Genomic DNA, 144,179 nt, shown 5'->3' with positions numbered 1-144,179 from the left:
CCTGGGAAAACCATAGCTTTAACTAGATGGACCTTTGTTGGCAAAGTAATGTCTCTGCTTTTGAATATGCTATCTAGCTCGCTCATAACTTTTCTTCCAAGGAGCAAGCACCTTTTAATTTCATGGCTGCAATCACCATCTGCAGTGATTTTGGTGCCCCCCAAAATAAAGTCCGTCACTGTTTCCATTGTTTCCACATCTTTTTCCCATGAAGTGATGGGACCAGATGCCATGATCTTAGTTTTCTGAATGCTGAGCTTTACGCCAACTTTTTCACTCTCCTCTTGCACTTTCATCAAGAGTCTATTTAGTTTTTTGCTTTCTGCCATAAGGGTCGTGTCATCTGCACATCTGAGGTTATTGATATTTCTCCTAGCAATCTTGATTTCAGCTTGTGCTTCATCCAGTCCAGCATTTCACTTTTCCTGATCCTAATAACAGCAGCTACTATTTCTGGGGAATCTACCAGTTGTCAGGTACTGAACAATATATATACCTGATATCTCAGAACAACCCCACAAGTAAAATTTTCTTCTTTTCATAGATAAAATCTGAGTCAGTAGTTACAGAAATTACATGAGGCCAGGTCACCAAACAACTGGCAATTCAGGATCTGAGTCCATGTCTTTCTCACTTCAAAATCCATGCTCTTCGAAAACACCCCCAGATTACTCCCCTGAAACTCAGTCTATAATTTCTCACTTTTACACAAGTAGAATCTGCTTCCCAAGATAGTATTTCACAACTGGAGTTGTACATGTCTTTTCAAGATAGAACAAAAGCATTCCAATGAACAAACATCTAAGATTTTTTTCCTTTATTATTATACATTTTGCTCTGAGAAAAATGCTCCCACAGATTCTTAGAGTTAGTGAAATGTTCATGAAGAGCCAAAATCTGAAATTAGGTGTTCTCTACCTGTGGAAAATTCTGAAAGAGATGGGAATAACAGACCACCTGACCTGCCTCTTGAGAAACCTATATGCAGGTCAGGAAGCAGTAGTTAGAACTGGACATGGAACAACAGACTGGTTCCAAATAGGAAAAGGAGTACGTCAAGGCTGTATACTGTCACCCTGCTTATTTAACTTAGATGCAGAGTACATCATGAGAAACACTGGACTGGAAGAAACACAAGCTGGAATCAAAATTGCCGGAAGAAATATCAATAACCTCAGATATGCAGATGATACCACCCTTATGGCAGAAAGTGAACAGGAACTAAAAAGCCTCTTGATGAAAGTGAAAGAGGAGAGTGAAAAAGTTGGCTTAAAGCTCAACATTCAGAAAACGAAGATCATGGCATCCAGTCCCATCACTTCATGGCAAATAGATGTGGAAACAGTGGAAACAGTGTCAGACTTTATTTTGAGGGGCTCCAGAATCACTACAGATGGTGATTGCAGCCATGAAATTAAGAGACGCTTACTCCTTGGAAGGAAAGTGATGACCAACCTAGATAGCATACTAAAAAGCAGAGACATTACTTTGCCAACAAAGGTCCGTCTAGTCAAGGCTATGGTTTTTCCAATAGTCATGTATGGATGTGAGAGTTGGACTGTGAAGAAAGCTGAGAGCCAAAGAATTGATGCTTTTGAACTGTGGTGTTGGAGAAGACTCTTGAGAGTCCCTTGGACTGCAAGGAGCTCCAACCAGTCCATTCTAGAGGAGTTCAGTCCTGGGTGTTCATTGGAAGGACTGATGCTAAAGCTGAAACTCCAATATTTTGGCCACCTCATGCAAAGAGTTGACTCATTGGAAAAGACTCTGATGCTGGGAGGGACTGAGGGCAGGAGGAGAAGGGGTGACAGAGGATGAGATGTCTGAATGGCATCACCGACTTGATGGACATAAGTTTGAGTGAACTCCGGGAGTTGGTGATGGACAGGGAGGCCTGGCATGCTGAGATTCATGGGGTCGCAAAGAGTTAGACATGACTGAATGACTGAACTGAACTGAACCTTGAAGAGGAACTATCTCACAAGAATGCAAATTTGGTGAGCATTTTTATTAAAATATAAAGAACTAGAGAAATCATCCTCAATTTAAAAGATAAGAAGAGAATTCTTAATATCTGATGCTTTTTATATTATCACTATAAAGTAATACAATATTCATGGTCCAAAGGTACCTTCATGATTATCTATCTCAGTCCTTATCTTATTAATTCAAACTTGCTTACTCAGAAAAGGATTTGAAGGAATATTTAATTAAAAGATAGATGAGCTGGAATATTTAAAGTAAAAAGATAAATAACCATATAAAGGAAGGAGAGATTATTCCATCTGGAAACTAAAGGGAGATCACAATTGTACTTGGGTATCAGTTCTATTTGTAACTTGTTGGCAAAAAGGCAGAAATGGAAAATGTTATTTGTCTGTAACAATTTATATTATGTAATAATATTAATAGCTATATATATATATATACATGTATAATAAAGGATAAGGTAGTACCTAGCACAAAGTAAGCTGTTCATTAATTGTTCCTGCCTCCCCTTTATCTAAAAGAGCCATTTTCTTTATTTTATACAAATTCCAGTTAGAGGGTAGCATCCCTTCCTGAAATAACATGGTTTTGAACATGGGAAACTGTTCTTTTCTCATTAAATAAGTAAATAACTCCTATATTGTGAGATGAAATTCAAAAAATAAGTGATAAATTCTTCATAACCTTAAATTGCTCAAAGAACTAACTTTTAAAAGAGAAAGAGGAAAAGAAGGGAAAGAAAGGGAAGGAGAGAGGAGAAGACAGGAGGGAGGGAAAGAGAGGGGAGAGGATAAAACCAACATCTAATATGTATGCACATTTATAAAAGTTTAAGTAAATTTCCTCAAGATTTCAAGATTCAGCTGACAATATTTTCCATTAATCACTCAAGGCAACTCACCCATAAGCACCCAGTGATTTAAGGAAAGCCACAGTATTCACTTATACATACTGATGAGGACTAGTGATCAGTAGGTGATGACTATTCTTAAGAGCTATATGCATTTGAGGGTTTGATTATTTAACCCAATAATTTTGTATATTTTAAGTATTGGTTCACTTATTCAAAAGTTTTAAAGTTTTAGTAGGTGCAAAAATGGCAGAGCCATATAAGAACATTGAGACCCCATAAACAAAATCCTAATGAAATAGAGACAACATGGAATAATCCAAAGCTTCCCAATTGGCAGGCTACTGCCAAGGGTCCAGGTGTGCTAACAGGAAACAGGTGACCTGAGAGAGTGCTCTCTCAGCCTTGGGGCTCCTGGAGTAAGTAGCCGTGCCTGTTCACTGTAACAACAGTATCACTTTCTATGCATAATAAGAAGGGGAAAGCACCCAAAAGAAACTGTAAAACAACAGCAATGAATATGGAAAGAGAAGGTTGATGAGAAGAATGATTTGAAAGAGAAGGAAAAGAAATCATTGAAAAAACAGGTCACAAATGGTTACAGAGATTGGAGTCAATCCAAAAAACGTAATAATTAGAAATATGAGTTCCAGTTGTAAGCATAGGCAAGATAATATGGTTAAGAGTTAAACAGGCAAAGAAATACATTACATGCTCTAATGACAGTAAAGTGCCTGAAACAATCTCTTTTTATATCCATTTCTAGGATGCCAAGGGATAATAAATTTTGTTTTTTGTTATTTTTCTTGAAGCTATGTAACTCAAAATTGCATTCCCATCAGTATACTTGAAAATGAAATACCCAACTGGACACAGTGATTTTAATGATATAGCTGATTTTAAAAAGGATAACTTTTTATTGGTAACTATAAAAATCTGAGTACAAATATTATGCTATTCCATGAACTAATAATTAGCAGTAGTGTTTCTGATTTCAGTGAGTTTAAAATTCAAAATTTAGTACTTGGTACATTATTGAAAACAAAGATTGGCTAAGTTACAAAGTTTTATTTAAACTTAACTTAGAGAATCATATGAAGATTGTTCCTTAGGAATATTCAATTCAGGGACTTGCCTGGTGGTCTAATGGCTAACTCTTCATACTCTCAGTTGAGGAGGCCCAGGTTCAATCCCTGGTCAGGGAACTAGATCCCACATGCTGCAATTAAAAATCCCACATTCTAAAATGAAGATCAAAGAGTGCATATGCTGTGCAACTAAGATCCAGCACAGCCAAATAAATATTATTTTAATTTAATTCAAACTCAAGTGATATAACCCCTTTGAGAATGTTCACAATAGTTTAAAATTAAAGTACCTTATTCACTTTCAAAACTTTTTATTCAATCCCAAATATAGGGAAAATCTTACAACTAAACTTCCTAGAAACCATTTTTACTTTTAAGGCACAGCCAGTCTACATATATTGTTGTTGTTATTACTTGAGGAATTTGATGGTCTAGGAATGTTTATCAAAGTTACTTTTCTGTTATCTCCACAGAAAATAAAACTAATTCAATAATAATCCCACAAAATCAGACAATTACTCCTAACATTCTAATATATTCTTAAACACATTTTTCTTACATATTTTTTACATAATAAATCTTATAGTTTTGTATCACACTTCCTAATATTATAGTGTAAAACTTCCTATATATCATTTCTACCTAATATTTCAATCACATTATTTGTAATAGTTATATATTACTCTATCATACAACTACACTATAATTAATTTATTCCAGCAGTTTAAACTATTGTTAAACATTTAAGTCATTTGCAATATTTTATTACTAGATACAGTACAGAATTCCCTGGTCAAATATTAAAATGTGCAACAATGTACAACCAAAAAAATAAAAATAAATGATTTTAATACATAACCAAGTAAGAATAAATGATAAGTGTTAAGGATAAGTAGGAGATAAAACCACTCACCAGGGCTATTAGAATCAGATAGGCCAGGGGCTGAGGACTATAATTTAATGAAGTTAGGTAATAGAAGAGGAGATGTCACACCCATGAGAGTCAGAACTAATCATTGCGTAAAACTGGGGGGCCACGAAGGGCTGTGCATTCTATTCTACAAGCTCTGCTTGCCAGCCCTGAAATGCTATAAAGAAGTTGATCATGTACAATGGATAAGCTTGAAAAAGAATCACCTGTATTTAGGAAGGAAGAGCCCCAAGTCTGTGCCATGGATAAGAGGCTCATATTCTCCAGGAATGGGAATCCCCACATGAGAAACTAACAGTACACTTTGTTCAAAACAGTAAAATTCATAAATCCTAGAAAGAGGCAAATACAAAATCATTCCACAGGAACGACTCCACAGAGACAATTCCACAACCCAGGACACCGTGCTTCAGTAGTAAACAATCCCTACTGAAGAACTGTTCATGGTGTAAAAAAAAAAAAACCTGCAAGCCCTATATAAAAGTGAGTTACACTGTAGCAGAGTGAATAAACGCAACTAAGGGAAGAATTTGAACCCTCAAAACTGAAAATAGAGCAGTCCAAAAGAAGCTTGCAAGTAAACATGAAAATAAGTCTCAAATGATCAAAGAAACGGAGAAAAGAACAGAATCTCATTGTCAAGAACAGGGGATTAGGTACAAATGTGATTTAAAACAAAAATGGTCTTCCCTCGTGGCTCGGTCAGTGAAGATTCTGCCTGCCATGTGGGAGACCCAGGTTCAATCCCTGGGTTGGGAAGATCCCCTAGAGAAGGAAATGGCAACCCACTCCAATATTCTTGCCCGGAGAATTCCATGGACAGAGGAGCCTGGTGGGCCTACAGTGCATGGGGTCACAAAGAGTCAGACAAGACTAAGTGACTAACACTTTCACTTTCATAAATAAAAATGCATGATCAATGCAATTTTTTAAATTCAAACATTTCATTTCAAAAGTCATTAAGTGGAGCTGGGTATGACAGGTGTCCCTGAAAGGTCAATTAGTGGGGAACACAGATGCAAGGAGAAATGGGCCACATACACGTAGGACTGATGCAATAAATATATGGAGAATCAATGTATGAGAAACATCAGATTCCTCATGTTAGAGAAGGAGAGACATATACCAAAAGATAAAAATATAAAGTGGACTGGAATGGAAAGTATAAGGGGAACTCATGGATGTCAATATAAATGGTTTGAGATGTAAATATAGCAGTATATATATATATATGTTTATATATTTATGTATGTGTATCTAAATAGATGGGGCTTCCTTGGTGGCTCAGTGGTAAAAGAATCCACCTGCCAATGCAGAAGAATCAGGAGACATGGTTTCAATCCCTGGGTTGGGAAGATTCCCTGGAGAAGGAAATGGCAACCCACTCTAGTATCCTTGCCTGAAAAATTTCATGGACAGAGAAGCCTGCAGGGCTATAGTCCACAGGGTTGCAAAGAGTCAGTGGTAAAGAATCTGCTTGCCAATGCAGGAGATGCAGGAGACATGGTTTCAATCCCTGGGTCGGGAAGATTCCCTGAGTAAGGAAATGGAAACCCACTCCAATATTCTTGCCTAGAAAACTCCATGAACAGAGGAGCCTGGAAGGCTATAATCCATGGGGTTGCAAAGAGTCAGACACGACTGATCGATTGAACAACAACAATCTAGATAGATACATACAGAAGGAGAGAGAGCTAATGTGAGAATGATCTGAGAATAACAGCAATGATTACACCTAACACTCAGATCTTACTCTTAAATAACCACTCTCCACTAAAAGGAACCACAGGCTTCTTGAAGAAAGGCTGCTTCCTGAGCTGAGCAAGCAAAAGTACTACTATGAGGTAAGCTGGAAACATCTTTGGGCCAAAAAGTAATAAAGCCCTCAGGGAATCATGGGTAAAAAATCAAAGACACAGATATCAGCGTAAAGGGAATCCTAGCCCATTTTTGGACAATTTGAGCATCAAAACAGATAATTATTGCAAAGGATAATAATCCATTGAATAAAACAAATTCATGTATTGTATAAAACAAATTCTGTATAGTCAAAGCTATGGTTTTTCCAGTAATCATGTGAGAGTTGGACCATAAAGAAGGCTGAGCACTGAAGAATTGATGCTTTCCAATTGTGGTGCTAGAGAAGACTCTTGAGAGTCCCTTGGACAGCAATGAGATCAAACCAGTTAATCCTAAAGGAAATCAACCCTGAATATTCATTGGAAGGACTGATGTTGAAGCTGAAGCTCCAATACTTTGACCATCTGATGTGAAAAGCTGACTCATTGGAAAAGACCCTGATCCTGGGAGAGACTGAACACAAGAGCAGAAGGGAGTGAAAGAGTATGAGATGGCTGGATGGCATCACTGACTCAAAGGACATAAGTCTTAGAAAACTATGACAGATAATGAAGGACAGGGAAGTCTGGAGTACTGCAGTCCATGGGTTGCAAAGAGTCATACACAACTTAGCAACTGAACAACACTAATGCTAATATAAATAAACAAGTGAGTATCTAAACACGGAGAAAAGAAAACTTTTCCTTACAGTGGACTGCCAGTGAATACATGGAGGTACAATAAAGAAATCAGAAAATCACAGTTTCACAAGCATCAGAGTAATAATTAATTCAGCCAAGCAACATCAATGGATGCTAGAGCTACCTGGTGGAAATTTAATGAGAAATGGGATGTATAGTTTCAAAGTACTTCTTCCCAAAATCCTCATTAATTACTAAAGGACAAAGAGTACCTTTACAGTGGAGAATCCTGACATATACCACTCTAACCAGGGTTATGACCATCAGTAATGGGACAAATCAAAACCATGTGCCATCTCATAGGATGCAATGAGAAGAATATGGTGTCACTTCTGTAATATTCCTATCAAAACACATAGCCTAAATCTAACCAAGAGGAGATATCACAGGTATGAAAACTGAGAGACATTCCGCAAAATAACTGAGTGGTGATCTTCAAAAGTGTCAACATGAATGTCAAGGAAGACCGAGGAACTGCTCCAGACCAAAGGTGACTAAACAGACAAGACAACAATTCACAATGCATAATTCCAAGCTAAATCCTTTTAATAAAAGGGTATTACTGAGACAACTGGCAAAACCTGAAAGGAGTCTGATTAGATGGTCATAAGGTATCAGTGTTAATTTCCTGATTCAGATGATTATTTGTGCTTATGTAGGAAAATGTCCTTGTTTGTAAGAAGTACAGACTAAGGAATCAGAAGTGATAGAGCATCACGTTGGCCACTTACTCTTAAATATGTCAGGAAGAAAAGTTCTTCATCCTATTCCTATGAGTCTTCTCTAGTCTCCTTTTGAAATTATTTCGTGTTAAAAGAGTACAAATGGCAAACAGTAGAGCAGCTAATGGTGAATTAACTATTTGGAACCTAGAACAGAAATGATTTTTAAAACAAGGAGATTAAAATATGGGGCAAAAACTAAGAAAATGAGTGGGCGATTTCAGAGTTAAGGATTTTCAAGGTCCTTACATGGGTTCATAGGACCATATAGATGTACTATTTAAGAATTTAAGAAGGCGCATAGAAATTAAAAGGTCACATAAAGTAGATATAGAATTTAAAACTTCCATATCAGTAGAGAAAAGTGTGAGAAATAACAAAAACATGATCAATCTTATAGAAAGCTGGATATATATATATATATATACATATATATATATATAATATCCTTAGGAGCCCTAGAAATGGAATCACTGTGTTAAAATTTATGTACACAATTTTATTATAGATACAATAACTTTTGATACACCAAATAAACTAAGTTTTGATTTAGAAACTATGTTTTTTCAATTAATTTATTTATTTTAACCAGAGGATAATTATCTTACAATATTGTGATGATTTTTGCCATATATCAACATGAATCAGCCATGGGTAGACACATGTCCCTGCATCCTGAACCCCTCTCCCACCTCCCTCCCTACCCCATCCCTCTGGGTCATCCCAGAGCACAGGCTTTGGGTGACCTGCTTCATGCATTGAACTTGCACTGGTCATCTGTTTTACATATGGTAATATACATGTTTCAGTGCTATTCTCTCAAATCATCCCACCCTTGCCTTCTCCCATAGAGGCCAAAAGTCTGTTCTTTATATCTGTGTCTCTTTTGCTGCCTTGCATATAGGATCATCATTACTGTCTTTCTAAGTCCCATATATATGCATTAATATACAATATTTGTGTTTCTCTTTCTGACTTACTTCAAGAAATTATGTTTTTTAATAAGAGATTTTAACTGCACGTCTCTTGGGTGCTTCCCCAGCAACTCAGAGGTAAATAATTCGCTTTCTATGTAGGAGACGCAGGGGACGCAGGTTGAATTCCTGGGCTTGGAGGAGGGCATGGGAACCCACTCCAGTATTCTTGCCTGGAGAATCCCATGGACCGAAGAGCCTGAAAGGCTACAGTCCATAGGGTTGCAAAGAGTCGGACACAACTAAAGCGACTTAGCACGCACGCATGCACATCTCTTAAACTTCACTTTGCCATGCTTCACTTTGTTAATTATGCCCCAGCTGCACTATTCTTCTACCTGTTCCACACATGCCAACCTCTTTCTTGCCTTAGGGCCTCACACATGCTGTTCTCTCTGTCTGGATGGTCTCCCACCTTCCCCCACACCCCACGATAAATTGGTTCCTTTTGGTCTTCCCATAATTTCCACTTCCCCAGGGAAATCCTCCCATGATTCTTCTTTAGCCCCATTTGGGAGATCACCTTCAAGGGAACCCAGAGCCACATGCTGCTGCAAACTTTCCACAACTTTCTCTCCTAAAATGGAGGGATGTGGTGTCATCATATTATGTTAATTTTTATAGTGCAGTCTTTCTCTTTCGACACTGTACTCAGAGTTTTTTTCTTTCATAAATGAAGCTGCTAAGTGCTAATAAAACATATAATAAAAAGATAAATGGCCTCTGTATTAATCTTAAGTACTGCCTCCTGTAATATGATTTTTAAAGCTATATTCTCAAATTACATAAATCCCGTGGGGCTGATTGTCAATGTCTTTCACACATTAGAAAGCCTAATTGTGGCTGTCATATAACTTATGCCAAATCTGTTTTCTTCTCCTAAAAAAAAAAGAGAGAGAGAGAAAAGAGAAAAACATCTTGTTATAAGAGACTTGTGTGAACTCAGTGCTGGTGAAAGGAGTCACATTAACAGCTCATGACCTTGGCTTCCCCACAGAAGAAACACCCTCTTAGAGCACTCATATGCCTCACATGCACTTCAAAACAAATCCACAATTTTGCTGTTGACAGTCATCGAATATTGCTGGAAATTTTTGTCATTTGAGTTTTTTTCCACTTCCAGTAGGAAGTGACCTGGACTACTGCTAAGGAATTGGCTTTAAGGGTCTGGTGATGGCTGCCAGGCGTGAGCTGGTTAGTTATTAACATTACCAGACCTGTCTGTAGCATTTAGGATTTGCACTGTGTTTTACAATCCCTTTCCTTAGTCATAACTCTCAGACTTGTGAACGAGGCAGCTGCTGTCACTTCGGCTTTGCAGTTTGGATGCTGATCCATGGAAAGGTTAAATACCGTTTCCAAGGTCACTGAGAGTTTTCCCAACAGAGCCTACTTAAGCATTCACTGCTGCTGACATAGGACTCTGGGGAGAAGGAAAGAGACAACGTGCGGAAAAGCCCTAGGCTAAATGAGAATGCTACACCATAAGCATATCCTGGGAATAGCCTCTCTCATAAACTACTAAAGACAACTACACCAGGAAATATCCGATTTTGTCCAATACTTGCTAATATTAAATAAAATTATCCTTGAGGGTGAGAGGAGTTGGGAGAGTGGGATTGACACACAACATTGATGCTAAGTATAAAAGAGATAACTAATGAGGATATACTGTACAGCACAGAGAACTCTACTTAATACACTGTGGTGACCTGAATGGGAAAGAAGTTCAACAGGGAGGGGATAAATGTACACACACAACTGATTCATTTTGCTACATAGAAGAAACTAGCACAACATTGTAAGGCAATTATATCTCAATGAAAATAAGTTTTTTTAAAAACAGAAGACAGAGATTTGAAGCAAACATGGTAAAACATTTCTTCAAACGGAGAGAGGGGTATGCAGATATCTGGCAAAGGAAATGGCAACCCACTCCAGTATTCTTGCCTGGAAAATCCCATGGACAGAGGAACCTAGCAGGCTATACAGTCCATGGGGTCTCAAAGAGTGGGACACGACTTGGCAACTAAATAACAATAACACTTTTTAGATATCAATTGTATGTTTTATACTGCACTGCATGTTTGAACATTTCTTACCATTTTTAAAATTTTATCATCTTTTAAACAAAGTCGTATTACATATCACAGACAATGTTTTAAGCCCACCCCATACTAACAAACAATGTTCTAACTAGAAGTTCTAGACTACTGGTTGAAATGGGTCTCCTAAAGCTTTGTAGTATCAACCTCTATCTGAGAACTCATCAATTTCAAGATATATGAACTTGAAGACAATAAAACTCTATTCCTTAAAAAGTGAAAAAAAAATAACATTAGTCTCAGAATTCCTGGGAATAGCAAAGCTATTAACTGAAATAGAATGGAAAAGGGCTAAAAGAGAGTACATTAACTTTTTTTAATTTTTCCAAGATATATAGTTTACTTCCTAGTTATATCATGTTGATGCTAATACATGTAGCAATATTTACAAACACTGCTGCTGCTGTTGCTGCTAAGTCGCGTCAGTTGTGTCCGACTCTGTGTGACCCCATGGACGGCAGCCCACCAGGCTCCCTGGTCCCTGGGATTCTCCAGGCAAGAACACTGCAGCCTACCAGGCTCCTCTGTCCACGGGAGTTTCAAGGCAAGAGTACTGGAGTGGGTCTCCAGTGCCTTCTTCATTTACAAACACTAATGTAGTCCTGTAGTTATGTGCGCTGAAAGCATTAGGGAAGCATTGTCTGATTTTTCTGTCTACGGGTCACAATAGGATCTTATTGTCAAAGAAATTATCTCCTTATTGAGAGTAGCACACTGTCTTCAGAAAAGTTAAGTGGCTCACCCAACATCATATAGCTACCCCAGGGCACCTTTCCGCAGAACAGTGCCCTGTTCTCATGCCATGCAATCTCCCTCTGACCTTCCCATGATGACACTATTGATACCCTCAAATATGTAGAAAACAATATTCATGAAGACATTTTAGTCTGGGGGTGGCCATAAGTGGAAGGAATCAATCAGCAACAAGAACTACTAATCAACTCAATTTGGATGAAATACTGAAAATATTCTAAAATCACATAAGCTGAAGACCTTTAAGAAGAGGAACTCCCCACCGCTCAGTAATTATCAGTCTCTGTTCATCACTTATCCTAAAAACATGGACCAAGAGTTGGAAACCCAGATAAGCACCAGATCCAGGCTGTGCCTCTAATCCTAGGCTCTCAGTCCCCATAATCAGTTGTTTGTCCAGTCCACCTCCTGCACTTAGAAGGGTGCTGTTATGCCTATTTCTCACAGAAAGCAAACTAATAACATACAAACCCAAACCTCTGGTCTTTTCTCTGTTTATTCCAGAAACAAATTTACTGTGGTTCAAATCCCTTGCACTGCGATTCATGAATACATTTGATCATCAAATCTTGGCAGATCTTCAGAGTTAATGTTGTTTAACATGGAGGAGGATAGATGCCAAGGCAGGGCCTAGAGCAACCGAACAGAATTGAACCTTCAACACATTTCCCTCAGCCACACCACCCTCTAAGCAGAGTCCAAGCATGACCCTCTCACTCCTGCCTTCAGCAGCAAACCAAAGACTTCTCAGTGTGGGATTTGGGGATTTGGTTTGTTTTCCCTTTGCCCTGTGACCATGACTTTTTTAGGACGTGAGCGAGTTCACTGTCTCTCTGCCAAACTCCCCAATTGGTCCCCACAGGACAGACTTGGCACCCGAGGTAACATAGCTAGGCAGACCACAAAGTCTCCAGAATGAAAAAATGCTGGAAGCTGATAATGTATTCAGCTGAGCATTCTTCCTGGCAGGGTGAGCGAGAGCATTATTGAGACCTTAGAAGCTCGGTGGTAACAACAAATGGGCACTGGCCTGGAAAATCCACTTCCTCTTAGGCATGATGAGGTAGGGAGCTGGAAAGTAAGTTTTAGATATTTGCAGAATCTCCCTGCATTAAAAAAAGAAGAAGAAGAAAGGAAAAAAAAAAATGGTCACAGTCATATACAGGCTGCTTTCATGGAATCATTCAGTTCTGCAGCCCCTGTATGTGATCCAAACCTCTTTGCGTCTCTGACTACAGCCCAGTACCTGAGGGTCAAGTACCCCCACTGAGAGCTCAGAAAGAGAAGCCAAAAAAGATATGGAGCTGGTACGGTTGACTATTGAGCACAGATGGCCAGTTATCGATGTAATCTATGTATCTGGGAGGCATGTGCTGTAAGGAGGCACCTGCTAAACTGAATTAAGCCACAGTTTTTAAGAAGAGAAAGTGGATTGGAAACGGATAGAAGTTTTGAATGTATGCGGCTATGATCTATGGTTAAAAATCAGGATGATATGCACTAAGAGATTGAGGATCTTTCCAAAGTACAACCCTATGGAAATCAGAGTGAGAATCCATTTTATTGTGTATTTGTGGGGCGGGGCACTTATTTTTCAAGCTCACCTTTAACTCTCTCAATCCACTGTTTTGCCAGTAAGCTAGAATGTGTTATATTACCATCATTGTTCCATGCTTTGGGATAGGATATTATGTCTAAGTTTAAAAGAAGGTATTGGCCTGCCAATTTTCCTATGGGAGCAGAGAAGAGCAGGGAATGCTTTCACTCCATTTATTGGTCACTTAGACGTGTGGCTTCATCTGTACGGCTGGATAAATTCTGAATTTTCTATCTATCCACAGTGCAAGCCATAATGTCTGTGGAAAACGAGCCAACGTTATTTTGTTCTGGTTATGTGAGCAGCACTGAATTCTAATTTTGTTCCTTTATCTAAGCTCCAAATCGGAAGCTGCCAAGATCAATTCATTTTGATAAATCAACTGTTTCTGATGGCCATCTACACTGAAATACAGCTGCTGTTCTTTTTTTTTTCTAACAAAATGATCGTGAAGCAAGCATGAACCAACTATTACTCAGACTGTTTTACTGAACTAATGAATTGCTCTGGGAAGCCTGTTATAAAGATGTGTGATCAATTATTACATACAAACTGGTTAAAAGGAAATAGATCATAATTAGGCTAACATATCTACTGTGATGCAGCCTCTCCTGATGAAAGAACTCCTTTGACACAGTGTGGGCACATTGGGGTACTTTGTGTTTTTCTGTTTATTGATTTTCATCTTTTATAATTTGATGGATTAACCAACACTGGTTCACAACTGTTCTTTGTCCAGTTTAATGGAGAAAAAAAAAAAACCCTCTTGGCCTCTTTAAAAAAAAATCTTCTCCTAGACGTGTGAGAGGAATAGGCATTTGGTCTCCAGCAATACTACTGAGAACATTCACCTAGGTCAAAATGAGGAAATGCATTTCAGCTGTCACTACCATGTCATTACGGCCCCTCCTCTACTACATTTTCTGTTGCCAACAAGAATCCTCACCAGATCAAAATGATTGGAATCAGGCCCAAGACAGCTGTGGCCTAGATAAAGAAAACCAAGCAATTTTCAGTCTCCAGGATACCAAGAAACAGAAAATGTCACTGATGGCCAGTACTGCTCATTTGAATGTGACACTTTCTGTACAGTCCTTGGCCCATCGTTCTTTGCTAGAGTTTAAAGAGAAGAGGATTCCGTTTACTTTAAAGCCTTCTACTGCAAAACTGGGGACTCAGCAAGTGACACAGAGAAAACTTTGGAAGTCTATAAAAAGAACCAACAAACCAATCAACTACAGTGCCCCTTATTCTATTAATTTTATTGTTCAAGAACTGAGGAGAAACTGGCACACACAGAAATTCTAGACTGGAGAGTAGAAGAGGATGTATGGAGTACGACTCTTAGATATATTAAAAGTTGACCTCATATACTACTGGGGACTCTAATAAAAGGGAGACTACATGAAGGAAAAGTCATCAAGTCACAAGAAGTTTGGGTACTGATAAGAAATTAATCCTTTTAGGGCTACCCATATTTAAGATGGCTTCACAGGTGGCTCAGTGGTAAAGAATCTGCCTGCCAGTGCAGAAGAGGCAAGAGATGCAGGTTCAATCCCTGAGTCAGGAAGATTCCCTCAAGAAGGAAATGGAAACCCACTCCAGTATTCTTGCCTGGGAAATTCCCTTGCTTTCTCTGAAATAAAGATAATTACACCATGTAGGAGATAAGTGTGGTATTCTTGGAAGAACAATGTTAAAAGAGTCCAGTCATGAGCAACTCAAGAGTGCTCCCCAACCTTTCTCATCTCACAAGACACATAAAGTTAATGATCGTGTTGACAAGGCACAATAGGTGTGGGGTTGCTCCAGCTGCAAGCTGCCATCCTGAGGACTGACAGCATAAATTTCTCAGATATATTATGAAGCTATTCACATGGGAGGGCTTCTCTGGTGAATAAATGGTAAAGAATCCACCTGCCAATGCAGGAGACATGGGTTTGATCCCTGGATGGAGAAGATCCCCTGGAGGAGGCCATGGCAACCAACACCAGTATTCTTCTTGCCTAGAGAATCCCATGGACAGAGGAACCTGGAAGGCTATAGTCCATAGAATCACAAGGAGTTGGACACGACTGAAGCAACTTAGCAGCAGCAGCAGCAGGGCAACTCAGCACACATGCATACATTCACATGGGAAGCTTTGCTGTACAGCAGAGGATATTAACCTTTCTTGTGCCTTTGAGTGTGTTAGTTGCTCAGTCATATCTGACTCTATGCAACCCCATGAACTGGGACCCACGAGGCTTCTCTGTCCATGGAATTTTCCAGGCTAGAATACCGGAGTGGGTTTCCCTTCTCCAGGTCTTTGTGCCTTGCACCCCTTTCTACCTGGTGATGCATATGGATCCCATCTCAGAATAATATTTTTAAATGCATAAAATAAAATTCATGAGATTAAAAAGGAAACTGTATACTAAAATACAGTTTAAAATACTTAAAAGTCAAATGTATGATTTAGCCTTTTTTATTAAAACAGGAAATAAGAAGATCTAGTGACAAGTCTAGTAACTGACATAATTTTAAAGTACCTGTGACAGCAGGTAATATCTGCAACAATCACACTGTGATGATGTCAAAACATTTGTTATTTGTATGAAAGACAAAATCATGAGTGTTGCTAATATAACAATGTTTTGTCTTGTAACTTAAATTCACAGTTGAAGGATATGCCAACTTTGAGTCAGAAGTGAGAAGATATAAGCATGAAATTTTTTTTGAATCCCACAAATTCCTTGATTTTTCTCTGTCAATCTAATGCTGAACCCTGCTTTAAAAGAAGAAAGGTACAGGAAAAACTCAGCATTCAAAAAACTAAGATCATGGCATCTGGTCCCATCACTTCACAGCAAACAGATGAGGAAACAATGGAAACAGTGACAGACTTTATTTTCTTTGGCTCCAAAATCACTGTAAATGGTGACTACAGCCATGAAATTAAAAGACGCTTGTTCCTTAGAAGAAAAGCTATGACAAACCTAGACAGAGTATTAAAAGCAGAGACATCACTTGCTGACAAAGGTCCCTATAAGCCAAAGCTATTGTTTTTCCAGTAGTCATGTACGAACGTGAGAGTTGAACCATAAAGAAGGCTAAGCACCAAAAAACTGATGCTTTTGAACTGTGGTGTTAGAGATGACTCTTAAGAGTCCCTTGGACTGCAAGGAGATCAAACAAGTCAATCCTAAAGGAAATCAGTCCTGAATTTTCATTGGAAGGACTGATGCTGAAGCTGAACCTACAATACTTTGGCCACCTGATGCGAAGAACTGACTCGTTAGAAGAGACCCTGATGTTAGGAAAGATTGAAGGCAGGAGGAGAAGGGGATGACAGAGGATGAGATGGCTGGATAGCATCACCAATTCAATGGACATGAGTTTGAGCAAGCTCCAGGAGCTGATGATGGACAGGGGAGCCTGGCGTGCTGCAGTCCATGGGGTCAGAAAGAGTTGGACATGACTGAGTGACTAGACTAAACTGAACTGAACTAACTGATGGTGCACACCAGAGGTTTGCACACAGGCAGAAAAGCACCGTGAAACGCAGCCAAAGGTATGAGGTGAATGTGGCTGGCTCCAGCCAGTTCTCTCTGTCACAGTTAAAGACAGGAAGCAGTCTCCACAGCTCAGAATGAAAATGGGCAATTATTTGCTAATTTTAGTCAATATTCAGTCAATAAAGTCATCCAATCTCCAAAGTAAAATACTTTGACATATTTTTTTATCATTTAAACAACAAATTCTTCCTATAGAAATTAAGGTTATATTAGTTAATCCATATTGTTATAGAAATTAGTATTTTTAAAAACCCTAAAAATCTTCTGGTTAAGACTGTAAGGAAATTCAAGCATTTAAAATTGTTATCCACGTACCTCAAATACACAGCACTCAAAAGTGTAACAATACTTCACACATACACTCCTCCTCCTCCTCAAATAATACCCTCCTCAAATAATTACCCTCCTCCTCAAATAATTACCCTCCTCCTCAAATAATATTCTAGAAGCATCTTATATGATTATTCTCTTAGAGACGACTGAATTCTGTGGTTAGCCTTCTGGGCCATGATGTTTAATCCAGAAGATGGTTAAATTCCTTAGTGTGTAAGTTAATAAAAAAAAAATACTGAATAAATATGGGAACACTAGGAAAACAAGACACTCATAAATGAAATTTATTTTTAAATTGTGCCAGAAAGATCAGACTTACCAAACAGGAAAGGGAATTCATTAAATGTTAAATATTTCATCTCAGTAAAGCACATGTAACAACATTTAACATACTTTTGTGTGAGACCATATGAACTAATTTTGCAACCAAAAGCAGACACCTGAGTAGAAAACTGTCTGAAAAAATAATGGTAATTTATAAAAGTGCTAATTGGAGGAAAGCACTTAATACTATGCTGCCTAGCCAAAGAAAATGAGATCTTTTCCAATTACTTCAATCCCCTGACATAAAGGTTTTTGTGTTATTTTGTTCTTAATTCATCATGAAGAAGACTAAATCAGGAGGCAGGCGGAAGCTTCTGTGTGAAAGTTGCACCTGAAATCACATCCTTTTTTTTTTTCCCAGATATCTCTCCCCTTTCTGGACTACATAGGTCTCCCTTCCTGTCGTTCCAAGTACAAAGAAACATTTCCAACTCAGTTCCTGGCTCCCTGACCAATGGTGTGACCTTGAGTAGTTAGTTTTTTCTGAGTCTCAGTTTCTTCAAATATAATGTAGGTGTAATTCATAGAACAAATGTGAAAACCAAGATAGACAATCCATGGCTAGTTGTTAGTTCTAAGCCTGGCACAGAGTAATAATACATAAATAATTCAGTGATGGTCTTTAACTGATCCATCCAACTGATTGAATAATACTTTATACTGTGTGAAGAAAGGACAGTTGAATTTTGTATACTGTGGAATGCCTTCTACCAGCTTAGGAATCTATTTTGTTCTCCATGTATTTTGTGAGATATATTTACCAACAGTGTGCCAATGCTGTGCCAGTTTTTACACACCAAAATTGTTAGAAGTAAAATTTTAACTTCAACTATGAGTAGTTCATATCATGCCTGGGACTAAGTCCTCTGCCTTGAAACAACATAAAGAAAAATAACATCCGCCTAGAGAGAAGGAGAGGATGCATTGCTTCTATTAGTGAGAATAAATAAAAACTTGGTGGTTGCTGTACTTTGAAATCCAAAGGACATGAGCTTAGCCTGGGGATTTCCAAAATAATAATTTTTTAAAATAATAGTGATCTTTAAAACTAGGGAAATGATTAAAAATCCATCTCCTTTATTCAGCCCATTCAAACACAATATCTATAAAAGCTTTGTGTTGTGGTAATAATCCCTTACTATTTCCTCTCTCTACTTGGTCTTTTCATTTATTCATTTCCCATTATTCGTAAAATTGAAATAAAAAGAGAATGAATGTTTTAACGTCACTTTCCATTCTGGAGCTTTGCTAATTTCTTCTAAGTGCACTTTAGTGCTGTTTAATTTGTATCTAGAGGTAGCACACTTTTACTGCACGGTTCGCTCATTCCTCTAGATAGAAGCAGTTAGCTGGGCCAGCCAAATCCTCCACCTGGCCACAATCAGCATATGCACATATGCACGGCACCAGGAGAAAACAGAAGACTGAGTGTTGCTTAGGGCTGCTTCCTTTGGTAGCTAAAGTCCCCACTTTCTCCTGTGTGCCTATGGTAGAGAAGGCATATTTATGGAACTCAGATCATCCCTGATCCAGTCCCAGCAGACAATAAACACAGTTGTATTCCTCTTCTGATATTTTAAACCCAAACACAGCGCTTTCTATTTAGAAGCTATTGCACTAATAAAACCAGCTTCCCCCCTAGCTCAGTCAGTCAGTAAGCTGCATGCAATGCAGGAGACTCAGGTTTGATTCCTGAGTCGTTAAGATCCCCTGGAGAAGGAAATGGCAACCCACTCCAGTATTCTTGCCTGGAGAATCCCATAGACAGAGGAGCCTGGCAGACTACAGTCCATAGGTTCGCAAGAGTCGGACACGACTTAGCGACTAAACCACCACCAACAGGGAAGCTCTTATCTTCCTAAGCAATACTCAAAACTCGAAGACATTAGGGAAAATATGGAAAGATTTGATACAATAAAAATTAAAATTTCTGAATGACAAGAGGCAGCTGACAAAGAAAAACTATTTTAAGCACTAACAAAGGGCTTCCCAGGTGGCTCAGTGGTAATGAATCTGCCTGCCACTGCAGGAGACTCAGGAGACAGGGATTCAATCCCCGGGTTAGGAAGATCCTCTGGAGAAAGAAGTAGCAACCCACTCCAGCATTCTTGCCTGGGAAAGCCCATGGACCAAGGAGCCTGGTGGGGACCGAGGAGCCTGGTGGGGCTACAGTCCATGGGGTCACAGAGAGGTGGACGCTACTGACCACGTGCAAACACGTGTACTAACAAATAGAGAATCTTTAAGTTGCATTTACTCATTTGACACTGGTTGATATCCTGATGTGTTTTTAATACCACCAAGCAATGTTCTGTGACACCAGCTGGGTGTCCCACAATTTGACTCAGTTCTAACTCTGTCTATCTGGAGATCGCATCAGACCCTACAGGTTAAGGGTTCAGTCCCACAAGACTTACCGACTCCACCACCCACCCACTTCAGATGCCAATCACAAATCCAGGTTGTTACTATGTTTCTGATCGGCCAGCTGTAGACCAGAGGTTCCCATCCACCCTCTTTTGAGTTCAATTAGTTTTCTAGAGTGGTTCAAAGAACTCAGAGAAACATTTTATGTACTAGATTCAGTTCAGTTCAGTCACTCAGTCGCGTCCAACTCTTTGCGACCCCATGAATCACAGCACGCCAGGCCTCCCTGTCCATCATCAACTCCCGGAGTTCACTCAACTCATGTCCATCAAGTTGGTGATGCCATCCAGACATCTCATCCTCTGTCGTCCCCTTTTCCTCCTGCCCCCAATCCCTCCCAGCATCAGAGTCTTTCCAATGAGTCTAATTTTCCCATGAGGTGGCAAAGTACTGGAGTTTCAGCTTTACCATCATTCCTTCCAAAGAAATCCCAGGGCTGATCTCCTTCAGAATGGACTGGTTGGATCTCCTTGCAGTCCAAGGGACTCTCAAGATTCTTCTCCAACACCACAGTTCAAAAGCATCAATTCTTTGGCACTCACCTTTCTTTATAGTCCAACTCTCACATCCATACATGACCACAGGAAAAACAATAGCCTTGAATAGACGGACCTTTGTTGACAAAGTAATGTCTCTGCTTTTGAATATGCTATCTAGGTTGGTCATAACTTTTCTTCCAAGGAGTAAGTGTCTTTTAATTTCATGGCTGCAATCACCATCTGCAGTAATTTTGGAGCCCCAGAAAATAAAGTCTGACATTGTTTCCACTGTTTCCCCATCTATTTCCCATGAAGTGATGGGACCAGATGCCATGATCTTCATTTTCTGAATGTTGAGCTTTAAGCCAACTTTTTCACTCTCCTCTTTCACTTTCATCAAGAGGCTCTTTAGTTCTTCACTTTCTGCCATAAGGGTGGTGTCATCTGCATATCTGAGGTGATTGATATTTCTCCCAGCAATCTTGATTCCAGCTTGTGTTTCTTCCAGCCCAGCGTTTCTCATGATGTACTCTGCTACTGCTACTGCTGCTGCTACTGCTAAGTCGCTTCAGTCGTGTCCGACTCTATGTGACCCCATAGACGGCAGCTCACCAGGCTCCCCCGTCCTTGGGATTCTCCAGGCAAGAACACTGGAGTGGGTTGCCATTTCCTTCTCCAATGCATGAAAGTGAAAAGTGAAAGTGAAGTCACTCAGTCGTGTCCGACTCTTAGCGACCCCATGGACTACAGCCCACCAGGCTCCTCCGTCCATGGGATTTTCCAGGCAAGAGTACTGGAGTGGGGTGCCATTGCCTTCTCTGATGATGTACTCTGCATATAAGTTAAATAAGCAGGGTAACAATATACAGCCTTGACATACTCCTTTCCCTATTTGGAACCAGTCTGTTGTTCCATGTCCAGTTCTAACTGTTGCTTCCTGACCTGCATATAGGTTTCTCAAGAGGCAGGTCAGGTGGTCTGATATTCCCATCTCTCTCAGAATTTTTCACAGTTTATTGTGATCCACAGAGTCAAAGGCTTTGGCATAGATTACTGCTTTATTATAAAATGATATAGCTCAGGAACAGCCAGGTGGAAGATATGCATAGAAAAGGGGCTGGAAGCTTCCATGCTCTCTGGGTGCACCACTCTCCCTGAATCTGCATGTGTTCACCAACCTAGAATCCTCCCAGAACTCCATCCTCTTGGGATTTTAGGAAGACTTCATTACACAAGCACAATTGATTAATCACTGGCCATTGGTGTGATTGATTCAACCTCCATTCCCCTCCCCACCCCCAGGTCAGGCAAGTGGACAGAAAGTTCCAACCATCTAATTACATGGTTAGTTCACCTGGTAACCAGCTCTCATTCTTATGTGCTTTCCAAAAGTCACCTCATTAACATTCACTCAGATGTGGTTGAAAGGGGTTTGTTATGAATATCAAGACACCTTTATGGCTCTCATCACTCAGGAAGTTCCAAGGGTTTTTTAGGAGCTCTGTGCCAGGAATAGGGACGAAGACTAAATATTTCTTATTATAAATTATAGTACTGGAGCTCAATGTTTTTTTAATGCTATGTAAGAAAAGTCTAGGAAAAAATAAGAGTGACCCTGGTATGGCTCAACCAGTATTATGGATGTCCACGCTTTGGAAAATGTAGGATAGATGTTGGACTAAGGTGAGATTGTCTTTGGAGGGTCCCTGGACTACTCTATATCCCTATGTACTAGGATTTAATACATTTGAAGTGTAACTTGATATATGCCTGTGTTGAAAATGGATTTTCTCTTAGATGATAGCTTCATTAGTTTCTAGGCATTCTTCTCAAAACTTAAGGAAGCATTTTCTAGATTATAAGAAGTTTCACTCCCTAGATGTCATCTGATGAGTGCTCATTTTGAGGCAGAGAAGTATAAATTTAAAAATTAAATCATTTTTCATCTGGGTATTAATCCAGGAACCCGGTACCCAAGTCATTTTTAACTAAGTATCTACTGAGTCCCACTTGACTGAAGCAAACATTGAGCATCTTGTGCAAGATCAATAGTGTAAAGAAATGTGCAAGAATTTTAGATAAATAGAACACAGCACCACATTTTTATTCTGTATGAAATGCTTGTAATTAATCTTGCATTTTTATTTTTGAACAATATTTATATCTTTCTCCTCAGGTTTCAATAAGAGACATGGGGTTCAAAAGGCCTTATCTGAGGGGCCTTGGAACTTTCACTTTAGAGAATGATTATTCTTGTCCTTGGTCATATTTTGCCTGATCTTAGAAGCTGCTCAATGCCAAACTCATAGGTGATTCAGGAAAAATGTTCACCAGGCTATTATACCAAAGAGCTGAAAGGAAACCCCACAGATCTTTAAATCAAGTAACTAAAAGTTGCAAATTTCTCCTTCCAAAGCAATTTAACTCTCCTTTTTTAATTAGTTGGGAAAATCATCTGCTAAATAGGTTCTCTCTTTAGTGTGTACAGTTTAAAATACTGTTCAGAGTTGTAATCGAGGTCCCTGGTTCAGTGTCTAGCGTATGGAAGATGGTCACATAAATATCTGTAAAAATAATGAGATACTAGTTTAGTGACTAGATGAATGAATGAATAAATGACCATAGAATGAGTCTTATTCTATCACTAATAATTTAGCAGAAATGTCCTGATAAGTGTTATTGCTAACATTATTTAAACATTCACCATCATCACATCTTCCTTATTCATACCGTCAAAAATGTGCAAATGGAAAACTGGACTCTAGATTGCTCTGCAGTTGTAAGAAGACAGGGAACAGAGAAAATCAAGGTTGGGAAAATTTTCCAACCTCTTAACTTCTTTGGCAAATTAATAAACTATCCCTCACGTTGTTCTGGATCTGAAAAGATTTTAAAATAAATTACTTTTTTCTCTTGGCCCCTTTAAGAATCGATTTAAATCCCAGTTGTCAAAAGTGAAATGTCCTTCAACTGCAAAAGGACAAAAAAGGAGGCAACGAAATGATACATTCAAGAACACAGTTTTAAAGAATTAGATTGCTACGTCGCCTCAGAGCAATCTGGAAATGACAATTGCTAGGCTTTTTGGTGGTATTAGCAGAGTAGTAAATATAATGTATATGTCATTTTTATTTCAGACAGGAAGACTGGAGGTAGTTACTAGTGAATGACAGTAAATTGTACCAGATGCCAAATAAATTTTAACAGCCTTTTAGCTGCACTTCTCATATTCACATGCTCATTAGTATTTTAATTTTTAGGTATATTACTCAAGGTTTCAATACAACCCCATGTAAAAAAGAAAATTGCAAAGATGTCGATAGAACATCCCTGCTCTTGAGACAAGAATCCATAGTTCAATCAAGAAATTATTCTGTGTCTACCCAAGAGAAATGAAAAAAATATATCAACACAAACTTATATGTGAATGTTCTTATTATAATAACAAAATAGAACAAACAACCCAAACACCCATGAACTGGTAAATGGATAAACAAAATGTGGTCCATCCAGACAATGAAATATTATTTGGCAATTAAAAGGAATGAAGTCAGTAAAGAATCCACCTGCAAGGCAAGAGACCACCTGCAGTATAAGAGACTCAGATTCAATTTCTGGGTCAGGAAGATCCTCTGGAGAAGGAAATGGCAATACACTCCAGTGGAGAGAGAAGCTTGGCAGGCTATAGTCCATCCAGTCGCAAAGAGTCGGGCATGACAGTGACTAAACCACCCCCACTGATACTACAACATGGATGAACATCAAGAAATATTATGCTAAATGAAATAACCCAGGTGAAAAAGATCATTTATTATAGCATTCAATTTATATAAAATGCCCAGAAAAAGAAAATTGCTGGAAAGAGACAGCAAATTAGTGACTGCTTGGAGCCAGAAATGGGGGCAGTGATTACCTGCCCATGAACCTGAGAGAATGATCTGGGGTAATAAAAAGGTCCTAAAATTTGGATTTCAGCGATAGTTACACAACTCTATAAGTTTACATCCTCACTGGTTCCTCGGCAATCCTCAGGAATGTGGATTTTACACAACCTGTCAGGAATGTGCTTTCAGGCCTTAGGGTTGATGCTGTAAAGGACTGAGACTCTGGACAATGTTAGACTGAGTACATGTACTTTGTACCTTCACCTCTCCAAAGACCCAGACAATCACTCCCAACTGCCTGCTGCACATCTCTACTTGGACAACATGTTGGCAGTGCAGATTTGTATGCTATATTTCATCAAAACTAAATTGCCATCAGTTACAAACTAAACTATTGCTTTATATAAGCACAGTGGTGTGATCACTCACCTAGAGCCAGATATCCTGGAATGTGAAGTCAAATGGGCCTTAGGAAGCATCACTACGAACAAAGTTAGTGGAGGTGATGGAATTCCAGTTGAGCTATTTCAATCCTGAAAGGTGATGCTGTGAAAGTGCTGCACTCATTATGCCAGAAAATTTGGAAAACTCAGCAATGGCCACAGGACTGGAAAAGGTCAGTTTTCATTCCAATCCCAAGGAAAGGCAATGCAAAAGAATGTTCAAAGTACCACACAGTTGCACTCATCTCACACACTAGCAAAGTAATGCTCAAAATTCTCCAAGCCAGGCTTCAACAATACGTGAACCATGAACTTCCAGATGCTCAAGCTAGATTTAGAAAAGGCAGAGGAACCAGAGATCAAATTGCCAACATCCATTGGGCCACCAAAAAAGCAAGAGTTCCAGAAAAACATCTACTTCTGCTTTATTTACTATGCCAAAGCCTTTGACTGTGTGGACCGAAACACACTGTGGAAAATTCTTAAGAAGACAGGACTACCAGACCACCTGACCTGCCTCCTGAGAAATCTGTATGCAGGTCAGGAAGTAACAGAGCTGGACATGGAACGACAGACATTCCAAATCAGAAAAGGAGTACGTCAAGGCTATATATTGTCACCCAGCTTATTTAACTTATATTGAGAGTACGTCATGCGAAATGCCAGACTGGATGAAGCACAAGCTGGAATCAAGACTGCCAGGAGAAATATCAGTAACCTCAGATATGCAGATGATATGGCAGAAAGCGAAGAAGAACTAAAGAGCCTCTTGCTGAAAGTGAAAGAGGAGAGTGAAAAAGTTGGCTTAAAGTTCAACATTCAGAAAACTAAGATCATGGCATCCAGTCCCATCACTTCATGGCAAATAGGTGGGAAACAATGGAAACAGTGACAGACTTTATTTTGGGGGGCTCCAAAATCACTGCAGATGGTGACAGGAGCCATGAAATTAAAAGACACTTGCTCCTTGGAAGGAAAGTTATGACCAAGCTAGACAGCATATTGAAAAGCAGAGACATTACTTTGCCAACAAAGGTCCATCTAGTCAAAGCTATGGCTTTTACAGTAGTCATGTATGGATGTGAGAGTTGGACTATAAAGAAAGCTGAGCACCGAAGAATTGATGCTTTTGAACTGTGGTGTTGGAGAAGATTCTTGAGAGTCCCTTGGACTGCAAGGAGATCCAACCAGTCCATCCTAAAGGAGATCAGACCTGGGTGTTCATTGGAAGGACTGATGCTGAAGCTGAAACTCCAATACTTTGGCCACCTGATTCAAAGAGCTGACTCATTTGAAAAGACCCTGATGCTGGGAAAGATTGAAGGCAGGAGGAGAAGGGGATGACAGAGGATGAGATGGTTGGAAGGCATCACCAACTCGATGGACATGAGTTTGAGTAAGCTCCAGGAGTTGGTGATGGACAGGGAAGCATGGAGTGCTGCAGTCCATGGAGTCGTAAAGAGCCAGATATGACTGAGTGACTGAACTGAACTGAAATGAACTGAAGAAAAAAAAAGTAACACATTTGATTACAATTTGCTATTCATTGTAAGAATCAGAGCAAATTGATACACATTAAAATGGGGAAGGGGACAGTCTGTCTTGGATTCGATAAACTGTGGGATGGAGGTGAAGAATTTCCTCAGCTGGACTTCAGTAAGGAAGCTATTTCAGAGACTTCCCTGGTAGCCCAGTGGCTAAGACTGTATGTTCCCAATACAGAGGGCCTGAGTTCGATTCCCAGTCAGGGAACTAGATCCTACATACCACAACTAAGAGTTCACATGCTGCAACTAAAGATCTCACACAATGCAACTAAGACTCAGAACAGCCAAATAAATAAACTTTTTTTTTAATGGATCTATTTCAAGCAGCTGGCAGAGCACAAGCAAGGGCACAGATGTTTGAAAATGCTTAGTGCATTTGGGCAACTATAGCGCCTGGAAAGACCAAAACCAACTTGAAACAGTCTGTTATTAAAAGGTCTGAGCAACTAACCAAGCAGGTTTTCAATAATTACCTGCATTCCCCTACCTCTGAAATACCCTCAGCATTTGCCTTCAAACTCTCACTGAAGCACAATCTCACTTCAAATTAAGAAACACTGTTCAGTCTTGAACCACCCTCTTTTAAATCACCTAGTGAGCAGCTACACGTTTTTAAGAATTCTATAGCTTAGCAATCAGCAAATTATACTGGTTCTTTAAAATTCTAAACAGACACCAGGGAAGAAGCTACATAAACACAATATGGTTTTAAAACACATTCCTTTAAAAATATGTGTGAAATGTAAAATTAAGCAATATAAATAAGAAGGATACCTGCAGCTTGCACAGATTTTTCCTAACAGTATTAGGTGGACAGAAGTCCAGCATGTGTTACAGGGAACTTTCAAGGGTGTGTGTGTGTGTGTGTGTGTGTGTGTGTGTGTGTGTGTGTGAGTCACTCAATGTCTTACTCTTTGCAAGTAAATAGCTATTCCCTTCTCCAGGGGATCTTCCCAACCCAGGGATCAAACACTGGTCTCCTGCATTACAAGCAGATTCTTTACCACTGAGCCACCAGGGAAGCCCAACATCAAGGATAACAAAAGCCGTTTAATTGGATCACAAAGAGGCAAGAATGTGTCCCTCTTCTTTACTTCACTTTTGGAGGTGAAAGTGAAGTTGCTCAGTCGTGTCTGACTCTTTGCGACCCCGTGGACTGTAGCCCACCAGGCTCCTCTGTCCATGGGATTCTCTAGGCAAGAATACTGGAATGGGTTGCCATTTCCTTCTCCAGGGGATCTTCCCGACCCAGGGATTGAACCTGGGTCTCCCGCCTTGCAGGCAGACGCTTTAACCTCTGAGCCACCAGGGAAGCTCTTGCGGAGGTAGTATCATAACCAAAACAGAAAGAAGTTAGAAGTACTCAGCTCCTAGCTTCCCCTGCCCCAGCCTGTCTTCACTTGGAAAGGGCAGAAGAAATTAAGCCCAAGAAATGTGGGGAACAGTGAGAAAGCATCAGTCCATTTACTGTGGTCATGGGCTCCAGGCCCAGCTGGACTGTGCCAGGGAACTCAGGTTTCGCTAGGGGATGGGAAGTGCTTGCAGATTGTTCAGTGCTTGTTCAGAAGAAACAAACACTAAGGAACTTGAAAGAACTCAAGGTACTTCTAGTGAAGAAAAGCATCTCACTCAGTAATTGCCACCTTCTTTGTACTCAACTGCTGCTGCTTTCTAGTTTGTAACATCTCAGCTTCCACTTCTCAGGCCAAGTTTCAAGGTTTCTTTTGCCCTGGGTACAGTTGTTCTGGGGCTTCCCTGATGGCTCAGCAGAGAAGAACCTGCAATGCAGGAGACATGGGAGACGCAGGTTCAATCCCTCGGTCTGAAAGATCCCCTAGAGGAGGGTATGGCAACCCATTGCAGTATTCTTGCTTGGAGAAGCCCGGAGAGAGAGGGGCTGGTGAGCTACAGTCCGGAGGGTCACAAAGAGTCAGGCACGACTGATGCGACTTACATGCATGCACAGTTGTTCCACTCACTTCACCTCACAAAATCACAGCTGCCTACAAAGCCACCAACCTCTCTGCACTACTCAGTTCCAGAAAAATAATCTACTGGAGCAAGCATTGTGCTCCAGGGCTGGCATGTAATAATCTCACTATCACTGATATTGTCTTGTGACTGAATGCTCGAATGAGTTCTCACAGATGCTGATGGAACCATCAAAAAGTCATGACTGATGTCTAATCTAAACATATTACACGTATGCCTTCTTCCTGATTTGCCTCTTCATCTGGGTCTATAGTCTTACTAAAGCTCAGAAGCCTTAGCTTGACTTGGAAGCAAGCTCATCCATCAGTGGATCAGTGGTTCTCAACAGGGGAGGTTTAGTCCTGGATGGGGACATTTAGCAAAATCTGAAGACCTTTTTAGCCGTCACAATGCAGAGGGCATAGGATGGGTTACTACTGACATCTAACTGGCAGAGTCCAGGAATGTTGCTAAACAGACTAAAATGCACAGGATAGTCCTCAAACAGAGAATGACAACCCCAATCAAAAAAAAAACAACAACAACAACAACAACAGACTGGTTCTAAATAGGAAAAGGAGTACATCAAGGCTGTATATTGTCACCCTGCTTATTTAACTTATATGCAAAGTACATCATGAGAAACACTGGGCTGGAAGAAGCACAAGCTGGAATCAAGATTGCAGGGAGAAATATCAATAACCTCAGATATGCAGATGACACCACCCTTATGACAGAAAGTGAAGAAGAACTAAAAAGCCTCTTGATGAAAGTGAAAGAGGAGAGTGAAAAAGTTGGCTTAAAGCTCAACATTCAGAAAACAAAGATCATGGCATCTGGTCCCATCACTTCATGGGAAATAGATGGGGAAACAGTGGAAACAGTGTCAGATTTTATTTTGGGGGGTCCAAAATCACTGCAGATGGTAATTGCAGCCATGAAATTAGAAGATGCTTATTGCCAACATCCACTGGATCATGGGAAAAGCAAGAGAGTTCCAGAAAAAAACATCTATTTCTGCTTTATTGACTATGCCAAAGCCATTGACTGTGTGGATCACAATAAACTGTGGAAAATTCTGAAAGAGATGGGAATAACAGACCACCTAACCTGCCTCTTGAGAAATCTGTATGCAGGTCAGGAAGCAACAGTTAGAACTGGACATGGAAAAACAGACTGGTTCCAAATAGGAAAAGGAGTATGTCAAGGCTGTATATTGTCACCCTGCTTATTTAACTTATATGCAGAGTACATCATGAGAAATGCTGGACTGGAAGAAACACAAGCTGGAATCAAGATTGCCGGAGAAATATCAATAACCTCAGATATGCAGATAATACCACCCTTATGGCAGAAAGTGAAGAGGAGCTAAAAAGCCTCTTGATGAAAGTGAAAGAGGAGAGTGAAAAGTTGGCTTAAAGCTCAACATTCAGAAAACGAAGATCATGGCATCCAGTCCCATCACTTCATGGGAAATAGATGGGGAAACAGTAGAAACAGTGTCAGACTTTATTTTTGGGGGGCTCCAAAATCACTACAGATGGTGACTGCAGCCATGAAATTAAAAGACGCTTACTCCTTGGAAGGAAAGCTATGATCAACCTAGATAGTATATTCAAAAGCAGAAACATTACTTTGCCGACTAAGGTCCATCTAGTCAAGGCTATGGTTTTTCCTGTGGTCATGTATGGATGTGAGAGTTGGACTGTGAAGAAGGCTGAGAGCCAAAGAATTGATGCTTTTGAACTGTGATGTTGGAGAAGACTCTTGAGAGTCCCTTGGACTGCAAGGAGATCCAACCAGTCCATTCTGAAGGAGATCAGCCCTGGGATTTCCTTGGAAGGAATGATACTAAAGCTGAAGCTCCAGTACTTTGGCCACCTCATACAAAGAGTTGACTCATTGGAAAAGACTCTGATGCTGGAAGGGATTGGGGGCAGGAGGAGAAGGGGACGACTGAGGATGAGATGGCTGGATGGCATCACGGACTCGATGGACGTGAGTCTGAGTGAACTCCGGGAGATGGTCATGGACTGGGAGGCCTGGCATGCTGCGATTCATCGGGTCACAAAGAGTTGGACATGACTGAGCCACTGAACTGAACTGAACTACTCCTTGGAAGGAAAGTTATGACCAACCTAGATAGCATATTAAAAAGCAGAGACATTACTTTGCCAACAAAGGTCCGTCTTGTCAAGGCTATGGTTTTTCCAGTGGTCATGTATGGATGTGAGAGTTGGACTGTGAAGAAAGCTGAGCGCCGAAGAATTGATGCTTTTGAACTGTGGTGTTGGAGAAGACTCTTGAGAGTCCCTTGGATTGCAAGAAGATCCAACCAGTCCATCCTAAAGGAGATCAGTCCTGGGTGTTCTTTGGAAGGAATGATGCTAAAGCTGAAACTCCAGTACTTTGGCCACCTCATGAGAAGAGTTGACTCATTGGAAAGACTCTGATGCTGGGAGGGATTGGGGGTAGGAGGAGAAGGGGACTACAGAGGATGAGATGGCTGGATGGCATCACCAACTCGATGGATGTGAGTTTGAGTGAACTCCGGGAGATAGTGATGGACAGGGAGGCCTGGCGTGCTGCAGTTCATGGGGTCGCAAAGAGTCGGACACGACTGAGTGACTGAACTGAACTGAATCAAAATGTCAGTAATGCTAAGATTAAGAAACCTTGCAATAGTCCAACAAAATACTATGACTCTATGCTCAGTTCTCATTTGTCATGTATTTTTGATGTGTAGACTACAGTATGTGTTAGTCATGTCCAACCCTTTGCAACTAATGGACTGTATGTAGCCCACCATGCTCCTCTGTCCATGGGATTCTGCAGGCAAGAATACTAGAGTGGGTTGTCATTTCCTCCTCCAGGGGTTCTTCCCAACCCAGGGATCAATCCCACACCTCATGTGTTTCCTGCATTGCAGGCAGATTCTTTACCTGCTGAGCCATTGGGAAAGCCAGAGTTCCAGTACCTGCCTTTAAAGATTGAACAATAATATGAGCTAAAATATAAAACTGCTCAGTATACATACCATGCATACATTTAAACCATATTCAGAGATCACTGACATCAGATAAAATAATACATGCCAAAAACATTGCTTTTTTTTAATTCCCAGAATCCATGAAGCTATTAAGCTATGCATAAATCATTAACAATTCATTTAATAAGTGCATGAAAGAATAAAGTCCTGACAGCTTCCATAATTTTCACTTGTGAACCTGTCTCTAGACTCTTTCTCAGCCCCTTTAAAGTCTTATCTACATTAAACATAACATCCCCTCCCATAACCAAGATGAATATATGGAGTCACTCTTTCACATCACCAGATTTGAGCCACACACCAGACCCTGCATGGCAGGAATGGACACTATATTCTGAATCTGCTTGATACCATTAAGGTAATCTCATGAGGGATCAATTTTTGTAAAATTTTCATTTGATGGACAAAAGGCTAATCTGAAATGAGGAAAAGAATGAGTTTTAAAATGGGTATGAGGGCTTCCTTGGAATTCCAGTAGTTAAGACTCTGCACTCCCAATGAAGGGCACACAGGTCTCATCCCTGGCCAGGGAACTAAGATCCTGCATGTTGCATGGGGCGGCCAAGAAAAAAATGTGGGTCGGTGACAGAGCTGATTCACTTTGCTGTACAGTAGAAACTAATGCAACATTGTAAAGAAATTACACTGAAATAAAAATTAGATTTTTTTAGAAAAGAAAGACTGGAAACAGAAAAAAAGAGAAGAAGAGAGAGCTTTTTAAAAATCATCACCAAAAAAAAAAATCATCTAGTCTTTTGCCAAAAAATGTTAGGGAATAATTACTTCAACTATGCCCTTCTCTCAGCACCTGAAGCCCTGCTGTTGTCCACCATGTGTCACTTGGTCCTGGATCACTCTTGATCAACTTGTCAGTCGGTTACAATTTGCCATCAAACAAAACTTTTACCAACTGCTACCCTTATGCCCATTGGACTTAAACCAGCCACTCTTTCCCATATTTTATACTCTGGACTAAATTGTGCGTGAAAATTACCTTTTATTGACTTTAGCAAGAGTCTTATATAAACAACCGAGGGCAGATTTCAACTGCCCACTGCCAAAACAGTCCTCTGTCCCATCTGTTGGATGCACATATCATTAAGACTTTTATTAGCCTCAGAAACAGAGAACTCATTTTATGTGTGAGCTAAAAATCTACAAAAGTCCTTGAAAAGCAGTTCTTACTCATCCTGGTAACCACTGCATATGAGCAAATGCTGCTAAAGAACAGGAAGCAGGTATTAAAAGAATGATAGCACCAAACTGTAATTTCAGGTCTATAAATTCCTACTTTATATTAAACTGCTCAAAGATAATATACCTGTTGTCCTTCCAAAATGGAGACTTTTTCAAATTTAGGGTTTGAAAAGAGATAAGAAAATTTCCTCAAAAACATTTGGAAAAACATCATTTCTTAAAGAAACCATGGTGAAGGAAAGACACGGCGTAAGACTCACCAGCAGAAGAAATCAAGAACTTTCTTGGAAATGGAAACGTTATAAGAGGCTTAACCATTGGGAGCCCAGGGAGAAGTAATGATCTTTCACCAGAAGAAGAGAATAAAATCATGAAAGCCTAATATGGCTTTTTACAGTTCTGCTTACAATTACGCATTAAACAATTTACCCCTTGTGGATGAGTTCCTAAAGCCTGCTGAGATGTTGCAGTTGGAGAAATGAGTACATGCTGTTTTTTCTTCTGTTGAGGGTTATTTTTATTAAAACAAACAACTGAAAACAATTCATTTTTGCTGAATCTTCCTCTTTCTAGGAAGACCGACAGCATGGATGAACATTTGTCCAATGTTTGTGGTAAGTCCAACAATAAAAGACAATGGCTTATACATTCATGCCCAGTCAATGTCCTATGGGCTGGAATTCATAAAATAAAGGCAGCAGATGGCATACCTAAATTTAATTTGCTATTTGATTCATCCTTGTGTTACCACTCTGAAATGCAGGCACTGAATGTTTATCCAACACTGTCAGAAAACACAAGACCATGCTTTGAGCAAGTTTATCATGTAATCTGATGTTGGATCATCAATCCTCAGAATGAAAACTGCAGCCCATCCACAGAAGCACTCTCTTCAGATTAAGAGGGACCTGTCAACAGCCAATACTCCGTGTATCAGAGATGGCATTTCATACGGTTTGGAATCACTTTTCATGCCAGTAAAGCAATACCAGAGACCATCAAAAGGAAGAATGTGCTTGGATTCTATTGTTCTAATTTGACATTAAAGAGGATATTTTTGTGTGTTTCAGCCTTAGCTCCCAGTGCTCCATTAATGTGATCACTTTTCCTCATAGATTCTTCTCTTAAATACTGTGCTACTGCCCTGGATTGTCCATTAGTATGTATATACCAGACCAATATTCTACACCACCACACTCTAAAATGAAAACCTCCTGAGTCTTATGTTACTGCTTCTGGCAGCTGTCAAAATAATTCCTGCTGACATCATGTTTAACAGACTTGCCTCCCAGTCAGATCAATGTTGGGGAGCAGCATGCAGTGCTGCAAAATTATGTCATTAATTGTGAAGCCAGTTCACCCCTGCTTGCATTTGGAGACCAAAACACTCTGAGCTTAAAAAAAAAAAAAAACTAAACAATCAAAGATTCTGGAATCTTCTTTTAAATCTCAACAAAGGTGTCAATTTAGCTATTTATAATTATTCTCAGAGTTCTTTGGAAGAATTTTATTATTTAAAAGTATGGTAATATAGAAAGGAATGAGTTTGAGTTGGCTCTAAGTGAGGTGGATGAACCTAGAGCCTGTTATACAGTGAAGTAAGTCAGAAAGAGAAAAACAAATATCACATATTAATGCGTACATATAGAATCTAGAAAAATGGTACTAATGAACCAATTTGCAGGGCAGGACTAGAGATGCAGACATAGAGAACAGACTTGCGGACACAGTAATGGAAGGAGAGGGGGTATGAATTGAAAGAGCAGCATTGAAACACATACATTATCATATATAAAACACCTAATGACAGGGATGCCTGGTGTGCTGCAACTCATGGGGTCGCAAAGAGTCGGACATGACTGAGCGACTGAACTGAACTAAACTGAAATGGGAAGTTACTGTATAACACAGGGAGTTCAACCCAGTGCTCTGTGACAACATAGAGGGGTGAAAGGGAGGTTCAAGAAGAGAGGTTCAAGAGGGAGGAGACATGTATTCTTAAGGCTGATTCATGTTGTTGTATGGAAGAAACCAGCGCAACATTGTAAAATAATGTAAAACATTGTAAAACAATTATCCTCCATTAGAAATTTTAAAAAGTGAAAAAAAAGATTTTTAAAAAGTATGGCAATATAATACCTAGTCCTCCAAAGGGGCTAGAAAATAAGCCAATATTAAAATATACACATTCCTGAAGGGTGAAAATCCAAGTACTAACATTCACCGGACTGATCATCTTTTTGAGAACTCAAATGTTGACTTTCTCAAATGACTACAGGAGAATCTGTTGTTAACTTTTTCTCTCAAGTGTCAACCTGAGTGGTTGGCATAGGATTTGCTTATAAAATTACCTCATAGTAATATAAAAGAAACACAAGAGTCTCAATGACTGAGAATCTGGGAGCAGGAAAAACCAACCTGGTAGTCAGAACCACATTGCCAAATGACAGCATCGGCTGTATTATCTGTGTGCCTGGTGGCTGCCCTTCCAAACTAATTTTAAAAATAAATTGAAATTGAACTGGAGCCATACAAAGTAGAACACAAACCTTTTTGAAGATTCATATCAGGTAACAAGTAAACAGGTTGTCAGAGGATATTGACATTTTCTTTTTAGAATTGATTTTATGCTTTTATTTTTCTACCCATATGGCATTTCATATTATTAACATTTATTTACTAAAACCCTGGCCTTTCCTCCAAAGGTTTTAAGGAGTCTTAATGTTCTGTTACAGCATTTCAAGATAAAAATAGCTCTCCACTACTTTAAAAACTAGAATAAAACAAATATTTCTCGTATTTGAATTAAAGGAATAATTGTACACATTACAAGTTTGTTTCCTGTAAAGTAAACCTATTAATATGAAAATGCAAAAATTATTAATTAATGTAAAAATTCAAAATACCTGAGAATTTTCCCTAAAATCTATCGACAAATACACAAATCAAAGATCAAAATATTAAGGTGGTCTATAAGAATTAACAAAGATAAAGGTAGATGGAAAAACAGGTTGATTTCTTTGGCATCATTCCAATTTATCTCCCCACTCTTCTGATTAATTGCCCTCAGCAAGGAGCTAGAACCCAGTTTTGCTGTTTTCTTAATTCCTGTTGATGGGGTGTTGACATAGGATAAAAAGAGAACCAACTGCCTTTTAACAAACCCATTCTTCATGAGCTAATCAATCATAACTTGTCCATTTTAATTATCTCCCAAATTCCAAATAGAGATATGCTTGCAGTTTCCAAATATTTTCATGATTAAAGATGTTTTCCTTGTTTCAATAGGAACTTTAATTTGATGAGTCAGGTGGTAAGATTTATGGGATGAAGTTGTCCTGTTTATCTCCCAGCTTTCAAAAATACTGGTCTGCAATTCAGTAACAAACAACACTCACATCAGAGATATGCAGACTATGCTCATTCACAATGATGAACATGTTTAAATACATAGATAAATACACCAACAGCAGTAGATGCCAGAAAGAAAAGCCTCTGAGCAAATGTTTACTGGCCTCCCTTTTCATATCCATAAAAAAGCAGTCTATTTGACCATTAAATATAATTACACAAAGTTAACAGGCCGTTGGTACACCTGGATAACATTTTCAGGTTTTACCCTCCTTGGATGGGGAAACAGTGGAGACAGTGTCAGACTTTATTTTGGGGGGCTCCAAAATCACTGCAGATGGTGATTGCAGCCATGAAATTAAAAGACGCTTACTCCTTGGAAGAAAAGTTATGACCAACCTAGATAGCATATTCAAAAGCAGAGACATTACTTTGCCAACAAAGGTCCGTCTAGTCAAGGCTATGGTTTTTCCAGTGGTCATGTATGGATGTGAGAGTTGGGTTGTAAAGAAAGCTGAGCGCTGAAGAACTGATGCTTTTGAACTGTGGTGTTGGAGAAGACTCTTGACAGTCTCTTGGACTGCAAGGAGATCCAACAAGTCCATTCTGAAGGAGATCAGCCCTGGGATTTCTTCGGAGGTAATGATGCTGAAGCTGAAACTCCAGTACTTTGGTCACCTCATGCGAAGAGTTGACTCATTGGAAAAGACTGATGCTGGGAAGGATTGGAGGCAGGAGGAGAAGGGGACGACAGGGGATGAGATGGCTGGATGGCATCACTAACTCAATGGACATGAGTCTGAGTGAACTCTGGGAGTTGGTGATGGACAGGGACGCATGGCATGCTGCGATTCATGGGGTCTCAAAGAGTCAAGCATGACTGAGTGACTTAACTGAAATGTACTGAACTGAACCCTCCTTGGAGCAATACTGCAGACTGTCATCAATCAGTTATACTCCTCAAATTACAGGGAAATTTTGGCTGACTCAAACAACTGGACAGATCATTTAAGACAGAATTCTCACTGAATTGACTATTTTGATTGGGTGCAAACAGAAACAAAAGCTAACTCTTTTCAAAACTAGATTCCCATTTAGGGCTTCCCTCTTCCATCACCTAAAATTCCACCACATTTAAAATATCAGAATTGAAGCAATAATGTCTCTCTTTCATAGTAAATTGTCTAGCAACTGATGGCAGAATATGGTGATAATGACAGCAATGCTGATGATGATACAGGGTTTCTGAGCGAATAATTTTTATATAAAAATTCTCATATTCAGTATCCAATAAACACAAATAAATGTACAAAAGTACTTGTACTCCTCCAAGTCATTAGAATTGTTTCCTCTGATTTAACAGAAATTGCACATTCCCTGATTTCTCTCTCTTCCCTTATATCATCTGGTCCTTTAACAGTGAAAAGTCCTCTATTTAATCCTCACCCATCAGTTTGAGGTAGCACTCAAGTTGAGACAATGGTTTGCCCAGAATAATCAACTGACCCAATTGTAAAACCTTGTTGTTGTTGTTTAGTCGCTCAGTTGTATCAGACTCTTTGCAACCCCCATAAACTGTGGGCCTGCCAGGCTCCTCTGTCCATGGGATTTCCTAGGCAAGAATACTGGAGTGGGTTGCCATTCCCTTCTTGAGGGCATCTTCCCAACCCAAGGATCAAACCTGTGCCTCTTACACTGGCAGGTGGATTCTTTACAACTGAGCCACCTGGGAAGCCTGCCTTGTGAAACCTGGGTGAGCCTAACATCCATGACAATGTCATCCTCGAGGCAAGGTACTGTTCAGAAACCTAGAGAGTGTAGGTCCATCTCTCTTCTTCTTGGACCTATCTCTCCTTAACTGAAGTTTTATATAGCTCCAAAATCAGTTATACTTCAATATGAAAGTATACAATCAAATGTATATATATATATATATATATATATATATATATATATATATATATATATTTGTATATATTCACTGACACTTAAAACTTCCATGTAAAGAATATAACTTATGATCGAAGGTGGGTGTTCAAAACATAGCTGTAAACACTCTTCTAAATACATACTTGTCATTGTTTAGTCGCTAGGTTGTGTCCAACTCTTTGCAACCCCATGGACTATAACCCTCCAGGCTTCTTAGTCCACGGGATTTCCCAAGCGAGAATACTGAAGCGGATTGCCATTTCCTTCTCCAGGGGATCTTCCTGAGCCATGAATTGAACCCACAGCTCCTGTATTGTAGCCAAATTCTTTACCACTGAGCAACCACGGAATTTTGTAATTACACTAATAACGCTTAGCCAGTGACCTTAACACTGAAGTCACAATAAAATTTTTAGCCTTGAACAAAAACAGACCATGAATCCATGAGTTAATGTGATTCTATTTGTGAACTTAGTCTGGAGTTTCCCAAACTGTGTTCCCTAAACCACTGGTCCTAAGTGATGCTTTTGAGGAAAATGTTCCACATCCAAACACAATGGAATGTGGCAATCGTCCTAAATCTTCTAACTTAGCTGGACTGAACCAACCTGGCACTCTACTGTGAGATAATTTTGGGAAATGCTGCATGTGAGTCCCTTTTTGATGACTTACGATACATGTTAAAAACTCTAAAAAGCCCTACACTAAAAGAGTTTGTTTATTTTAGTTTAAAGCAAACACATTTAACCTTAGAGCCCTTCCCTATTTAACACCAAGGGGTATGCTTGGGGAAGTCATTCTCCAGAAAGCAAGACCTCACATAGGATGAATCATAACTCCACAGGGCAGTTAACAGAATCTCCAAAATCTCATGCTGTTAGATGAAACACAGACAGACACAAAGGTGTCTCTTGGCTTATTCATCACCAAAACTGTGTATAAAAAAGAATTTAAATATATAAACATGAGACAGGAAGCAGGAATTTTAGTATCTCTGAAAGTTATTACAACTAACAAAAACAAATTTTAATTACTAACTGAAAATCCTAACTGCCCTCCACTTGGATTCACAAAGCATCAGTTGAAATAAATTCTCTAGTATGTTTATCATCCCAAGTACAAGTCATCCACAAATGATTGTGTCATTCTTTTTTAGCCATCCAGATCCAAACCTCTAAGTTTGGAGGCAACTCTAGCTAAGAAGCCGAGGGAGGCAGAGATCTTTCCCACTATCAAAGTTAAAAGGCAGACTTCCACTCACCCAGTCCTCTTTCGTAGCTAGGCACTGACCTATGACTTTGACTTGATATGGGATCTGGTGACAAACACAAATGACAACTGCTCAAGATCCATCCTGGAAAAGGCAGCAGCAGCAGCAGCAGTCATAGTTTTATAAACATTTTAATTGGGCTTTATTCTAAGGTTCTGGAGGTGATCAAATGACTTAGCACATTGCATCATCCTGACCACAGAATTGCTTCAAGGATAGAGATGTACCAAGTTGGGCCACTGAGATTCATTCTGAAGATCTGTTAGATTTGGGGGGAAGAAGAAATTATCTTGCCATCAGCACTGTCAATCCATTAAGATGCTAACCTGGATCTATTTGAGGCATGGCCTTCCCTGGTGGCTCAGTCAGTAAAGAGTCTGTCTGCGGTGCAGGAGACACAGGTTCAATCCCTGGTCAGGAAGATCCCCTGGGGAAGGAAATGGCAACCAACTCCAGTATTCCTGCCTGGAGAATTTCATGGACAGAGGAGCCTGGCAGGCTCCATGGGGTCACAAGAGTTGGACATGACTGAAGCAACACACACATGCAGACTCCCTTCTTGGAGCCAATGGTGGAATTTACACAATAGCTAATATTTCCTGTTGTAACTGTACTATTGTCTCAGTGGAACAGTCAATACTGAAATTTAAGAAAGCTACCTGACTTTCTAAAACAGACACTGATAGTTTATGGAATTTCTTCAGCTTGTTAGGCCTGTTACCCTAGGGAGGCATGGCTGAGGTCAATTGACTGGTTTCATCATATTACTGGGAGTCCCATTGAAATTAACCTTAATTAAATGGCACATTAGGCAAACTGAATGGATTGGGTCCCAGCCCCTGTCAATCAAATTAATAAGAGTGACGAACAGAGTAGCATACTCATGGAAAAATTCAGCAGAAGTCAAGAGTGTATACAGGAATTGTCGAGAGACAAGTCTTCATGGATCCCTCTATTTCTGCATGTACTGAAACAGCTTTTACTTTGGACTATCTTTCAAAGATGTTTGTATAGCAAACAGCTTAAGAGACAGAATGACATCTCCCTCTAGGGCAAATGAGAGTTCTGCTTGCAATTCAGGATATTAATGCTAATGTGTCCTCTGGGGCAAAAGCTAGGCAGATTTGCCAGTGGTTCCCTCATAAGATTGAGAGTTTCCTAAATTTTGTATACCTCAATTGTGGCACAGACCTGTGGATCCAACAGCCACCGGGGCTCATAGAACTGCAGAGTAAAAGAAATGAAACAAACATAAAGCTTATGCTGCCTGCTGTGCTTGCATAATAAGGTCCTTTGATTCTGATCAAGGAGTTTATCTTCCATCAGCATCTATGAAACTGTAGCTGGATAATCTTTTATCTTGTAGGTAGGATAACATCTCAGACCCTTCACACTTTCTGACAAAGACCAAGATTAATAAACAGAGGTAACATGCTTGCAAATTGGAGGACTCAAAATTATATCAGCTCTTCCAAAATTGATCTATAGATCAATGCAGTACGAAGCAAAATTTCACAAAATTTTTCATAGAAATTGACAAGTTGACACTGATAGCCAAAGCAATCTTGAAAAAGAAATAACTTGGAGGATTTGTACACTCTCTGATCTTAAGACTTACTATAATGTATAGTAATTAAAGACGTATTTCCATACAAATTGTGAAATTATTTGTTCTAGCTCTGTGAAAAATACCGTTGGTAGCTTGATAGGGATTGCATTGAATCTATAGATTGCTTTGGGTAGTATACTCATTTTCACTATATTGATTCTTCTGATCCATGAACACAGTATGTTTCTCCATCTATTAGTGTCCTCTTTGATTTGTTTCACCAGTGTTTTATAGTTTTCTATATAAAGGTCTTTTATTCTTTTTGTTGCAATGGTGAGCGGAATTGTTTCCTTAATTTCTCTTTCTATTTATTAGTGTCTCTAGTAATTTTCTGGTGGAGTCTTTAGGGTTTTCTATGTAGAAGACCATATCATCTACAAACAGTGAGAGTTTTACTTCTTTTCCAATTTGGATTCCTTTTTTTTTTTTTTTTTTTTCCTGCTCTGATTGCTGTGGCCAAAACTTCCAAAACTATGTTGAATAGTAGTGGCGAGTGTGGGCACCCTTGTCTTGTTCCTGACTTTAGGGGAAATGCTTTCAATTTTTCACCATTGAGGATAATGCTTGCTGGGGGTTTGTCATATATAGCTTTTATTATATATGTTGAGGTATGTTCCTTCTATTCCTGCTTTCTGGAGAGTTTTTTTTTTTATCATAAATGGATGTTGAATTTTGTCAAAGGCTTTCTCTGCATCTATTGAGATAATCATATGGCTTTTATTTTTCAATTTGTTAATGTGGTGTGTTACATTGATTGATTTGCGGATATTGAAGAATCCATCCCTAGGATAAAGCCCACTTGGTCATGATGTATGATCTTTTTAATGTGTTGTTGGATTCTGTTTGCTAGAATTTTGTTGAGGATTTTTGCATCTATGTTCATCAGTGATATTGGCCTGTAGTTTTCTTTCTTTGTGGCATCTTTGTCAGATTTTGGTATTAGGGTGATGGTGGCCTCATAGAATGAGTTTTGAAGTTTACCTTCCTCTGCAATTTTCTGGAAGAGTTTGAGTAGGATAGGTGTAGCTCTTCTCTAAATTTTTGGTAGAATTTAGCTGTGAAGCCATCTGGTCCTTGGCTTTTGTTTGCTGGAAGATTTCTGATTACAGCATCAATTTCCGTGCTTGTGATGGGTCTGTTAAGATTTTCTATTTCTTCTTGGTTCAGTTTTGGAAAGTTGTGCTTTTCTAAGAATTTGTCCATTTCTTCCAAGTTGTCAATTTTATCGCATATAGTTGCTGATAGTAGCCTTTACGATCCTTTGTATTTCTGTGTTGTCTGTTGTGATCTCTCCATTTTCATTTCTAATTTTATTGATTTGATTTTTCTCCCTTTGTTTCTTGATGAGTCTGGCAAATGGTTTGTCAATTTTATTTACCTTCTCAAAGAACCACCTTTTGGCTTTGTTGATTTTTGCTATGGTCTCTTTTGTTTCTTTTGCTTTTATTTCTGCCCTGATTTTTAAGATTTCTTTCCTTCTACTAACCCTGGGGTTCTTCATTTCTTCCTTTTCTAGTTGCTTTAGGTATAGAGTTAGGTTATTTATTTGACTTTTTTCTTGTTTCTTGAGGTATGCCTGTATTGCTATGAACCTTCCCCATAGCACTGCTTTTACAGTGTCCCATACATTTGGGGTTGTTGTGTTTTCCTTTTCATTTGTTTCTATGCATATTTTGATTTCTTTTTTGATTTCTTCTGTGATTTGTTGGTCATTCAGCAGCGTGTTGTTCAGCCTCCATATGTTGGAATTTTTAACAGTTTTTCTACTGTAATTGAGATCTAATTTTACTGCATTGTGGTCAGAAAAACAATCTTGAGAAAGAAGAATGGAACTGGAGGAATCAACTTGCCTGACTTCAGGCTCTACTACAAAGCCACAGTCATCAAGACAGTATGGTACTGGCACAAAGACAGAAACATAGTTCAATGGAACAAAATAGAAAGCCCAGAGATAAATCCACGCACCTATGGATACCTTATCTTTGACAAAGGAGGCAAGAATATGCAATGGAGAAAAGACAATCTCTTTAACAAGTGGTGCTGGGAAAACTGGTCAACCACTTGTAAAAGAATGAAACTAGAACACTTTCTAACACCACACATGAAAATAAACTCAAGATGAATTAGAGATCTAAACATAAGACCAGAAACTATAAAACTCTTAGAGGAGAATATAGACAAAACACTTTCCGACATAAATCACAGCAGGATCCTCTATGACCCACCTCCCAGAATATTGGAAATAAAAGCAAAAATAAACAAATGGGACCTAATTAAAATTAAAAGCTTCGGCACAAAAAGGAAATTATAAGCAAGGTGAAAAGACAGCCTTCAGAATGGGAGAAAATAATAGCAAATGAAGCAACTGACAAAGAATTAATCTCAAAAATATACAAGCAACTCCTGCAGCTCAATTCCAGAAAAAGAAACAACCCAATCAAAAAATAGGCCAAAGAACTAAATAGACATTTCTCCAAAGAAGACATACGGATGGCTAACAAACACATGAAAAGATGCTCAACATCACTCTTTATCAGAGAAATGCAAATTAAAACACAATGAGGCATCATTTCATGCCAGTCAGAATGGGTGCTATCCAAAAGTCTACAAGCAATAAACGCTGGAGAGGGTGTGGAGAAAAGGGAACCCTCTTACACTGTTGGTGGGAACGTAAACTAGTACACCCACTATGGAGAACAGTGTGGAGATTCCTTTAAAAACTGGAAATAGAACTGCCATATGACCCAGCAATCCCACTACTGAGCATACACACCAAGGAAACCAGAATTGAAAGAGACACATGTACCCCAATGTTCATCGCAGCACTGTCTATAATAGCCAGGACATGGAAACAACCTAGATGTCCATCAGCAGATGAATGGATAAGAAAGCTGTGGTACATATGCACAATGAAATATTACTCAGCCATTAAAAAGAATACATTTGAATCAGTTCTAGTGAGGTGGATGAAACTGGAGCCTATTATACAGAGTGAAGTAAGCCAGAAAGAAAAACACCAATACAGTATACTAATGCATATGTATGGAATTTAGAAAGATGGTAACTATAACGCTGTATGTGAGACAGCAAAAGAGACACAGATGTATAGAACAGTCTTTTGGACTCTGTGGGAGAGAGCGAGGGTGGGATGATTTGGGAGAATGGCATTGAATCATGTATATTATCATATATGAAATGAATCACCAGTCCAGGTTTGATGCATGATACAGGGTGCCAGGGCTGGTGCACTGGGATGATCCAGAGGGATGGGGAACACATGTACACCCGTGGCAGATTCAAGTCAATGTATGGCAAAACCAATACAATATTGTGAAGTAATTCACTTTCAATTAAAATAAATAAATTTATATTAAAATAAATAAATAAAAATTTTTTAAAATAAAAACATTGTGATGGTTGTATGAAATTAGAGAAATACATCAGTGGAACACAATATGAAGTCCAGAAATTACCCCACACATGTATGGCCAAATGAATTTGACAGACACCAACTGTAATTCAATGGAAAAAAAAAGCCTTCTCAACAAACAGTACTGTATCTACTGGTTATCATATTTTTTTTTATGTGTTGATCCACACTTTACATCATGCATAATGATCTAAACCACAAAACGCCTATAAGAAAACACAGGCAAATATGTTTGAGGTCTTGGGATAGCCAAAGATTTCTTGGGAAAATGTAAAAAACACAAATTATAAAAAAAATAATGATAATAGTAAAAAGGAAAACAGCCCATTTCTTTTAAAATGCAAAAGATTTCAACAGATGCTTCACAAAGAGGATTTACAAATGGCCAAAAAAATTCATGACAAGATGTTTAACTTCATCAGCATCAAGGAAATACAAATTAAAACCACAGTTAGATACCACTGCACACTCACTAAAATTATCAAAATTAAAGACTAATACTACCAAAACATTGGAGAGAATGCAGAGTAACTGGATACTGGTGGAAGCGTAAAATGATACAACCACTGAGGAAAAATGTTTGTCAGAATCTTAGAGTGTGAAACCACAACCTACATTATTATTTAGCAGTTCCATTCTTAAATTAGGGGCTTTAAACAGTGGCAAAGTATCTGCCTGCCAATGCAGGAGATGTAAGAGACATGGGTTCAATCCCTGAGTTAGGAAGATCCCCTAAAGGAGGGCATGACAATCTACTCCAGTATTCTTGCCTGGAGAACCTCATAGACAGAGGAGCTTGTCCAGGGGGTCGCAAAAGAGTCGGACACAAGGGAAGTGACTTTGCACACAGCACAGTCTTCAATAGCTGTGTAACCCATCCCCCGCAAAATGAAAACACATGCCTACAGAAAGACTTGCATACAAGGTTTATTGCAGATTAACTCACAATAATACAAAATTGGAAACAATACAAATATCCACCAACAGGAAAATAAACTGTGATGTACAATAAAATATAACTTGCTAATAGAAAGGAAGAAAACAATAATAAAAACAAAACACTAATCACTTTCAAAAACAATATCATGAATGAAAGAAACCAGACACAAAGAAATATATACCATATGATCTCATTTATATCGTTTTAGTATACACAAAATTAATACATGAAGCTAGAAATAGGAACAGTGGTAGCCTGAGGGGAGTACAGAAATAGATTGAAAAGATGCTCAAAGGAACTTCTTAGGGTGATGAAAATATTCTATACCTTGACTGGGATACTGGGATATATATACATGGGTATACATATTTGTCAAAACTCACCAAACTTTATACTTAAATCTATAGAATTTGTTGTATGTACTTCTCAAATTTAAAAAAAAAAAAATTAAAGGCTACAAAATAAATTTTATTTAAAACTTCTTGGGACTTCCCTAATGGTTCAGTAGTAAACAAAAAATCCAATGAATTGAATTCATTCTGCCAATGAAGGGACATGGGTTGGATCCCTGGTCCAGGAAGACCCCACACGCTTCAGGGCAACTAAGCCTGTGCGCCACAACTGAAGCTGGAATGCCTACAGCCCGTGTTCCACAACAAGAGAGCAGCTGCAACTCGCTGCAACTCGAGAAAGCCTGCACACAGCAACAAAGACCCAATGTATTCAGAAATAATAAAATTAAAATAGTATTTTATAAAAAAAAAAAAAAGTAAAAAGCTCCTTTTCCTCCAGATATTCAAGGTCTGACATCCAAATTAGATAGGCTGAACTTCATATTATTTGCTCTGTTTCCACAGGTGTTGGGAGAGATAGACTTCTAGACTTTACACAGCTACCAAGGCAACAATGTTAGGAAAACCATTAATCAAGATCTGACAGTGCCTATTTGCAATCAGAACACAGAGAACACCCTGGATTATAAAAGCAGGTGAAACCTACCTAAACGACCTAGTCAGGCACAATGCTGGCGTTCTTGATTCTCGTGACCGTGACCCTAGCATCTGCTCATCATCCTGGTGAGCACTTTGAAGGGTAAGTAGCCTACAGCTTAAATTAGCAAGTCCTTCCTTGTTAACCAAAAAATTTGAACACATTACCCAATTTTAAATGTTCTCTTCTTCTGTATCTCATTGTTCAGTGACAAGGTGTTCCGTGTCCATGTTGAAGATGAAAATCACATCAGCTTACTCCATGAGTTGGCCAGCACCAGGCAGGTAAATGCCAATCTATGCTTATAGGTTTCCTATAACAATATTTTTAAAATCTTAGATTATTTTTTAAAATCGTAAGGTTGCATTGTGATTCTGTTAAGGGAAAAATGACATGAAATATTAACTACTGCACTTTTGTAGCAAGAAATAAAAACTTGAAAAACATTTAGTGCCACCATGCCTTCTTTGTCTGCCTAAATTCGATTGCCATAAGCCCTACAGTATTATAAATCTAGGGTAACTTTTTAAAGAGCTGCCTGAGCATGACAACTGGATGAGTCAAAATTGTTGCAAAGGTCAAAGAACATCTAATGTATAGCAACTTCCCTTCTAAGTCAAAAGAGAAAAATGATCAACTTGGATATTACAGAAAAACTGGTCTTTGGTCCAACTTGAAAGTCATTTCCACATCCCATGTATCATCTGTTCTCTTTGATTTTCTTTCATTCCAAATCAAACAGCTTGAGTTTTCACGACCTTGACTCAGGCCCTCTTAATGATAGGACTTGAAGGGGGTAAAAATGATAAAAAGTCATGAGTGATTTTTATTTTACTATTAAGAAACCAAAATCTCTAGGCTACTTTATTTTTTTAAAATTTACTGTATTATGGGATTAAAACTGACATTTTAAATTATATATATATATATAAGTGTATGTGTGTATATGTATATTAGTGTATGTATATATATATATATATGTATTAGTGTATATATGTGTGTATGTGTATATATATATATTAGTGGCAGGGAGCTATTGTAGACCATTAATAGTTTACTTGATCCAATGCTGTCTTTTCATTAATATAAAAATCAAAACATTCTACCAGCTCCTACATATCTATCTATCCATCCATTATCTTTTTATAGTTATCGTTTTAGCTTTTAAAATGTGGAGGGGGAAAAAAAGGTAGAGAGTGTCATAAACTGAAACATTCAGAAGGTTAGATATGAAGGAGAATTTAAAGTCATCTATTGCATGCTTTTGAACTGTGGTGTTGGAGAAGATTCTTGAGAGTCCCTTGGACTGCAAGGAGATCCAACCAGTCCATTCTAAAGGAGATCATCCCTGGGTGTTCTTTGGAAGGAATGATACTTAGCTGAAACTCCAGTACTTTGGCCACCTCATGCAAAGAGTTGACTCATTGCAAAAGACTCTCATGCTGGGAGGGATTGGGGGCAGGTGGAAAAGGGGACAACGGAGGATGAGATGGCTGGATGGCATCACCAACTCGATGGACATGAGTTTGAGTGAACTCCGGGAGATGGTGAGGGACAGGGAGGCCTGGCGTGCTGCGATTCCTGGGGTCACAAGGAGTCGGACATGACTGAGCAACTGAACTGAACTGAACTGACTGACTGCAGGCTTCCACTTAAATTTGAACTTCTTTGGTAGAAACAGCATCTCTTGTTGCTAGCCCTAAAAAAACCTGTTTGAGTACTTTCAAGGATAGTAGGAATACTTCTTTTTCAAAGTAGCATTTGCCTTACAAACCATTCAAACCGTTACACCGAACTGAAAACTACCTTAACCGTGACCCATTGGACCTAGCTGAGTCAAACACTGTCTCACTTCTGAGATTTATCAATACTCTTTCTGTCTATATTTCTTTTTTTTTTTTTTTAATGTAGCTCTCAGAATGGACAATGGACCTCCAGGTGTACTCTGATTAATACATAGTGTAGGGCCACTGTCTGCTTCATTTGTAAAGCAGACACTTACTAATGGGGTATAAGATTCTTTTTACAGCTTGAACAGTTAGAAGGCTCTTAGCTTATAGTAAACCTAATTCCGATCAAAGCTATCAGGGTATTTTTTTCTCACATGAATCACCCTCTCACATGAAGCAAGGTATTCTTCCTTCTATACTTGCCTAATTGATGTTTTAACCTAAACGCACCATTTTATTATATATTTAGTCAGTTAAAAATTATCTTTATTGCATACTGAGACAGTTTTAAAAATGAATTTACTCAGGGAAATAATTTGCCCTAACCACATCACCATCAAGCTTGATAAACCTGTCTTCTTGACTTTTACCTTTGTCACGGATAGAGTAAAAATATTAAGTAAAGGGTCATTATAGAATTAGAGGCATCTCCTATGAGTCATTCTTTTAATATCTATTTATCAAGTCTCCAGTATGCCAGATGCAGTGTTAAGTAAGCACTGAAAGTGACTGATAAATCAACGCATCTCAGATGAGTTTTCTCTCCTATCCATGTTACTGTGGTGTTACCTACAGATAACACTGTGCTTTCCAGCTTATAAAGAAGAATGTAAATGTAGAGACTTGGTCAAACATTTTGCTAAGATACAGATTCAGCACTCTGGCAAGCTAGTGTTTTCTTTCAATCATCACATGAAGTTAATTGGGCTTGACTTACTCTTGCTGTACACTGTGCTGGCTCCCAAGGATCACCGGCTCCCTTTTCTGACCATTCACAACCCATCTGCTTCCAGTTAACTTTGCTAGTATCCATGCCAGGCCCTGGGAGATTCTACTTCTGAGATTCACCTGTCTTCTTGTTCATGAAATCCAAGACATGCCCCCTCCACTATTCAGCGATCCCATCAAGCTCTGATTCCTCTAAGATTGCAGAGAAGTGTTCAGTCACATCCTCTGCCTTTTTAGTTACCTAAAATTCAGCATTTTCTAGTAGTCAAGAGCAGAGAATCTGGACTCAGATTTCCTGGGTTCGATTCCTGACTCTACCACTCGCTAGCTGGACCTTGGATGCCTCTCTGGGTCTCAACCACCTCAAGTGCCAAATAAGGAGACTAAGAGCATCTACCTTACAGAATTTTGTGAGATTTAAAAGAACTAATAGAAGTAAAGCACTTGGAAAGAATTTATATAGTAAAAACTATGTGTTTGTTATTATAAGCACCATGAGATCCAGTATTCTGAATATCATTTACATGACCAGTATAACCCCTTATCTCCTTATCTACCCTGGGCCTCAAAGTTCTCTTTCCAAAGAAGGTATTTCTGCTAAAATCTTAACATGCGAAAAATTATTTACTTAGAGTAATTTCATCTCTCAGTAGAAGTAGGAAAAAATAAGAGATAGTGTAACTCCTTAGAAAAGACAAAAGCCACACAAGTTAAATAAGGTTACTGAATTTTTCAGCTGCAAACATTATGGTTTAGCTCCAAGCCGTGACACAGCATGTTTCTTCTTTATTCATTCGATTTTCAATATGATTGAAAAAAAAGGTTTTACTCTTCTTAGTAATCTTGCAAGTATAGCATATTCTGGACTGTAGCCTTCCTGATAAGATCATTACAAGGGCATCTAGTCTTTGTATTCATCCTTGCCGATGTGTCCTTCCTCCCAGCTTTTGAACATGTCCTTTTAAAAGTTGAATGCATTGAAGAGAGCTGTGGCCACACTGGACTTTAGTAGCCTCCCTCTTTTCATATTTAATTGTATAATAAAGGTTTTATTTTACCTCCTTGTTTCTTTATTCGAGGCATTCACCACGAAACCTATCCCTCTCTCTCTATGCTTTCCTGAACTCTGTTTCTCTAGCTTCAGGTACACAGCCAGAGTAACATGGTTACAGTCTTCTAATGTTCCATCACTCCTATTATACTTGTAAGTTCCTCCCCACTGTCTGGAACTAGACCTAGAGTAGAAGTTATCGCCTCTTCCAACAAGAAAGGAAAATTCCATCAAGATAAATGAAGAGTTAATCCTATGCTGAATTTACAGTCAAACACAATGTGAAGAAATAGATATGTGTAAATATGTGAAGAATAGAAATTCTCCAACATAATTATTCATTTGTTTGCATGTCCTTCTTATTCCCAAAAGAATTTAAGGTGAATACACTAATTTATCTTGCTTTTGCGCTGGTTTTGTATCACATTTTAGGACGGACTCTTTGGTTATTAGCCAGATGGATGGTTTATCTTCCAACAAATATTCTTTATGGTTCTTTGTTACTCAGATATGCAGATTTATAAATTTATAACCTCAGTCTGTGTATCTGTGTGTGTGTACGTGCTCAGTTGCTCAGCCATGTCTGTTTGTGGCCCCACAGACTGCAGCCCACCAGACCACTCTGTCCACGGAATTTTTTAGGCAAGAATACTGGAACGGGTTTCCATTTCCCACTCCAGGGGATCTTCCCAACCCAGGGATCGAACCTGTGTCTTTTATGTCTCCTGTATTGGCAGGTGAATTCTTTACCACTAGTGGCAATTCCTTAACTTATAATTCAATTCCCCACAGCTCAAATCATATATTTTGGTCTACCTCCATATTATAAACATAGATCTCACTCACAAAGTGTTGGTAATTATTGAAATTTATATATATCTCTTTGTGCTAATGTTTTAAGTTTATTATTTGTAACCATACTTAATGCATTAAAAACCTTTTTGGGGCTATGATCTTCCTGATTTTTGACTCCATGTCTCTTAAGAAGCATTGGTTAGTAAGCCCAGGTTAGTAAGTCTCCATCATATTTATAGGACTCCATAGTGTTGGATGTCAGTATGTTTGCTGACCAATTTTCTCCTTATCAAACTGAAGGTTTTAAGGGACCTCAGGTTAGGTCAGCAAGTCCTTTGTCAAACATGTTTATGAGATTTCTCTATCCCATTTGTAATATATATATATATATATTTATATAATATATATAATATACAATATATATATTTATATATTTTTATATATAATATATAATATATATTTATTTATATATTTATATGTGTGTGTGTGTGTGTGTGTGTGTGTGTATCAGTTCAGTTCAGTTCAGTCACTCACTTGTGTCCGACTCTTTGCAACCCCATGAACTGCAGCATGCCAGGCCTCCCTGTCCATTCCCATCTCCCAGAGTTCACTCAGACTCACGTCCATCAAGTCGGTGATGCCATCCAGCCATCTCATCCTCTGTTGTCCCCTTCTCCTCCTGCCCCCAATCCCTCCTAGCATCAGAGTCTGTTCCAATGAGTCAACTCTTCACATCAGGTGGCCAAAGTACTGGAGTTTCAGTTTTAGCATCATTCCTTCCAAAGAACACCCAGGACCGATCTCCTTCAGAATGGACTGGTTGGATCTCCTTGCAGTCCAAGGGACTCTCAAGAATCTTCTCCAACACCACAGTTCAAAAGCATCAATTCTTCGGCGCTCAGCTTTCTTCACAGTCCAACCCTCACATCCATACTATATATATACACACACCAATATTTGGCAGAGCCAAGACAGAGGGACAAGAGTTTAAAAGATTAGGGAAGGCAACTTTCAATTTAATATCAAAAAGGAAACTATCTATAAGGCAATTAGGGTGTTCTGAAGTACTACTAGATATATTTAAGATTGTATTAGAACCATCACCAAGGATGTTGTGCTACTCTAGGTGGAAAGCTAATGTCTTAACATAGGTTCTTCCAGACCAGATCCTTAGACAAAGATTCAGTGGCAGATTTCACTTGGAAAGTATAGGGAGCCTGGGTAGAGAAGTGAGGAGTGATGCAGAGAAGGGAGGGCAGCCAACAGAAGGGACTCTACAAAGTCGGCTAGCATAGAGGATGACTAGAGCTTCATCCTACAGAGAATCTAGGAAAGGGTGCAAACCACACACTTCAAAATTATCCCACCTGAGAAGTGAGAGAATTGGAATATTTAGACACCTACTTTCTAGGGTCATTGATTAAGCAACTCTCTGGAAAGTGCTTCTTTGGCAGCTTCTGCTGTGAGCTGTTAGGCCTTTTCCAGTTCTGGGAGAACTTTCAAGCTCAGATATGTAGATCTTGGCAGTGAGGAGTCTCCTGAGCAACACTAAAAGATCCCAGGGTTGTGTGAGAAGGGCACTGTCTAATTGCCTACATGTTCTTGGAGAACTTTATGTTCTTTACCAATTCTAAACCTCTGTGTCTGTAATCAAGACAGACACATCTCCCATCCCACCATGGAATGACGGATATTTATGAAGAACACACATTCATGGTTAACTTTTGGGTATTGTTGTTTATTTTATTTTGGCTGTATTGGGTCTTCATTGCCACATGGGCTTTCTCTAGTTGCAGTTAGTCAGGGCTACTCTCTAGTTGCAGTGCACAAGTTTCTTGTTGCAGTGGCTTCTCTTGTTGAAGAGCACGGGCTCTAGGGCACATGCGCTTCAGTAATTGTGGCTCGTGAGCACAGTAGTTGAGGTTCCTGGGTTCTAGAGCACAGGCTCAGTAGTTGTGGTACATGAGCTTAGTTGCCCTGGGGCATGGGGGACCTTTGAGGATCAGGGATCGAACCCCCTGTTTCCTGAATTGGCAGGCAGATTCTTATTCTCCAGAGAAGCCCCAGAGTTAACTTCTAAAAACTTCCCCTATAATGTGCTTGTCTTGATGGCCCTTCTTTCTACAGTGCTGGCTAACTAGAATTCATCACCAGCTCTTGCTTTCTCTATCTTTATCATGATAAGCTTTTATCCTTCCTTCACTATCTTTTAAACTCTCATCTTTATCTTCTCATCACATTCTGTAGCCAATCCTTATCAAATTAGCAATACTCTCTCCTTTCAGCAACTTAATGACAACCACACTCACTTTATTTCTTCTGAAATCCCTCCTGTGTAATCCTAATGTCCCATCTCCCACTGTGCTGACATTCCCTATGACCCTGACTCATGATTCAGCATCCTCTAGACATCTGCAGTAGCTGGAAAATTACCAGGACAGGAGATAGGCAACTGGGTTCTCCACAGGCATATCTAAAATTAAGTCATCTTAATATCTTACATCATCAGTTTCTATTTAACAACCTCTAAGTCTGCCCAAACTCCCAAGTTCCAAAGCAACAATCCTAAATATCACCACCTGCCACATCTCTAGCCTGAGATTAGCTCATAAATATCTGAACAGGTACTGGAGAGACAAAGAGCAGAGAATGATCCAATGTCAGGGTCACCTTAGGCTTTTAGGTCTTTATTCAGCTCAAGGAAAGAACAGAAAATCAGAGACCTGTTAGAGTCAGGATGTCCTTGGTTAATATTTTCCCAAGATTAAAAGGAGACTTGAAACCACAAATCCACAAAGAAAAACATCAGAATAATCAAATATGTCATCCTACCTTTGTGCATAATTGCCTCTAAAATCTCCCCATGTTTGATTTGCTTATGAGTGTGTTCCTAGTCTCAGGTGCACAGCCTAGCACGTAGTTGTTTTTATTGTTGTTTTTCAGTCACTCATTCATGTCTGACTCTTTGCGACCCCATAGACAGCAGCACATCAGACTTTCCTGTCCTTCACTACCTCCCAGAGTTTTCCCAAACTCATGTCCATTGGGTCAGTGACACCATCCAACCATCTCATTCTCTGTCATCCCCTTCTCCCCCTGCCTTCAATCTTTCCCAGCATCAGGCTCTTTTCCAATGAGTCAGTTCTTTGCATCAGGTGGCCAAAGTATTGGAGCTTCAGCTTCACCATCAGTCCTTCCAATGAATATTCAGGACTGATTTCCTTTAGGATAGACAGGTTGGATCTCCTTGCAGTCCAAGGGACTCTCAAAAGTCTTATGCAACACCACAGTTCGAAAGACTCAGTTCTTTGGTGCTTAGCCTTCTTTATACTGTTCATGGGGTTCTCAAGGCAAGAATACTGAAATGGTTTGCCATTCCCTTCTCCAGTCAGATTGCCAGAGAAATATCAATAACCTCATATATGCAGATGACACCACACTTGTGGCAGAAAGTGAAGAACTAAAGAGTCTCTTGATGAAAGTGAAAGAGGAGAGTGAAAAAGTTGGCTTAAAACTCAACATTCAGAAAACTAAGATCATGGCATCTAGTCCCATCACTTCATGGCAAATAAATGGGGAAACAATGGAAACAGTGGCTGACTTTATTTTGGGGGGCTCTAAAATCACTGCAGATGGTGACAGCAGCCATGAAATTAAAAGACACTTGCTCCTTGGAAGGAAAGTTATGACCAACCCAGACAGAATATTAAAAAGCAGAGACATTACTTGCCAACAAAGGTTCATCTAGTCAAGGAAAGGCTATGGTTTCTCCAGTAGTCAAGTAAGGATGTGAGGGTTGGACTATAAAGAAAGCTGAGCACCAAAGAATTGATTCTTTTGAACTGTGGTGTTGGAGAACAGTCTTGAGAGTCCCTTGGACTGTAAGGGAATCCAACTGGTCCATCCTAAAGGAAATCAGTCCTGAATATTCATTGGAAGGACTGATGGTGAAGCTGAAGCTCCAATACTTTGGCCACCTGATGCAAAGAGCTGACTCATTGGAAAACACCCTGATGCTGGGAAAGATTGAAGGCGAGAGGAGAAGGGGATGACAGAGGATGAGATGGTTGGATGGCATCATCGACTCAATGGACATGAGATTGAGTAAACTCCAGGAGTTGGTGATGGACAGGGAGGCCTGGCGTGCTGCAGTCCACGGGGTCTTCTATGGAGTTGGACATGACTGAGCCACTGAACTGAACTGAACTGAACTTTATGGTCCAACTCTCATATCCATATACGACTAGTGGAAAAACCATAGCTTTCACTATACGGACCTTTGTGTAATGTCTCTGCTTTTTATTATGCTGTCTAAGTTGGTCATAGCTTTTCTTCCAAGGAGCAAGCATCTTTTAATTTCATGGCTGCTGTCACCATCCACAGCACTTTTGGAGCCCAAGAAAATAAAATCTGTCACATAGTAGGTCCTCAGTGATTGTTGACAAATAATTGAACAAATGAAAATGTCAGCATACTATTGGATTCTTGAGACTATCTTGTTTCTGTCCATGATGCCAAGATGACCCCTGTGGAAAGTTACAGTTTTCCTCCCTGATGGATCCTCCATAGGTCAGGGATGCTCTGGTTCCCACATTAGTGTGATCTGTGTGGCACTGAATTCCAAGAGAAACTCATAAAATGAATTCATCAAAAAGTAAAAAGGAAAGCTCCATTTCTCTCTATTAAATTTTGGGCTCCAGGTAATTCAGCATCATTCATTTATCACATATATCCATTACCATAAACACTGCAATCACCAATAAGCAATTGCTCTAGAAAATCAGTAAAAAGAAGGGAGCAGTTATAGAATATTGCAATTAACTACCATTATGGGAGATAATCATATGATCTCCATGCTTGTTGAGAATTAATGCTATGTATGTATGTGTGTGTAAACACTTTTATTGACATCCAACTACTTGGTCCCAAATTTTGTCCACTCAAATAAAGGAGTTAGATATTTATAAGAGATTTCATGGATAATTTGATTCATAATAATTCACTGGGGTAGTGTGCTTGCTAGTGATGATTCACCCATTGAATTATTGGTGTCCAATACAATATGTCTTATTCCTTATTCAGATGGACTTCTGGAAACCAGATTCAGTCACACAAATCAAACCTCACAGTACAGTGGACTTCCGTGTTAAAGCAGAAGATACTGTCGCTGTGGAAGACTTTCTGGGGCAGAACGGACTACGATATGAGTAAGCTTATGTTTTACAGTTGTGAAAATTCTCTGTCATGTATGCTCTCATCCCAGGAAGATAACAATAAGACCAAGACAATGGCCTCCTCAGGGCCCCACACAAAGGTCACGGCAAAGCTGGCCTTGAATTTCAAGTCTTATGACATTCGGCCTGAGAGACTTCGTGTTGAGTTATTGCTCTAATAAAAACAGGCTTGGCTCTAGAATCCCAAATTTTTAGCCAGATATTTGACCTGATTCTAGTTTACAATGTTCTCCTAAGTGAAGGCAGTTGTCCATCTGTTGATCCAACAAATAGATAGTGAGCGCCAATCTATCATACAATAAATGCTGGGGAAAAAAAGATAGGACTCACCCTCTTCAGAGGAAAATGAACAAAGGATTGTAATACCTTTAATAGATGTCAAGAAGAGTGAAGAGCTAGAGATACAGGGGAATAGATAAAGTTGAAGGATCACAGGGGGCCATACTAGGGAAGGAGCCCTCTGCTGAGAATTAAAAGACTGATGAGTTAGCCAGACAAGACAAGGGAAAAAAATGACACTCTAGGCAGAGAACAGACTTGATGCTTAGATTTAGAACTTCCCTCCATCTTCATTTGAGGGAAGGTGGAAACAACTAAACTAAATCACTAAAGTAGAAAAATTCAACTTTAGTCTTTAGTCTAAAGCAGAGTTTTTCCTCCAAAGAGTGGGTCAGCAAGGAGCAAAGAGACAGTCTCCAGCTCCAGTCCTGAACCACCAAATATTTATCCAGCAATCCCCAACCACAAACACAAGTCTCCATTACATTTTGAGAAACTGACCTACATAATTTTAACAGAAATTTCTATTATTTTTTACATCTTAAAAATATAGACTAGTATTTATGCCAGTAAAGATATCAAAATTATCATCTATAAAATCTTCACCTCGCAACAAGCAAATGCTTTGGGAAAAAAATACACAAGACTGAAATCCTGAGTCTGCAACTTCCTGGCTTTGTGACATTGGATAATTTGCTTAATCTTTCTGAGCTTCAGTTTCTTTGTCTTTATAAAGAAAGGATCCTTAGAATCATATTTTCATGAAGTGAAGATAAATATAATACCACTTTCAAAGGGCTGTTGTGAAGATGAAACTAAACAATATATAAATAAATTTCAACTGACATTGTTATCGCTGTGAGTGCTGTTATTTTACTATTTGTACTACTGTATAAAAAGGGACATTATACATTTTTTAAAGGTCAACAGAAACTGTTTTGTTTAATCCTATTATCCTACTTCACACAGCTTAGCTATCTGCTTCGGCCTGAGGGAAGTGTCACAATGTGACCATTAAGAATTGACTATCTTTTTAAAACAAAGATTATAACACAGTAAGTTTTGAAATGTGATTGAGATTCATGTCTGTGAAATTTTGCTCTTTTCATTACACTAGGAAGGACTTCTAAAATTCTAGCTTTGGGGAGCCTTCAATAATATTCAAAAATATGACAGTTTCTTTAAAAGTCTTCAAGAAAATCAAAAGGAAGATCAGCGACCATAAGCTAACCCTAGTGGCTTGAATTGATGTCCTTATTCTACTCAGATCACAAAGTGGTAGGACAGCTTCTAATCAGGTATCAGTCTCTTTTTAGCAGGCAGAAAATTCATGCACTTTTATACCAGGTAAACTTTTGGGGAACTGTGTATGAATGCTGTCTCATGTAGAACACAGGATATTCCCTGAGGACTAAGATCTTGTTAATTTTTGCTTAGCACATTAGTGGCTTATAATTTTCTAAATATTAAGTAATAATAAGTCCCTAGAAATCCTGTAGAAGCACACCAGCATTATCTTTGCCAGGGCTGCAAGCAGTCCCTGGGCATCCCATTATTACCTTGTGTGGTAGCTAATGTGTATTTAGATGGTTTCCTGCCAGCAGGAATTTGTAGTTTTTCCATATAATGGGCTTCCCTGGTGACTTAAACAGTAAAGAATCTGCCTGCAGTGCAGGAGACCCAGGTTCAATCCCTGGGTTGAGAAGATCCTCTGTAGAAGGGAATGGCAACCCACTCCAGCATTCTAGCCTGGAGAATCCCATGGACAGAGGAGCCTGGCCAGCTACAGTCCATGGGGTCACAGAGTCGGGCACAATTGAGCAACTAACACTTTCACTTTCTATGTAACAGAAACCGTTTACTACACACGTTTCACCAAAACAGCTTTTCAGATTTTTCAGTGATTCCAGCTCTCTTCACCAAGATTTGCATCAGTTGGTAGGTTTAATCAGATTCTGAATTACCATGGGAAAAAATTCAAAATGTGTGCACCAAGAAAAATAACTATATTTTTAAATGCTTATGTTGTACCCTAGGTACACAAAGACTAAGAATTAGATGGTGTAAATCTCACACTTATGGTTCTGAACTCTGACAGAACATTTTGGTGGGTCTGTGTCCTACCCAATCCAGGAAGAGACTGATTGTTGCTCTCTATCTGTAACATGTTTCTGCATATTGCAAATCTGAATAGTAAAGTGTCCTTGGATAACAATGTGTACACAGTAATGTTCTTCAGTGGCAATGGGTGTGTAGTCTGGGAAGTGACCAAATACTCCATTTTCAGGAATCTAAAAGGGGGAGAAAACTGTCACATCTCTCCTTCTCAGACATTGTGTTTCTTGCTTTGTTGGGAGTCTGTTATCTAATTTGCATGCATACTTGAAAAAAAAGAAGTTGGATAGCACTACAAAAGAAACATACAGAAGTATAAAATAGTGTACATGCCTCTGTACTTTGGAGCTGTAATGCAGTCCCTGTTACATTAAGAGGCATTGTTTTAATCTCCTGGAATAGAAGCTCATTATTTAGTAATAATATTTTGTAATATAGCTAAAGTAGTGCTTTATCCTAAATCTAATAAAATCAAATAATCATAGGGCTGGAAGGGTTCATTTAAGGTTAATCCTCTACCTTCAGGCAAAAGTCAGCACCACATTTCAACCTCATCCTGAAAATCTCTTGTAAGTTACTAGAGGACACTTTTACTCTTGGGTGTCATCTTAAATCTAATTGGTTTTATTATGCTTCTTTGTTTTGATTATTGATGAAAATGTTTAATATTTAACATAATAATAACTCTAACAGAATGTCTCCTTTTAGTACCAAACAAAACGCCAACCTCCTAGTACTCACTTATTCTCCCAACTAATTTGAATCTGAAGATTGGATGAAAAAGTAAAGATATTGCAACATGCTGTGAAAACCCTACTTCCTACTCCATTTAGAGCTGGTTCGTGGTAGGTCAGAAATCACCATGGTTATGGTCTTAGATACAAATATCTATTGAATGTCCTGAGGCTGGGAGCAATTAATTTATGATTTCTTTTCTCTGGGCACCCATTAAGAAGCCATGTGACCTAGATGATTATTTTACTTGTTCACTGAAAATGGAAAATCTTGATAAAGGGAAAGTGGATGTCATTGACCATTTCCTCTTGTATTTTTAGTTTTGCCATTCTGTTAGAGAAGCTTATACTTACCAGGCAGGATTTGTTCTTTCAAATTGATGATCTTGGAATATAGCTGTTTTCTTAAAGGTTTCTTCCTACTCATTTTTAGTTTTCTTTTTTTTTCCCTGTATGAGTTACTTTTTTTTTTTTTTACTTTATTTTACTTTACAATACTGTATTGGTTTTGCTATACATTGACATGAATCCACCACGGGTGTACATGAGTTCCCAATCCTGAACCCCCCCTCCCACCTCCCATCCCATATCATCTCTCTGGATCATCCCCGTGCACCAGCCCCAAGCATCCTGTATCCTGCATCGAACATAGACTGGCGATTTGTTTCTTACATGATAGTATATATGTTACAATGCCATTCTCCCAAATCATCCCACCCTCTCCCTCTCCCTCTGAGTCCAAAAGTCCGTTCTATATATCTGTGTCTCTTTTGCTGTCTCACATATAGGGTCATCATTACCATCTTTCTAATTTCATATATATGTGTTAGTATACTGTATTGGTGTTTTTCTTTCTGGCTTACTTCACTCTGTATAACCAGCTCCAGTTTCATCCATCTCATCAGAACTGATTCAAATGTATTCTTTTTAATGGCTGAGTAATACTCCATTGTGTATATGTACCACAGCTTTCTTATCCATTCGTCTGCTGATGAACATCTAGGTTGTTTCCATGTCCTGGCTATTATAAACAGTGCTGCAATGAACATTGGGGTACACGTGTCTCTTTCAATTCTGGTTTCCTCGGTGTGTATGTCCAGCAGTGGGATTGCTGGGTCATATGGCAGTTCTATTTGCAATTTTTTAAGGAATCTCCACACTGTTCTCCATAATGGGTGTACTAGTTTGCATTCCCACCAGCAGTGTAAGAGGGTTCCCTTTTCTCCACACCCTCTCCAGCATTTATTGCTTGCAGACTTTTGGATCGCAGCCATTCTGACTGGTGTGAAATGGTACCTCACTGTGGTCTTGATTTGCACTCCACCAGAAAATTACTAGAGCTAATCAATGAATATAGTAAAGTTGCAGGATATAAAATCAACACACAGAAATCCCTTGCATTCCTATACACTAATAATGAGAAAGTAGAAAAAGAAATTAAGGAAACAATTCTATTCACCATTGCAACGAAAAGAATAAAATACTTAGGAATATATCTACCTAAAGAAACTAAAGACCTATATATAGAAAACTATAAAACAGTGATGAAAGAAATCAAAGAGGACACTAATAGATGGAGAAATACACCATGTTCATGGATCAGAAGAATCAATATAGTGAAAATGAGTATACTACCCAAAGCAATCTACAGATTCAATGCAATCCCTATCAAGCTACCAGTGGTATTTTTCACAGAACTAGAACAAATAATTTCAAGATTTGTATGGAAATACAAAAAACCTCGAGTAGCCAAAGCAATCTTGAGAAAGAAGAATGGAACTGGAGGAATCAACTTGCCTGACTTCAGGCTCTACTAAAAACCCACAGTAATCAAGACAGTACGGTACTGGCACAAAGACAGAAATATAGATCAATGGAACAAAATAGAAAGCCCAGAGATAAATCCACACATCTATGGACACCTTATCTTTGACAAAGGAGGCAAGAACCTACAATGGATTAAAGACAATCTCTTTAACAAGTGGTGCTGGGAAAACTGGTCAACCACTTGTAAAAGAATGAAACTAGATCACTTTCTAACACCACACACAAAAATAAACTCAAAATGGATTAAAGATCTAAACGTAAGACCAGAAACTATAAAACTCCTAGAGGAGAACATAGGCAAAACACCCTGTGACATAAATCACAGCAGGATCCTCTATGATCCACCTCCCAGAATACTGGAAATAAAAGCAAAAATAAACAAATGGGATCTAATTAAAATTAAAAGCTTCTGCACAATAAAGGAAACTATAAGCAAGGTGAAAAGATGGCCTTCTGAATGGGAGAAAACAATAGCAAATGAAGCAACTGACAAACAACTAATCTCAAAAATACACAAGCAACTTATGCAGCTCAATTCCAGAAAAATAAACGACCCAATCAAAAAATGGGCCAAAGAACTAAATAGACATTTCTCCAAAGAAGACATACAGATGATTTTTAGTTTTCAAGGTTTTTGTTTTGCTTGCTTTGGCTTTGCTTGGTTTTAGTTTTTAGTTACCTTTGAAAATCATTTTCCTAAACCATCTCTATTCTAGACACTTGCTTCCCTGGAGGTTATGAACATGGTGAAGTGAAAAAGTGAAAGTGTTAGTCACTCAGTCATGTCTGACTCTGTGACCCCATGGACTGTAACTTGCCAGGCTCCTTTTTCCATGGAATTCTCCAGGCAAGAACACTGGAGTGGGTAGCCACTCCCTTCTCCAGGGGATCTTCCGAACCCAGGGATCAAACCTGGGTCTCCTGCATTGCAGGCAGATTCTTTACGGTATGAGTCACCAGGGAAGCCCATAACTGGCAACTTTACTATAGTTTAACTTTTTTTCATAAACCTTGAAAAAGTCTATATAAATGACCAATACCTATGAATTTGAGTCAGGTCGTTGCATTTTAGAACCAAAAAGGACACTGAATACCAGCTAACCAAATACCCCATTATAAAAATTATGAAAGTAAGGCCCAGAGATTAAATGACTTTGCTGAAACAAATCTACATATGAGGCAAAACCATGACCCTGATCTTTTGATTTCTAACTCTAGATTCTTTCTAATTCTACCTTACTTCCTAACAATCCAACTGGGTGCTATAATTAACTTAACTAATTATAACACTTATTATAGTCATTGTTCCTAACCATAGCAGGCAGAATGACTGCCCCCCCCCCTAAAAAAAAGACTACATTCCAATCTCTAGAACATCTGAATATGTTATGTTAATGGCAAAGAAAAGTTAAGAATGTAGATGGAATTAGGTTGCTATGGAATTAAGGCTGCTAAACAGCTGAACTTAAAATAGGTAGATTATTCTAAATAAATGGGATTCCCAGCTGGCATTGTAGTAAAGAATTCACCTGCCAATGCAGGAGACACAGGTTTGATCCCTGGGTGGGGAAGATCCCTTAGAACAGGAAGTGGCAACCTACCCTAGTCAGTATTCTTGCCTGGAAAATCCCATGGAGAGAGGAGCTTGGTAGGCTACAGTCCTGGTAGCCTACAGACTCCTGGTAGGCTAGGAGTCGCAAGAGTCAGGCAAGACTGAGCAACTGAGCACAGCACAGAGCGCAGCATTCTGGATGAGCCCAAAGTAATCACAGGGTCCTTACAAGATGAAGAGAGAGGCAGAAGAGGAGGTCACAGTGATGAAACATGAGAAGGTCTTGAGCTGCTGTTTCTGGCTTTGAAGATGGAGCAGGGCAAACAGCCAAGGAATGTAGGCAGCTTCTAGAAGCTATGAAGGGCAAGGAATCAGATTCTCCCCTGGAGCTTCCAGAAAAGAGCATATTTCTGTGGACACATTGATTTTTACCCCAGCAAGACCTGTGCTGGACTTCTAAACCATAAAATAATAAATTCATGTTGTTTTAAGCCACTTAGTTTGTGCTAACTAACAGCAGCCATAGAAAGGAAAACACTAATGAATTACTGATGGTTGTGCTTAGTGGGAAATTTTCTTTCCACAGAATAAATTTTAAACTCTTCTCCTTTTCCATTTTATTTTTTTTTTAATACTACTTAAGAGAGTTAAGACCTTATGACAGTGTTTCCTTCTTGCTAGGAAATCCATACCATTTAGTATTGATTTGCTGCATTTTTCCATAAACAGATGCAAGTTCATGCCCAAGTTAACCAAATGAAGGAGAGACCAGGAGGGAGGTTCAGAGAATGTCCCTGACATACTTCATTAGAATGCCCTTGGGGCAATCAGAGGAGAAGACTTTTGATGTGCGGCTACAATTCTCTGTGTGTCAGATAAAAACATTTCAAGGCTTGACTGTGGATAATAGAAGTTTCTGCAAGCTAGCTACTGCCCATAATGTTTACAGTGCTATGACTAAGGACATTAATGCTCATAAAATTTTGTCCCTTCGAAATACACTTTCCACTCAGAAGCTACAAAGTCAAAGTCACACATACCCACACCTTCACCCCTGCCTCTTATAATACACACTTCCACCTGAATAATCATTTTTAGGAAATAGCAGTCCTCAAAATTTCTGTCAGCAATTTTCATATTACCTTGCTATAGGACCACTCTTAGATTACTTTAAACATGCCGAAAGAAAGACAAGCAGAAGCTGGTACTTTAAACTCAGTGTTCTTTTGTCTAATAAAGCTTCATAAGCTTATTAATATTTCTGAATTTCCACGCATCGAGGTATTTTTCTCAAAACCTAAAGAAAGGCCTCAGGTGACTGGATGTCCCAGTTTTCCTGGGAATGAATAGGTTGCTGGGATGTGGGACTTTTAGTGCTAAAATAAGGGAAGTCTTGAGCAAGAAAGACCATAGGCAAGCTTGAGGGCATGCTTTTGTGAGGCAACCCAAGGCCCTGACCCAGAGCGCCCCAGGTACCAAGGAAAGCATTTTTCAAATTTAAGGTCCAAGAACAGCCAAACAAGTTTGGGCCAAAGAAGAGCCTGCCTTACTCATACTCTTTGGTACCCTTCTCAATGATTTACTCACTTTCTGAGACAAGTAGCTCAAGTTGAAGAGCATAATCAGAGGACACATCTGACTAGCAGAGACTCTGGGTTGTTGCATATGTCCACTGGGAAGCATGCTTATTTTCACAGGAGCACTTCCTCTGGTTTATTACAGGGTATTGATAAGCAACCTGAGATCCATGCTGGAAGCTCAGTTTGATAGCAGAGTCCGCACTACTGGACACAGTTACGAGAAGTACAACAATTGGGAAACGGTATGAAGTATACATGATTTAGACAGACATTGCCTTGAGAACTGAACTGAGAATGTCACATTAATCCATCAATGGTTCCATTTGGTAGATAGAGGCATGGACTGAACAAGCCGCCACTGAAAATCCAGACCTCATCTCTCGCAGTGCCATCGGAACTACATTTTTAGGAAACACTATATACCTCCTCAAGGTAATCCTTTTTAACCATAACCTTGCCATGTCTGAGCACTTTAAATCAATGAATTCTAACACAGAGAACATCTGTTTCACAGACATGTTCATCTCAAGCATTGTTATAACTCTTTCTCTGCCTACATCCCTCAGGGAATCAAACAGAGTACCCAGATTCTTTTATCATGTGTGAATTTTTTAATTATTTTGATTTATCCAAAAGGAAAAAATGCAGTAAAATAGAAGTCCTATAAATTTAACCACATTCCTGTAAGCAATGTAAATTGATCATCTACCTTGATGAAATTCTCCTCTCGCAGATGTTGTTTGCAAATCCATTTGCTAAAGAGGTTCATAAACTTCATGTCTATCAGACAACATTACACAGCATATCAACAATTTGTTACTGTCATCCTCTAATGCCATTTTTATCATGCAATTCTAATGAAGAAAATAAAAAGACAAGGAATAAGTGGGAGAAAAGAAAAAAACTTACAATATTAGCAACAATCATGATTACTTCTAATTACTTATCCAGTTGTCTTAGTCATGTCACCTAACAATAGCAATAGAAAATAACCTCCATGTGCATACAATTAAGCAGAATAATCAAGCATCTTCTGAATATATGAGCTTGTCAAGCTTAATAAAAATAACAAACAGCCATGTGAGCCTCCAGCTCAAACACTGTGTCTACAGGCAAGAACACACTGTGCAAGTATTATGTTTTAATTTAATCATGGCACATATCTCTTGTTGCTGTCAAGTGTCACCAGTGGAGCCCAAAGCCCAGACAGATGGTGAATGTTAACCTCTGAATGTGGTGAATCAGGGTCTTCCTCTTCCTTTTGTTTGCAATAGGTTGGCAAACCTGGATCAAATAAGCCTGCCATTTTCATGGACTGCGGTTTCCATGCCAGAGAATGGATTTCCCCTGCATTTTGCCAGTGGTTTGTCAGAGAGGTCAGTATGTAGGATGGTTACTGACAGAGCAACGTAGAAAGTATTTTTTTTATTTCAATCAATCCCTTATAAATTAGCTATAATAAAAGAGAACAGCAGCACAGAAAAAAATCATAGGTCCAAGTTCCAAGCTATAAAGGTCACCTAGAAAACTTGATAAGGCAAAATTTTTAAACAGTTAGCAAATTCTATTTATTTGAATTTCACTCATCTTAATTTTCTCACCCACCTTTGGGAAAAAGGCTAACAGGTAGTAAGTACAGTGAATAGGTCATTGAAAAGTTGTGATTGTGGATAATCCACTAACTTGACCATTATCTCCTAGATAATAATCAATGTATACTTCAGAATAAAAGAAAATAACACATAGGAGCCCCTACTGTAAATGATACTGTTTTTCACTCCTTTATAAAGGTCAAGGTAAGATATATGTGAAAATCCTTTTAAATATCCATTAGCACATAAATGATATAAAAAGATAATTCAGTCAAGAAAGAAAAGGAAGGAACAGTTCTTTCTTATAGAAGAATTACAGCTAATGGATGTACAAATGAGCAAAACAGCAAGCCATCATTAGAGCACCATAATAATAAACACTTCATGAAAACCTACAGATGGATACAAAAATTATGGGGTAAAAGTTTAAAGAGAAATAGGTTATTTGCAGCATCAAAGCATCTCCCAAAAAATGTATTATACTATATCACACAAGCAAAATTTACAGTAGAGAAACCTAGCAGTGACTACCTTAACCAAGTGATCAGGTTAACAATACTAGTAACATCACCAGTGTAAGATATAATCAATATCATGTAACCCCTGATATTGTGTACTAAGAAGATAAACCATCTTTTTTGTATTCTTTCCCAAAATGCACAACCTCCTTCTAATCATTAAAAAAAAAAAAAAAAACTCAAATCGAGGGACCTTCTGTAAAATACCTAGACCAGTACTCATTAACAATGCCAAAGTCATAATGAAAAGTCAAAGGAATTGTCACAGATAAGAAGAGACTAAAGAGATATGACAACCAAATACAATATGGGAGCCTAGATTGGATCATAAAATAGAAAAAGGGCATTAGTGAAAAAAAAAATAGTGAAATCTGAATTAAAGTCTATAGTTTACAGTGAAAGAAAGTGAAGTCGCTCAGTCGTGTCCAACTCTTTGCGACCCCACAGACTGTATTCTGTCTGGACTGTATTCTACCAGGCTCCTCCGTCCATGGGATTTTCCAGGCAAGAATACTGGAGTGGGTTGCCATTTCCTTCTCCAAGGGATCTTCCCGACCCAGGGATTGAACCCGGGTCTCCCGCATTGTAAGCAAATGCTTTACCATCTGAGCCATTATTAATTGCTTCACTTTGATCATTGTACCATGGTTATGTAAGATGGTAACATTTGGGAACCTGGGTGAAGGGTATATGAGAACTCCCTATACTTGCAACTCTTCTATAACTTTCTAAAATTATCTCAAAAGTAAAGTTACATTTAAAATATTGAAGTACTTTAAAAATATAAGAATATTATTATATACAATATACTTTCTTTTGTGTAAAGCATTTTCTGTATCTATTCATTAGGTTCTTGGTTTCTAGACATGTTATGTGTCTGATTGGCACCATTTAATTTCAGTGAGTCATTGCACCATCTACAGGACTTCCCAGGTGGCACTAGCAGCAAAGAATCTCCCTACCAATGCAGGAGATGCAAGAAACATGGGTTCAACCCCTGGGTTAGGAAGATCCCCCAGAGGAGGGCATGGCAACCCACCCCAGTATTCTTGCCTGAAGAATCTCATGGACAAAGGAGCCTGGCAGACTACTGTCCATAGGGTTGCAAAGAGTCAGACACAACTGAAACAATTTAGCATGCACATTCACCATCTGTTCTCTAGGAGAAAGAACTTTCATCATTACTTTGGTTACCTCCAATCATAGACCACCAACAAAACATTCTTTATACCTCCTCCAACCTAAAAAAGCACATGCTTCATCATTATTTTAATAAACAGACATGTGTAGAGCCACAAAGAGTATTTAAAAACCATTACTACATAGAAGTCTTAAATGTTTTTAAATCTATTCAAGCAAGCCTAGGGAAGAGCTGAAGGTAAATTTGGTATGATCCTGGGGCTGAGGAACTGTGACTAAGAGAATATAATAAATCAGTATAAGCTCCTTCATTCATATGTAAGTGTCCTCATCACTTAGCAGGAAGAGCTAGACCCTTAACAGAGCTCCTTTCTCAAGAAAGTGGAGTAATAAGAAGACTTCCATCATCATGCAATTTGGAGACTTAGTGAGAGCCTCTCCAAAACCCTTCAGAGTGATCTCTCTTCACAGTGGGAGGAGGCCTTTTCATTCTTCTTCCATGTCAGACACTTCCTCTAGTGAGACCGTCTACAAGAAGTCTCATCAAAATCAAACAAATTTTTAGATGATAGTATAAGGAACATGCAAAGCCATCACAGACATTCCTTACTAGGAATAGGCCTTACTCTCATATCCTACAAACTTTGAAAAAAATTTATTGCAATTACTATTTCAAAGGAAATAAGCATTTATGTTCTTTAAAAGTTTTTATTTTATTACAATTTGTCCATCTTTAAAAAGTTGAAATAAAAATAATATCTAAATGAAGTTATATGTGGATAAAAGAGTACTTAGAGAATCAGAAACTATTTTAAACAAAACTATTAGTAATACTTTGCTATTTTCTTTTTATTAATATTAATAATCTCTACCTCAAAAAGGGTAACCACTTTTGTTATCAGAGTCAACATTTGTCCAGTCTATGTAAATTTCAGTGCATAATGCATACCGTTTTCCATAAAATTCTGCTCTGTAATTTGTACACAGGCTGTTCGGACCTATGGAAGTGAGATCCACATGACAGAATTTCTCGACAAGCTAGACTTTTATGTCTTGCCTGTGGTCAATATTGATGGCTACATCTACACCTGGACCACGGTATAAGAACCAGTACTAAGAGGGGCTGATAAAATTAAAATTAGCCATTCTGTTGTACTTGTCCTAACCATACACTGCACTTTCAGAACCGAATGTGGAGAAAGACCCGCTCCACCAATGCTGGAACTACTTGCACTGGCACAGACCTCAACAGAAATTTTGATGCTGGTTGGTGCAGTAAGTATCAGGCTGAGCATTTCACTCACATCATGAAAAGCATAGGAAGTAAAATAACAGAAAAACACAACAGTGTCAAAAACAAGAAAAACTATAAAATTTTATACTTTCAAGTTCCAGGTTTCTAAAAGCACAGACAATAAACAGTTTATATATTCAGTGAATAAAGATGCATTGCCTATTCTATTGTGTTCCCAGCTGTGTTAGATGCTAGAAACATAAGACTGAACAAACCAGACATAATCCTACTATTTGTGGGATATACAACCTGGAGGAAATCATCATTAAATAATTATTTAAACAAAAATGTGATAGAATTATAATTTTGTGATTCAACTCTCAGTAAATGATTACAGTAACACAGAAATTTCTCATAGGTATTTGTCCCCTACTTATTAGTTTTCTTATACTCTACTGATTTCATCATTTAGTACTACACAGGGGTATTAGCTGAAACTCCAAAACTTTGGCCACCTCATGCGAAGAGTTGACTCAATGCAAAAGACTCAGATGCTGGGAGGGTTTGGGAGCAGGAGGAGAAGGGGACGACAGAGGATGGGATGGCTGGATGGCATCACCAACTTGATGGACTTGAGTTTGAGTGAACTCTGGGAGTTGGGGATGGACAGGGAGGCCTGGCGTGCTGCGATTCATGGGGTCGCAAAGAGTCGGACACGACTGAGCAACTGAACTGAACTGAGGGACATTAGGGTTTCCCAGGTGGCACCAGTGGTAAACAGTCTGCCTGTCAATGCAGGAGATGCAAGAGATGTGGGTTTGATCCCTAACTGGAAGGTCCCAAGGAGGAAGAGCTAGCAACCCACTCCAGTATTCTTCCCTGGGAAATTCCATGGACAGAGGAGCCTGGTGGGCTACAGTCCACGGGTTCCAATCAGACGATACTGAGCGCACACACACATGCACACAGGGACATATTGGCGATTCCACATGCAACTTTTTACCCTGTTAGCTTAAAAGCACCATAATCTTGTGACTAAAAGTATATATACTTTATAATGTATACATATATGGGATGATTATAAAAACAGTTGTCAAAACAACTTATTTTTTTAACTCTCTAACACTGTAGTTTGAAATTTTGAAACACGCCCTGTAGAAACATCAGTGGATGACCACTTGCCATTAACAGCATCATGTTTTTCCAGGTATTGGAGCCTCTGACAACCCCTGTGCTGAAACTTACTGTGGATCTGCTGCAGAGTCTGAAAAAGAGACCAAGGCTGTGGCTAATTTCATCCGCAACCACCTCTCTTCCATCAAAGCATATCTGACAATCCACTCTTACTCTCAGATGATGCTCTATCCTTACTCCTATTCTTACAAACTCCCCAAGAACAACGTTGAGCTGGTAAGTCATCGTGGCGGTAGATCCAGTATTTTGCTATTGAGTTTTTTGTGTGTGTGTGTGTTTTTTTTTTTCTATTCCTGGGGGAAAAAATTATACAATTTCTGGAAGGTCCATGGTTGATCTTTGGTAACAAAAGCAAAACAGATTTACAAGGAATCTGAAATTGGCTAGATATACTGGCTAGAAGAAATATGATTCTCATGCAGAGAATGATCCCCAACATATGGTTCATTCACTAATCTTCCAAACAATAAGAGTTCCACTTCCTCCTGCTTCACCACAACGCTGACACATATGATGATTTCAGATGCATCTGGGGTAATCAACAAAGTTCCTTCACTTCATACATAATCTTCATCAGAAAGTTACTGTTATCAAGCTGTCTTGAACTGGATTTGACATGCATAGACACAGTATGTGTGTGTGTGTTAGTTGCTAAGTCGTGCTCGACTCTTTGCGACCCCAAGGACTGCAATCCACCAGGTTCCTCTGTCCATGAGATTTTCCAGGCAAGGATACTGGAGTGGGTTGCCATTTCCTTCTCCAGGGGGTCTTCCCAACCCAGGGATCGAACCCAGGTCTCCTGCACTGCAGGCAAATTCTTTACTGACTGAGCTACAAGGGAAGCCCTAGACAGACAGAGTAAGGCAAGGATACTTAATTTTTTTTTTTCTCATATCTAGTAAAGACCTATTCACATCATTTGTTCATTGATTGATTTACATCTGTGTCTCACCTAATCCAACAGTGAAATAGGCATTTTAGGATCTTATCACTGGTTGATGTTGAGCTAAGTGATAAGATCCTAAAATGCCCATTTCACTGTTGGATTAGGTGAGACACAGATGTAAATCAATCAGTGGACAAATGATGTGAATAGGTCTTCACTAGATATGAGAAAAAATTAAGTATCCTTGCCTTAAAAATTAGCAATCTTGTTGGAGAGTCAAGATACAACCACGTGAAAAGTTAAATAATGAGTTTTATAATATTCATGTTAAATATAGTATATCCGCATAATTGTTTAAAAAAATAAGCATATGTGAATCCTTCAACAACTTTTTTTAAATTATGAACATCTGACTATTAGAAGTTGGAACCAATGATCTAAAAGAACAAGTATAAGATTTAAAGCATTTGACTTACGCCAAAAAATAAACTATTTCACTTAGAAAATGACATAGATATTTGGCTTACCTAAATGTAAAAATTCAAAGACCCAAAACTTAATCAACTGGAAATTATTGTTTTGTACTTTCAGATTCGGTCTTTCAGAGGCCAAATAAAATATGTAATGCTGTAAATATCTTGTGAAGAGGAACCGGAAAAATAACTCAACCTCTTAGAAAACTGATAGCTAATAGTTGGCCAGGTCCTTTTCTTTTTAAAAAAAAATAAAAAAAGAAGAAGTGCTATTTTTCAAAAAGCTTCCCATTTTCCCTATCTGTAGCCAAAAAACAAAGGGGTTGGAACCATGATTAGTTGGAACCATTAAATATTTCAGTTTTCCAATAATGCTCAGTCTGTGAGTATTCTCAACAGTGGGTGCTCACAGGCCTGTTGTCCCAGAGATGACTGCGGTTAGCTCCTCATTTCAGTCCTAGATTTCTGGCCACCAGAGGAGAGGAAGTGGGGGTACGTTGCTTGTTTAATTCATGTGAATATGTTTAAACTGTACCACACCAAAAGAGAAAAAGGCAAAGCCATAAAAACTAAGCACTAATGAGTTACTAAATAAAATATTAAAATTAAAATTATAAACCACATTAAATGTAACAATAGCTAATATATCCAGTTTGCTTAATAACTAGTTTTAAATATATAAACACTAAAAGACTAATGCTAACAGAAAAGCTCAAAGTGTTCTTTGGAATGGAACTGCTTCACAATGCTGCAATAGTTCTTATTTGAGGAGTAAGTTTAAACTCTTTTAGTGATGAATACTTTCTTGCCCCACTGGCTCCATACAATAAAAACCTAGTATCTGGACTGCTCTAAAAGTCTATAAATTGTCCTTTAGAAAAAGAATCAAGTTAGTTCTACCGTTAGAATCTCAAAAAAAGTTCTTGCTACGTCCCTCCAGAGATTGTGATCCACTGATACTTTTCTCTAAGAATCACTTCTCCGTTTAAAATCAAGGAAAGAGAGGCAATTAAAAAAAAATACATACTAGAAATTATATCCTTCAAGATTGTTTTTAAATTCTACAGAAGTGAAACAGAACTATACAAAAGTAAAATATTCATAATGAATTCTCAAAAAGAAAACACAAACTACAAAATAATCTAACCTTGGATGGTTTATATGTATAGTCACAAATCTAATAAATTCAAGGAAAAGGACATGTTATTTCCTATACTTTTTAGAGCATGATAAGATATGTGATAAGATGCATGCATGCATGCATACTTAGCATGATAAGATACAAAACTTATTTGCACTTATATCACATAGATTGATTTAAAAGTAAATTGCCAAGTTTTTTTTCTATGACTAAACTTCTGCCTAGCATCTTAAATCAGTTCAGTTCAGTTCACTCCAGTCACTCAATCCTGTCCAATTCTTTGCAACCCCATGGACTGCAGCATGCCAGGCCTCCCTGTCCAACACCAACTCCTGGAGCTTACTTAAACTTTTGTCCATAGTGTTGGTGATGCCATCCAACCATCTCATCCTCTGTCATCCCCTTCTCCTGCCTTCAATCTTTCCCAGCATCAGGGTGTTTTCCAATGTGTCAGTTTTTCACATCAGGTGGCCAAATATTGGAGTTTCAGCTTCAGTATCAGTCCTTCTAATGAATATTCGGTACTGATTTCCTTTAGGATGGACTGGTTGGATCTTCTTGCAGTCCAAGGGACTCTCAAGAGTCTTCTCCAACACCACAGTTCAAAAGCATCAATTCTTCAGGGCTTAGCTTTGTTTATGGTCCAACTCTCACATCCATACATGACCACTGGAAAAACCATAGCCTTGACTAGATGGACCTTTGTTGGTAAAGTAATGTCTCTGCTTTTTAATATTCTGTCTAGCTTGGTTGTAACTTTTCTTCCAAGGAACAAGCATCTTTTAATTTCATGGCTGCAATCACCATTTGCAGTGATTTTGGAGCTTCAAAAAATAAAGTCTGTCACTGTTTCCATTGTTTTCCCATCTATTTGCTATGAAGTGATGGGACCAGATGCCATGATCTTAGTTTTCTGAATGCTGAGTTTTAAGCCAACTTTTTCACTCTCCTCTTTTACTTTCATCAAGAGGCTCTTTAGTTCTTCTTCGCTTTCTGCCATAGAGTGGTGTCATCTGCATATCTGAGGTTATTGATATTTCTCCCAGCAATATTGATTCCAGCTTGTGCTTCATCCAGCCCAGCATTTCTCATGATGCACTCTGCATATAAGTTAAGTAAGCAGCGTGACAATGTACAGCCTTGTATATTGTCAATATACAATATATAGTATATTAACAATATGCTCCTTTACCATCAGTAAAATCTGAGATTCATATTATTTGATTATTTGATTCATTTGGGATCTGGCACCCCAAAATAATGTAAATCATTTTAATAGTTAACCAGAAATCCTTTCAGTCTTTTTCTTATTTTGTATCAATCCAATTTACTTACTTTCCAAGAACATTTTGCTAGAACAACTTATAACTACAGTGTTATTACAAACATATATAGCCAAATGAGAATTAGAGTCTCTAAATAAGAAAGATACTGGCTTTTGCATTGTTTTTATTTGTAATAAAGATATCAATTTTTTTAAAGCAAAAGTCTTGACCTAGAAAGATGAATGTTCCACCCAAATCTACTGCATCTGTATTAATTCTCAATTAGAAAAATATGACCCCACCATTAGAAAAGAAAAGATCAGTTCAGTTCAGTTCAGTCGCTCAGTCGTGTCTGACTCTTTGCGACCCCATGAATCACAGCACGCCAGGCCTCCCTGTCCATCCCCAACTCCCGGAGTTCACTCAGATTCACGTCCATCGAGTCAGTGATGCCATCCAGCGATCTCATCCTCTGTCATCCCCTTCTCCTCCTGCCACCAATCTTTCCCAGCATCAGAGTCTTTTCCAATGAGTCAGCTCTTCGCACGAGGTGGCCAAAGTACTGGAGTTTCAGCTTTAGCATCATTCCTTCCAAAGAAATCCCTGGGCTGATCTCCTTCAGAATGGACTGGTTGGATCTCCTTGCAGTCCAAGGGACTCTCAAGAGTCTTCTCCAACATCACATTTCAAAAGCATTTATTCTTCAGCATTCGGCTTTCTTCACAGTCCAACTCTCACATCCATATATGACCACTGGAAAAACCATAACCTTGACTAGATGTAAAAGATTAATAAAAATGAATTATTGGTACCACACTACATTTTAGATAACTCAGATTTTCTTAAAGCAATGCAAAGCAGATTCTGTCATACAGATTTTAGCATATATATGATTCTTTTTCTTTATACATCTAAAACTTATAAGATCATATTTGTAGCAAAAAAAAATATGCTTCAATGAAATAATCAGAAGGAAATTATTCTAGACAGAAACATTAGCAGTTTCAGTCCAAAGTTAGAACATACCATAAGCAGCAATCCTTTTACATACAGAGTTGTGATAAAAATGTATATGGCTGCGTTTCTGAAAGATCTTACATGGGGATTACATGACAGTTACTCATATCATAGGACAACCCTCAGGGGGGAAAAAGGCAGAGACGAGAAAGCAAAAGACCAATGAAATAAAAGTACAGAAGTAATAGTATGGATTACAAAGGGTACCAAAAAATATATCTCCAGCAGATGAGTAAAAAGTTTGAGGAAACATAAATGCATCTTACATGCATATGCTCTCCTTACAGCAAACTGCTTTTACACATACTATAATTATTTTTTTTAAATACAAGATGTACTGTGAGTTTTCAAGTGGCTTCATAAACTGTCCAATCTCGGTATTGACTTTAATATATATCTATCACTATTTTCAAATGAAGTTTTAAGACTCAGAAAAGATTATACTTACAGCTCCAAAATTCTAAACGGTAATGAAATATTGAGTTATATGACCTCTTTATCATCAGAGGAAATAAAAACTAAGAGACATAATTTAAAAGGCTCCCAAACCAATCCATATCCTTCTATTTATTAAGCATAGAGAGTCCCACAATCTTTGGTCTACTTTCCTCCCAAACAGAGCTACATGGCACTGTTAACAATTATTACTATAATACTACTTCTAAATTCAAAAGCAGGAACAGAACTTCACAAGTGGGAATCTTGAAATTTGTCTGGTTCTGCTTTCTCATTTTCCAGCTTAGACAATGAAGGCTTAGCTGAGCTCAGACCAGTAATAGAGGCAGCCTTGGGCATGGCACTAGCGGACACAGAAGAATTCTCTAGGCTGTCCCAATTCCCAAACACACACACACACCCACACACACACACACACCCACACACACACACAGATTTGTACTATGCTGGTGCTCCATAAAGCCAGTTTGTAAAAGACCTTTCATTAAATACAGTCTTTTATCCCACAAATATACTATTATTACTTCTAACCCTGGACACTGCTAAGTACACTGGCCAACTAAAAACCCTGGCTTCTCAGGGCCCAGTCTTTATGATCATGGCCCACCCCTTCATGGATATACATACATAAACCAGGAGAGATATGACAGGCTAATAATTTCTGGAAAATTATTGACCTTGACCAAAAGATGGAAATCCATTTCTAAACTCTAATACCATCTAGCCCAGTGACACCTCACTATCTCTTCATTAAAGTTTTAGTTAATGAGCCACCAAGATAGAAACCCCCTGTTCCACTCAAGCATGTGACCATAAATCAAAACTATGATTAGAGATAAACATAAATATCAGAGGGAAGAAATATTGTGATTAGGAGATGGGCAATTACAGGGTCATGAGAACGCTCTATCACAGCTGTCACCGTGTCCCTGCCTAATAGCAAGAGTAACAGGGTCAGAGCCCGTCTGTCAGGCCAGCTGCCAGCAAGCAGTCAAGGCAGATAGGACTTGAAGCACACATTTGCTTCAGGAGCTTTCTCAAAATTTCTAATCTCACTTAGAAGAATTTTAAATGACAACTGCAGAATTTCTTTGACTGGAGAGACAACTGCTGATTTACCATCTTTAAAGTGGCTTCTTGGCCTGTTAAAATTCTCCTCCAGGGTCTGGTGACTCATAAGGCAATTGCCAGAAATTCTACTGAGCACCTATTAAGTACTCAGCAGAAACCATGGTTCCTGCCATAAAAAGGGAGTAGACAGGGGTCAGCCTGTTATGCGTGTTTTCTGGAAAGAAGAGTGGGAGGGAGGTAACCAGACTATGGAGGGACCTAGATGTCAGAATGAACCCTGTGTCACACAGCAGGCCCTGGAGCCGGTGACCTGATAAACAGAACTGCCAGGTCAAATATAGGACTCCTAGTTAGATCTGATTTGAGATAAACAACAAATAATTTTTAAGTGTTTAAGTATGTTCCAAATAGTGCATGGGACAGACTTTACTGGAAAAACATTCATTGTTTATCTGAAATTTAAATGTAACTGGGTAACATGCCTTTGGTTATAGCCACCCTGGAAGCAAAGTATTCTTCTAGCAGAAGTGACCTAACAGCAGTACTGAGAAGGCACTTGTACTATGGTCAGGAGAGGAAAACAAAATAAGGCATTCAGAGCATCTTGAAAACCAGTTGTCTTCTTTTTCATTCTTTTTCTCTATAATACTTTCTTCGTTAACATAATTGCATCTTTTATCTGACTTTAAGCTGATTTTTGCTTCCTTCCCTTTCCCCAGAAGACATCTGGCAATGTTGACTGGGTGGGTGGGGGCAGGGGGGAGGGGGAGGTTGAGAGTTTTAACTGTGGGAGTGCTCCTGGCATGCAGTGGAGAGAGGCCAGGGGAGGCTGATCAACCCCCTACAATGCACAGTTCAGCCCCCACACACAGGATGACCCAGCCCTCCTGTCAAAAGCACCAAGGTTGAGAAACTCCACTTTAAGCAAAGATGAGAAGTCTCATTCCTGGCCAAAGTCCCTGGCTTTCACAGGATCTTATACTCCACACACACAGTTCACAATTTTCTACAAAGCTCAAGTGCAAGACAGTACATCCCCATTATACAGCATTTATTTGGAAGAAGCACCACTGCCATCAAAAAAAAAAAATTCTGGGCTTTGCAGCTTCAGCTGACTCATGCTTCACATTTTACTTGAATTCTAAAGAGCTAAAAAGCACATATTCAGATCAGCCACAGAAAGAATTTAGTTTACATCAGTGAAAGCACTGCCACGCTCCCCATGGGGTCTGCCAAGATAGACAGTCTCCTCTCTCCTAAAGCAAACCCTCTGCTACTCGTTATCTTCCCCACCCCCCCCCCCCCACCCCGACCTCAAGGCTTTGCAGTCAGAGCCTGCACTTGTTTACGCTCTCCCTTTTTCTCAGAAACATATTTGTTTTTTCAAGTCCCATAGGCTTTCTCCTCAGTCCCTGCCTTAGTAGGCCCTGGGGGTTTCTCCCTTTGCACCAAAATTACAAAAGTTCAATTCCTCACTGGTCCTTTGGTGTAAGTTACCCAGGATCACAGCACAGAAGGAAGGAAACTGCAGCCACAGATCATTTTGATGTTTCCATTATCACATGTATTCACCCAGAGGGATGGTTAAACTCAGGACTTGAAGTTAGAAACAAAGTTCTGAAGCAAATCTCCTCTGCAATGGTGTATACCCCACTGCCAGGGCGGGGCTTTTGCTTTCTTGTCCTGTAAGAACAGGCCAGGGCAAGATTAGAAGAGGCAGCCCCCGCTGCCATGACACTGGCTGTGCACTAGAGGTTGCAGTAAGGACCATGAGCACAGTTGTGAGACAGGGGCTTCCTGATCACGTGCAAGTCACTGAAAAAGATCACCCTCGCCTTGTTCATCTCACCAGCCTCCTGGAGCTCAGAGCCTCGGGAGATGTCACAGGAGCTGGCCCTTTGTCTCTTGGGCTTTGAGTTAGATGTGGCATTTTAGACTCTCTCTGTCTTTTGCTCTATGACCAAGGCCTCTTTTTAAGAAGACAAGTGACAAAAGAAAGCATGCATAAGATGTGCTAGGAAACGCCTAACTAAGGTTTAATAAAGGCTGGCCATGTTTGGCCTTGACTGAAAGCAAAGTTTTCTCTCAGACTGGTTTATATTTAGCTTCCTTCTGTTCTTTACAATTGGTAAAACCAGCTCGAGCAACACTTCTTTTGAAGTATTCCAAGGCCACAAGGAGAAGTGAAAAAGAGCACAGGATTTAAAGCAAGAAGAACCCAGCTCAAGTCAGCCACTTACAGGGCTGCGTGCCCTTGGGCAAGTTCTTTTATCCTCTCTGAGTTTCAGTTCTTTTATCTGTAAAATGGGGATAAAAATATCTAGCTCTTAGCAAGAGCTCTTTGTGAAGTCTAAGGTTTTATGTAAATGTTAGTTCTTATTTTGAACCCACTGAGGATGTAAGGTCTCCGTTAAATAACAGGTTATATAGAAAGTGTCACTAATTAGAGTTTCAAGATATGAATCATGGTCTCTGATATACTATTGTTTCTGCTGGACTTCTGTCAGCTGTCTTAGTCCCTTTTTACAGAAACGTACAAGGAAAAGGAGTTACCTTCTCTAATATACTAGCAAATACAGGAATCACCTCCCTCTCTACCATTCCTGATAGGCAGGGGTCAGTCATCCAGTTTGGTTGGAACATTCGCACCAAGCATGCTGCCCCATATGGCATTCCATTCTGCTAGAAAATTCTGTGTTGATGAAATGTGGACAGATAATGTTGGGAAGATAAATGAGTAACATTTGTGAAAGTATTTGAACTCTTCAAAAGAAAAGACTCACACTGATGCCAGAGATTTTTGTTACCATAGCTGGAATTTAAAATATGACATTTTGGTTGATTAATGTCTGTTCTGACTTCTTTGTCTCTTGGCCTTAGAGGGGCTGAAAGAAAGGGTCCACAGACTCTACTTTCTTTATGAAAGGAAATAAGCTAAGTGCATAGTAGAGGTCAATGTCTAAATATGCTAACCCATCAACCACCACTACATGGTACCACCACTCTCCCCACAAGCATCCTTAATCTCCACCCAGGTTGGGGGGAGGGGCAGGGGTCACAGTCCAGCCTCTGTAGAGCTCTCTCTGCACTCTGCACCCCCAATCAGACCATGCCCACCTGAAGCCCTGGGAAGAGAATCAATCAAGCAACCATGTGCTAGGTGTTATGCAATCTGCTAAGCATACAAAACGAACAGCCAAGAATCCTTCTCCCCCACCACCACCCCACCAAAAGCTCCACTAGAGGACAAACAGACGCAAAAACAAATGATGACAGCACAGAGTGATAGGAACTCTGATGGAGATGTGAGCCCTCACAAAGAAGAGCCGCAGCTTTGCAAAGAAGGTGACGTTTAGACTAAATTTGGAAGAACAATAGCAATTCCCCTTGTGAACAAAAAGAGGATTCCTACAAGGGGAGAAGGACACCCAAAGTCATGGAGGTAAGGAGAGGCAGGGAACAGTATGAAAGCAGTTCAGGGTGACTCAGCTTGGAAAGAAGGTGGGGATGCATGGCAAGTGATACATGGCCAGACTTCATGAGAGAAGGTAAGAGAGCCATTCAAGGATGCGGTGATGAGGGGATGGTCAGAAGGTGAGTGAGGAGGTAGATATCAAGATGAGAGAGCAACTGAGGACAAGGAAAGCCAAGTCTGAGACACAAACTAAATGTTCCTTTAATGGGCACCAGTGAGAAGAGCGAAATAACAGCTGTTTTAAGTTGACATCAATCTTAGGTATTGTTTCAGCATCGGAGGCAAAGCAACTGTTGGCAAAAGTTGTCTCTGACAGCTTAGACAGCACTTGGTTATTGCTTCGAGGAAAGGAAACCAAACATTTTTATGTGGCCCTAATGGTAGTTATGACTGGAAAAGGCAATGGCACCCCACTCCAGTACTCTTGCCTGGGAAATCCCATGGATGGAGGAGCCTGGTAGGCTACAGTTCGTGGGGTCATGAAAAGTCAGACGACTGAGCGACTTCACTTTCACTTTTCACTTTCATGCACTGGAGAAGGAAATGGCAACCCACTCCAGTGTTCTTGCCTGGAGAATCCCAGGGACGGGGCAACCTGGTGGGCTGCCATCTATGGGGTCACACAGAGTCAGACACGACTGAAGCAACTTAGCAGCAGCAATGGTAGTTATGACTAAATGGATAAGTTGATAAATCAAAAGAGATAACAGATCACAAGTAAGCCTATTCGATTTTGCCAGATAACTCAAATATTACATTATACCAATAAAAATACAGAGAGACTTTGAAGGTCATCTGACATGCAGGAGGTCAAGAAATAATGACAATGATCTTGTCTCAAATCGCCTAAAGTTATCATAACTTTTCACATTTGGAACTAATCATAAAGAATTTCCTTTATTCCAGATTTATGGAGATAAAATAAATTTAAGGTGTACAATGTGATCATTTGAAAATATAAATACTGCACAATGTTTAATTAATTTACATACTCTCTATCTCACATAATTGTCATTTTGTTGCTATGGTGAGAACACTAAAGCTCTGCTCTCATAGCCATCTTCATGTATTCAGTGAAATCCTGCTATCTATAGTCACAAAGCTGTACATTACATGTCTGCAACTTATTAGAATCTTATTTCTACTAACTAAAAGTAAGAATTCATGGCTTAAGGTGGGGTTGGAAAGCAGAACAGAAGAAAAGCCTGAGGAAGGCAGCTAGAGAAGGAATAAGAGTTCTTTAGGATCAGAGGTTCTGCCTTACAGAAAAATAAATAATAGAAATTTCCTTGGTTGAATCAAAAGTTAAGGAAACTGTAGAATTGTAGGAAATATGCTAGAAACTGTAGAATTGTAAGAAATATGCTATTATTAGGGCTTCCCTTGTAGCTCATTCAGTAAAGAATCTGCCTACAATGTAGGAAAGTAAAGTCGCTCAGTCGTGCCCGACTCTGCAACCCCATGGATAGTAGCCTGCACCAAGCTCCTCCATCCATGGAGTTTTCAAGGCAAGAAGTACTGGAGTGGGTTGCCATTTCCTTCTCCAGGGAATCTTCCCAACCCAGGGATCAAACCCAGGTCTCTCACATTGTAAACAGACGCTTTAAAGTCTGAGCCACTAGGGAAGTCCACAATGTAGGAAACCCAGGTTCAGTTCCTGAGTTGGGAAGATCACCTGGAGAAGAAAATGGCAGCCCACTCCAGTATTCTTGCCTGGAGAATTCCATAGACAGAGGAGCCTGGCAGGCTACAGTCCATGGGGTCGCAAGAGTCTGACACAACTTAGTGACTAAACCACCACACGCTGTTTATCTAGCAAAAAAAACCTAGTACCTCACCATGTTTCACATCTCTAAAAGATGGTTTTAAATGTATTCTGAGTATTGTGCAATGTTTACAGAGTATTCCGATTTCAATTGGCAATAGACCCTATACTAAGGGATGGAGAGAAGACCCAACCCTAGTATGCTAGTTAGAATAAGATTAAACAACAGAAACAGTACCTTTAGATCACAACAGGGAAGATTCCACACAGTATGAGAAAGCATATATTATTTCACCAGTTTGGAAAATAGGGAAGTGAAACCCTGAAATTCGAGTTCAAGTTTCTGTCTCAAAACTCTAAGAATAATAAGTTAGTTCCAAGAAACTGATTGCATCATTTCAGTGGATCAGACCAGAAAATCAGGCTTGAGATCATGATTTATAATTCCTTGTAAATTTTCAAATTTACCACTTGGTTGGTGAAGCATTCATGCTTTGGGAGCTGAAATTCTTAAAGTCTTACAGTCATGCCCTCATCAATTTAACTTAAGACTTTACTAAACTGGTTTTAATATTAGACCAAGGAGTAAGGGAAGTTCCTATTTTTTAAAAATGGAATTATTCTGATGTCATCAAAAACCTCACAGTTTTTCAGGCATATGTACAAGACAATTATGTTGCCAAAGTATGAAATACAGCTAGTTTCATAGCCAGAATGAATTATGTCTAATTCTCCTGCAGTAAACAATCAGACTCACCAATCTGTATTCTCCAGACAGCTAAGTCAAGCCTTGCTTTTCAAGTGATTCAGTGCACACTGGAGACTAGAGCATAGGAAGGAGCTGCAGGCAGAGCCCTTCTCCCTGAGGAACTGAGTGTAGGAGCCAAGAGGGCAACTTAGGATGATGCTGCTTTTAAGAAGAAATAAATAAATTAGTACTTACTGCTGCTGCTGCTGCTGCTGCTGCTAAGTCGCTTCAGTCGTGTCCAACTCTGTGCAACCTCATAGACAGCAGCCCACCAGGCTCCTCCGTCCATGGGATTTCCCAGGCAAGAGTACTGGAGTGGGGTGCCATCACCTTCTCCATAGTACTTACTACTTTTCTTAAATCTAGAACTGAAATGTTCTGCATTTTGAAATAAAATAAGTGTGCTCTAATTTTTCACTCTAAAAAAATCTCCAACGCTGGAACTACACTCCTCCTTGGAATTGTCCACTCTGGTGGCTCAGAGGTTAAAGCGTCTGCCTACAAGGCGGGAGACCCGGGTTTAATCCCTGGGTCGGGAAGATCCCCTGGAGAAGGAAATGGCAACCCACTCCAGTATTCTTGCCTGGAGAATCCCATGAACAGGGGAGCCTGGCAGGCTATACTTTATTTGGCCGCAAAGAGTCAGACATGACTGAGCAACTAACACCCAAATTTTACTCCAACAATGATTTAAAATAAATGTAAGTACCTAATTCTCAAATAATGTGGTAGGAAGAGTGCTCATCATCCTCAGAGTTTCAAAAATATAGTTATTGAGTAACCACGAAGTGGGCTTCCCAGGTGGCACTAGTGGTAAAGAACCTGCCTGCCAATGCAGGAGGCATAAGAGACAAAGGTTCAATGTCTGGGTCAGGAAGATCCCTTGCAGGAGGGCACAGCAGCTGACTCTAGTATTCTTGCCTGGAGAACCCCATGAACAGAGGAGCCTATTGCGCTACAGTCCATAGGGTCAGATACGACTGAAGTGACTTAGCATGTACACACAGCCACTGAGTAACACAGCCTGCACTAGGCCCTGGGAACACTGAGATAAAGAACAGGAAAAGTCACTGAGAACTTAGAGGGCAGCTAATGGTACTGACACAATATGACACACTCTGTGTATGAGACAAGGGAAGCTCAGCCTGGGTGCTCGGGGAGGGTGTTAGGGTAGACCTTCTACCAGAATCACTTGGATTGTGTGACTAAATTCACTGCAAAATGGGGTTGGGCACTGAATAAGATTAAGACACTAACCCGAATTATGACTTACATGTCTTCGACGTCTTAGAAATAAGGGACAGGGGTCTGATTGTCAGCGTGCACTTTATTTCTTCACTCATATACCACTGGCTCTTTTGCAGAACACCCTAGCTAAAGGTGCCGTGAAAGAACTGGCCACACTGCATGGCACCACGTACACCTATGGCCCAGGAGCTTCAACGATCTGTAAGTCTCAGCTTCAGAGCCATGCAAAGGCAACAGATGGCCCCCAGAGTCTTTCCTTTCTATCATTTAAAGCATGTGACTTTTGCCTGAGAGTGAATGTTTTACAACACATGTAATCAGTTTTCTGTTTAGAAGACAAAAGGGGGCAGGGAATATCCCTTTCAACTCATCTGCTCTCTGTAAACATCTACTGAGCATCTGCCCCCATGCCAAGTCCTCAAGAGGTGCCGGTGGAGAAAGGAAGGCAGGACAGAGAGAGGGCAAGAGGGAAGGAAAAGGGAAGGAGGGAGACCAGAGCCATCTTCCAAGAGCCCACAGCAGGGAAGCAGGAAAAGTTCATGGCCATATAGGTGCAAAGTGCTGAGACAGAAGGATGTACGAGAACAGAGCACACCCAAAGACTAGCCAACCCACCCCACAGTATCAGGAACGGTTTCCCAGGACGATGACACAGAAGCTTTATCTGGAAGGACAATTGGTGGGGAAAAGCAATAGAGGGAAGGTTTTCTTGGCTAAACAGACTGAAGTTTCAGGCTACTTCAGGCTTAAGCTGTTTTCATGGGGTACAAGCAAATGGCAAGTTAGTTATAGGCTGGACCCCAGGGCCTTGGGTGCTACAGTTCGATTTCACTGAGAAGGAACATACTGCAGGTTCCATTTCCAATTTCTACATATATTTGCCTTTGCATGATTTTTTTCTGCCCCAGGCCTTAAAGGACCAGAAATATAAGGGAGAAAATGGCCAGCCTCACCATCAATGGCCTTCAATGCAGTTGGAGAGGCTCCAATCATGAGGGGTGTTTTTTTTTAAAAGCTTCATGTAGAATACAGTTTTCTGTATTCTTGTCCTTTATTAAACTTCTCTGTGTCAGATGGGGTATACTATTTTCTTAAGGGAGTTCTATTAGAAATAACTCATCTATTCACATACTGTGAACTTCATAGAAGTTTTATTCAGGCCAGTTTAATGAGATTTCTTTTTCCATTATACCATAAGCCCTTGGAGGGCAGGGGCCATGTCTTTCCTTCGTCCTAGTATTTCCAAAGCTGAGCACATGGCCTGCTGCTCAATGAAAACTCTACAACAGTGGACTGAATGAATGAATGAACAAGTGACTGAATAAATGAATGACACCATAACTGTCACTGAATGAGTAATTGAATGAATGTCCAATCCATGCCAAGCCATATGCTAGATACCAAAGAAACAAAAATGAAGACCCAGCTCTGCCCTTGAGGGCTCCAGTTCCATCGTTCAGTACAGTTTCAGTGAGGCTCAGAGTCCTCCCCTCTCACCAATCATCATGCAGTTTCCCTTATTTTTCTAGGAGATACACATGATTTTCCCAGGAACTATACATATGTTGCAAATAAATCACAAACTATGTGAGAGTTTACCACAGCATAGAAGCACACTGAGTATATATATATAACTGATTACATCCTGAAGTATTAAACACATCACTATTACCATGTAGAGCTAAGAGGTAATCTTCCCAAGAGATAAGATTGGACTAATCTTTAAAACAGCCCCCATAGCTTTTGTGATCTTGGTGACTAGAAAATTTCCCTACCTGTCCTATTTTGTGCAATGAAACATTGGTAACTATAAAAGAAAGCTGGCATGATTTTAAATCTCCTTCCTAGATTTAAATTGTTTTCTCCCCTTTGATTTGTTCATTTCAGATCCAGCTGCTGGGGGCTCTGATGACTGGGCTTATGACCAAGGAATCCAATATTCCTTCACATTTGAACTCCGGGATAAAGGCAGATATGGCTTTGTCCTCCCTGAATCCCAGATCCAGCCAACCTGTGAGGAGACAATGCTGGCCATCAAATACGTTACCAGCTATGTCCTGGAACATCTGTACTGAGCTAGATTGCTAAGAGCTTGATTTCTGAATATTTGTTCTCTTTCTCTTCTATCCTGAATTCCTACTTTTGTGGGCCTGGATGTTTTTTTTTTTTTTTTCCAGATCTTCATTTTTCTTTTAAGCTTCTGGGTCTGCTAAGCTACTTGGATCTTTAATATTGATCATAATAAAAGTGAATCAGGATAACTGAAAAACCTGACAGACTGTCTGCTTCTTTGAGGGGAAAAGATATTAACAAAGGACTAAGCAAGCTGTGCACAACCAATGATGTAGGTCAGCCTACAAGGAGTTGAATTCGCTGGGGTACTGACAATCACGGCAGATTGCAGAGATGTCCAGGCTATAGTGGCAGGCTGATGAGGAAGAAGTAGGAGAAATTTAGGACTGTAAGATATGGTATAGATGAGATGGTCCCATCACAGTTTAGCTTTTACGTCAGCTCATTGAAGTTATTTTCTGAGCTGTTTACTACATGCCAGTACTTTGCTAAGCAACTGAGGACCAAGCAATGAAAAAGAAAGAACACATGTCTGCCCTCAATGGTTGTACAGGCCATTTGAGATGACAGACATGAAACAAATAATGATTTAGCTTATTATGTAAACTAAGATCACGGTACTTCATGGCAAATAGATGGGGAAACAGTGGAAACAGTGTCAGACTTTATTTTTCCGGGCTCCAAAATCACTGCAGATGGTGACTGCAGCCATGAAATTAAAAGACGCTTGCTCCTTGGAAGGAAAGTTATGACCAATCTAGAGAGCATATTAAAAAGCAGAGACATTACTTTGCCAACAAAGTTCCATCTAGTTAAGGCTATGGTTTTTCCAGTGGTCATGTATGGATGTGAGAGTTGGACTATAAAGAAAGGTGAGTGCCAAAGAATTGATGCTTTTGAACTGTGGTGTTGGAGAAGACTCTTAAGAGTCCCTTGGACTGCAAGGAGATTCAACCAGTTCATCCTAAAGGAGATCAGTCTTGGGTGTTCACTGGAAGGACAGATGTTGAAGCTGAAACTCCAATACTTTGGCCACCTGATGCAAAGAGCTGACTCTTTTGAAAAGACTCTGATGCTGGGAAAGATTGAAGGCAGGAGGAGAAGGGGACGACAGAGGATGAGATGGTTGGATGACACCACCGACTCAATGGACATGGGTTTGGGTGGACTCCGGGAATTGGTGATGGACAGGGAGGCCTTGCGTACTGTGGTTCATGGGGTCGCAAAGAGTCAGAGACGACTGAGCGACTGAACTGAACTATTATGTAATAGCTAGTGATTTAATTTATATCACTGATCTGAAGTAGAGGAGAAATCTCAGGAAGCACTGAAAACTGAATAACGATTATCTGGATGAATGGAGTACCACTTCCAGGCGCTATTAACTATGCAGAAGCTATAAGAAGAAAGCCAGAAAGGGTGGAACTCAGAGAACTGAGGGAAGATGGGGCAGGTGTAGGGGCTGAGGAGGGAGTTGGGGATCATATCAGCCAGGTTCAGAGGTCAGGTTAAGGATTTAGAACACTGGTCTAAGAACAAAGAAAAGCATTTTGGATCCTTAGAAGATGGATCCAAAAAATACTGCTGCAATTTGGTCAAACAGTTCGTCTATGATTTCCTCTAGGAGTTTTACAGCATCCAGTCTTACACTTGGGTCTTTAATTCATCTTGAGTTTAGTTTTGTATATGTTTTTAGAGAACGCTAGAATTTCATTCTTTTACAAGTAGCTGTCCGGTTCTCCCAGCACCATTTATTGAAAAGACGTCTTTTCTGCATTGTATATTCTTGCTTCCTTTGCCATAGATAAATAAGTAAAGGAAAAAGGAACAAATGGGACTGAACTAAGCTTAAAAGCTTTTGCACAGCAAAGAAAACCATCAACAAAAAAAAAGACAACCCAATGAATGGAGGAAGATATTTGCACCTCATTTGACTGATGAGGGGCTAATACCAAACATATGCAAAACTCAACAACAAAAAATAAACAACCAGGTTAAAAATGGGCAGAAGAATGAAACAGACATTTCTCCAAAGAGGAAATGCAGACAGCCAAGAGAAACATTAAAAGATGCTCAACATCACTAATCATCAGGGAAATGCAAATGGAAACAATGAGATATTACCTCACACATATTAGAATGGCTAACATCAAAAAGAACACAAAAAACAAATGTTGGCAAGAATATGGAGAATAGGGAACACTCCTCCACTGCTGGTGGGAATGTACACTGGCGCAGCCACTGTGGAAAACAGTATGGACGTTCCTCAAAAAACTAAAAATTGAACTACCATATGACCCAGCAATTCCATCCCTGGGTACATATCCAAATATAAACACTAATGTGAAATGATACATGCCACCTCCGTGTTCACAGCAATACTATTTACAGTTGCCAATATACTGTAGCAACCTAAGTGTCCATCAACAGACAGAAAAATAAAGATGTGGTTCATATATACAATAGAATAGAGCTCACTCATAAACATTAATGAAATGTTGCCATTTGCACCACATGGTAGATATGGAGGGCATTATGCTAAGTGAAATGAGAAAGACAAATACTGTACAATATCACTTATATAAAAAATAAATGAAAAAATACAACAAACTAGTGAATAAAACAAAAAAGAAGGTGAGTTTGTTCTCACAACAGAGAACACACTAGTGGTTACTAGTGGGGAGAGGCAGAGAAGGCAATGGCACCCCACTCCAGTACTCTTGCTGGAAAATCCCATGGACAGAGGAGCCTGGTGGGCTGCAGTCCATGGGGTCGCTAGAGTCGGACACAACTGAGTGACTTCACTTTCCCTTTTCACTTTCATGCATTGGAGAAGGAAATGGCAATCCACTCCAGTGTTCTTGCCTGGAGAATCCCAGGGACAGGGAAGCCTAGTGGGCTGCCGTCTATGAGGTCGCACAGAGTCAGACACGACTGAAGCGACACGGCAGCAGCAGCAGCGGCAGCAGCAGCAGCGGGGAGAGGGGAGCAGGGAGGGGTAATATAAGTGTAGGAGGAAAAGGGGGTTATTATGGGATGATATGAAACCATGTGTGTGAAACTTCTGAAACCTGTAAAACAGTGTAGAATTTAAAGAATCTTTCATTCAATTAAAACAGAGCAATAAGTGACTATCCTGGTGATCCAGTGGTTGAATTCATGCTTCCAATGCAGGTACGTGGGTTCAATCCCTGGTTGGAGCGCTAAGAACCCACATGCCACAGAGCATGGCCAAAAATTAAAAATATAAATAAAAATTTTAAGAGAACAATGAGAAGCCATTGAAGATGTTAAATTGTAAATGACATGATCAGAGTTTGGGGTTAAAAAAAAAAAAACACCAGTCAGGCTACAGTGTGGAAAGTAAATTGGAAGTGAAATAAAAAGGTGCCAGGGACCCTGACTGAACCAGTTGGGCCTAAAATAAAAGAGGCAAAAATAACTCTTTGACTTGTACATCAAATATGACTTGAAATTTTCCAGAATTAAAACTGAACATGCTAATAATGGAGAGTATTGTTGTCATTGTTCAGTCACTCAGTCGTGTCTGACTATTTGCAACCCCATGGACTGCAGCCCACCAGGCTTCCCTGTCCTTCACTATCTCTCAGAGTTTGCCCAAATTCATGTCCATTGAGTCAGTGGTGCTATTCAGCCATCTCATCCTCTGCTGCCCCCTTCTCTTGCCCTCAATCTTTCCTAGCAGCAAAGTCTTTGCCAGTAAATCAGCTTTTCTCATCCGGTGACCAAAATATTGGAGCTTCAGCATCAATCCTTCCAATGAATATTCAGGGCTGATTTCTTTTAGGATTGACTGGTTTGAACTCCTTGCTGCCCAACGGACTCTCATGAGTTTTCTCCAGCACCACAATTCAAAAGTATCAATCCTTCATCACTCAGCCTTCTTTATAGTCTGATTCTCACATCCATATATGACTACTGGAAAAACCATGACTGGGACTATATGGACTTTTGTCAGCAAAGTGATGTCTCTACTTTTTAATACTCTGTCTAGGTTTGTCATAGGTTTTCGTCCAAGGAGCAAGCATACTGTGCAAATTTCAAATTTTAAAATATAATAATATGTAATTAGATTTTAATTAGGGGGGCATTGCTTACTTTAAAATCATAAAGCAAAACATGACCTCATTGTTTTCCATGTGGAGTCAAGGAAAACAGGATTCCATAGCTAGCATAATACATTAAAGCAGCTGTGACAGTGTTCTTTTCAAAAACAAAATCCACTAGTCACTTGTTCAGTTGTCAAGCCAAAGAATGATTAATTGCATTAATTGTCCACTAGATGGTAGCAGTGCAGCTGCTATAATTTGTGAGGCAATCCTCTTCAAATTTAGTAATATCAATATATCATTTATTTTTAAAAAAAATAATTTAAGTGGGCATAGCAAAGGAGAGACCCTTAAGTGCAAAAATAGAAGTTCCCACAAAGTTTTAAGCAGTACTGATGCTAACTTTAAAAATAGATGTAATTTAGCAAAATTATCTTTCCCCCATTCTACTTAAATTCTATCCATGTGAACTGCAAGGATAACTCAACCACAATTACTGGAGTGAAGTTACCTTGATGGAGGCGTATCATTCAATTCATAGACAGCTCCACAGGACACTCCCTTACCCTATCTTTAGCAGGTAGCATCAACCTCTAAGAGATGCTGTGGCCCTAAGTTCAGTGCTTTAAAGTGGAAATAAGGAATCTAAATGGACTTTTCTAAAGTTTCAAGGAATTTTTAAGAAGAATAAAGTATAGGAAAGCAAATAAAATCCATGTATCTGAGATTTCCTGCACTTGAGACATTTTGGCTCTGTCTCTTGCAACTATAAGTTAACAGCTGGCAGGTTAGCAATGTCACTTGCCTGAGCCTTGTAAAGAATAGTAAAGATTGAGAGAAAAAAAGAAAGAGAAATTTCTGCATTAAGCCTTCCCAGTGCAATGGTGCTGTATACCCTCCCACCTGGCTGACCACAGACTACTGCTTTGGCAGACCGATGCTGCCCAGCTTTGCCTACACAGGAGCCCCTGACTGTGAAGGCATCTCTCATTATCCTTCCTGTGACTTATTCCCACCCTCAGGACCTAAGACAGGCTCCAAGCTCTCCCTTCAGTCCCCAACTCTTATCTCTCCAAAGCAGCAATTAACCGACAGCATAGGAACAGCTCCCTGGCTATTGCCTATCTCCAGTGGTATTGCCACAAGACCAGCAAGACTGGTTTTCCAGCCTGGAGAATGGGAGTTCTGCTAGAATCACATATCGTGTATTCATCTTCTTTGCCAGATAACCTATATGAATTGATCAAAGAGAGAATTTCAGGTGTAGAAGGAAGACAGGAGGAACCGTGACAATTAATAAGGTTATTTGGTGGCTATATGGGGCTGTGATGAGCCTCTTAGGTCATCTCATTTGAGCAGGTAGTCACCCCCCTCTAGCCCCATCTGGCACTGCCTGAATCACACATCCAGGTATCTGTCCAGAAACACCACCTTTCGTGCAACTAGTAAAGACATGTTTCTCTGCAGCACTCTACAGGGCACTTTCAGTTCCATGTTAAACATACAATATCCATAACTAAAGGTAGCAATTCATTCTTTCTGACATTTCCTCTATGAGATATTTAAAGGCATTCCATCAGTTTACTATATTTGATTTACAGACAGAAAATTATTTGAAGAATTCTAGTAAATCACAGGAGAATGTTCACTTCCATTTTCTAGGACATTTCCTTTATGGTGATAATGTTTGAAAAATATAAAGAAAAGCATACTTTAAAAAATGTTATATTTTTAACTGTGTCTAGACACACAAAAATCCTAGGAGTGCAAAGACCCAGAAAGATGGAAAATTACTGTTGTGTGAAGCATTCAATTTTAGATATCTTTTTAAAGAGCTTAATTTAACCTGTGAAACACCACACCACCTTACACAGTTAATTCTAAAATGATACAGTGTCCAACAACTACTCATCCTACTCCATAAATATGCCAAGACCTCTCATAAATCTCGATGTAGCAATATAAGGTTGTACTGAACTATGCCTGCCAAGAAATGAAACCGGTTTTGATAAAGAGCTCCAAAATATTCTTGAAATGCATAGATTGGGAAGGAATGGGAGGTCTTAAAGCATCACATACCTATGTTCTACTCCATAAACAAGGAATTGTCAATATGCAACAGAGGTTAAGAAGTCAAAGACTGTTTATCACCAAAGTCTTAAGAAAAACCAGGATCCTTCCAACCGTTACTTCAGTTCAGTTCAGTTCAGTCACTCAGTCGTGTCCGACTCTTTGCGACCCCATGAATCGCAGCACACCAAGCCTCCCTGTCCATCACCATCTCCCGGAGTTCACTCAGACTCACATCCATCGAGTCAGTGATGCCATCCAGCCATCTCATCCTCGGTCGTCCCCTTCTCCTTCCTGCCCCCAATCCCTCCCAGCATCAGAGTCTTTTCCAATGAGTCAACTCTTCACATCAGGTGGCCAAAGTACTGGAGCTTCAGCTTTAGCATCATTCCTTCCAAAGAAATCCCAGGGTTGATCTCCTTCAGAATGGACTAGTTGGATCTCCTTGCAGTCCAAGGGACTCCCAAGAGTCTTCTCCAACACCACAGTTCAAAAATATCAATTCTTCGGCGCTCAGCCTTCACTTAGATCCCCAAATAAAAGTGTCCTTCCTAGTTGACCTGAAAAAACAGACATAGAAGCCTTTTCTCTATAGTTTTGAAATGAACCAAAAAGAAAAAGGCTTTAACATAGAAAATATATCAGAATGCTAGAATTAAGAATGACTTCTATTTTCTTCTTTCAACTTCTCTGTATTTTGATAAATTATTTTTCCATGTGTATTTATTACTTTTAGAATCCAAATAAAATTCCAAAAAGCAAAGCTATAACATAAAATATTTTTTACTTGAAGCAATACACATTAAAACAAATACAGAGATATTTTTGCCTTATTGGACATGGCCACCACTTTAACCTCCCACCTGATATATGCTGATACTCATCAGTCCTGCAGCCTGATAATGCCCAGTGCGTCTGTTTATAGAACTTGATGATTGTATTAATACTTAGAGGATGGGCTTCCCAAGTGGCACTAGTGGTAAAGGATCCACCTGCTGATGCGATGTGAGAGGTGTGAGTTTGATCTCTGGGTCAAGAAAATCCCCTGGAGGAGGGCATGGCAACCCACTCCAGCATTCTTGCCTGGAGAATCCCATGGACAGAGGAGCCTGGCGGGCTACAGTCCATGTGATCACAAAGAGTCAGACATGACTGAAGTGACTTAGCAGGCATGCACTTGGAGGACACAGGCACGTTTTTTGTCCCTACCATCTACCAAATCCCTTACATATATATTCACCTCATTTAACCTTCATAACCACTTGATGGGGTCCCATTTGCATGCCCAGGAAACTAAGGTCTGGAAGGCAGTATGCTCAAAGTAAAGCAGCTAGTGTTTGGGAACCACTCTGAGGTTACATTTGTCTTAACTCCAAAGTCAAGTTCTTCCTTTTCCTCTGTTCTCTTGCCAAACACACCCTTAGAATCAATGGAGCAAGAATCTGCTCTGGAATTTTCTAGTGCTGATACACTTCTCCAATATCAACAACATGAAGGCATTTGTAATCCCCTCTTCTTCTTTACCTGCAGGGTCATGGCAAGGGGACCCTCCTGAGGGACAAGTCATACTGTACATCTCTCAGATGGAGAGGAATGAAGCTCTCGATGCTGTACATATAACAGGAGCACCTCCCCAACAGAATTATTTTTATAATAAAAATATAAAACTTGAGAAGTTTCATTTATGATTGTCTATACATCTGTCAATGTGAAGAGGGAGTTTTAAAAGGAAATTCTAATGAGCTATCTGATCAGACAAATTCATTCACTTTATTACCTTACCTATAATTCTGGATAAAGCTGCTGCCTTCTCCAAGCCATAATTAATTGAGCTGTGTTCAAGATTAAAGATCCCCTGCCAGACACTATAAAAATGACTTATAAATGACTTTCATAAATTCAACTTTCAAAAAGCACTTATTGGGCATGTATAGCATTTAGACCCTAACCAGAATAGCCAATGAACAAACATTTGAGCAACCATGTTATCTTGCCCTTTACATGTCTTCAAGTTGCTTTATGAATAGGGGTTCTCTCTGAGGATGAAGGGATAAAAAAGGGGAAAGGAGCAGGGAAGTAATTCATCAATTTCTGTAATGTTTACTTCTTTACCAAGAGTAATTTAGCAGTTACAGTCAGATTCACTTCATTATACTTTTGCCATCATTTATATAATCATCATTTATATAATGATGGTAAAAGTATAAAATTTAGACAGTGACCATAGCAACGTTTTCCAGATTACTTCTAATATTTTTAGTATATTCAAAATAATTTGTAATATAAATATTCTTAATTTAACAACTTACAATGGGGCTTCAAAAGCATAGTTTTTGCCATCAAGGTTCTGTGGCCAGATACCCTAATTCCTCCAAGGTTCCAAGTGCAAATTTAAACCGATTTCTTCCATCATTCACATCAAGCGCACGATAGAGTAGTATTTTAGAGCAAAGAATTGGATTCCAAGGTCAACTCTGTGAACTTACTAACTCTGCTCCCTTGGGCAAAAGTGAAAGTGTTAGTCGCTCAGTCGTGCCAGATTCTGTGCGACCCCATGGACTATAGCCCGCCTGGCTCCTTTGTCCAAGGAATTCTCTAGGCAATCATACTGGAATGGGTAGCCATTCTCTTCTCCAGGGGATCTTTCCAACCCAGGGATCAACACCAGATCTCCTGCACTGTATGCGGGCTCTTTACCATCTGAGACACCAGACAAGTTATTTGCTAAACAAGGAAATTTGCCTCCCATTCCATCCGTACAATGGGAATTCTTAATTGTAAAAGGTCTGTGAGTAGCATGGAATTCACCTGTCACAAAGAGGGCAATCAGTGTTAACATTGCCACCCTACTCCCCTCCCCAACTAGAAAATGGTGGGGCGAAGGGGTGGGGGGCACATTCTATCCACCAGAACCCAAAGAGGAAACTAGCTGTTCCTCCAGATAAGAATTGAGACTTAAAACCAGCAGAGTGTCTTTGGACAGGCAAAGAGGAACCATGAGGTTCCTCCTGCCTGTGGGTTTGATTGCCACCACCCTTGCAATTGCTCCTGTCCGCTTTGATGGGTAAATCTCACAGCCCTGTGTTCCAGACTGTGTTTGGGAAGACAATGAGGAAATGCTCCTTTCCAGTTCACAAGTTTCACCTTTTGTGTTCTTACAGGGACAAGGTACTCCGTGTGAAGCTCCAGGATGAAAAACAAGCAAACATCATCAAGGACTTAGCCAAAACCAGCCAGGTAAAGCATGTAAAGGGCTATCTTATCTTTTCTATTTCCTAAAAGCTGCTTCTTTTGCCTTTTATTTTTAACAGCCACAGAGCTACCAAAGACAAAGATTAGGGGAAATGGTGATAATTGGATAACTCAGCTCACTGCTAATCCTTTCATTGTTTCTGTTTATTTTTCTCCAAATTACCACTTCTTTTTCCCAGCCAAAAATTTGCAAACAACAGCATTTTCTAGGTGGAATTGTGAAATAGGGAGACATTCCTGACCTTATCATGGCCTCTTCTTCAACCTTGACAGTGCCTGCCTACTCCATTCTCCTTACTACCATCCAGATCTATACCAGTGGTCTAATTTCTGTGGCATAATCATAATTATGATTACATCAAGGTACTGGCTTAACTGATAACATCAATGCACTGTTTGATGATACCAAGAAGTGTCCCTGTCTAAGAGCAGGTCCATTTTGAAAGAAAACTTTTAAAGTTAGCTTTGTCTTTTAAAATCCAATGGGCTAAAGTAATCATTTTATCATTTGTTCAACTGCTCCTCTGTACAAGACACACTGTTCCAGCCACCTTCTTGTTATTCAGTCACTAAGTCATGTCCAACTCTTTGCAACTCCATGGACTGTAGCACACTAGGTTTTCCTGTCCTTCACTGTCTCCCAGAGTTTGCTCAAATACATCATTTCAAATTCATTAGATTTTCAATGTCTGTGTCCCAATTTAATGTGTTTAAAACAGAAGAATTGAAGTTCAAAGACAGTAAATTAAATGACCAAGATGACATGTCAAATTTAAACCCAGAATGGAATCTGAGATCTGTCTAGTCAGATACTCCCTTATTTCCACATCAAATCAATCAGCCTATACTAATTCCCAGATGTTTCTCAAATCCATACTTTCCTCTTCATTCCCCTGTCACTGCCAAATTCATGTCAGCTCTATCTTTTTCAGGGACAACTTCAATAGACAATTACAATTTCTCCTATGATCAGGGTTCTAGTCTTGCCTCCCACAAAGTCAAGCTGCAACCTGATTGCTCTAAAATTGGACACTTACATTCCTCTGTTTGAAGGTTTTCAGTGAGAGGTGGCCTAGTACGAAAAGAGCATGGTCTTCAGAGGTTCAAATCCTAGTTTTACACTAGCTCTGTGTCCTTAGGCAAGTTACTGAACCTCTCTGGGCTTCAATTTCCTCCTCTATGAAGTGGGGACATAATAATCATACCTACTTCCTAAAGTTGCTATAAAGACTAAATGAGCTAATATTTGGGTAATGCTCAGCTGGCCTGGTCATAATAAGTACTGTAGAAAGCATCTTCTATTGATATCGATGTGGTATTCCAAGAACTTCATAATCTCCAGCCTCTTTACTCCACCCTCTTTCTTACCCTTTAAGCACTATTAATACCAAACACTCACCCACATTGGCCCTATACACCTTTTCTTGGGAGAGATGCATTTTCCTCTTTACTTGGCTAAATGCTACTTATTCTGCAAGATCCAGCTCAGGCAGTATCTCCTGGAGAAAGTCCCTCTCTGTTCATCAGCTCTCATGACCCAGATGGGTTGCTTCTTGTGCTTCTAGAAGCAACCTTGTGCTTGCCCCTGGCATGCGTAAGCATGTTGGAAATGCATAGATGGCCTGTCTTCCACATTAAGCTTCTTGCTTCTCTTTTATTAACCGCCACAACCCTGGCATCCAGCTCTGCACCCGATGCTTATTTAGTTAATGAAAGTCCAGTGAGCCCTAAACTCTTGCACTGTGCTTCCCTGGTGGCTCAGTTGTAAAGAATCCACCTGCCAATGCAGGAGACTCATTTTTGATTCCTGGGTCAGGAATATCCCCTAGAGAAAGGCATGGCAACCCACTTCAGTATTCTTGCCTAGAGAATCCCTTGGACAGAGGCGCCTGGAAGGCTAGAGTCCATGGGATTGCAAAAGAGTCAAGGACATGACTTGGCAACTAAACGACAACAAATTCATGCACACATAACCCTGTTAGGATAGAGAAATTGCTATTGTGATGGCCTAACTCACCTTTAATCATTCTTATACCTCACAGATGTCTAATTTATACTGTAGCCTTTTGATCAAAACAAACCAACAAATATTGGTTGGTTCACAGCAGCCTAATACTGGAGCAGGACTGACCTAGAAGTAGAGTGGGATTCATCTACAGAACAGCTGGGCAGACTCAGCTATGCCCACAAGCTTGGCACGATGGGTGGAAAGTTAGCATTTTCTCCACATTTCCGAGGTTGGGAAATGATACATCACTTGGTTTCACGATTGAGTATGATTTTCAAGAATAAGAACTGGGAACTTCTCAAATTATTTTAATCTGAATTCTATCTTTACAGTGCTGTTCACCAAATTTCTGAAATTCTCAGCTAGCAGAAAATAAAGAGAAGGGAACCAGCAGTTGCTAAATACTGTGTGGCCCAGATGTCATAGCTGTTTCATAACCTCCACAACACTCCCAATGGAAGGCTGTTAGCTCCATTTTTTAGGAGGAGGATTGAAACTCAAAGAGTTTTAGTAATCTTCCCAAGGACATACTGCTGGGAAAATGATAGGGCTAGAGAATATGTCTTCACTGGACACAATCTTTCCAGGAATTCCAGAGTTTACAGGGACATCTGGTTCTGAGGGAGGCCTGACCCAAGAGCAGGGGCAGGGGAGGGAGAAGCCACATATGAATCCATATTCCCAACCAGAGGCAGATGCTGTGGCTAAATCAGTTGTGAAACAACTGCAACCGGTGGTAGAAGAAAACAGATTAACCAAAAGCTGATCATTCTTTTTGCATTTGAATATATTATGTCCAAAAAAATATGATCATTATAGTAGCTTTTTTTTCCCACTGCCTAATATTCAACAGTTTTTAAATATATTTGCAAAAATCTCATCGGTTTATTAAGAGAAGAGCTCATACTTCAGACATGTTGAACCCCAAATTCCTTTCATTGCATATCACACATGGTCATTTATTAATAAATATGTGTTGCATGAACAAATAAACAACTGTGAATAACACTGAACTCATCTGCACAGCTTGACTTCTGGTACCCAGACGCCACCTACCATGTAGCTGCTAACATGACGGTGGATTTCCAAATCAGTGCAAAGGAATCCCAATTTGTTCAGTCTGCGTTGGATCAAAATCAAATGCACTATGAGTAAGTCCTATGAAAATATGCAAATGTGTTAGATACTCAAAGTCTGAGGAGTCTTGAAATTGAGAGTATAATTTTGTACTGGGGCCCCTCAAAATGAACGCTCCAAGAAGTAACACTTATTGTTGCCTGCAAACAGAGTATGGAGGCCTGCTTATAAAAACAATGAGCTCAAACTTGGCACTCAAGTTCTATCTTATGTTTATTATGATCTGCAAGAATGACAGTTATGGTATCTGCCATCCCTAAAACTCAGCCCCTGGTGAGGACAAAGAGCACGTGAGCAGACATGGATGGTCTGGTCACACTCATTACTCCTGACAGGTAATCAGCCCGGAACTCAGCACTACTGATGACTACCAGCATTGCATTTTTTTTTTCATTATTTAAACTTTTTATTTTATTCTGGAGTATAGCCAAGTAACAATGTTGCGATAGTTTCAGGTAGGTACACAGCAAAGGGACCCAGCCATAGACATATATGTATCCATTCTCCCCCAGACTCCCCTCCTATCCAGGCTGCCACATGACATTGCGCAGAGTTGTTCCTTGTGCCCACACCAGATTCTTATATTCAAATTATCCTGAAACATAAAAAGAGACCCAAAGTACAATGTTTATCTTTGAGTCAGAGATGTGGGAATATAAAATTTATAATAAATAATTCTTTATGAAAGAATTCTTCCTCAGAGAAAGCAAAACAACACAGTAAAATAAGACTTAAATCTAAGAGGAGAGAATTCTCAAATGGCCTAAGATGCAGAAATGAATCACTGTGGTCCCATAGAGAAATAAGAGGAAATTAGAAATTATCAAAAACTAGCCATGGGTCATGCACACACCGTCTGGGCCCTAGGGCAACAAATAAGAAGGGAGCTCAGAGATGAATATCACAAATCAACATATACTAGAGAAAACAAAGTGTGTTCTTATACTTTAAAATATTTAGCAGTTTGATGTACTGAGGGGTCCTGTTTGAACTCCCCCAGCCCTTGTCATTCCAGCAGCACCCTTTACAGGGACCCCATCACTCAAAATTGCTACACATTAGTTCTTTCTTTTTGATTTAACATTTCATGCTTCTGCTACCTAACTTAGTGCTGTTAACTCAAAAAACCTTCTACTTCTGGTTCAAAGATCCTACAGTGTCATATTAGAGAACGGGATTTATTGCTGCTCATCATGACTTGATTGTATTTATTAAATTGCTACAATATCCCTAACAAATTTAAATACTATTAAAAGAAATACACACATAGACAAGTAAACAAAAAACATTCTTGCCTATGGCTTAGAGTCACAGGTTATTATGTGTGATTATTGTTAGTCACTATCTTGGTTTTTGCCATTGTTTCAAGAAGGCTGTGAAACAAACGTGTAAGTTCATGTATGGTGAGAATATATTCAAAAGTAAGTTATTCCTTGGTGTTTAATCACTGTCATATTTGACTCTCTTGCAACTCCATGGACTATAGCTTGCCAGGCTCCGTTGTCCATGGGATTTTTCAGGCGAGAATACTGGAGTGGGTTGCCATTTCCTTTTTCAGGGGATCTTTCGGACCCAGGGATTGAACCCACGTCTCCTTCATTGGCAGGCAGATTCTTTCCCACTGAACCACCAGGGAAGTTAATATATGAGGAGAACATATTCAAAATTATTAATCTAAACATTTTTAATTAATACATTGATAAGTTTTTCTATAATTTTATAAACTGTACCATTAAAATTAGAAGCAGAAACTCTATAAACGTAAGATCACAGAAATTAGTAGGACATTACGGACTCTGGGCTTATGTTGAGGTTGATATGCTATCTTGAATATTTCTAAAAGAAATCACCCCTCTATACTATATACTTCCTGGTGACCATCTCTTGAATCACTTGACAGCCAGATTTCTAAAACATGTGCCTCGATTTATACAATCTTCACTTTACTCCATTAATACAAACCTGACACGGATTCCTTATGATCAACTAATTCTTACAAAGTATCTGCTGCTGCTGCTGCTGCTGCTAAGTCGCTTCAGTCGTGGCCGACTCTGTGTGACCCCATAGACGGCAGCCCACCAGGCTCCCCCCGTCCCTGGGATGCTCCAGGCAAGAACACTGGAGTGGGTTGCCATTTCCTTCTCCAATGCATGAAAGTGAAAAGGGAAAGTAAAGTTGCTCAGTCATGTCTGACTCTTAGCGACCCCATGGACCACAGCCTCTCCTCCGTCCATGGGATTTTCCAGGCAAGAGTACTGGATCTAGCCCAAGCTAAAACAAATTTTAGCTAACTTTGTATAATTTGATTTGAACAGCAGGTTAAAAATAAAGTAGTATATTTTCCTCAATATCCTGATACTGTAGACAAGAAGCTGACTGCTTGACACTGAGTGTAGTTAGTGGAATAGATCACTGTGACAGAAGACTCCAAGGCAGGAGGCTGCCAGCCATCCACTCTATCAGCCCTTATTCCTCTTCGGCCTTCTCCAAGCTTGGAACAAGTCTGACTCAAACAGAGGTCTGAATCCAGATCCTCATAAACAGTGTGCTTTCTGTTTTGTCATATGCCAAGTACTTTCTTTCTATTTACATCAAGAAGCAAAGTGTTAAACTACCTATAAAAATTAGTTTTATCTAATTAGGATATGATTTCTAGAAATTGGTCCAAATTAGACACAGTTGTGGGAAAGCCACATAATCAGATAGTTACCTTCCTTGGAAATATAAATATGTAAAGTGATCTGTGCAGACAAGAACTATTTAAAATCTTGTCTCCAAGTACTAATTATATAGATAATTTTATTTGCATATTAATTACATGTGTTACTTGGTGTCAGTCAGTAACAGAAGTGGGTTCTAAGCACAGAAACATCTGGTTGGGCCAGACACCAGTTTGAATAAAACCACATTAAGAGGCTGGTTTGACACAATGATTTACTTAGATACCCTTCATTAGACAGTGCATATAAACTACTATTTAGTTTAAAGCATCTGTGTGATATTTTTTTTAATTTCCAGAAAATTAAATTACCAAGACAGATTTTACCTTAAAGTAGCACGTTTGCTCCCTTTCCCACAGAAAAAGAGCAACAGGATAACTAGAGACTGTCAGCAGTGGCACACACATCAGCAGTGGCACCCTATCCCTCCTACTGAATAAAAATTAGTGCCTTAAAGTTTATTATCTAACATAGAAATATGCCTCCAATGTTGGGGGAAATCCATGTCCATAAGTGCCGAGTAGGATACACGGTAATTCAATTAGGGAGTCCCTGGAGAGAATTGAGATCGTGCAGAAACCTGGAATCATGCTTTTGAGTAGACCTGCCATCTATGGGGTCGCACAGAGTCGGACTCGACTGAAGCGACTTAGCAGCAGCAGCAGCAGCACCCTGCAGGAATGTGGGTATCAGGGAAAGGTAGTCCAGACCAATTTATAACATGACTCTGCCTCCCTAAAACATCCTTCCCCACTGCACTTACACACACACACACAAACACACATACGCACACTCCAAAATTCATGGTAACACATACACTGGCCCGCAGTTCTCCATTCCTTCTTTTTTTAAAATTGAACTACATTTGAGTACCATATTAGTTTCAGGTGTATAGCACAGTGTTTCTGTATTTTCATAGATTATACTCCTTTAAAATTTATACCAATGGCTGGTTCGTGTTGTGGTTTCACAGAAAACAAAATTCTGTAAAGCAATTATCTTTCAATTAAAAAAATAAATTTTTTAAAACTTATTACAAAATAACGGTTGGTTATAATTCCCTGTTTTATACAGTATATTCTTACCTATTCTTATAAAAGGAGTTTGTATCTCTTAATCCCATACCCCTATCTTTTCCCTCTCCCCACTGCTTTGCTTTCTAAATCTGTGAATCTCTTTCTATTTTGTGATGTACACATTCATTTGTTTTATTTTTTTAGATTCCATAAATAAGTGATAGCATACAGTATTTGTCTTTTTCTGTTTGACTTATTTCACGCAGCATATTATTATCTAGGTCCATCCACTTTGCTGCAAAAGGATAATCTCATTCTTTTTATGGCTGAGTAATGCTCCAGTGTATATGTATACCACATCTTCTTTATTCATTTGTCTATTGATGAACACTTGGTTTGCTTCCATATCCTGGGTGTATCTTTTCAAATTAGCGTTTGTTTTTTTTTTCTGGATATACACCCAGGAATGGAATTGCTGAATCACATGGTAGTTCTATTTTCAGTTTTTTGGGGAAGCTCCATACTGTTTTCCACAGTGTCTGTACCAATTTACATTGCTACCAACAGTGGCAATGGACTCTCTGGACTCTCTATTATGTTCCATTGATCTATGTGTCTTTTTTTGTACCAGTACTCTACTGTTTTGATGACCTAGCTTTGTAGTATAGTCTGAAGTCAGTCAGAAAGAGTGATATCTCCAGCTAACCAAATCCAACAATACATTAAAAGGGTCATACATCATGATTAAATGGGATTTATTCAGGGTTGCAAAGATGGTTCAACATTTGCAAATTACTCAATGTGATATACCACATTGACAAAAGGAAAGATTAAAAAAAGTCACTTGATCATCTCAATAAAGATGACTAGGTACCTGCGGTCAGCTAATCTATGACAAAGGAGACAAGAATATACAGTGGAGAAAAGACAGTTTCCTCAGTAAGCAGTACTACAAAAACTGAACTGCTACATGTGAAAGAATGAAATTAAAACATTCCCTAGTACCATACACAAAAAGTAACTCAAAATGGATTAAAGACCTAAATGTAAGGCCAGTCACTCTAAAAGTTTTGGAGGAAAACATACAGAGAACATTCTTTGACATAAATTGCAGCAAAATCTTTTTTGACTCACTTCCTAAAGTAATAAAAATAAAAACAAAAGTAAATAAATGAGATCTAATACAACTTAAAAGCTTTTGCACAGCAAAGGAAACCATAAACAAAACAAAAAGACAACCCTCAGAATGGGAGAAAATATTTGCGAACAAAGCAACCATCAAGGAATTAATCTTCAAAATATACACATAGCTCATGCAGCTCAATATCAAAAAAAACCAAATAACCCAGTCCAAAAAAGGCAGAAGATCTAAACAAACATTTCCCCAAAGAAGACATACAAATGGCCAAAACACACATGAAAAGATGCTCAACATCACTAATTATTAGAGAAATGCAGTCAAAACTACAATGAGGTATCACCTCACGCTGGTTGGTCAGATGGCCAGCATCAAAAAATCTATAAACAATAAATGCTGGAGAGGGTGTGGAGAAAAGGTACCCTCCGACGCTATTGGTGGGAACGTAAACTGGTACAGACACTATGGAGAATATTCATGGAGGTTCCCTAAAATGCTAAAAATAGAGCTATCATATGACCCAGTAATCCCACTCACGGGCATATACCCAGAGAAAACCATAATTTTAAAAAAATATATGCACCTCAACACTCATTGCAGCACTTGTTTACAAAAATGAGGACTTGGAAGTAACCTAAATGCCCATCAACAGAGGAAAGATTAAGAAGAAGCGATACGTCTATACAATGGAATACTATTCAACCATAAAAAAGAACAAAATAATGCCATTTGTAGCAACATGGATCTACAGATCATTATACTGAGTGAACTCAGACAGACACAGAAAGACGAATATCATATGATATCACATGAATGCAGAATCTAAGAGAAAGGGTACAAATGAACATATCTACAAAACATGAGTCACAGATATACACAACAAACTTATGGTTACCAGGGGATAAGGGGCAGGAGGGATAAACTGGGAGACTGGGATTGCCATAGACACACTACTGTATATAAAGTAGGTAACTAATAAGAACCTGCTGCATAGGGCAGGGAACTCTACTAAGGACTCGTAATGGCCTAATTGGGAAAAGAATCTTTAAAAAAGAGTGGGCATATGTATTAATATATGTACAACTGATTCACTCTGCTGTATTCCTGAAATTAACACAACATTGCAAATCAACTATACTCCAATAAAATTTTTTTTAATTGGAAGGAGACAGGTAAAATTATCACTATTTGCAGAAGATAAGATACTTTACATAGAAAATCCTAGTCTCTATCCAAAAACTATTAGAATAAATGAATTCAGCAGTTGCAGGATATAAGATTAATAAGCATTATCTGTTGCTTTTCTATATACTAACATGAACTATCAGAAAGAGAGTAAAAAAAAAAAATTCTGCTTAGAATTGTATCAAAAAGAATAAAATACCTGAGAATAAACTTAACCAAGGTGGTGAAAGACCTATACTCTGGAAACTATAAAATACTGATGAAGGAAACTACAGATCCCATGCCCTTGGATTGGAAGAACTCATATTATTAAGATGCCCATACTACTCAGAGCAATCTACAGATTTAATGCAATCCCTATCAAAATACGCAGGTTGTTTTTCACAGAACTAGAACAAAATAATCCTAAAATTTTCATGCACCCACAGGAAAAAAAAAAAACATACACACACACACACAAATTGCCAAAGCAATCGCCATTCCTACTAAAAGCAGCATATGGAAGGAGCCATGAAATTGTTAAAATAAGATTCGTTTTGTCTCTTCTCTCAACTAACCTGCTCCCTGATCTTGAGACTTGGGCTTTCTGGAGAGCTAGTCAACTGATCTGGAGAAGGCAGAGGCACCCCACTCCAGTACTCTTGCCTGGAAAGTCCCATGGACAGAGAAGCCTGGTGGGCTGCAGTCCATAGGGTCGCTAACAGTCGGACACGACTGAGCAACTTCACTTTCACTTTTCACTTTCATGCATTGGAGAAGGAAATGGCAACCCACTCCAGTGTTCTTGCCTGGAGAATCCCAGGGATGGTGGGAGCCTGGTGGGCTGCCGTCTGTGGGGTCGCACAGAGTTGGACATGACTGAAGCGACTTAGCAGCAGTCAACTGATCAAACTTTGTAGAAGCCTCAGTAGACTAAGGAGAGTTTAGATCTGACAGTAATACCCAGGGCTTTCCCTCCTTATGATGGATAACTGTTGTATAATGGTTCACAGCTAGAGTACTGAAGTGAGACATTTCTAGGCTCAAATTTCAACTTCTGTATTTTAGTTATATCAATGTTGGAAATCTACCTAAATCTATGAAAATGGGAGTTAGAATGGTACCAGATTAATAGTGTTGATGTAAAGATTAAGTGACAAAATGTAAATATCATGCTGAACAGAATGGCGCATAAGAGAGACTCAATAAACACTGGCCATTTACATCATTAAATCCTCAGGGGTGATTATTTATCCTTTCACCTATATTTAGGAATATTTTTTAAAAATTAAGCAAATCTTGGAGTGCTAAAATAATATTTAAGAGAAAGTATTTTGGTTTCATCTACTTAAATCTGGCTGCTGGTTAGTGGACTGCCTCAGGAAAATAACATCTGGACATGGATCTTAATTTCCAGCCTTAGGCTTAATTTCTAGTTCCCATCAGCAGCAATCTGGCACCATTCTGATGTCCTCATGCAGCTGCATATGTGGGAAGGTCGTATTTCAGCTCACACGATTCTCTTTTGCCACTGTTATCACAAGAGCTAAATTGATATGTGTAAGTCTAAAAATATTCCTAGATACGAGCTTCCTGTGACTAATTAATACTGCCATATGTTACCAATCAACCTCTGAGACCATAAAAATCTCTCTTTTGCCTGATTCCTCTGCTTTTAATGCAGGTGGAGCAAAAGCCACAAGCCCTCTTTAGAGTTTAAGACAATTAAATATGGCTGCAGGGACAACCCAAAATATAATCTCCAAACTTTTCAGACTTCATGTGAGTTTTAGCGCACAACAGGCGCCCCTTGATTCCAACTGTGTTGTCAAATTTTTCTTTCTCAAAAATCCCAGATTCATCCTAAGTCAAAAGCCAAGCATACAGTGAGTTAACTATAATATGCATAATAAAGTGCTTGTCAGTGATGTTAATGAGAATCAATATTCATGAGCAGTACATGGTCTCGTGTTCTAAATAAACTCTAATTAAGAGTATACCTCACTTCTGTTCTTCCTCTAAATTCAGATCAGTCAGTCAGCAAGAACAGCACTGCTCTAGATAAATGGGAAGATAGGAATCCAGACACATGACATATCTAAAAGACACGGTTAGAGAATCATGAAGAGACAGTGCAAACTTGATCAAAGACGGAGATGAAGGCAGAGAAAATTTCTGCAAGTGAAAGATAACTGGTTTTCTTTCCCCTGTAAGTGTGTATTTTATCATTTCCCCCTGTCGAACAGAATCTTGATTCACGATGTACAAGAAGAGGTTGAAAAACAGTTTGATGTTAAAGAAGATAACCCAGGCAGGCACAGCTATGCAAAATATAATAACTGGAGCAAGGTATTGTATAAAATGCCTGTACTTCCAAAGAGAAAAATGTCACCCTCAACATTTGTTGTCACTTGGTTATCTTTTATTCTAATCTCTCAAAATTGGTTTTGTTCCTAAGATTGTTGCTTGGACTGAAAAAATGGTGCATAAGCATCCGCAAATGGTCTCTCGAATCAAAATTGGAACCACTGTTGAAGATAACCCACTGTACATTCTCAAGGTAAAAGTAATTCAAGAACTACTGATTCTTACTATTGTCCAAAAACATGAATCTAAGAGTTACTTTGTGACACAACTAGCTAGTTTTTATTTATTTGGTGTTTATTTTTGGCTGTGCTGGGTCTTCACTGCTGCTCCGGCGTTTTGTCCAGTTGGGGTGAGCAGGGGCCCCTTTTCATTGCAGTGGCTTCCCTTGTTGGGGAGCACAGGCTCCAGGGCACACAGGCTTCAGTTGCTGGGGCTCCCAGGCTCTAGAGCACAGGCTCAATAGTTGAGGCACATGGGATCTTCCTAGACCAGGGATCAAACCCATGTCTCCTGCACTGGCTGGCAGATTCTTATCCACTATGCCACCAGGAAAGGCCCTAGCTAATTTTTAGACAATAAAAAGTCTCATTTCTTTGAAGAACATGTAAGCTTTAGACAACCATTCAAGAATAGAAGTGACAGATGGTTTTAGGTGGGACCAAGAAAGTCTGTGAGTAAACCACTTGACAGACACAGTGGACAGAACCAGACAAGTTTCTTATCCTATATCTTTACTACAAGAGCATATGATGTCCCTGGTGCATAAAACAGTTTTTCATCCATTAAAATTCGGGGAAATGGACAACCAAATGTCAAGCAGAAAAGAAATGTAAGAATCGTATAATTGTAGGAGTCCAGTACAGTAAGTGAGGCATTTTAACTGTGTTGATAGGGATTTCTGTCTATGACTGAGTTGACAACTGCCATTCAGCTGCTGCTGGATTTCTGTACATCCGAAGACATTGCTCCCTAAAGCATCCTCTCAATAACTGAGAAGCCCTTCCCTACTCTGAATTCCCATCCATTCATGCTCTCCAACCACTCAAAACAAATATAAATTCTCCAAATGACAGCCCTTCAAATATCCAGCCCTGTTCCTCCTCCCCACTGCAACACAACTACAGAGTCTTTCCCACTTCTTGTTTCTGAAGTAAGAAAAACAAAAGAGAGTGGCAGAAACAGAAGCAACTTTATAATCTACATCTCAGACCAAAGGATGTTAGCAATAAAACAAGAAAAACAATAGATTGTGATTTTTAAACTAATTTATTTAATTGGAGGCTACTTTACAATATTGTGGTGGTTTTTGCCATCCATCGACATGATTTTTTAAAACTCTAAAAGCCACTCTGACATGAAGAAAAATTTTTGAAAAATAAACTGTGAAATAGATGATGAAAAGATACGTACCATGGTCCTCCCTGAGAAAAATAAGTGCACACACAATGACTCATGCAACAGGAGACAGGTGAAATAATTGCTCTGAGACAATGAATGAGCTCTTGGACAACAAGAGATCAGTGTGTGAGTTCATGTAAAATAACATCTCAGATTTATTTTTTAAAAGATTGGGGGAAAGAATAAAAGAAGAAAGGCTATTTTTATGGACTGTGGCATTCATGCACGAGAATGGATCTCCCCAGCCTTCTGCCAGTGGTTTGTCTATCAGGTAAGTCAATTGGAACATTCACATAATTCTCCTTTGACTGTCAAGCCTCCAGCACTTCACTGGGTGGCAACACCCCTTTACAAATGAATGCAGTTCCACTTAACTAGAAGAGCCCACATTTGGTGCTGTCAGGGAATAAAACACTCTAGATTTTACTCATCGTTGAGGTTTTTTATACAATTGACACCTTCCTTCAAAATTCTTGAAATCTAGATGATGGCTTATAAAATTTTTTAAATGGCTACAATATGGTTTATCCTATAGTTAAGTATGGAAAATCTGAAACTATCTTTATACTTAAAATCTACAAAATTGGCCTTACTTCGGTGAATTCAAAGCACAGAACAGTAGTTCCCACTTAGATATTTAATTGGTACACACACTTTTGGAAGTTTCATACTTAAGTTTCCTTTCCAAGTGAAAAATAACTCACTTTTTAAAGAAGTAAATCCAGTTTATGGGCTTCCCAGGTGGCATAGCGATTAAGAATCCACCTGCCAAGCAGAAGATGCAGGTTCTATCCCTGGCTTGGGAAGATCCCCTGGAGAAGGAAATGACAACCCATTCCAGCATTCTTGCCTGAAGAATTCCATGGACAAGAGGAGCCTGGCAGGTTACAGTCCATGGGATAGCAAAAGAGTCAGATACAATCTAGTGACTAAACACAACAAATCCTGTTTATAAGTTTGTTGTTCCTCTCACTCTATTTCTATTGTATTCTAATTCCCATGATCTTTTAACTCTCTCTTTTCTGCCAACTCTTGCATATAACATGCTGCTGGAATACAACATCACAACCACTTTCAGGGCAAGTTTATTTCCACTAGGAATGAATCTGCCAATCGAACTGATTTATCCCTGCAGTTGTTTTAGTTCTTCAGCTGAGGGCCGAGAGCTCTGCTAACTTAAGCCATAAGGAACACACAAGATAGGCCTATAAGAAATATCTTTTCTTGGGACTTCCCTGCAGTCTAGTGGCTAAGAGTCTCAGCGCCCAACGCAGGGGGCCCAGGTGCAAACCCTGCTCAGGCAACTAGATCCCACATATCACAACTAAAGATCCCACTTCCTGCAATTAAAACCTGACACAAATAAGTAAACTTATTTTTTAATGAAAAGAAACATCTTGGCTCTAGTGCAGATAAACGTGGAAGAGATTGTCCAAGAATAATGAGAGATTTTAGTTAGCCATAAAAAGGCCAGATAATCAGAGAAATTTCCATCTGATGTGAGAAAAGTTGATTGATCAATCTAAATATTCTAATTTTTTTATTAATAGAGTGTTTTTCTCTTTAATCCTACTTATAATTAATTCATGAATCCTCTCCAATATTTACATGTTCCTATGCTTACACACTCAACCTCTATTTACCTAAAGATGTGAGGGCAAGAATCTACTTAAATTGTACTGCTAATTTTTCAATTGGCCTCCATTCTTTCTATGAAATGTATCTTGCATTTGCATTCTACATTTGGAATGCTACTAGTCTTGGTAATTCAATGATCCTTTAAAGAATATCCAGTCTTCCCTTGTGGCTCAGCCGGTAAAGAATCCGCCTGCAAAGTGGGAGACCTGGGTTCTATCCTTGGGTTGGGAAGATCCCCTGGAGAAGGGAAAGGCTGCCCACTTCAGTATTCTGGCCTGGAGAATTCCAAGGGGTCGCAAAGAGTAGGACATGACTGAGTGACTTTCACTTTAAAAAATATTCAGTCAAATTCATTTCACTAGTCTGAATAAGTGTAATTTTTTCTGTCATCTATATGGGTCATTTATCTTCATGCAGTTTAGGTGAAATATGTTTGAAATAATGTGACCTTGGGCAAATGACTTAAGGAGTTGTCGTCATTACAATTATAACCACAGCTCTCCATATGGTAACTAAACTTTATACCAATAGCTTAATTTTTTCCTACTCCTACAGGCAACCAAAACTTATGGTAAAAACAAGATTATGACCAAACTCCTGAACCGGATGAATTTTTATGTTCTTCCTGTATTCAATGTTGATGGATATATTTGGTCATGGACACAGGTATTGATCTATAATCTCCTGTTTGAATTTAGATAATATATTATGTACTGACTTTCATGCACACTGGGGCTTCCTAGGTAGCGCTAGTCATAAGGAATACATCTGTTAATGCAGAAGACAGAGCCAATGCAGGTTTGATCCTTGGGTCGGGAAGATTCCCTAGAGAAGGGCATGGCAACCCACTCCAATATTCTTGCCTGGAGAATCCCATGGACAGAGAAGCCTACAGAGGCAGGCTACAGTTCATAGGGTTGCAAAGAGAGGGACACGGCTGAAGTGACTTAGTACGCATGCATGTTGATTGTTAGGCATTAAGTTTAATGTTTAGCTAACCAATTAATTCCAATTCAAAAACTCAGTTTAGACTAAGGACAGCATGATTTCCTGGTTACACAAGAGTCCTTGAAATAATATGAAATTTCGGCTCCTGAAGCTAATAATGGAGAAAAATGAAATAAAGCAGTAATTATAAAGGAAATGTATGTTACACAATATGGTGAAAGTATTTATAGCTAAGAATAAAAGTCACTTAGAGACATTATGAACATACTGACTTCAAAACCAAAACCACTGTATTCAATCAATTTGGGACAGAATCTGAGGTGAAATAATTATATCAAAAAAAATCAATAAAAAAGTGACACAGGTATCTGTCTTTTATGAGAATTCTTTATGCCCTGCTGTTGCTAAGATTAATTTTGAGATTTCAGACTGATACTATCACAAAAAATTCTTTTCTGAAAATTATGCTGCAACAATCACAATTTGACCTGAATTATATCTGAATCTTTAAATGGTAAAAGGTGTAATGAAGTTAAAATTCAAACTACAGATAATTTCAGAACATCAGGGATTACTTTTTAATACTCAGAACTAAACAACAGTTTTTAAAACTGTATTTTTATCAAGGCCTTATAATAGTAACATAAAAACAATGTTTTTGAAAATATTACAAGTTATAACAAAAATGTATATTTTCTTTAATGAGTCTCAGGTTAACTAGATAAATTTCAAATAAAGCTATAGACACCTGCAGAGAGAATCTGAAATGATCAAACTGAAAAATGTAAACTTGTGTAAACACGCCCATCATTCAATCCTGTAGAACCGCATGTGGAGAAAAAATCGTTCCAGGAACCAAAATTCCAAATGCATTGGAACTGACCTCAACAGGAACTTTAATGTCTCATGGAACTGTAAGTAGCAGACAAGATCTCAAGGGAAATAGCTATAAAGAGTGTGTAGACACTGAATTTAGTTAAACTATCTACTTATTTTAGGAAAGATAGGTATTAACTAAGCATTAATTTTCTAATCCAAAAAATGAAAGATACATGTCCATCCCAAACTTCATAACTATCCCATCTCCCCAACTTTCCCCCCAGCAACCATAAGTTCACACTGCTATATTCAAAATGGATAACCAACAAGGACCTACTGTACAACACAGGGAACTCTGTTCAATGTTATGTGCCAGCCTGGATGGGAGGGGAGTTTGGAAGAGAATGAATATATGTATATATGTATATATATATATATATGGTTGAGTACCTTTGCTGTCCACCTGAAATTATCACAACATTGTTAATCACTATCCCAATACAAAGTAAAAAGTTTAAAAATAATAATAAGTGTAAAAGAAAGCTATAACTAAAAATAAATTAAAGATAATCACCACTACTTTAGAAGTATTATGAATGTTTTGTTGAATGGGAGGAAGTAGGGGGTAGGACTGTTTATAAAACCACCTCTTATTTAATATATCTAGTTTTCTAAAAATCAGGTGCAACCCAGAAATTCAGATCATCTGAACAGAGGTCTCAACTCCCTTCCTGCCCTGGTCTGTTAAAATTTGAGAAATACCAGTGGTCAGAACCAACAAATAGGCAGTTCCTCAAATGTTTAGTGAAAAGAAACGTCTGGGGCAAAGAAAGTGGAAAGGTTTCATAGAAAAGCAGAGGCCTGCTACACCAGATGATATACAGCTGCTACACAAATATGATTTTATCATTACATTCATTCAAGGAGAAACTACCAATACCCCAATTCATAAATTTCTTCTTTATCTAATATTGTTGAAAATACCACCTCAGCATCTAATTATATTCTACCATAATGAATATGATAAAAGCATATATCCCTAAGTGAAAGCTGCCTGATGAAACAGATTAAAGAAACTCAGGCTCAAAGAAGGTAAGGTACACCAGCCTCCAACAAGCCAAATCTGAGGCTGAATTGGAACTGACTCCAGGCCCCTAGCTGCTTCTGATGCATTATTCCCATGACCCTTAGAAATGGAAGGAAAATAAAACAAGGCTAAGAATAAGAATATTCAAGTGGGCTAAGTCTGTCATACTCTGTGTCATGTGTGCAAAGTACTGTATAGTGTCGGTAGCACTAGGGACACTGGGAAAGCCCTATAAACCTGGAAAACTAAAATGTTAGAAAGAAAAAAAAAAACATGAATCTATATCAAAATAGGTAGAGGCTGTACTGGGGGGCAGGGGGAGAGGGAGACAGATTTTGATCTCAATCCTCCATGTCCTCGGCAGCTTTCCCTAACACCAATGATCCATGTCAGGAGATCTATCGGGGTCCTGCACCAGAGTCCGAGAAAGAGACCAAAGCTGTCAGTGACTTCATTCAAAGCCACCTAAAATCAATCAAGGCCTACATTACCTTCCATTCCTACTCCCAGATGTTGTTGTTTCCCTACGGGTATACATCAGAACTGCCACCGAACCACAAGAACCTGGTATGTAGGAAAAAGCCTGCGGTTTATGCATTGGTACCACCACTGCCTTCCAGTCTGTTCATCATTAACAACTTGGGTTATTTTGAAAAAAATTCACATTTTAATACCAAAGAAGAAAACTAATGAAGTCTACCTTAGAGTTAAAATCACAGTCTTAAGTTAGTTTTTCATGTGATAAACATATATAGATAATAAAACCTTTTGATGCGATTTTAAGTTAAGCCACTGTGAAGAAAGGTCTAGCCTACCAAAGTAGAATTCCATTACTATCCAGATGACTGTGCAGTTAAATGTTTACCATGAGTCATAACATAAAACATAAAGAGCAAGAGCCTAAGGCAACAGCAAATACATCTTGCTATTCCTATCCCGAGACATCAGATTTAAGGAGAGCCATTGTATTTTTATCTTCTTGATCAACTTGGAAATTATATTAATTTTAAGCTTCTGCACCAAAAAATATACTCTCTCCAAAATTTTGATCCACTTGGACTGCAAGTAGATTCAACCAGTCCATCCTAAAGGAGACCAGTCCTGGGTGTTCATTGGAAGGACTGATGTTGAAGTTGAAACTCCAATACTTTGGCCACCTGATGCGAAGAGCTGACTAATTTGGAAAGACCCTGATGATGGAAAAGATTAAAGGCAGGAGGAGAAGGGGATGACCGAGGATGAGATGGTTGGATGGCATCACCGACTCAATGGACGTGAGTTTGGGTGGACTCCGAGAGTTGGTGATGGACAGGGAGGCCTGGCATGCTGAAGTCCATGGGGGCGCAAAGAGTCAGACATGACTGAGCGACTGAACTGAACTGAACTGAAGCATTCTTTTCCTTTCTATGAAAACTAGTTTGACCATGTTAGGTTAAAAAAAAAAAAAAACTGCATTGAGTGATATTAAATACGTCTAACTGCTACAGAAGAAATAAAGCAGAAAACAGTCAATGTCCCAGATCCCATGGGGCTAGCAAATATAATATCCAGTAAAAGCTGTAATTCTATCCTGCCTCAAAAATTTTTTTTAATTTTTTAGAGGTTACAATTGTCCTTCTGACTTCAGTCAACTGTTTTCAACATTTCCTTTTGAGTAGGAGCAGAGATTTGAACCAGTAATTAAAACCTTCTGTGTATATACAATAAATATACAGGTAATATGTGGTCCATATGTGATCTGACTTTGGGAAAGACAAATATCTGACACCAAAAAAACCTCAGAGGAAAAAGAAAGAATATGTTTCTTTAGAAGGAAGGCCAGAAGGAAAAAGGAAGGGAGAGAGGAAAGAGAAGTGAGTATAATGGAAGGACAGAAACACAAAATGAGATATGACTTTATTGTATATAACTAATTTCACATTTAGAAGGCCTCACATTAACAACTGGAGAAGGAAATGGCAAATGGGAGAGGCTTCTCTCCCATATAGTTGCCTGAAGAACTCCATGGACAGAGGAGCCTGGTGGGCTACAGTTCATGGGGTCACAAACAGTTGGACACAACTGAGCAACTTTAACTCACTCACATTAACAATATTTGTATCTTACTTTAAACAAATTTCTCAGTCATTTGTTTTATTTTGAACTTCAAATGGCAAATAACCAGTAAAACTGACCTTTTTTAATTCCCAGTAAATTAACTGCATTTACATAGTATCCAGTTACTCTATTCTTAACTTCCCTCTCTCTCCAGGCCAAAGCTGCAAAGATCACCACGAATGTTCTATCAACTCCATATGAAACCCACTACACCTATGGCCCAATAGCATCAACAATTTGTAAGTTTTTCCTATTACTGTGTCGTTTCCCCTAATTCTCTTTTACAGACATTAAGGAAAGCTAAAGAATTCATGACATAGAATTAGAACATATGGAATTGCTAATTTAAACTTCAGTTTTAACAGGATATTCTGAATTACATGTGAACTCAGAAGAGAGATTCTACCTTTTGATAGGATAAGATTTTTCTAGAAGCACATTAAACTGAACATTTACAAGGTGACAAGGTCCATAGGAATAATTACATCGACAAATTTACAGTTTAATTCTTCTACCTTCCTATTCTCTACCACCACAACCACAGCTATGGCAGAGTCCACCTTTTTTTTTTTTTAATTGTTTAGCTTTGACTGAACTCTTTCTTCCCTGGCCTTGTCCCTATGCAAGCACAGTGTTTCCCCTAGCTCCTGAGTGACTAGGTAGGCCAACACTTTCGGCCACTTTGCTCACGTAAAAACAGTCTCCGGTGGCTCTCATCAGCCATTTCCTACTGTGTTCAACTGAAATCTACATGGTGAATTAAGAAAGGAGGTCCCAAGGTCCTAGTTCTGCAGCTTTTTTTTTTTTAATATCTCAAAACCACTTCTTATTCTTCACTTTTTAAACTTTCATTGTCTTTCCATTTTGTTGATTATTGATTTAAATTTCTCACAAGTCAGGCACTGTGCTTAGCCCTTGATTTTCACAATCTCCTCACAATCTCCTCTCTTTCCCAGTTACTCCTCACAATATTCTATGAGGTATGCAGTACTTGTAGCCAGCTTAATGGGGATACAAGCCCAGGTTTAAAAAAAAAAAAAAAGTCCATGATCTTAACCACTGTGCATATACTCATTTCCCATTTGGTTTTACAGCTAAAATAATTAGGCATTTCCATTTCCAAGCAATAAAAAGAAATTCACTTGGTTTTCACCAAAGACCCTTAATTCAGACCCTGGGAAGTGAGACCATTTCTTCTCCGATTCCACCGACCTCAGTTTGGAAATTCTTTAGTAAAAACCACCTCTTCTCCAAACTATTCCCAAGCTTAAGTCCTTATGCCCAAACTTTAAAAGAAATTTCAATGAAACTGCTTATACAGTCTTAACTTCTTACAAAATTTAATTTCTCAAAAACAAGGATTATACTTCAGAGGTCCTTTCAGATCATATAATAACTAGTACAGGGCATGGAACAAAAGCAGAATTGATTCTCATAAACTTACTCAATGAAATGGTGTCATAACTTGTCCAAAAGAAGTGAACATAGATTTAAACCACAACAAAACTAGACTTGATATAGAGTAACCTATATTACTCTCTAGAGCCATGATCGGAGAAGGCAATGGCACCCAACTCAAGTACTCTTGCCTGGAAAATCCCATGGATGGAGGAGCCTGGTGGGCTGCAGTCCATGCGGTCGCTAAGAGTCAGACACGACAGAGCGACTTTATTTTCACTTTTCGCTTTCATGCATTGGAGAAGGAAATGGCAACCCACTCTAGTGTCCTTGCCTGGAGAATCCCAGGGACGGGGGAGCCTGGTGGGCTGCCATCTATGGGGTCGCAGAGTCGGACACGACTGAAGCGTCTTAGCAGCAGCAGTAGAGCCATGCTAGCCAACATTTTTAGCACAAAGACTATTGCTTAACTTTTAAACACTTCACGGATCAACTCACCAGCACTAAATACAAATGACTATTTCCATTATACTTTTGGAATGTATGGATTGAAAAAATAAACATGTGCATTCTGTGGGTTCCATGTAATAACTCTACTTGGGCATACATTATAAACCACTTCCCTAGCCCAAGCTGAAAGAATAAACTGTAACTAAAAGTCTATATCCTCAACAGTTGCTGTGGAATTTGGAAATGTTGCAGTCATCGCAGCATTTCTAGAGCCCATTTACTGAATGTTCCCTTGGTGGAATTGGAAAAATGACTTAAAAAGCCAGACAAGTTCCATTCTTAGAGAACATTCATCAGCAATCACATATCAACCAGCTGTGAGCTTAAAAGGGCTGAAGAGAAAATACAGTGACACAGCCAATCGCCAGCATCCAAATAGATCTTGCTGCAACATAACCAGGCCAGGGATTCATTACACATGCACGTGGATAACAAGATTTCAAAACAGGTGATATACTCAGCTATATGAGTGGACAAAAGTAAGCAAAGAACTGAAGGACAGAATGTCAGCCTACTTAGTGGACACTGGGAAATAGCAGGGCCAGATAAACCAGCCAGGTATGATGTAAGAGTAATTTCTACATCATACTGAGGGAAAACACACAAATATGCTTGGCAGCAAAGAACAAAGGGTTGCGAGCAGGAACAAACTTTGCAAATGGCAGCTAGGGCATCAAAGGATTATTACTCTCACACTTTCAATATACATACATATATACACACACATACATACATGTATATACATATATGTATATGCAAACATACATGTATGTGTGTGTGATGTGTATTTGCATCTATGAAAATTATGAGCATACTAGAGTTATGCATTTGCTTTGCATCACAATCATTTAATAAGCAAGAATTTATGGAGCACCTGCCTAATAGCCAGGCACTTGAACCTTTGAGAGATAGTTGAAAGGCACAACTGCGTTCAAAGAGTTACCTTCTAACTGGGAGGAGGAGATGCCTAAAGATAACACAGCTCCATGCTATCATATGTCACTTTAAAAATAGTAGGATAAAGAGGAAGTATTATTCTATACAACTGTGTTGTATTTTAAACTTTTTTATTATATATTATAAAGATTTTTTAAGCAATTCAGATTTAAAAATAATTGCCTCTTCCATATATGGGCTGCAGCAACTTGATAGAGGTATAAAACTCTAAGGAGTCACTGCTTTAATAAAGCATTTGATTAAATGTTAATCAAATATTCATGAGAAGCAGGGGTAGCCAAGCAGTTGACTTGGTAAGAATAGAGAAGAGATGCACCCCACGATTAAAGTTTAGTCATTCCAGTATTCTAATTGTCATTTAACATGTTCCAGGATTTAGGGGAAGCAACTAGCATTTACCAGCATTTTTCTCTTTGATTTGATGGAGACAGAAAAAGAAGACTGAGAGAGCATGTTTAAAACCCAAACCGTGGAAAGATCCCTGGCCTCCAGAAGAACATAAATATATCTGCAATTTTAACCTAATAAGCAAATAAGTTCAAACTGTAAAATCTAAAACCAGGAGGAAACCTAGATGATCTAATTTATGGATCTCAAGCCTAACTTCTAATCAGCATTATCTGAGGAGCTTTTACAACATGGAGATGATCAGGTCCTGTCCCCAGAGATTCAGATTTCATTAGTCTATGATGAAGTCCAGGAATCTGAATTTTCTTAAAGTGGTTGAAGCAAGTAGTTTCTAAGATGAAACTAGGGTGGAAAACCACTGATATAAGCTAAACCCCTCATTCATAAACTATGAAATTGAGATATAGAAAGATTTGATCCTTTAGCGGCAAAATAGGATCAAAAATAAGCATTCCAGATCACAAACTGTACACCATGAAGCAGCACTATTCAGATGACACAAAAATTGATATTAAAAGACCGTGAAATGCTGATATTTGCATACTGACAGCATAGCCAATCCTTTACCATCTTAGACATAACTGAAGATAGTGCCTGGTTAGCAAGAATACTTCACTGAATTGATGGAAACCAAGAAGTTTGCATCAATAATATCATCAGTCTATGGGTCACATCATGAATTAAAAAGTTAATTTCAAAGTGCCGTTCTTGTTGCCTTCCTACACATCAAAATCACTAGCTCTGCTCTTGTTTCTCAACTCTAGAGTATCGTTCTCTATACTCTTTCAGTTCAGTTCAGTCGTGTCCGACTCTTTGCGACCCCATGAATGGCAGCACACCAGGCCTCCCTGTCCATCACCAACTCCTAGAGTTCACCCAAACCCATGTCCATTGAGTAGGTGATGTCATCCAACAATCTCATCCTCTGTCATCCCCTTCTCCTCCTGCCCTCAATCTTTCCCAGCATCAGGGTCTTTTCAAATGAATCAGCTCTTTGCATCAGGTGGCCAAAGTATTGGAGTTTCAACTTAAACATCAGTCCTTACAATGAATACCCAAGACTGATCTCCTTTAGGATGGACTAGTTGGATCTCCTTGCAGTCCAAGGGACTCTCAAGAGTCTTCTCCAACACCACAGTTCAAAAGCATCAATTCTTCTGTACTCAGCTTTCTTCACAGTCCAACTCTCACATCCATACATGACCACTGGAAAAACCATAGCCTTGACTAGACGGACCTTCGCTGACAAAGTAATGTCTCTGCTTTTTAATATGCTGCCTAGGTTGGTCATAACTTTCCTTCCAAGGAGTAAGAATCTTTTAATTTCATGGCTGCAATCACCATCTGTGATTTTAGAGTCCAGAAAAATAAACTCAGCCACTGTTTCCACTGTTTCCCCATCTACTTCCCATGAAGTGATGGGACTGGATGCCATGATCTTCGTTTTCTGAATGTTGAGCTTTAAGCCAACTTTTTCACTCTCCTCTTTTACTTTCATCAAGAGGCTCTTTAGTTCTTCTTCACTTTCTGCCATAAGGGTGGTGTCATCTGCATATCTGAGGTCATTGATATTTCTCCTGGCAATCCTGATTCCAGCTTGTGTTTCTTCCAGCCCAGCGTTTCTCATGATGCACTCTGCATATAAGTTAAATAAGCAGGGTGACAATATACAGCCTCGACGTACTCCTTTTCCAATTTGGAACCAGTCTGTTGTTCCATGTCCAGTTCTAAATGTTGCTTCCTGACCTGCATACAGGTTTCTCAAGAGACAGGTCAGGTGGTCTGGTATTCCCATCTCTTTCAGAATTTTCCACAGTTTATTGTGAGACACACAGCCAAAGGCTTTGGCATAGTCAATAAAGCAGAAATAGATGTTTTTCTGGAACTCTCTTGCTTTTTCCATGATCCAGCGAATGTTGGCAATTTGATCTCTGGTTCCTCTGCCTTTTCTAAAACCAGCTTGAACATCTGGAAGTTCACAGTTCACATATTGCTGAAGCCTGGCTTGGAGAATTTTGAGCATTACTTTACTAGTGTGTGAGATGAGTGTAATTATGCGGTAGCTTGAGCATTCTTTGGCATTGCCTTTCTTTGGGATTGGAATGAAAACTGACCTTTTCCAGTCCTGTGGCCACTGCTGAGTTTTCCAAATTTGCTGGCATATTGAGTGCAGCACTTTCACAGCATCATCTTCCAGGATTTGAAATAGCTCAACTAGAATTCCATCACCTCCGATAGCTTTGTTCTTAGTGATGCTTCCTAAAGTCCACTTGACTTCACATTCCAGGATGTCTTTACCACTCTACATTTTGAAAAGATGAAAATCAAGACTCCCGAATTTGTAGCTTAACATCAAATATCTATCCACTAAGACATCTGAACTGAAATTATACAAGGGGCAATAGATGTGGGGGAAAAAAAAATTCAGTCCATGTGCACTCATCTAGAGATCCAGCTCTTGCTGAAAAAAGAATTTTTACTCTTGTTGACATAAAAGTGCATGTTATTAGTTTAAAGCATATTGATATGTTTTTTAAAACATATAAGTTAAGCCACCAGTGTCACTTTATGTGGATTTCTTTGGGATGAAACCAGATTGTTGGTTCAGTTCCATTTTATTTTGACTTGTTTTGAGTGTATTACAGTGAGTTCCTTGTGCTTAACATGCCTTGAAAAGAGTAGGAAATTTTCTTCTTATTGTAAATATTTAAGAAAATGTTGTGAGCAGAGCAAAAGATTATCCTGCAGAACTTGATTAAGACTTTTTATTAAGAGGCCTACAGATTAACATTTGGTGGGTAGGACAGTACAATGGTTAGTCATACAAACTCTGAAGATGTGTAGCTTGGGTTTGGTTCCTCATTCGACCACTTACTAGCTATGGATCCTTTTTGTAATTGAAGTATTTTTTTTACTTACACTATTATATTAGCATCAGGCTTACAGTACATTAATTCAGTATTTTTGCAGATTATAGTTTATTACAGGTTATTATAAGATAATAGCTATAATTCTGTTATACAGTATATCCTCATCACCTATCTATTTTCTACATCTAACTATGTTGTCTTTGAGTAAACTGCTTAATTTCTCTGTGCCAAAACTTCCTCTTCTGTAAAACAGCAATTGGTGCCAAATCATAAGGTTTTGATAGGAGTTAATGAAATGAGTTACCATACATAAAGCACTTAGAAGGGTGCCTGGTATTTAGCAAGTGTTTGTTATTATATTTTATAAATATATCCACATATTTTAGTGGGTACAGATGAAGATAAATAAAAGGCTAAGCAACATGTTCAACTAAGTTGTATAATAATATATTCTTAGCAAGTAAGAAGCTTTCAATGTTGTATTTATATTATGTCTTAATATAGTTTTAATTTGCAAATTTAAGGTTTCAAAGATACAAAAAGTAGTATCATAAAAGAAAATGTATTACACTCAATAACATCACACAATTATGAAAAGTCACAAATTACATAAACTCTCAATCACCACCATTAAAGTAAATTTGTAAAAATGAAATATCCATATTCTTTAACTCTGATATCACAGCAGTTTACTTAACTGCGAATGGGAGGCTGGTACAGCTAGAAATTGGCCACGTTTATTGAAATGTCTAGCATGCATTGGAGAAGGAAATGGCAACCCACTCCAGTGTTCTTGCCTGGAGAATCCCAGGGACGGGGGAGCCTGGTGGGCTGCCATCTGTAGGGTCACACAGAGTCGGACACGACTGAAGTGACTTAGCAGTAGCAGTGGTAACACACTCTAAATCATCATGCAAGATACAACCCCTATCTTCCCTACCTCCATTGCTATAGACCTCTTATCTTTATGTTCTTTTTTTCTAATGAACTTAAACACAACCCTAGCTGAAAATGGCAGCCTTCTTGATCACTAAAGCTAGTGTATTTATCTTAGCTAACATGCTCCAAAACCTCCCTGCAACACTGGACCTTGATATACCATTCTTGCCACTCCCTTGGCTTCCTTGACACAAAACTCACCTGGTTTGCCTCTTCCTTCTTCTGTTCTACTCTGTCTCTGCTGACTGCTTCCAAAGCAGCTATTTTCCCCAAAATAGATATCACTCAGGTATTTCACCAGGTTCTCTCTTCAGGTTTCCCTCTTCCTTCTTCTTTCCTGGAGAGGGAAGTGCTCTCTACCCTCACAGGCTGGAGCCTGCATTTGCCACCTAGAGGCTTCAGATGCCCAGCCAGGAGATCACCTTTCACTCATGCAGCAGTTACCTATAAGGATCAGTGGGAGCTCAGCAGCATCAGAGGAACCAACAAGATGAAAACAGCAAGTCAAAGGCTCTGAAAACTATATTAACTCTGGAACCAGAAGTCACTAAAGAAGAATAGAGCCTGTATGCTAAACCGAAACAGGGTGACTGCCTGCTAAAATAGATTTCCATTAAGATTTGACATAGTAGCCAAAGTGTCTAAGATACAGTCAAAAATCACTTATCCTGACAAAAATGAAAAAAAAAATCACAGCTCGAATGAAAAAAGACAATCAACAGGTGCCAACACTGAGATGATTTCAGTGTTAGAATTATCTGACAAGAATTTCAAAATCATTATCAGAAAAATGCTTCAATGAGCAGTTACAGATGGCCATGAAACAAGTGATAACATAGAAAATCTCATCAAAGAAATGCAAAGAAGCAAATAGAAATTACAGAACTGAAAAACACAATAACTTAAATTTTAACAACTCACTGGAGAGGATCGATAGCAGAATGAATATGATGGAGAGAAGAATCAGTTAACTTGAAGACAGAACAGTAGAACTTAACAAATCTGAAGAGGGAAAACAAGTTGTAAACAAAATAAACAAAGCCTAAGGGACCTGTGGCATAATAACAAATGATCAAGCATTCATGTCATCAGTTATCAGAAGGAGAGGGGAAAGAAAAGGTTGGAAAAATTATTTGAGGTAATTAAAGACTGAAATTTCCTAAATTTCGTAAACACATATACCAACATACTTAAGAAATGACTGAATCACAAACAGAATAAGTTCAAAGAAACTCACATGAAGCCACACCATAAGGAAAGTACTGAAAACTAAAGATAAAATAAAAGCTCTTGAAAGCAGTGAGACAGAAATAATCTAAGGGGGAGAAACAATTCAAATGACAGCAGATTTCTCATTTGAAACCTAGAAGGTCAAAAGGAACGGATAACATTTTTCAAGTACTAAAAGAACTATCGATCATAAATTCTATATTCAGCAAAGACATCCTTCAGAAATAAAGAGGAAATAAAGACATTCTCAAAGGAAAACTAAGAGAATGTGTTACCTGCAGACCTACACTTTAAAGACAGGTAGGGAAAGCTCTCCAAATAAGAAATAAATAATAACAAAAGGCCTGAAACTGTGGAAAGGAAAGAAAAACAACAGATTAGGGAATGAATGAAGGATAAATAGACTATCTTTCTCCTTATGATAGTTGAATAATATAACTCCATCTGATGTGAAGTTTAATATATGTAGAGAAGTAATTGAGACAATTGTATTTTAAAAGTGGGAAGGGGGAAAGAATCTAAAGGCAAATAGGGTTTCTATATATCACCTGACATGCTAAAACACTGATACCAGTAGATTGTGATAGATTATGTGTACATATTGTAATACATAGAACAACCACTAAGAAAAGTATACAAACTGATACACTCAAAAACAATATTATAAATACATCAAAATGGAATCTTAAAAATATTCATGTAACCAAGAATAAGGAAATAAAAGAAATAGAGGAATAAAAAATGGAGGGATCAAACAAAAATTAAATAGTAAGATGGTAGATTTAAATTATATCAATAATTTACCTATATATATGAATTAAAAGGCTGAAATTGGCAGAGTGGGTTCAGAAAAATACAACAATACATTGGCTACAAGAAACCTACATCATATATAACATAGGTTGAAACCAAAAGGCTGAAAAATGATATATCATGCAAACATTACCCAAAGAAGGAGTGCTATACTATACATCAAATAAAATAAATTTCAGAACAAAGAAATTTGATAGAAACAAAGAACATTAATGATAAAAGGATCAATCCACCAAGAAGACATAATGACCCTGAACAAGTGTGTGTAAGCCAATTTCACCCAGGATGCTTCTGCTAGTTAATTTCCAAATCCATTTTCCCAGACACCTTCCTTTAAGGCACAGTAAATCAGAGAAAGGTGGCAGTAACTCCTGGCTTTCATCAACTTCCCAAACTTTCTAACTCACATGTCAATGCAGAAGCAAGGCTTCACATATCCTTCCGCGTCAAACACTGTGTATTTGGCAGGTGCTGTGCACAGAACTGAGGGGAAAAGCACGCAAAGCCAACTATTGCCTCAGAGATCCTGCATAAGCCCCGCCCAGGAGTTCCCCCTACCTTCTACCCCAGGGCTACACAAGGTTCTTGCATTTTGTCAAGGCTGGACATCCGATAGTATTTCTCCAGCTGTTTCAGGCCACACAGCTCCCAGTGTTCTGCCACCAGTTCCCAGATCCTAGTAGGAGGAAACTATCCCCTGACTGATGCTAAACAAATCCTTTTGTCTTCCTTGCTTTACCCTTTCTTTTCCCCATCACTGCTCTCTCTGAATTTCTGTTCCTGTTAATAGCATGTGGGTTTTTTTCAAGCTACCCAGATTGAAATATCTATCATTTTCTTCAAATTCTGTGACTCTCCCATTCCGGCTTTTCTTACAACAAGCCCCACCAATTCTGTTCCCTGTGTGATGACTCAATGCTAGTTCAGGTTTCACTCCACAATACCTCCTAACTGGTCTCTTTCCAGTGCCGTTGAAAGTACAGCACTGAAATGGCTATAACTGGTTTCCAAACATTTTTCCTGACTTACCAGGCTTTCTGAACTTTGCCCACAAATTCTTGCTGTTCCATATTCTAGTCCAGCTGGAACTCACTGGTCCCTAAACCCTTCCATGCTTTCCATCCTTGTGGTTCACTGGCTAGAATGCCTTTCTTCAATCCCCATCTGGAAAAATACTAGACTTTCTTCAAGGCTCTCTCCAAATACAATCTCCATCATGAAAGTGGTATTTCAGCAGGTATTGAGCATGAAATGTCATCCCCTTCACCAGGCCTAATCTCTTTCCTCCTCTGAATCTTTACAAGATACTGTACCTTTCCTATGATTCTTTAATAGTCTGCCACATCTCTGCTGCTGCCGCTGCTGCTGCTAAGTTGCTTCAGTCGTATCTGACTCTGTTCAACCCTATAGACGCAGCCCACCAGGCTACACTGTCCCTGGGATTCTCCAGGCAAGAACACTAAAGTGGGTTGCCATTTCCTTCTCCAATGCATGAAAGGGAAAAGTGAAAGTCAAGTCACTCAGTCGTGTCCGACTCTTAGCAACCCCATGGACTGCAGCCCACCAGGGTCCTCCATCTATGGAATTTTCCTACTGATTTGCACGTTTGACTTCTTTCCCCACCAACTCTAAGTTCCAAACACACCAATAGTATCTTCTTCATCTCCATACCCTGTACTACCCACTCTCTACAGTTCCCAGTAAAGTGCATTGCACATATTAAAGGTTTGGTAAATACATATTGAATAACTTTAAAGCCAACCCTATCTCTCTAACAAAATATTCTTTCTCTAATTCTTCATCACAACTTTGAATTCTTATCTTTCAAATCTAAAACGTTAGTATCAGTTAAGTAATTTTATATACAAAGAAAGTGAAAGTGAAGTCGCTCAGTCATGTCCAACTCTTTGCGACCCCATGGACTGTAGCCTACCAGGCTCCTCCCTCCATAGCATTCTGCAGGCAAGAGTACTGGAGTGGGTTGCCATTTTCTTCTCCAGGGGATCTTCCCGACCCAGGGGTCGAACCCGGGTCTCCCTCATTCCAGGCAGACACTTTAACCTCTGAGCCACCAGGGAAGATTGTTACAGAAAAAAATATATATATAGTATATATATCTTTTTATATACACAAAATATATATTTTTCTATTATGTAAGTCAAAATGTACAAAAATGTATTTATAATATTTATATACACTTATAGAAAGCTTGTATTTAACCTCTAGATATTTATATTTCTGGTCTTTTTAACAAATAATATTCTTAGTAAAATTTCACAAAAACTGACATAGAAATGTTGGATTAGGGGGATTAAACACATCATTAAAATATCTGATTTAAACTTTCTCCTAACTATGAAATATTTTATCCTAGCAACATGAATGAAACAGACCTGAACTATTAGAAGGAATCTAATTTCTTGAATCTTGTATGCATTGTCCTCCCTAGTGGGTTTTCAGTGACCCACGCACTCCGGAGTTAGTCTCCTCAACTGCTTGCATTTGCTCAGACCACCTCCATCTATGACAACATGCACCTAGAAGACAAACTCAATTTAGACTCAAAATGATCCAAGCAAAATGTAATTCTGAATATACAGCACATATTTAAAGCATGTGGTGGATTCTAAAGCCATGATAATTTTTTGCTCAGCACTGCAACCTCCTGCACAGAGCAGCCTGGCGGGCTATAGTCCACAGGGTCGCAAAGAGTTGGACACGACTGAACACACAGCCACGCACTATACTATGCAGACCACTACTCTCATTCATTACTGCAATTAATTATACATATTTTTCATTGCTAATTTTACACCAGTGAATTTCTTTTTCAAAAACATGTTAACATTTGTTTCTAATTAAATATTTACTGCTTATGTTTTACAGACCCAACATCAGGTTCTTCTTTAGACTGGGCTTACAACCTGGGCATCAAACACACATTTGCCTTTGAGCTCCGAGATAAAGAAAGATTTGGTTTTCTCCTTCCAGAATCTCAGATAAAGTCAACATGCAAAGAGACCATGCCTGCTGTCAAATTTATTGTCAAGTATATCCTCAAGCATACTTCATAAAGAATTGCCTCTGTTTGGAATAAGCCAGTTAATTCTTCCCATGCCTTTCACTAGAAAGCCAAGTCTTTTACCTAGATTGGTTTCCACATCACCTGAACAGGTCCTTTCTTGCTCACTTAAGTCCTATGTTATTTCTTTTTGCTTTTATTTACTCTCCATAACATCCTAACAAATAGCTTTAGGTGAAAGTTTAACCAAGTTAAGTTGTAACACAGCATTAAGTATTATTTTGAGTATTTCGAAAGGTAGTAGACTCTGGGTCATGAGACTAAAATGAGAACCTTCACTTTCTTCAGAACCACTGTCACCATGTGGCTTCATCATTTCATGTTCCAATATAATAAAAATAAATCATATTCTCAAACTTACCTTCTGTTTTTTATAAATTATGTTCTCTATTTTCCTCTATTAGTATTAATAATCATGCATTAATTCTTTATATGCTTTCTGTTTACACAGAAGAATATCTTCAATTTTTAAAAACATTTTGCCTGCATATATTTAATACAAGCAGACCATGTTTATACCTTCACAATAGCAAAAGGATGTTCTAGAAGGAAATAAAGTAGTTTATTTAGAAATGAATCTCAGTGCCTTAAACAACCAATCCAGTTCTTATGAACATAATGTACATTAAATTCAAAACAGTTTAAAGTGTCATAATCAGAGGAATTACCTGCCAAAACACCTCTTGGCAGTTACAGACACAGCCAGAACGTCTGATCAGCTGCAATCCCTGTTTAACAATGGATAGAAAAGAAGCCTGGAAATATAGTACAGATTGGAAAGAGAAAGTCATGTCGACTAAGGTCAATCGGAGTAACTTATTACCTTTATACGTCTATAACCGTATTGCTTAAGATAGTGCTACAGGATACCTTTTCCCTAACTTTATTCTTCCATATCTCATCATATGATAACACTGGTATCCACATTCTGAAAATTCAGAAAGAGATGATTGATGAGAATTTAAGGGAGATTTAAGTAGAGAGTTCCTTGACTTTCTAAAAAATTCTCAAAACAATCTGTATAAAAATTTAGAGGATCTTAAAAGATTCTGAGAAACCATGTTAACAAATAATCTGGGACATTCCTTATGGCTCCTTTAAGGCCCCACAAAAGAAAGAGTGTCATTAAATTTATAAGGTGATGGTATATCTGATAGTTAGAAGGTAGGTAAAAGTTTCCCATGCAAAACTGTCTAAAACCTATATAGGGAAACCTATATAAAACTAATAAAATTGCTCTACAGATAGAGGAGGAAAATGTGACAGAGACAAAAAAAGATAAAACATAAAGCCCTGATTATAAGACTAAATTGTCCTTTATAAAAAATATAATATCTATACCTAAATATTTAGCATTCAAAACTGGCTCAGAACACAGGAATGTAAATGTGTTCCATTAAATTTGCCATATGAGAATTATACACTCATTCACACTTACTCAGCTGATAAAGGATTGAAAGAAATCATAATCTTAAAATGTACATAAAATATTTCTAATTCCATTAGGCCTTTAGGTAGTAGAGATAAGAGAGATAATCCCAATTGTTGAATATCATCCAGTGTTCACCCAGTTTATAAAAGGCACAAAAGTTTGACTCACCATTTTATTTGAGCCTTTATATAGCTTAATATTTCTTTTCTCAATCAGAAAGCATTTGAATGACAAAAACTAAAAAATCCTTACAAGATTGTTCATATCTTAATTAAATACCTTTTGAATGATATCTTAGATATTTGCTTGACTTCATGTGAATTGTGAAAATAAATATGTGAAGAAAATACCTACAATAAAATTTAAAAACTAAAATTTCATTGTATTTATGAAAAAGTTTTAGTCAGTAGTTGATTCTTCCCTTGTCATTTCTCATTCATCAGTAAAATGACTGTGTATCCAAGTTACAAGTAGAGCTGTCTCTTAAAGTATTCTGGACAATGTCTCACAAAAAATCTTCTAAAGTATCATTCCTATTCTAGCGTTCATACCACCAAATTCGCTCAAGAAACATTGTTTTATATTTTGAACATTTTTATGGCAATGATCTAGTAGCTGAGACATATGTCTTTATTGCAAGAGAAAATGAAATATCTTACTGATTATTTTCAGTAGTGCAAATAAATTTTAGTTTCCAATGGGCATTATGACTTCAAACTGATTTTAAAATGCCACATCAGGGACTTCCCTGGTAGTTCAGTGGTTAAGAATCCACCTGCCTATGGAGAGGACTCAAGTTCAATCCCTGGTCCAGGAAGATCCCACAAGCTTCTGGGCAACTAAGCCCAAGAACTGCAACTACTGAGCCCGTGTGCCCCAGAGCCCATGCTCTGCAACAAGAGAAGCCTCTGCAATGAGAAGCCCATGCACCAAGAGAGTAGCCCCGACTCACTGCAACTAGAGAAAGCCTGTGTGTAATCAAAAATAAATAAATCAACTTTTTTTTTTAAAAGAGCCATAACAGAAGTATCTTCCCACCCCCAACACACTGGATACATTCTATAGCTACATAAGTACTCACTGGCTAAATAAATATGAGACTTACTGACAAGAGTGTGTTTCTCACTTAAAACAAACATTTATGCTTGATTTTCTTTAGATGAAATTCCCAAAGAAACTTGCAGGAGATCACTGAAAACGTACAAGTTCTCTTTATTCTCAGGTTCTGCTGACTTGTTCTTGCTAAGTGTTTAAATTATTCTGGTCATTCAAATAGATGAATGTTGGGTTTCTGCAGACATAGGAAAAGATCAAAGACAGAGAATTTGTTGATTTCACCATGTGGTTCTCAGCACTATAAACTAACCTTTTGCCTTTAACATAGAAAATAAAAATGAAAGTTTTTCTAAAAGAGAACATGCCAAAAACCTACAGTGAAATATGGTAGTATTAAATTGATGCTAATTTCCCAGGACACAAATAATAAAAAGCAGTAGCAGTAAACAATCTCAGTTGAATACTCATTTATACAAATGTCTATAAGTAATAACATCTAGAAACTGTGCCCAAGTTTATAAATTGCTACATGTGAGTTTGTGTGCTCAGTTGCTCAGTCATGTCCAACTCTTTTCAACTCCATGAACTGTAGCATGCCAGGCCCCTCTGTCCATGGGATTTCCCAAACAACAATACTAGAGCAGGTTGCCATTTCCTCCTCCAGGGGGTCTTCTGAACCCAGGGATAGAACTCGTGTTTCCTGCATTGCAGGAGGATTCTTTACCGCTGTGCCACCAAGGAAGCCCAATTTAAGGGTTATTGATCCTCAAAAGTTTATCAGCATAACTGAAAACAAAATCCAACAATTTGAAAAATACATGCACACATAAAAGTAAAACTTAACTCCAACCCTGGGATCTCAGAGTTTGTATACCAACTTGCATCTCTTTTGTAGTTATTTGTTACCATTGATTTTCTCCTTTGTTTTTTTAAACAATATTCAGAAAAAATACATAAATGTATATTAGATAGCTTGAAAATATAAAACATTTCCAATTATCAAAAACAATTAAATTAGATGTCCTGAAATTTTACAAAATAATTATAGCATGCCAATGCATTTGTTATAATAGGTGGCCTGAATGTCTCCCTGCTCTGAAGTGCCACCTACAGCTTCCCTAGTTGTTCTGACCCTAAGCTGGTGCTTGTTCAAATGTAATATATGGAGAGTGACATTACCAAGATGGCCAAATACTCACTAATACATCCCCCTCAACAACAATAATTTGGCATCCATCCCAGGGACAAAGATGCAGAATCCAGCTCCTTATCCCAAGGTGAGTAGACATACAGACCCCAGTACCAGTTGTGGACCCTGAATGGCCCATGAACTGGCTCTAGCTCCTCTTGGCCACAAACCAGGAGTCCCTGTAGAATACTGACTTGAACAATGAGCTACTTACTTTATGGAAGCCCAGGAGTTCAGTGGAGAAGCTTCAGTATACCACCAGAGGAAAAAAAAATCCAAGATTAGACACATTGGAGAGGAGAAGAGGAATAGTTTGACTTTACCCTCATCAAAGTTTCCCAAAGGTGCCACAACTCAGTCTAAGAGAACTCTTCTTGGCCTGTGATTTATCCCACAGAGGAAAAGGAGGGTATGTGAGTGAGCACCTGGCTCCCTCAGCTATGTGGGACACTATCCTGGAGGCCCATTTCTCTCTGGTCTCATCCAGCATACTGAGTCATGAGCTGCATGGCTGGGAGCAGTGGGCAGCTAGAACAGCAGCTGGGAGTAGAAAGCATCCAAGAGACATGAATGATTCCAACCACATCACAGATTCCATTCTGGAGGCTCACCTATGAGTCACTGGGATATCTTGCCCACAGATTTCCCGAACCAGCACAGCTACTCCAAGCACTTCACAAACACACACACAGAAACACAAATATACACACCTCGTGGCCAGCTCCCTGTGTATGCTTCCAATAGTAGCGAAAACACACTTTAGCAGATAATGAGCACATACTCAAAACAAAGCAGGTCTGAATCTGTGGGCCAAAAAGAAACCACAAGCTTAAACTTGAGCTCCTCTCTTGAGAAACTAAAAGGGAGGCTGTCAGCACCCAGCCTGGTATACTGCAGGATCAAGAGAAGGTATACAAGCTTAAAAATTCTGCCATAAGAGGTAGTAAACAGTATGGAGCGCTATAGAAAGTCTAAGGAAAGTCTCAGAATTCTTAACAGGACTGAAGGAGAGTTATTTCTCTCCTGAAATCAGTCAGTAAAGACTGGAGGAAGTGACTGCTACTTCAAATGTGAAGACAGCAACATAAAACTTCAAGGAACATTGAAAGTCAAGGAAACAGGATACCACCAAAGGAAAACAATAATATTCCAGTTCAGTTCAGTTCAGTCGCTTAGTCATGTCCAACTTTTTGCGACCCCATGAATCGCAACACGCCAGACCTTCCTGCCCATCACCAACTCCCAGAGTTCACCCAAACTCATGTCCTTCCAGTCGGTGATGCCATCCAGCCATCTCATCCTCTGTCATCCCCTTCTCCTCCTGCCCCCAATCCCTCCCAGCATCAGGGTCTTTTCCAATGAGTCAATTCTTCTCATGAGGTGGCCAAAGTACTGGAGTTTCAGCTTCAGCATCATTCCTTCCAATGAACACCCAGGACTGATCTCCTTTAGGATGGACTGGTTGGATCTCCTTGTAGTCCAAGGGACTCTCAAGAGTCTTCTCCAACACCACAGTTCAAACGTATCAATTCTTCGGCGCTCAGCTTTCTTCACAGTCCAATTCTCACATCCATACATGACCACTGGAAAAACCATAGCCTTAACTAGACAGACCTTTGTTGGCAAAGTAATGTCTCTGCTTTTTAATATGCTACCTAGGTTGTTCAGGGCTTCCCTGGTGGCTCAGAGGTTAAAGCATCTGCCTGCAAGGCGGGAGACCTGTGTTCAATCCCTGGGTTGGGAAGATTCCCTGGAGAAGGAAATGGCAACCTACTCCAGTATTCTTGCATGGAGAATCCCATGGACGGAGGAGCCTGATAGGTTACAGTCCACCAGGTCGCAAAGAGTCAGACACGACTGAGCGACTTCACTTAGGTTGGTCATAACTTTCCTTCTAAGGAGTAAGTGACTTTTAATTTCATGGCTGCAATCTCCATCTGCAGTGATTTTGGAGCCCAAAAAATAAAGTCTGACACTGTTTTCACTGTTTCCCCATCTATTTCCCATGAAGTGATGGGACCAGATGCCATGATCTTCATTTTCTGAATGTTGAGCTTTAAGCCAACTTTTTCACTCTCCTCTTTCACTTTCATCAAGAGGCTTTTTAGCTCCTCTTCACTTTCTGCCATAAGGATGGTGTCATCTGTATATCTGAGGTTATTGATATTTCTCCCGGTAGTCTTGATTCCAGCTTGTGCTTCTTCCAGCCCAGCGTTTCTTATGATGTACTCTGCATATAAGTTAAATAAGCAGGGTGACAATATATAGCCTTGACGTACTCCTTTTCCGATTTGGACCCAGTCTGTTAACTCACCCCAAAAACATGGAGATCTACCATTTACCTGAGAAAGAATTCAAAATATCTGTTTAAAGGAAGCTCAATGAGCTATAAGAAAACACATACAAAATAATCCAGTGAAACTGAGAAAACAATACACAAACAAAATGAGACATTTAACAGAGATAGAAATCACACACACACAAAAAAAGAGTCTAGCAGAAATTCTGGAGTTGAAGAATTTAATGAATAAAATGAAAAAATACAATAGATAGCGTCAACATCAGAATAGATCAAGCAGAAGAATCTGTGAACAGAAGAAAAGAACTTTGAGATTATCCAACCAGAGAAAAATTAAGAAGAAAAGTGAATGTTTATGTGAATTATGAAATACCATTAAGAAAGGAAATCTGCAGATTAGAGAGTCACGGTAGGAAAAGAAAAGGAGAAAGAGAAAGAAAGCTTCTTTAAAGAAATAATGGTTGGAAACTTCAAAATCTGGGGAGAGATTTGCCCATTCTAGTTCATGAAGCTCATAAGTCCCCAAACAAATTCAATGAAAAAAATCTTCCCCAAGACACATTATAGTAGAACTGTCAAATATTAAAGACAAACACAGATGCTTAAAAGGAGCAAGAGGAGGAAAGCTTGTTATTTACAAGGGAATCCCCATAAGTCTATTAGTGAATTTCTTCAAAGAAAACTTACAGTTCAGGATCAATTGGAATGATATATTCAATGTGCTGAAAGAAAAATACTGCCAACCACAAATACTTTATCCAAAAAAGTTTTCCTTCAGAAATGAAGGAGAAATAAAGACTTCCTGAGACAAACAAAAATTGAGAGTCCATCACCACTAGACTTGACTTACAAGAAATGGTGAAAGAAATCCTTCAAGTTGAAATAAAAGGGCACTATTAGTAACATGAAAACATATGAAAATATACAATACACTGGCAAAGACAAGTATACACTCAAATTCACAATACTATCTTTAATATGGTGGCATATTAACCTATTTAACCCTAGTAATAAAGATTAACAGACAAAAGTATTAAAAAATAACAGCTTCAATAAATTGTTAATAAATACATAATATAAAAGATGTCAACTGTGACATCAAAAACAAAATGTGGGGAATTAAAGGGTAGAGTTTTTGTATGCAATTGAAGTTAAGTTGTCATCAATGTAAAACAGACTGCACGGTAATTTATGTAAGCCTCATGGTAATCACAAAGCAAAAACCTATAGTAGATATACAAAGGATAAAGAGATGGGACTCAAAGCATACCACTATTGAAAGTCCTCAATTCTAAAGGAAGACATTAAGAGAGGAAAAAAAGAGCAAGGGAAGAACAACAGAGCCAGAAAGCACTAATCTGGCACCATAATTACTTATCTATTAATAATTAAATAATTAAATTTTGAACTGAACTGAATGTGAATAAATTAAATTTTATATTAAATTATATAATCAACAGACACAGAATGAATAATAAGCCAAGACCCAGCTATATGATGGGCTTCCGTAACGGCTCAGACAGCAAAGAATCTGCCTGCAATGCAGCAGACCTGGGTTCAATCCTTGTATTGGGAAGATCCCTTGGAGAAGCGAATGGCTACCCACTCCAGTATTCTTGCCTGGAGAATCCCATGGACAGAGGAACCTGGTGGGCTAAGGTTCATGGGGTCGCAAAGAGTTGGACACAACTAAGCAACTAAAAGTTTCACTTTCACTTTCACCTATATGATGCCTACAAGAAACTCACTTCAGCTTTAAGTTCACCCACAGGTTCAAAGTGAAGGAATAGAAAAAGATATTCTATGCAGATGGAAACCATTTTACTCAAAATGGATTAGCGACAGAAACATAAAATCTAAAACCATAAAACTAGAAGAAAACTTAAGTAAAAGGCTTCGTGAGATTGCTCTTGGCGATGATTTTGGAATGTGATATTTAAAACATAAACAAAAAAAGCAAAAATAAATAAGTGGGGCTACATCAAACTAAAAGGCTTCTGTGCAGCAAAAGAAACAATCAACAAAACGAAAAGGCAACCTGTGGAAATAGAGAAGATATTTACAAATCATCTATCTGATAATAAGTTAATATTCAAAATATACAAAGAATTATACAACTCAATAGCAAAAGAAAAAAAAACTGAATTGAATAAAAAAATGAGCAGAGGATCTGAAAAGACCTTTCCGAAGAAGACAACATTTCCATTAGTGTTTAGCAATCCAGTACTTTGGCCACCTCATGCGAAGAGTTGACTCATTAGAAAAGACTCTGAAGCTGGGAGGGATTGGGGGCAGGAGGAGAAGGGGATGATAGAGGATGAGATGGCTGGATGGCATCACCAACTCGATGGACGTGGGTTTGGGTGAACGCCGGGAGTTGGTGATCGACAGGGAGGCCTGGCGTGCTGTGGTTCATGGGGTCGCAAAGAGTCGGACACGACTGAGCGATTGAACTGAACTGAACTGAACACTAACCATGAGGGAAATGCAAATCAAAATCACAGTGAGATATCACTTCACACCTGTTAGGATGGCCAATATAAAAAAGACAAGAGAAAACAAAGTGTTGGCAAGGATGCAAATAAAAGGGAACTCTTGGACACTATTGTAGGAATGTAAATTGGTGCAGCAACTGTGGAAAGCACATGGAGGTTCCTAAAAATATTAAAAAGAGAACAACCATACGATTCCCCTTCTCTGTACACATCCAAAATGTGGTGACCCAAGAACCAAAGAGCAGATAAAACCAAGGAGAGTCTTGGAATGCAGGAACAGAAAAAGATGCTTATCATCCTTCCCTCCCTCATGTTGTAACCATTAATGGATTTCAGATCCTCCTGGAGAAATATCAATAACCTCAGATACACAGATGACACCACCCTTAGGGCAGAAAGCGAAGAAGAACTAAAAAGCCTCTTGATGAAAGTGAAAGAGGAGAGTGAAAAAGTTGACTTAAAACTCAACATTCAGAAAATTAAAATCATGGCATCTGATCCCATCACTTCATGGCAAATAGATGGGGAAACAATGGAAACAATGAGAGACTTTAATTTGAGGGGGCTCCAAAATCTCTGCAGATGGTGACTGAAGCCATGAAACTAAAATACTCTTGCTCCTTGGAAGAAAAGCTATGACCAAACTAGACAGCATACTAAAAAGCAGAGACATTATTTTGCCAACAAAGGTCTGTCTAGTCAAAGCTATGGTTCTTCCAGTAGTCATGTATGGATGTGAGAGTTGGACTATAAAGAAAGCTGAATACAGAAGAATTGATGCATTTGAACTGTGGTGTTGGAGAAGACTCCTGAGAGTCCCTTGGACTGCAAGGAGATCTAACCAGTCTATCCTAAAGGAAATCAGTCCTGAATATTCATTGGAAGGACCGATGCTAAAGCTGAAACTCCAATACTTTGGCTACCTGATGCGAAGAACTGACTCATTGGAAAAGACCCTGATGCTGGGAAAGATTGAAGGCAGGAGAAGGGGACGACAGAGAATGAGATGGTTGGATGGCATCACTGACTCGATGGACATGAGTTTGAGCAAGCTCCGAGAGTTGGTGATGGACATGGAAGCCTGGCATGCTGCAATTCATGGGGTCACAAAGAGTTGGACACGGCTGAGTGAACTGAACTGAACTGAGCAGTATAACCTATCCCATAGAGAGAAGGTATTTGCCTTACTCTTACCCCCACCCAGTATATGTGCCTCATCCAATCAGCAAATGACCTATAAGACCCTTATCCCACTCCTTGTACCCTGGGTATAAAAGTGGACCCCTTCTCAACATCAGTTCTCCCTTGAGTTAGCTCGCTGCTTTAACAGCATCTCCCACTCTAATAAACTTTATTTCCCTCTCATTCTGTCTCATGTCTGGAAACTCTTTTCCAACCTGCACCCAGACCATGACACAAAGAAAAAGAAATCAGGATCTCAAAGAGATATTTGCACCCCCATGTTCATAGCAGCATTATTCACAATAGCCAAGAAACTGAAACAACCTAAGAGTCGAGCTATAGATGAATGGATAAAGAATAGTATTATTCAGCCATAAGAAAGGAGAAAATTCTGCCATTTGTAGCAACATGTATGGTCTTGAAAGCATTATGGTAAGTGAAATAAGTCAGATAGAGAAAGGCAAATAATATATATCACTTATATGTGAAATATAAAAAGCCAAACTCATAGAAACAGAGTAGAATAATGAATGGTTGCTAGCCATGGGAGGTTGGGGAACGGGGAAATACTGGTCAAAGAGTACAAGCTTTCAGCTATAACATGAATAATTTCCAGAAATCTAACATATAGTATGGTGACAACAGTTAATGAAATTATATCCTATACTTCAAAGCTAAGAGAGTACATCTTAAACATTCTCATCCCAAAAATAGCAATTATGTGAGTGATAAAGGTGTTAACTAACCTATTGTGGTAATCATTTCACAATATATGCATATATCAAATCAACAGGCTGCACGTCTTAAACTAACACAGTGTTAGGTCAATTATATCTCAGTAAAACCAGAGGGAGAAAAAGAAAAAGTATTTGATCCTTATAGATGCTGTGACATTTTTAATTGCACATGTTACAATATTATGAGACAACTTTACATACTTTCCCTAAAGGAAAAAAAAAAAAAAAAAAAACACTGAAAAGAGAGAAGAAGCAGTATTCTACCACTCCAGGAAGAAAGAACTTAGATAATTTAAATTCAGATTACCTCTTGTTGCAAAGGATGCCTTCTTTTCATTCCACTAGTGACAAATGGAAAATTATTAGTGAAACTCAAATTAGGAGAAACAAATACATTCCACCTTCTAAATCAGAAGGTTTTATTATGTAAAACCATTTCAAAAGCAACAAAATTTACCAAATAGTACAGCTAATGAATACACGGCAATTTTTCAGACTATCCTTTATGCTTCTTTCTCCTTTTTTTCAACACAATTGTATCTCATGATTAAAATACCAAGTCACTTTTCTATAATGAGTAAAAATGAGTCATAATAGCATCTTGAAAATTTCGGCAGCATATAGGCTACTGACAGAAATTCCTTAGGCAAAGCTTTTGGGAGACTTTCTTGCATTTCATTGTCACAAAATCCATTATACCAGCACAGATATCACCCTGCCTGAGTAACATCTATTTGAGGGTTATAATTTTGTCATAAAAATGTACTCTCACATGAACTTAGCATAAAAGGTCTCCGTCCAGAAAATAGGAATTGAAATGGATATATTATCACTTGAACTGCTTTTTTGCTCACTTATCCTTCAATTACAAGCCTTAAGTTCACTGGTGTCAAGAGAGGTTAAACTAGAAAAATGTAAAACAATTTTTGAAATATGTGAGGGAAATTTGACATTTAACGTTCCAAATGCATTATTATTGCCATGGTATTACTGAAGGGTGTTACTGATTCATTTTACCTTGTGGATTAAAGGCTTAAAAGACTGTTCATGAAACAAAGAAAAAAATCCATATGTATCATTTCATATATAAAAGAAACTGCAAGTACGCTGGTTTCTTTTCTAATTTGAAAAGTCTCCCATTTCTTTTTTTTTTTAATCTCTGCTTTGCAAAACAAATTTCAAGAGCAATCAAATTTAATGGGGCAAAGAGGGGGAAGGTGAGAAGGAAAAATCTGGGGTATTGTAATCATACTGGCAGTAATGATCATATGAGAAGTAACATTTGCATAGCATTGGATAATTTAAAAATTGCCCTCACTTGCATGTCTGCACTTGATCACAACTCCTCTATGAGACTGAGTTGGGAAGAAGCTAAGATTATCCCATTTTATGTATTAGAAATTAGAAACCATGGCTCAAAGTATTTAAGTGACTTGCATACAAAAAGTTGTCACTTAAAACTAGACCTTCATACTTAAAATTTGAATTCTTTTTCTTAGACCACACTGTCCCATGGTTATCATGCTCCTAGAAGGCAGAGAGAGAAAGAGGTTGTCTAATTTGTGAGTCATCAATTTAGGTTCTAATTCTTGAACCTTGCCAAAGGTGTATCATCTTAATGACCCATCAGACACTCTTTTAAATGGTTTAGACTTGAACCTGTACTGAAACCACCTAAGTTTAAAGGACAGACTGCTGGGCCCCTCCTCCACAGTTTCTGAAACTAGATCTGGGTGGAACACAATAATTCTCACTTTTAACAAATTTCTAGATAATGCTGATGCTGCTGGCCTAGGAATCACACTTTGAAAAACACTGATATAGGGTAATTATAAATGTTCTACAATAAAAATAACTCATCTTTCAATGACTGTTTTTCTCAATAATTATAGTGATCTTTACTGACATGTGCAGTTTATTAACAAAAAGTAATTTACTCACACGTCTTATCTCCAATTAAAATTGTAGACAAATCAAATAGTTGAAATGGGGGAAATATTTTCATTTCACTTTCTATCTTTCCAAAAAATGTTTGTAAATAAGTGTTTGAACAAAGATTTACATGTTTCAAATCCATTACACACTAAAACAGTTTAAAATATACATAAATAGATATGTATAGTAAAGAGTCCTTTCTTTGAAATTGTATTGATTCTACAGATTTTAAGATAACTGGCATCAATTTATTTTTATTATTTATATCACATATTTTTATTTATTAATGTATTCCATTTTTAAATGTTTAAAAGCTTTTATGTTAAAGTCGTGGCCAAATCCATTTTTAGAACATAAAAATAAGACTTCTGCCAAGGCCCAGGTTCACTGTGGCTACATCCAACTGAGGAAAACTGGTTTGGTTTGGAGTTAAAAATTCCTTCAGCAATGGCAGTAGCTTTCTTAACAGTAAAACTGAGCAAATTCTATGCTCAGTATCTGCAGAAGTCTTTTCGGAGTTAACAGCATTTGTTTCAGGGAAGACTAAGGGGAGGACTCCAGCTGACATGGTTCTTTGCTGTCACAGAAAAAGCTCAGACAGGACGATGGGATAATCTGAGGACTTTCTTAACACCCGGGCATCTCTTGATGCTGCCACTGGACAAAGCTCAATTGAATCTGCTCCAATTAATCTTTTACAAAGACAGAGAAACGAAGAAAGATAAGGAACACATGTCTGGTCATTTTTACAGAAGACTAGGAAAAAAGGGTCAGGAAGAAAAAAAGGAATAAAATCAGATTTTCCCTAGCTACTTCCTCAAACATCTACCCTCTCCAAGGATTATTTAAATATTCTGCCTCTAAGTTTCATCTTAACCCAACTGTCCATTTCATTTGGTCTACAAAAAGCAAGGCTCTGAGATGAGTCACCTTTCCTCAGACTGGGGAGCAGGGTAGCCTCATGATTCTGGTATGTCTAGTGTATTCTTATTTACTACTTACTGGCTTTTTTTAATTAAAATAACCTCACAGAAGTTAAAGATCTTTTATTCCTTTATCTTATTCTAAACCAAATAGGCTTCTTACATACATTTTGAAAGACTAATAATACAGGAACATTGGAGCATACAACAGAGGTAATGGAACATAGAAGGACTCTGAAGAAGGACTCAATGGCAGGTCTGAAGAGAGGTTTCACCTGTTATGAAGTTACTGTGAAGATTTCAAATAAGTATATAAAGCATGTGAAAGTGTTAGTTGCTCAGTCATGTCCAGCTCTTTGTAGCACCATGGACTATAGCCTGCCAGACTCCTCTGTCCATGGAATTCTCCAGGCAATAATACTAGGGTGGGTAGCCATTCTCTTCTCCAGGGGATCTTCCCAACCCAGGGATCAAACCCAGGTCTCCCATACTACAGGCAGATTCTTTACCATCTGAGCCATGGGTGATCAATTGCTCTTATTTGCGTAAAAAAAAGACGTTTCCTGGGATATGAGCCTTACAGTGCTAAAACCAAGACTGTTCTGGGAAAACTGCAACAGTTGGCCACTGAAACACTTCTCAGGCAAAAGTAAATAAATATTAGGATGCCTTCCTCTGCCCCTCCAATTCTTGAGAAACATTTCACCAGATAAAATTTCTATCGATATTTATCAGTAGTTATCATTTTGCTATTAGGTGTTAACTCCTTTACATGAACTGTAACCGTTGTTCTTTAAGTGAACCCTTAGAGCTAAATACCATTTTAATTACTCCCATTTTGACAGATGCCAAAATCGAGAGACAGAGCAGCTGAATGCCCGACTCAAAGTCACAGAACAAAAAAATGGAACAACCGGCATTCAAATTCTAGCAGACAAATTTTAAAATGTGCAGGCTGAACACTTCCTGCTCAGTGTAGTCCTCAGACCAGTAGCCTTAGCATCACCTAGGAGCTTGTTAAAAATGCAGACTCTCAGCACCACACCCACCCTGGACTAACTGATCCACAATCTGTACTGAAACACTAATGCCTGAGATGTTTACAACTTAAATCATGAGCTGTAGATAACATAAGCAAATTTCCTCATTCCATGCCCCTAATTTGTGAGGTCACAAATCTGAAGTCTAGAACCTCTAAAAGCCACACAGAGACTTAGCAAAGGAAACTAAAATAGAACTTGCATCTCCAGAAGTAAACAAATACACTAGGCACTCTTGAAACTGAAATAAAGCCAAATAGTGCTTTGTTAAAGCATGGGTTTGGGGAGATTTCCCCAAAAAACACATCTATTTAGAAGAGAACCAAAACTAGACCTTTCTTCTGGTATAAGTGCATCAGGAATTGAAGAGAGCAAAGACCAAAATATCAAAGCACTTTGCAAAGGAACTTTGAGCTGATCTACTCTTTGTGCTGTGCAAGTTCTTGGCTTTCACATAAAACTGAAAATAGAGAGAAAATTCATAATTAGGAGTCTAGCTTATGTTTAGCACAGATTTAGACTTTTGAATATAAATATAAATTAACCAGTATTTAATGTTCTTTTCAAAAACAGGAACTCAGCAGAGATAGTCTATCAAGCACTCTTACAGAAAGCTGAAAGCACAGCAATAAAATCTCATTCCCGGCTGAAACCAGACACACAAAGTCAGAAGTGATGAAGTCATTATCATTTGCTAGATTAAAAACATTCAGTCTCAATAACAACTAAGACCCAGTTCAGAGCAACAGCTTCAGTCTATCAGAGTAAATATTTTATGTGCCAGAATATGTTGGGTACACAGTCTGTACCAAATTATGTGTTTAATTAGCTGCACTTCATCAGATGCCTTTATACCAAGGCCATCTCTTTTGTATGACACATTTCTTCCACATAAAAATGAATAAAATAGTCACTGAAAATAACTGCATTTAGGAAATAAGGCTATAATTCCACCTTCAAAATTCCTTGGCTTAAATATAAAAATTTTTCTCACAGTGTTTCTTTTTAAAATAATTCATTCAATATCTTAGTTTTTCATTAATTTTAAACTGGACTTTTAAGGCTTTAGCTTCAGGTATCACATATTAGTCTGTATGAGAAAGGAATTGACATTTCTGGAGCTCCATACCAGACACTTAATATCATTTGATTTAATCTACCAACAGTGTTATGAGACAGGTATAATTAACCACTCTTTAAAGAGGAAATCAAGACTCAGAGAATCTAAGAGAATTACCCATGGTTCATGGTTTTCACTGGACGGGCAGCATTAAGATTTGAACCCAAGTCTGAGCCTCAAACACAATGCCTTCCAAAAGTGACCCTACGTTCTTGTGGTACATCATTCAGGGCCTTTGGAGCTTGCAAGTGAACTGTTTCCTAACAAGTGAGAGTTTACAGACACCACAGGCTCACAAGGAATAAGCAGACAAAGGGAAGCTTTAATGCTCCTTCCAGCCACCTTAGACCCTCGGCTTCATCCCATGATAGCCATGGAAAAGCAAATGGTTACAGTTCTTTCCTGGAGATGAAGAGGGTCGTGTGGCTCCAGAAGGTACAGGTCCGCCCAGGAGCTGGTCAGTGTCACCCACTGGGCCAGGGACAGCAACTTCCCCAGGAATCTGGCTGTCTCAAAGAGCAGGTTGCCAGGTTCTCGCTCAGATGGGTCCCACTGAATCTATGACTCTTATGCAGACTTTCCATACACAAGTAAGCCACCAAGCCTCTCCAAGGACACTGCTAAATAGGTCAGTCATCAACCTCCTTGCAAACATACATTCAGACCTACATTCAAACCTCAATCCCGCAACCAAGTTGCCTGCTCGTAAGGTCTATAGACTTCAACTAACTTATCAGACAGTGTGGTGACCAGAAGGGAATAAGATCGAATTGTAAAACAGCATTTGCTTGGAGGGCCCCGGTTCCAAAAGAATGTGTCCTAGACTCCCCCAATTCAAAACCACTGCTCAGACCTGGGCCACTTATGGAAATTTTCCTAAAGATTCTGGTCTATACGAGCATCCTCCTTCGCAACTGCTCCCAGAGTTTGACTCTGGTAAACTACCCCTTGTGCAGGGTTACTCCTGAGCATACAGCTATACTCCTGGCAATCAGCTGCTATTGCAAATTTCTTTTTTCTTCCCTGTGAGACCTAACACATCTATGGCATAGTAAAGGAGAAGACCAACGCTGACAAAGACCAGGCTGCTTCAGCAGGGTCTCCAGGGATGGCAATGCCTATGTGGAGAGACCAGAGTTCAGAATCCGATGTGCAGAAGTGTGATGAGGAGTGAAGAGGCTCTGCTAAACGAATGCATGTCAACCAGACTCACTAAGGTCTGACTTCTACAGTGAGACTGCCAAGTTATTAATTGACGGTGGGCCGACAGGGGTCTGGAGTGAACTAGAGAACGCAGAGTAGACACACTTAGGAGAAACAGGCAATATCCATCCCAAGCAGGTGATGAAGAAGCAGAAATGTGAACAAAAGCTGGGGGAATGCATGTCACAAGATTATGCTAAGTCACAACTGTATGCATTTTGGCCTAGCAAGTATCACGGAAAAAACAAAACCAGCAGAGCACCTCCCAGCAGCTATCACTCTGTCTTCATCATCATTCTTTCCATTTCTTTAAAACAATAAGGGTGCTTCTGCTTTTCTCCCTCAGAAAAGCCTGGAAATTGGGGTGCAAGGGACAGTAAATGTCCCCAGGGGTGACATTAATGACCCTAGACCACCTGCCTTCAGAGCCCACTTTCTAAATATGTTCTCTATGCACCCATGTCCTTGCCTCAGGCTCTGCTTTTAGGGGAACCCAAACTAAAAGGGAAATAAAGGCAGGAGAACTGGCCAAATCATCCAGAAGAAAAGAAAGAAAGGCTTATGCAAATAATCCATGCACCACCCAGGATTACCCTTAAGGCCCTAAGGATCAATTTGTCAGAAACTTTGCTGATTGGGAACAGAAGGTGCTTAATTTCTAGCAACATGTGATTCAGTTAAGGAAATTAATAAAACTAGTTGTTTATTAGTCAAACAGAAAATGCTAAAGAAACTCCAGTGATGACACTATCACTGATGGTCCTTGTTGGTTATTCATTTTAAATATAACAGTGTACATGTCCATTCCAAACTCCCTATCGATAAGGTTGGGGGAGAATGGATACATGTATATGTATGGCTAAGTCCCTTTGCTGTTCACCTGAAACTATCACAACATTATTAATCAGCTGTACCCCAAAACAAAATAAAAAGTTTAAAACAAAAAAAGGAACCTAAACCTATAAAGCTATGTATAGTTGCCAATAACTATTTGTTATGGGAATGCAAAGCT

The 144,179-nt window shown here is 38.9% G+C and overlaps 2 protein-coding genes across 2 annotated transcripts; both read left to right on the top strand.

Annotated features, from left to right (window-relative positions):
* The first annotated feature begins 46,310 nt into the window (after window positions 1-46,310).
* Window positions 46,311-85,422, top strand: CPB1 (carboxypeptidase B1). The gene is made up of 11 exons (XM_052646437.1): window positions 46,311-46,381; window positions 46,488-46,563; window positions 55,886-56,010; window positions 64,267-64,366; window positions 64,455-64,556; window positions 65,399-65,500; window positions 68,362-68,472; window positions 68,559-68,649; window positions 69,816-70,018; window positions 83,464-83,548; window positions 85,235-85,422. Exons 1-11 carry the CDS (start codon window positions 46,311-46,313, stop codon window positions 85,420-85,422), a joined length of 1,254 nt encoding a protein of 417 aa, XP_052502397.1.
* Window positions 85,423-94,556: 9,134 nt separating this feature from the next.
* CPA3 (carboxypeptidase A3) lies at window positions 94,557-126,548 on the top strand. The gene is made up of 11 exons (XM_052646540.1): window positions 94,557-94,624; window positions 94,722-94,797; window positions 97,847-97,971; window positions 106,242-106,344; window positions 106,454-106,555; window positions 107,930-108,031; window positions 109,954-110,064; window positions 111,170-111,260; window positions 112,617-112,819; window positions 114,504-114,588; window positions 126,361-126,548. The coding sequence occupies exons 1-11, from the start codon at window positions 94,557-94,559 to the stop codon at window positions 126,546-126,548; spliced, it is 1,254 nt and encodes a 417-aa protein (XP_052502500.1).
* The last annotated feature ends 17,631 nt before the right edge of the window (window positions 126,549-144,179 follow it).

The sequence above is a fragment of the Budorcas taxicolor genome, chromosome 1 (assembly GCF_023091745.1).
Source record: "Budorcas taxicolor isolate Tak-1 chromosome 1, Takin1.1, whole genome shotgun sequence".
Classification (NCBI taxonomy): domain Eukaryota; kingdom Metazoa; phylum Chordata; class Mammalia; order Artiodactyla; family Bovidae; genus Budorcas; species Budorcas taxicolor.
The sequence above is the reverse complement of the archived record's forward strand: the minus strand, read 5'-3'. Positions and strand labels throughout refer to the sequence as shown.

Excerpts from the sequence above, each read along its gene's own strand:
- CPB1 (XM_052646437.1), top strand. The coding sequence starts at position 46,311 with ATGCTGGCGTTCTTGATTCTCGTGACCGTGACCCTAGCATCTGCTCAT. Across the intron at positions 46,564-55,885 it reads AGTTGGCCAGCACCAGGCAG|ATGGACTTCTGGAAACCAGA; the intron begins GTAAATGCCAAT and ends TTCCTTATTCAG. Across the intron at positions 83,549-85,234 it reads CCCAGGAGCTTCAACGATCT|ATCCAGCTGCTGGGGGCTCT; the intron begins GTAAGTCTCAGC and ends TGTTCATTTCAG.
- CPA3 (XM_052646540.1), top strand. The coding sequence starts at position 94,557 with ATGAGGTTCCTCCTGCCTGTGGGTTTGATTGCCACCACCCTTGCAATT. Across the intron at positions 106,345-106,453 it reads AATATAATAACTGGAGCAAG|ATTGTTGCTTGGACTGAAAA; the intron begins GTATTGTATAAA and ends TTTGTTCCTAAG. Across the intron at positions 110,065-111,169 it reads ATATTTGGTCATGGACACAG|AACCGCATGTGGAGAAAAAA; the intron begins GTATTGATCTAT and ends TCAATCCTGTAG.